The 144179-nt window shown below is 40.2% G+C and overlaps 1 pseudogene; it reads left to right on the forward strand.

Moving 5' to 3' along the window:
* Window positions 1–22441: 22441 nt before the first annotated feature.
* Window positions 22442–108300, forward strand: LOC149167647 (insulin-degrading enzyme-like 1, peroxisomal; annotated as a pseudogene).
* Window positions 108301–144179: the final 35879 nt, after the last annotated feature.

The raw sequence follows: 144179 nt of genomic DNA on the forward strand, positions 1-144179 counted from the left end.
GAGGAGGCATTGAGGCAGGTGGTTGGGTTTCCTAAGGTTTCCATCATTGTGAAAGATTACCCCATTGAGGAGGTTGGGGTTGATATGTGTTGGGTCTCAAAAATATCAACTTTTTCATCATCTTTTCATTCACTTTTAACCATATTCCATTATATTATAACCTTACACTAAGACCATTTTCATGATCATATATGGGTTTATCATTATTATTTTCCAAAGCATCATTTTAGTATTTTGAGTGCATTTATGGTTAAATATTAGAAAAATAACATGTATTCACTTATATAAAAAAATTTGATGATTTTTGTGATGTGTCATATTTGGATTCTAAGTCTCAAATTTGAATTTCCACTTCAAACTCTTGAAGATTTGAGAAATATTTGAGTTAATCATTCAAGAACATTTGATGGAGAAAAATCATGAAAGTTTTGATAAGATTTCTTATCAAATATTTTAGAGATTTATGAGAGGATATGTAGATATGCTACTTTCTAGATGTTAACACATGGCTATAACCACATGAAATATTTGTGGATCTAAGAGATATTTGTGGATTTAGTATAAATTTGTGGATCTACATTCAAAAGGAGGAACTCTTGGAGCATAATTCCAAACTATGATGGAGTAAAATACATTTGATAAGTTCTTGTGTTATTTATTTTAGAGTTTTATATTCTTATTTTGTTGTAAGATATAGTTTTATAATTCATGTAGTTTCATAATATATGTTGTTTATATTAGTTTTCTCATGTTTTAATTTAGTTTCTTTTGAAGATCAACAATAGCACTTTGTGATTGGATGCGATCGCTCTGCTAGGGTTCTGAGCGACCCATCAACGACGCCGACAGCATACCAGGCAAGAACATTTCAGCAGTGAGAAGGCTGCTGCAGAGTACCAAAACCGCAGCGCATCAGGGCCTCAATATGGCGCAACCTATGGGGGGGGCGTCAGAGCCCTCCCCGACGCAGCAAGATCCTGCGCAAAACGTCATTTTTGGTTCGGTGGACAGAGAGATCTTAAACAGAGGGAAAAAACCCCATAACGACAGCAAAGGAAATAGCAGACGTAAGGAAGGAGACAGCAGTCCCCAAGAGGGTACAGTAGGGCCTGAGGAAGGTCCGAAGATAACTTCAACCACCTGCAGACCAGTCGCCAAGGAAAGGCCACGAATCGAGCTGCCAGGAGACAAGATTGATAGAAGGATAGAGTTCATGCGAGATCATGCCCTCATTGGGAAATTCATAGGGTTCTGGCCTACTGAAAAAGCCCTAAATGGTTGGATAGCAGCGAAATGGAAACCAAAAGGGGATGTCACGTTGCAGCTAGGGCCGAAAGGTTTCTTCACAACAATCTTTTATTGCTTGGAAGACAAATACAGAATGCTAGTAGGAGGGCCTTACTTTTTTAATTCGGCTGGTTTATATCTACGAGATTGGATCCCCAGATTTAACCCAGACAAGGAAGATTTAACTTGGGCGCCAGTTTGGATCAGACTATACTCGCTCCCGAATGAATACTGGGAGGAGGACACTCTTAAACGGATCGGAAATGGGGTGGGAGAATACATCAGAACGGCTGAAGAAACAAAATCTCGTAAGTATATTTCCTATGCCCGAATATGTGTATTCATTCGCCTCAATGAAGCTCTTCCAGAGTCAGTAACTCTTGCCCACCGAGATGAGGAATGGATCCAGCCTCTTGACTATGAACATGTCCCTTTTCGTTGCAGAAAGTGCCATACCCTAGGTCATCTCTTTAGGGACTGTCCTCAAAATGTCCAAACCAGCTTACCTGACCCTTCTGATACCCCTGCTCAGGACGGCTTCACTAAAGTTCCTAGCAGGAAGCGTTCTCACAAAAAACCCCAAAATGGGTTTAAACCCCAGCCCAACAAGTCTCATGGCCCAGTAACCAAGAACAACTTTGATATTCTTGGCCAAGCCTCTGAGGATCTCCCACCCCATGCTGAAGCCAACCCTGATCACCCTTCTTCCTCTTCTCCTCCCCCTGCTTCTAACCCTCCTCCCAAATCTCCGTACCCCATCATCATCCCCACCATTCTTAATAGGGATCAGAAAGATGCTGCAGAGACCCTCAAAGACATGGAAGTTGAGGGTAAATCAGACCTCCCCCAGAATCCAGAGACCGGCACTGAAGACAGCGATCAAGTGCAAATCATGGAAGAAGAGCCAGAGAGTATTAATCTGACTGGCTTAGACATCTTGGAATTGGAGCTGGCATGTAAAAAGAAAGCATATGATACTATTCCAGAGCTCCAACTCGATAAGCTCGAAGAGATCATTTCGCGAGCTTATCATCAGAACCAACTTGGGATACAATCAAGTAGCCAATGGGATGGAAGTCTGCGCCCAAAAGACACTAAAAAAATAGGAAGAAAGACAGATCTGCAAAGAACAATAGAGATTGGGAAAATCCTGGTAGATTCAGGCAGATATGCTAAGTTGACAAAGTACTACAAGCCCTCTGTCAACGGTTAATCATGAAGCTGGTATCTTGGAATATAAGAGGGCTAAACAGCCCCGGAAAACTCAGGATGTTAAAAAACATGATAAAAAAGGAAAAGCCACAAATGTGCTTTCTCCAAGAAACTAAGTGTAATAGCACTACGCTAGGCAGCATTCTCTCAAAAGCCTGGCCCGGATGTAGTTCGGTTGCAGTAGACGCTTCCGGAGCTTCAGGAGGGTTGGCAATAGCATGGAATACCCAAGCGGTATCCCTTTCAGATTTTCATGCAGCGCACCACCTTATACAGGCGACCTTTCACATCCTGGGCACCAATATTTACGGCAACCTTTCAAATGTTTACTTTCCACAAGACACTGGAAGTAAGGTAGCGCTCCTTGACACGATTGAAGCTCTTAGCAACAGCAGAAGGTACCCTCTCTGGATCGTTGCTGGGGATTTCAACATGATAACTAAAACTGAAGAGAAGCTAGGAGGCAGAAGTAGAATGGAGCCTGAAGTCAGTCGCTTCAAGGATTTCATCCAAGCAACATCTCTTATAGACATGCCGTTCTGTAATGGCACCTTTACATGGAGTAATCGCAGAGCTGGAAAACACCAAATCGCCTCCAAATTGGATCGCTTCCTCATCTCTGACAACGCGATCCACTTAGGAGGAGACATCTCAGCAGCCATTCTTGCTCACACTGGCTCGGATCACTGGCCAATAGCTCTACAATGGCAAAGACCAGGTAACTTAATCAAAAGACCCTTCAGATTTGAAGGATTTTGGCTCACACATCCCACTTTCAAGGAGTTTGTCAAGACTACCTGGGCCTCGTTCATTCCCCCAGAAGGAGCAAAAATGTATCAATTCCAGCAAAAGCTAAGATTTCTCAAAAGTCACCTAAAAAGGTGGAACAGGGAAACTTTTGGAAATATCTTCAAGGAGCAGCAAAAGCTAACTCAGGACCTGGAGATTCTTCACCAAAAGATCATCTCGGAGGGGCACACGGAAGCCACCCTGGAGCAGGAGCGCCTCATCCACAGTCAGCTGGAGAATAGGAGGAAGCAGGAGGAAATCTACTGGAGGCAAAAGTCTAGGGTCAGATGGCTGAAGGAGGGTGAGCGTAATACAAAATTCTTCCACAGAACTACAGTTCAGCGAAGAATGCACAACAATATACCCTTCATCCAAAACCAAACAGGGGCAAAGGTGGAGACTCATGAGGAAATTGAAGAGGAACTCCTCAACCATTTCCAACAGATTCATCAAGAGCAGAGAGAAGATCGACGACAGGCCATCCGCAAAATCACCAGCAATATTCCAAAAATCATAACGGAGGAACAAAATGATCTCTTAATGCACCCTATTCGTCCCCAGGAAGTGGATGAAGCAATGACGCAGCTCAAAGAAGGTAAAGCCCCGGGGCCAGATGGATTTACCACCACTTTCTTTCACTCTTTCTGGGACATGCTAAAGGAGGAAGTCTGGCAGATAGTTGAAGAATCCAGGGCAATGCGCTGGCTTCTTCCCTCTCTCAATGCCACCTTTATTACTCTCATCCCCAAAGAGGAGGACTCCATCACCCCTGACAAGTTCAGGCCTATTGCATTATGCAATGTCATCTATAAAGTTATATCAAAAGTCATAGCTAATCGTCTCAAACCTCTCCTGCCTGGGCTCATCTCTCCGGAACAGTCAGGGTACGTGGAAGGTCGACATATAATGGATGGCATCCTACTCTCTCACGAAATCATTCACTCCCTCAAGCACTCAAAGCAGGCAGGTATGCTTCTCAAATTAGACCTTTCCAAGGCATTTGACAAACTAAGCTGGAATTATATTCATCATATGCTAACAGCTTTTGGTTTCTGCTCTTCTTGGATCCGTTGGATCATGAGCCTGATTACTTCCACTCATTTCTCAATTCTTGTTAATGGCATTCCCTCCCGTCCCTTCAATCCCTCCAGGGGTATCCGGCAAGGGGATCCCCTCTCCCCCTTTCTCTTCGTCCTTATGGCTGAAGGGTTGGGGCGGCTCATCAAACAAGCCCTCCATTCGCATCAGATCAAAGGCATCTCCGTTCACAACTCCCCTGCCACCTCCCACCAGCAGTTCATAGATGATACTATGCTTTTTGGTTATCCCTCAGCTCAAGAAGCCCGCTGTCTGAAATCCCTCCTCCAGGACTTTTCGGAAGCCTCAGGCATGCACATCAATTGCTCTAAATCTCAGGTCTTCTTTTTCCATACTCTGCCCTCAGTCAAATCCGCTGTCTCTCGTATCTTGGGCTTCCCAGCGGCTTCCCTACCTTCCAAATACCTGGGCGCTCCCCTCACAGCCTCAGGCATCAAGCAACCCGCGTGGCGCTCCCTTCTTGAGAAACTTGAAAACCGTCTCAATCTCTGGACCTACAGATCTCTTAACTTAGCCAGTCGAATCGTCCTCATCAAATCGGTTTTGCAGGCAATGCCTTTGTACTTATTTTCTATTCTAGCTGCGCCAAAGTGGGTTTTAAAGAGTATAAGAAACCTTCAGCGCAACTTTCTGTGGAGCAGCTCTGCCACCAATCGTAAATGGGCCCTGGTGAAGTGGACCAATGTATGCATGCCCAAAGACAAGGGAGGCATTGGGTTAAGGGATCCTGAATACAGCAATTCCATCATGAACGCCAAGATCTGGTGGCAATGGATCACTAACCCAGATAAGCCATGGGGAAAAATCTGGACAGCCAAGTATGCGGGAAATCGACCTCAAGAAGAACTCATCAGATTCATTCCTACTGAAAAAGGATCCACAATATGGAACGCAGCCAAGCAACACTATCAGATAATTCAAAAGCATAGCTTCTGGGAAATAAGGAATGGATGCACTGCAAGATTTTGGACTGATGCCTGGAATCAAATGCCTAAACTCAAAAATATTCTTCACCCTTCTCTAATTCCAGATAGGCAGGACCAGCAGCAGGAAAAAGTTCACCAATTCTGGATGCCGGAGACGGAGTATGGCTTCAGGAAATGGAAACAGAGCAACCAAATACTCAATAGTACAGATGCTCGGAAGGAAGAAGAGCTAGGGATCGAGCTAAGGAAAAGAAGTATTAGGCAGGACAATGGTGGGGACATTCTCAGATGGGGATACCTACCCAAGGGATCCTACACTACCTCAGAAGCTTACAAGTTGATATGCAACTTCCCTTCTCCTCCAGACCCTGTTTGGAGCAAGATATGGGAGCTTGGACCCTGGCCAAAAATCTCCTATTTCCTCTGGTTGGTCGGTCACAAAAAAATCCTCACTTGGGATAAGCTTAGAAAGCGGAACTTTCATGGTCCCTCGATTTGTCTTAATTGCTCTCAAAATGAAGAAACTCTACATCATCTCCTGGATACCTGTCCTCTGGCCAATCATCTATGGGATAAGGTCAGTTTCAGATGCCAAAAAAGTTGTAGAGGGGAGGGCGATATCATCAATTCCTTAAGACAATGGCCAAAGCATCCCTACAAAAGCAAGGTCCTCAACCATTTATGGAGTATCATTCCGGGGATCGTCCTCTGGAATGTCTGGAAGGAACGAAATCAGCGCATTTTCAAAAACAAGCGATCTCCTTTAGAAGAAACCTGGAGCAGGATTCATAGGAATATTCAAGAGACGATGGCACTTCAGATATGGACCAAGGAAGATCTCCCATCTACTGATAATGAGCATAACATTCTAGTTAATTGGCAGCTGCAGTTACCTCAAGATTCTCTCAAGACCAGTACTTCTAATAACAATTGCAAGAACATCTACTATTGGAAAGCCCCTCCCAAAAATTCATACAAGCTGAATTTCGATGGGGCTTCCAAAGGCAATCCAGGAGCTGCTGGATACGGAGGCATTCTGAGGGACTATGAAGGCACTCCTATACGGATTTATTTTGGGAACATAGGGTGGGATACCAACAACTCAGCAGAGTTGGAAGGGCTGTGGCAGGGCCTTTTGCAAGCTTGGAATCTCAACCTTCAACCCCTGATAGTAGAAGGTGACTCCCAGATTCTCATCAACATGGCCACCCGCATTCAGAATGGATCGCATGCAAGGAAAGTGGCTCCCAGTTGGAGGCTAGAAGCAAGGTTAAGTGACATAGCACAAAAGCTCAGCAATTTTAGAGCCATCTCCTTCATACACACTAAAAGGGAAGGCAACAAAATTGCGGACCTCCTAGCCAACATTGGAGCAGAGACTGAACATCCCCTTCTATTTGGAGGCACAGATATCATTCCTAACAGGCAACAGTTCCAGGAATGTCAAAGCCTGATCCAAGAAGAGGCTGTCGCCCCGGATGCGGGTGTCATTAAGTCAGTTAATGGTGAGCCACATGCCCAGCACGGGCTGCCACGTGAGGATCCGGGGCCTTCAATGCCTCTCGCCGCCGAGACTGCAAGCCGGGTGAAGCATAAGGGCAGTCTTAATGAGGGAGCTGGTGGCGATGGCAAACCTGCAGAGCGCATTCAATGCGGGCAAGTTCCGAGGGAATGATAATGGGTTTAAGTATGATGGAATGTTGGGGAGCGGAGTTCAGTATGACGAGAAGGATACTCAGAACTCTGAGCGTAGATGCTGTGATTTGGTTGATGAGAGCTCGGACTCGGTCCGCTCCGTGCTTGTTTTTACTGGTCTTTGTCTTTGCTCAATTGAGCTCAGCTTCGACTCAATTTGGGGACAGCAAGCTTCAGGAAGGGAATGCAACAGCAGCACGCCCTCCTCTGCTCTGGAACAGAACAAGGAATTTGAGAATTCCATGGTGCGGTTGCGAGAAAGGATGCCTTGCAGAAGAGGTTCGGGGCGTGGAGAATCCTCTCGTCCCCCTGCAGCGGATGCCCACCATCACTGCTGCTGCTGCTACTGTTACAGGAGGGCAGGAGCCACCCCAATTCCAACTAGTCAGTTTCTGGAAGCTGGTAGCTCTAATGATGGAGCACCCATGCTCCCAGCGTTTGGCTCAGTCATTTTTTCACTGGGTAGCTCCAAGGACAATGCAGGAATCAATGCACACATCTCAGTGCTTTTCACCAAAATTCCTGAGGAGAATGAGGACGGACCGCCACGGGTACCTGCTGAGGATCGATCCGAGAGCATCAAGGGGAAGCGCCCAATGGCGGAGTCATCGAATGCAGAGGATTATTCAGAGAGGGAGCCTCAGCAAGCCCCCTTCCGAGCTCGAGAACAAGAGAGGCCAGCCCCCACGCAGGATCCCATGGCTATGTGGGATGGCATCCCAGAGGGACAAGGATGGTGTAGAATTCTGGAAGAAAAACCAGAGGACTAGCGCACAGTGGCTCTCCCTCGCATTGGCTTCCTTCGCTCAGGCCGGGTATGGGGTCTTGGTTGATTTTAGGCTTTCGTCTTATGTTTTGGTTTGTTTCCTTCCTGTTCTGAGTCATGGTAACGACTTCTACAGTCTTGCTGGGTTTGGCGTCTTATGTCTGGTATACGCCTTATGTCTATGCTTGTTTCTTGTCTGTTCTGTGTTATGTTCTCGGCGTCTACAGTCTTTCTGGGTTGTGTGTCTTTTGTGGGTTGCCCCTGTGTGGGCCGTTTTGTTGCAACATTGAAATATCACCGAGTCATGAATACTGATCTAGTCTGGATATATCGCCCTGCGAGGCAGAAATTTGAGAATGATAGAGTCCCCCAAGGAGCCACAGTTGGCCCTGGGCAGACAGTCTTTTTGGATGTAAAGTTTACCTGTATATATTAATATAAATTAGTTAGTGTTGCTGAGAAAAAAAAAACAATAGCACTTTGTTTAATGTTGCAATTGTGAGCTTTCAATATTTGATCAAAGATAATGATTTAGATTAAAAACAATTTTGAAGCAGCCAATATGTAACATGGTCTAGGCCAAAATAAGACAAATCTTGAAAAATTAAAACATGGGTTTTGTGCAAAATTAGCCAACTTCGTTTCAACATGGAAATTTCTTCAAAACAATACATTATTTTGAAGATATTCGAGGATATTTAAAATGTAATTTTTCAGATTTCGTGTTGCGCCCAACAAATATATCAATAGAAAAAAGAATTTTAACTGTCCATCAAATTAAGAAAGACATCACTCATTTTGAACCTAAATTAATCTAGTTTTTTAAGTCATCATAATTCTCTAACAATTCTCTAATATTTTTAATTAAGAAATAATTTACATTTCAATGATCACTTAGGATTTGATTTATTTATTTGTTTTAGATGTTTTATTTTCAAGTTTATAATTCTCACTTCAGTCTTTTCCATATTGCAACCTAGTGCTTAAGAAATATAAAAATACAACAAAAAAAAATGTAAAAGATTCTCATTTGTGATTAGAGTTTCTTTCTTTCAGAGAAATAGATTTCAATTTTTTTCCAGATTAAATTGACAAGCTTTCATATATTAAATTTACTCAATTTTATATATTAGAGATTTCCATGCTTTCATATATTAAGTTTACATGCTTTCCTAGATTCATTTTTCAAGGCTTTCCTCGATTAATTCTTCAATGTTTTCTAGATTAATATTTCATTTCACGTCATTTAATTTGTTTTTGTAGAGTATAAATTTATTTCATTACAATTTATTTCCTTTAGAATTGAAAGTTAAACTCCTAGTATATACTGTGTCATATACTTGACAATTTTATGATCTCAGATTAGCAATGTAATGTAAACTAATTTAAAGCACAATTAAATTAGCCAACAATATGATTAGAAAGGTGGAATGACAGGTTTAGGAGGAGGATAGGACCAAGGTGAAGGCATGGACCATGATGAGTTGTTTGGTGGATATTAGGATTGAAAAGGTGCAATATGACTTGAATTGAAAGAAGGAGGATAGTGTATACCTTGCATACCTTACTTATAGGGACTATGACATTGTGGCCTCCTTTGATTGACGAAGCAAAGTTTCTCCAAGCCACCTTCTTCTCCTTGATACACCTCTTTTAGAATTGTAAGAAATGAAAATTTATCAGTTGCATCATCTTCCTCACATACAAAGCATATTTCTATTACATTCAATGAACACCCATTTCTAGGGTGTCTCTTGGTACATCTAAGGAAAAATATGGCTAATGCCCTTTCTGCCTCTTATTGTTTCTTCTTGATATGAATTGTGTCCATTTGTGAGGAAAAAGTATGTAACATTTTACTTTTAAAATCCTATAACGTACTCCCTATTTCTTTTTTTATGGTTGAGGTACAAGGTGGAGAACTTGCTAAACCTTGACTATATCTACCTCTTTTCCTTGTAGCACTAGAATGGTTCTTGAACATTGTCTTAACTTCCTCATAATTTATCTGGTAGATGTCTCCATTAGATAACATCTTTAGGGTATCCATCAACTCTTTACTGACCCCTTGGAGTATTACTAGCTTCATTGACTTCAGATGAAGGGTGCAATTAGCCCTCCTATAGATTAGGTGAAATATTTCTTCAAAGTCCTCGAGGGACACTTCTAGCCCTTGAGTCACCCTGGAGATTTTTTTCTTTTGTGTCCCTTGCTCTATAATAATCTTTGTATTTTATGTTGAATTTTTGCTACATTTGAGCCCAAGTGGTGATATTGCCTCCTTCCAAACTCATGAACCAGTGTATGGTTGCATCCTTGAGGGTGGAAGGAAATAATTTAAGATTTTACTTATCAGAGTTGTAATCATATGTCCTACATACAACAAAAATTCAAAATTGAAAGTATCTGGATCTTCATAAGTCAAGCCATGAAAATGTGGAAGAGCAGCGGGGCTAATTTTCTTCATTATAGCCCCCCCATTGGTCTCCCTGATAGGAAAGAATTCAGGATACCTATTTCTAGACATCACTTCAATGGGTGATGGAGGTTCTTTCTCCCCTATAGGATCCTCAAACATTCATGGCTGCTGACCCAAAAGGTTCAACAAATCATCTAAGGTGATAGGAGGACGTCCATAGTCACCAAAAATTAAAGGTTGACTACCTGCAGAAGTGGGGGTTTTAGGAAAACATTTCCATGAGTTGTCCCTAGCTCTATGAGGCATGAAATACATGTTTTTTTTTTGTTTTTTTGAATTTTTTTTAATAGAAATACTAATGCAAAAAAAATTCATTGTTTTTCAAGAAATGGGAAGGAAAAGAATGAAAATCTAAAGCATAAAGTAGTAACTACTTCGAAGCCTCCCTAGAAATGATGCCAAAAAGTGATGAGACTTAGTATTACAACAAGAATTCTACAACTCCCTAGTGCTACCAACTTTAATTTATTAATTTAGAGTTCGTAGAAGATTAAGATGCGATAGTGCTATATGTACAGTAAGCAAGACTCCACCTGAGTTTCTTTGAAGAAATGGATTGAATTGAAATGTGGAAATACCATTTCGCATAGCTTCAAAGAAGGAAAATTATTAAATTCAAATTTGCGAGGAAAGATAAAATTGAATCATTACTTGTCCTATTGCATAAAGGAAGCATTGATATATCTACATGAAAATAAAGGTTGGAAAAGAAAATATAATCTATTATGCAGAAGATAAATGATAGGAAAGTAATCCCTTGCTAGTTGTACAAAAGCAGTGACTCTAATATATCTTGCAAGAAATAAAACCTACACTATTGAAATCAAGATAAACTCTATTTTATTTGCATAAACCATCAAATTATCAAAATAAATCAATTTAAACCATTTCTATGCTTTTTATCTCATATTCAAAATAGTAAACCCTAATTGTAGATTTAAAGCTACACTAATGTTAGGATGATATACAAAGGATATTTTGGTCTTCTAAAGTTGTATTCCAAGTATTATGGTATGTTTTCAAGTGATGAAAAGTAAAAAATAATCTTAAGAAAAAAATTTGGCTGAGTTCTAATCAATTATGTGAAATACTACAAGATTGTTATAGGACTGCTACAAGATGCCTTGTGTTTCTATAGAATTTCGTTTGAGAGTAATCAAAGGGTTATAAAATTAGTCTAAAGCTGATAGAAGGTTGTAGAAGGTAGTAGGAGGTTTTGGAAGAAGGAAAATGACTTTGTAAATAATATATATACTCAGTAGCCCATCTTGCACAACGGGGAGAAGTAAACTACCAATCCCTTGTAGCTCTCAAATGTGATTTTTTGTGCACAAACAGTTTGGAGGAACGAATGGAAATAAGAATAAGGGTGATGAAGGTGATGTTGTGGGTGATGGAAAATGATGTTATTTTTTATTCTTAACGAATATATCTCACATGCACACAAATTTATTTTTCAACTAGGCAAGACATCATGATTAAAAGGTTGTTAAAATACTAATTGTGGAAAACTAATATGCATAGGAAAATAGTTGAATTTAAACTAGAATATAACTATTTTTTTTTTCCGAAGAAAAGAACGAACTTTTATTATTATAAAAAGTTACATATACATTCCACAGCTTCCTTTGCTGTTATAGCTATGTGAGCCTGCATAATATAGTTCAAAAGCCTGATCTTTCCTCTTTGTGAGAGGAAGAAACAGTTCCCAAAAAAACTGATGATATTCTTTCTGATTGCTGGAGTCTATCCTCCTTTGTCATGGACTAAACCTCCTAGACAAAGAAGATACATACAAAAACGATACATACATATATATCATAAACAGAAGCATGATACCATATTTCTATATCCGTTGTTTTTTTAACAAAAACAAAATTTAGATTTTGCAAATCAGCTGAGGGTCATGTTATAAGTTTTGAACATATGGAGGCTGGTCCGAAATCTGGTCCTGCCCGTTGATTTCTTCCACTATTCTCTAGCTGCCCAGAACTTGTTGAATACCGTCTTTAGAAAGATTGTCTGCCATATCATTTCGTTCCCTGTAAATATGATGAATGGAAAAAGAATTAAAAGATAATTTCAGCTGTTGAATTACTTCTAAGAGAGGCTTCAAAACATAATTTTGACATCTGCTATGACCATTTATCCATTTTATAACATTTAATGAGTCCCCAAAGATCTGAACTGTGAGGCTATTTCGGTGTATCAGCCAACATCAAAGGAACTTGAGGGCGAATAGTTCTGCATAGTTGTTCGATCGATTCCCCAAACGTATGGAAGCTTTTAGAGAATGTATGTTGTTTAAGTGGATAATAATGCCTGCTCTCACTTTATTGTTCTGGGAGGCTCCGTCAAAATAAGCCCAAGGCACTCCCTCCTTGATTTGCTCCTCTTCCACTTTCTGGGGTTCCTTCTCTTCCTCTGAGTCTGGAATGTTTGTGTATATAGATAAGCATTGAACGGCAATTAATTCTGCCTCAGAATGTTGCTCCTTAAAGATATTTCTATTCCTGGCAATCCAAATACCCCAACAGATGATAGGAGGCAGGTTTCTTAATTTTCTTACTGATATTTGGTTCCACCATTTGTGCCATGCTTCAACAATAAGAGATCCATTCCAGGAAATAGACATTTGAATATGCTTGGCCACCTCTGACCAAACGTTTTTGGCTAAGGGGCAGCCAATGAACAGATGATCCATAGTTTCTGAATCATTTTTGCATAATGAGCACCTTCCCGGCCCTTGTTTGAATCTGGCTTGGAGAGTATCCCATGTTGGGACTATCCTTTTTAGAATGCACCAGAAAAACAGTTTTGCTTTGGCTGGGCATTTTAGCTTCCATATCGATTTCGCCCACCATTCTGGTTCTTCCCAACCTTTTGTGGACATGAGAAACTTATATCCGAATTTTGGTGAATAACTTCCGGAGTCAACATGAGCCCAAATCAGCTGATCTAGTCTTTATTTGAGTCTTACATTTGACCTGGAGAGTTTTTTCTTGAAAATCTCGCACACATTCCACCAGCAGGGGTGAATATCCAATTCTTCTCTTGACTTCCATGCTTGACCCCATATAGTCGAGGATCCTACTTTCTCCACCTGGTTTAAGAACAAGAAACCTTTGGAGGCAAGGTGTCTTATCAGACCAGGAGATAGAGCATAATTCTCGTTGCAGCCTACCCAAGGGTCTCTTCCAATTCGAACATTTTCACCGTTTCCAATCTGCCAGGAAAGTCCTTGTTCAATGATTTTGAAAGCATCAATGGTCGCTTTCCATATAATTGACACCTTCCCACCTTTTTTATCAGGATTTTTGATCCAGTCTTCAAGGGGGGATGGATCAATATATTTTCGCTTTACTATTTTTGTCCAGAGATTTTCTAGCATAATAATTCTCCACCCTGATTTTGCTGCCAAGGAGGCTGTAAACGCATTTATGTCTTTTATTCCCCATCCTCCCCATTCTTTAGGTCTTGCCACCTTGTCCCATGCAATCCAAGGTAACACAGAATCCTCCTTTGTTCCAGCCCATAGGAATCTGCTGCAAATTCTTCTTATTTTTTCCAGGACTCCTTTTGGAACCCATGTCAACGCAACCCAATATACAGGTATTGCCATAAGGACAGATTTTATTAAGGTTAGCCTTCCTGCTCTGGAGATCCATCTATAACTCCAATGTGAGATTCTGGCTTCGATTTTTGCTACCAACCAGGACCAGTCCTGCTTTCTATAGTTGTCTGGCTTCAGCCAAAACCCCAAGTATTTGAAAGGGTCCCCAAGCTTTGTTGTCTCAAGAGGAAGAACAACCGTTAGCTGGTTTATCTCCTGCCTATTTAGTCCATCAATTATGAGTTGTGATTTCCTGAAGTTTACTTGCATTCCTGATGCTTTCATAAACAACTCAAGGATCTCCTTTATCTGTTTGAACTCATTCCAGCTTCCATTACTAAAAAGGAGAACATTGTCTACAAACAGGAGGTGAGTGATATAGAGGTTAGCCGCCACCTCCAGCCCTTTTATTGTTCCTTCTCTCTTGGCTTTTAACAACAGCTGACTCAGCCCTTCTGCTACTAGAAGAAATAGCAAAGGGGACAGAGGGCACCCTTGCCTTAGTCCCCTTTTCCCTTTGAAGAAGGGAGAGGCAGCCCCATTGATGAGCACCGCGAAGCTGACACTAGTGATACATCCCATAACCCAATTGATAAGGTCAATTTTAAACCCCAGATGGGTTAACAACATCTGGATGTAGGTCCAAATGACTCTATCATATGCTTTTGATAGATCAAGTTTCACCACAACACCTTTCGTTTTCATCATCTTCACACTATGGATTGTTTCCTAGGCCACTCCAATAGCTTCGTGAATTTGGTGCCCATCCAGAAAACCAAACTGTTTGCTTGAGATACATCTATACAAGATTGGTTTTAACCGAGTTGTAATTGTTTTTACTATGATCTTATACACGCTGTTGCATAATGAAATGGGCCTGAAATCTTCAAAGGACTTAGGTTCATCTTTTTTGGGTATAAGAGCAATAAAAGTAGTGTTGAAGGGCGCATATACCTGACCTTTCCTTCTGGATTCCTCAACAACTTCTGTAAGTTCAGGTCCAATCTGCTCAAAGAAGTGCTGAAAAAAATCTATTGGCCATCCATCAGGCCCAGGGCTTTTATCTTTTGCCATGGATTTTATTACATTCTGCACTTCCTCAACGGTGACTTCCCCTTGTAAGCCTTCTGCTTCTTCCCCTTCCACATAGCGGGGAAATCTTTGGGTAGTTCTGATAACCTCCGCTAGTGTGGTCCCTCTCTGTTCTGTAAAGAGGCTTTGAAAGTGATTTTTCCCCATTGATGAGAGCGATTCAAAGGTGTTTGCCTCTCTGCCTTCTACATCTTTTAATTTCCAGATAGTTTTCATCACCTTTCTACCTTTTGCAAAGTTATGAAAGAATTTTGTATTTTCATCTCTGGCCAGCAACCATGTTGCCATGCTTTTCTTCCTCCATTCTTCTTCTCTATCTAAGAGGATTTTGCTTCTCTGTTTTTCTAACAACAGGATCCTATCCTTCACTTCCTGGGATTCATATCCGATTGAGTTAGGTTTTTCTAGAACCCTTAGTTCCTTGTCGATGCTGCTTAAAGCTTCGTTTTGCTCCTGCTTCCTTTTTTTTTGCCCATTCTATTGTGGCCTTTTTCATCCTTTTCAGGTTTTCCATGAACAGAAAGCTCTTGTCTTCCATTTCTTCCCTGTTTGGATGTTTCCAGGTTTCATTGAAAAGCTTCCTGAAGGATTCCTCTTGCAGCCAAGCGGCATTGAATTTAAAAGGACTTGCAGGCTTTAATGGAGGTTTGGATATTTCAAGCAGAATAGGGAAATGATCTGAGTTCCCTCCCTCTCCTATCCACTGCCTGAACATCGGGATTTTGGAAGCAAGATCCTCACTTAAAAGAAATCTATCAAGTCTTTTGGCAACCCGGGCTACACCAATTCTCCGGTTCCTCCAAGTAGGATTTAGTTTTAGAAGATTTGCATCAATCAGCTTATGCGAGGAGAGGGATTTTTGGAAGAAGTCCGATAAGGGATCTTCCCTTGCTGAGGGTCCCCAGGCTTCTGCCCTTCCAATGGAGAAATTCATATCTCCACCCAACACTAGATTTTGGGTGTGCAAAAAGGCTTTTGCCAGGAAACGATTCCAGAACGCAGCCCTCTCCTGGCAGGGCCCATATAAGTTTATGATGGACAGAGGATCATCAAAATTAGGTGTTAAGACCTCCATCCCCAAGCCATGTGGGAAGCCCCATGAGTTTACCAACTTCACCTTCCCTTCTCTGAATCCTACAGCCACTCCTCCAGAATGACCATGGGCATCCAAAGCTTGAAACTGTCATCCCGGAAACAGGGACTTTAAGGAAGTCACTACTTCTGAGCTTGGCCCAAGAGTTTCCTGCAGCATGAGAAAGTAGGGATTGCATCGCTGCATCAACTCTTTCAAAGCCAATTTTTTGGGTTTACTGGCTAAACCCCTACAGTTCCATGAAAGGCAAATCATTTTGAACCCCCCTCACAGGGTTTCGCCGCTCTAACTAGAATATAACTATTTCATAAAAGAAAGACTATAATTTTTTTTGTCCTCATAAGGTATATGTCTAAGCTACTTAAGATAACTAACTCTTCAACCTACATAAATAAAGTGTTTTTCTCATAAACAATCATGCAGAAAGAAACACAACTAGACTAAGTGCAAAAAAGGAAATGCATGATATAAATGTAAAAAAGAGGGGATTTAGTACTTGGGTTGTTTCCTAACCCAAGGAAACTCGTCTCCCTTAAAATACACTCATACTGGAGGAAAAATTATTATTTTTATTTATATTACAAGCTGTTCAAACACATAACACAACAATAGAAATAACAAGCAGCAAGCTCTAGCTCTAATACTCATTATCTTCCTCTCAAAATTTGAACCATATAGAGCTACTAGGCTCCTTTATTTATACAAAATTAAGTGAGGGGAAACCTCCTTGAAGGGATGGTTTCTTCCCTACAAAATGCATACAAAGTGGATTTGGTCTCTTGAGATTCTCGCAGTCACTTGAGGAATAGAACTGCCCATCAGCTAGTCACGTTGTTGATGGGTTGATTCAAGGAAGGAGCCTCCTAAATTTCCTCTTGTTTTTATCCAAAGTTATCATGCAAAATAAATTCTCCTTTTCCTACACATTCAATTCATTAGGTTATAGGATATGGAAAATATTCCTTAACCTTCCTAGTGAACACCTTATGGCTCAAAAAGTTGTCATCAAATGCAAAGAGAGAGGTTATAATGTGTTGAAGGATGGTCATATGGGACTTGAATTGTACATATTTTGGAGGCCCATCAGCTTGGTTTCTCCCCACATTTTTAGGACAATATCACATGGAAAAATGGGAACCCTCATTTCCCAATGATTTTCACTGATGCCCTATTGTTCGACTCCAGCACAGTTTTTCACGTCAATGGTGTATCATACTTTATGACCATTGCATTTCTCTGATTTAGTCAAAGAAATTCATTCGGATCACTCCTCCTTCAATGGTGCTTTGTATCTGAGGCATGGGAGCACCCATGTTGCCTTAAGTTGGGACAGGGTCCCCTGGGGTACATTTTGTTACTAATTTTGTTAATTATGTAAAGTATCCACATTTTTAGGGAGCGGAGCGCGAAGGTCATAGGAGACAAAGGGGATTTAGTCCCTTATTTTGTTAAAATATAGGATGTTTTGTGACCCACCCATGGTTTGCAAACCATGGTATTGTAATGGAAGAAACTATATAAAGGAGTCATAGCGAGTCATAGGATGTCATGAAGTAATAGAAGATCATTATATGGGCAAGTAGTTTGAGGCAGAAGTTTCTGTTTTCTACACTTAAGTGAAGGGGAAGGCTCTTGCAACTATGTGCATAGAGACCTTGGTAAGTCTGAAAGCTAAGTGAACGGGCCCTTGCAGCTGTGTGTGTAGGGAAGAAGAGTCTGTAACTGAAAGATTATATCAATAAATACTGTTTTTGAAGCTATAGTTGTGTATCTGTGCCTTTATCTTTACTCATGCAATTTATGTATTCGCTCTATTTTCTGCAATTATCTGAAGAAACACTTAATTGGTGTATGAAAATAGTAGATATAATAGTTTACATGATGTTATGAATGGTTTAAGTGCTACGCAAAGGGTTAGATACTATTTTTTTGAGTTACTGTGATTTCGACATTTAAAGGGTTAGGGTTCACGAAGGTCGGGATAAAGCCCTAGAAGTAACAGAAACCCATCACACGGACCTCTAGATGTAGAAACTTGGTTCTGTCATCCCCCAATACTACTTCAGGTGAGACTACAGCCTGTGCTACGCTGGTTGTTGCTAAAAGGAAAACGAATTTAGGTTTTTGTTGGTTGCCATAACTAACTTTGAACCTGGGTCAGGACCCCTCAAGCCAACAAATGGTTCCATTTTCGAGGCCGGGATCTATATGAGGGATGTGTGATATCGAATAAATGGTTCCCAACTATGAAATAAATCGAGCACGAAAAATTTTAGGGGCTAATATTCATAAGTGGGTTAATTTTCCATGGTTTTTCCAAAAAAAGTATTCGCTAATTTTCATTTTTTTCTAAAAATGATTCACCCAAATGTTATAGTTTAAAATTATTTTACCTTAAAATTTGCCAAAATTGTAGAAAGACTATATATAAATCTATTAGAAATATACATGTTTTTACAAAGATATCAACAAACATTTTATAATTTTCAATTTGGGGACTAGTAAGATTCGCCAAGGTTTCTAAAGTTTAAGACAAATTTTCATCCTTAAAATTTTTCCTGAAATCAAGAAGTGGATAGATCAGAAGCTACACGAATTTGCATCCCATGAAAATAGGAATCTGCGTCTGTCAAAGGAAGAGTGGTTGAATAGATATATGTATAGAGACGAGCATGAAAATTTAATTTTCTCCTTTCGGTGCAAATTACACCTATGGTTATCTAAATTGGTAGACAATCACGGTACGTGGAAGTTGGAAAACCCTATCATGTGGACTCCAGAGTTGGTATGGTATTCGGAAGCTTCAGAAAACAAGATCACGAGGGCTGTCAATTACTAGATCGATAGAATTTTAGTCGGATTCATTATTGAGTTCGCGATCAATAAATATGTAAGTTATAGCGAAGTTGAACAACGCTTCTTCAAGGGACCTAGAGGTAAGTATCTGAAATCCCTAAAGACTTGGATTAAAATGATATTGTGTGAGAAAAGGGTTATGCCATTATATTAATTTTTAGAAGAGATCTGATGGGAGCTACGCAAAGTGGAAAAACATTCAGAAGATACCTAGATTCGGGTGTTGAATATATCCCTCTATTGGGAGCATCTGACAATCACGAAGACAGTAGTGTTCTGAGGAAACCTCTTGGTGCACTACATATGGTAAAGCAAGGTATCTCGGGGATACCAAATCCATCCAGTTCACTTCCACCATCACCTCTGCCTCAAACACCTAAACCTAAACCTCCACCTCAACCTCCACCTCCATTATTCAACATGGCCAACGCGATGAAGATGGCCATATTTAGAGGTATGCGGACAAAAGAAATTGAACAATTTTGGTTTGTAGTAGATGTTATGTGGAAGTCACAGTAGGTTAAAGATGATGATTTGAAGAAAGCGCAACTGGTTACACACTACAGGATAGAGCGCTAAGTTGGTATATTAAGTATTATTCGGCGCACCTAAATGTAACACTAGATGAAACAAATAATACGCTCAATAGTGAATTCAAGAAGCCTAAGTCATAGGCTTAGTCAGTGATAGAGGTCAAAGAGATCCAGCAGAAGGTAAACAAGTCTGCATTGGACATCGATTAGAGGTTGAATTGTCTGCTTCAGTAAGATAATATGCAGATCATGAATGATCAACATAAGGATTGGTACATTTATTCATTGCTACCCCATATGAGATTGCCAATGTCAAAGCAGAAAATTGACATGAAAGCTGAAGCATTAGAGATTTCTATGAGATTGGAAACTTCACCCATTCAGGATACGAATCTAGTAGTGCATCAAATTCAGTCACTATTGGCTAGCTTACATATGGAGTTACAGAGCCTAAAAAGGGAAAGGAATCTCAGACTGAGGTTCGTGCAAAAGTTTGGTGCTTGAAATGTAAGGGCCATGGTCATGATAAGGACAATTTCCCAGTCTATCAAAATTATCTTATTAGGGGAGGGCTTGTTCCCCTGAAGCTAGAGAATACCACTGGGACGAGTGCGGGAGTAGCACCCTGGTGCGCTATTTGTCAAGTTACATGATAGCATGCGACAGATAATTTTCACCTTCTACAAAAAAATTTAGAAACACCCCAACAGTTGTTTTGCAATTTTTTCAAATCTGTAGGTCAAGATGAGCACCATTGTCAAAGTCATGAATTAATGATGGATAAAACCCCTACGTATAGAATGCAGGTAATGATTCATCCTCAAGATCAGGGCACAGCTGGGGTGCGCGAAGGATTCCAAGGCCGAGGAAGAGGGCAAGGGGGACAAGATGGAAGGCACCATGGACAAATCATTTGTTACAGTTGTGGGGAAGCAAGTCATTTTTCACGGTATTGTCAAAATCCAACACACCCTTCTTGCTAATATTGTCGATAGTTTGACCATGCTATAGAATATTTCCCAATGCTTATCACAAAGATGAAAGAAAAGAAGACTCAGACCCAACAACCTATGTAGAACATACAGATGATGAGGTCAGAGCCTCGTGAAGATGGGCCCAATGTCAATATTATTACACGAAGCAGTATAGTTACTGCAGAAGATAAGGGGAACAACCAAAAGCTAATGTGTGGGTTCAGAAGGTTGCTGATAAGGAGACATGATTTGATGTAAAAAGGGTAAAGGAAATGTTTATGGAAGAGAAAAGGAGCTTCATGGATAAAGGAGCTTCTACATCAAGGACTCAAAATACTAAAAAGCCTGAAGATACCAGTGCTGTGTAGGACATAGACCCGTCATTATTACATCATTTTTGAAAACCTGCTTGAAACTCCTAAGGGATAGGAAGGCAGTAGAAGGACTACAAGAATTGATATATAATTGCATTGGTAAGAACAAGTCTCTACTAGAACATCACATAGTACATAAGGTGGGCAAAAGTAAGAAGAGAACTGGTCACGAAATGAAGTTGACTGCAAAAAGTGGAGAATGCGAAATGGACTAGCTAATTCTTGATTTAGGGTCTGATGCAAATGTTTTGCCACATCAAACCTGGGAAAGAATGGGAAGGCCAGTGCTACAGTGGTCCCCAATCTTGCTGAGAATGGCCAATCAGTAGAAGATTATTCCTATGGGGTGCCTACATGGGGTGACTGTTGATATTGAAGGAGCGTGTGCCATAACTGACTTTGAAGTGATCGAAATCATGGACGATAGTAACCCATATCCAACACTGCTTGGAATTGATTGGGCATTTGATATGAACACAGCCATGAATCTGAATAAGTGTAGTATGACATTTGAGAAGAAAGAACGAAGGGTGATCGTGCCATTGAATCCAGCTGAAGGCACGCGATATGCTGAGCTAGTCCACGATTATGTGGAAGACGATGACATTGAGAAGATCTATAAACTGAATGCACGGGATGAATATTGGATTAACCCCACGGTGAATGGATGGATCACATGGGAGAAGGACAACTCTTGTAATTTAGTTTCATATGAGGATCTCGAACACTGGTAGAAACGATTACATGAAGTATCATCATTGTGCTACAATAGGCTTACCAAATCATTGCGATGTATATCCACCGAGGTACACAATTTACTGTATTATGATGGTTTAGAGGATGTCAATTTATTTCTAGATAAATTTGAAAGGGATGTACCAAAGGAACATAGGTTCCAAGCGCTAGACACTATGCTGCGAGCTACGCCTACCCATTGGTGGGGCACACATAAGAACAATTTTTTAGATTGGAAGGAGTATCGAGGAATGACGAAGTTGAGGTTTGGGTACACTAGTACCCACATTTCAGAGAAATTCATAGGTAACGACAATCCATGCAAGAACTTAGCTCGTTGGAAAAAAACACAGGGAGAAGAACCACAGTCGGAGTGGGTTCATATATTATGCCACACTTTGGATACAATCTCAATGAATTGGTAACTGGAAACAGAGCTGCGACATGGGACCATAGAATGGGATGTTTTGAAAGAAAGTTTTATGTTAACTTTTAGCTTTGAAGATGGGTTTGAGTGTATAGATGAAGCACTGCAAATGATCAAAGCTGTTATATTCAAAATGCCTGAAGAACTGGTTGAATGGGTACAACCAGATTGGGGTACGCAGCTGCGCCATGCGCTTGAATGCTACAATGTAACTACGGAGGATGGTGAAGAAGATCCCAGGAACATCCAGATTCCTGAGTCCAAAGGACAACATGAGTTCGAGGAACCTAAGGGAGAAATCCCTAATATATCAGAGCCTTTAAAGACCAAATAGGTGAATATTGGATCGGAAGCACAGCCAAAATTCACGAACATAGGTGACTATTGGGATGAAGATACAGTAGATAAGGTTGCGGAGCTCTTGCGAGAGTATAGAACTTATTTTCCAGCATGTTCTCTGATATAAAAGGGATAGTAGGGGATCTAGGAATCATGAAGATCACTTTGAAGCCAAATGCAAAGCGAGTGAAACATCGCACCTACCGACTAAACCCTAAATACAAGGAAACAATGCACAAGGAATTGGATAAAATGCTTGAAGCTGGGATAATTGAACCTGTTGAGGAATTAGACTGGGTTAGTCTCGTGGTGGTTCAAGAAAAGAAACCACAAGGTGAAATTAGGATATGTGTAGAATGACACATGTTTCCACAATCCATTCCCTACGCCTTTCATGGATGACGTACTTGAGAATGTTGGAGGACATGAAGCATATTCGTTCATGGATGGATTCTCAGGGTACCATCAGATCAAGATTGCGGCGGAGGACTAGAGTAAGACCACCTTCGCGACTGAATGGGGTTGCTTTTCAGTATATAGTGATGCCTTTTAGGCTTAAGAATGCCCCTGCAATTTTCTCTAGGGTGGTAATTGCGGCCTTCAAGGAATTTATCCATAAATTTTTGGATTACTACCTCAATGATTGGATAGTGTCTGGGTTATCAAAGCGACATGTTGCTAGTTTGAGCCTCATGTTGGATACTTGTTGAAAGAATCAGATAGCCCTTAATTTTAAGAAATGCATATTTTGCGTACTCTATAGGATACTCTTGGGCCATGTTGTTTGCAAGTAGGGATTGATGGTAGACCCTGCCAATATTATAGTAATCATTAATTTGGAAACTTCGAAAAATGTTAAACAACTATGCGCAACATTGGGCCATACAAGATATTCTAGGAAATTCATCAAAGCGTATGCGCAAATTACTGCGCCCATGATGAAATTGTTGAAAAAGAATGCGGCATTTTTGCTGGGACGAGGACTGCCAAAAGAGTTTAGATATTTTGAAGGAGAAAATGGTCACCGTGCCCATTCTAGTGTTCCCAGACTCGAAGAAGGAGTTCCATGTTCATGTAGATGCTTCATGCATTGTGCTAGGAGCTATGCTGACCCAACCAGGCGAAGGTGATATTGACCATCCAATAGCATTTGCAATTAGAAAGTTGTCAAAGGCGGAAAAAAATATTCAACCACAAAGCACGAAGGTTTGGTGCACACTTCAAGATTTATACGGATCATTCTCCCATGAAATACTTGGTCAACAAGCCTGTGTTGGGGGCGATGATTTGCACATGGTTGCTGATGTTCCAGGAATATGATTTTAAGGTAGTTGTGAAGCTAGGGCACCTGAATTTTGGTCTAGGTCACCTATCGTGAATTGAGAATGGGGATGAGCCTACAAGTCTATAGGAAGGGTTTCCTGATGTGAAGCTCTTCGTTGTGCGTGTCGTAGATGATAATTTCACCGATATAATTTAATTCTTTTCTATAGGCACAACTCATGAAGGGTATTCGAAACAAAAGAAAGAACTGGTGGTTTGGGCTATAGATTTCTCTATGATCGCTCAACATTTATACCAAATGGGCTCTAATGAAATACTGCATAGGTATGTTCCAGAGTATCAACGGCCAAGTATCCTTGCAGAAGTGCATGGATGAGAAGAAGGAGGACATTATGCAGGTAGAGCAACTGCACAAAAGATCCTACGTGTAGGACTTTGGTGGTTGACAATGCATAAAGACTCCAAAATATATTGCAGATTGTGCGATGTCTGTTAGAGGATAGGGATACCATCGTGAAGAGATGAATTACCACTAAATTCGCAAGTGGCATTACAGGCGTTTCATAAGCGGGAAATATACTTTGTGGGACCAATAAAGCCATTGGGTAAGAAGAAAGGGGCTAGATATATCATTACTGCGACTGAATACTTAACCATGTGGGTGGAGCCACAACCTGTAAAATATTGTAGCGCTATATTGAAGCCTAGAAATTCATTGCAACAACATGGGGGATGACCATCCGGTCTAGACCTTAAAGAAGCTCCTTTTCCATTTGGAATGGTAGGTCTGACTTGTTTAACTAGGTCCAATTACCTTCTCTCAATCTCCAAAATGGCTTAAAATATGACTTTCATCCACTAATGGAGAAGAGACATCAGATTAGCCCTCTTGGTGATCAAGCAAGAAAGTGATCCTTACGCTGATATGGGGCTCAACCAAGCCACAACTAAAGCTTGCCTCTTTGGGAAGAGGACTTTTAGAAATTTAGAATTAATCTAAATTCCAAGTTATTCTAAATTGCAAGCAAAAGGAACTAAATCCTAATCCTATCTCAATTAGGCATATATAGATCTAACCCAACTGAGAGCAAGATACTTAAATGATTGGGATTTAAATATGTCTGGCTTATAATGAATATCAATCTAATGAAGTAGTTCAATTAATTGACATTATGAATACCAAAACACATTCTATTCAGAGACCTCTTAACTGAAATAACCAACCAACGACATTTAGGAAGTAGTTCACACATAAATTACTTATTTAACAATCAAAATCATTTTGTGAACTACTTCCTAAATGTCGTTGGTTGATTATTTCAGTTAAGAGGTCTCTGAATCGAATGTGTTTTGGTATTCATAATGTCAGTTAATTGAACTACTTCGTTAGCTTAATATTCATTATAAGTCAGACATATTTAAATCCTAATCATTTAAGTATCTTGCTCTCAGTTGGGTTAGATTATTTCAGTTAAGAGGTCTCTGAATAGAATGTGTTTTGGTATTCATAATGTCAGTTAATTGAACTACTTCGTTAGCTTGATATTCATTATAAGCCAAAAATAATTCAGAATGCAAAAGAAAATTTCTCAATAATCCCTAGATCTGATATTTTCTCTCCTCTCACCTACAACTCTAAATCCCTATTACAGAAGTGCTTTTAGAATTCCAAAATTGCAGAGGAGAGAAGCCCTTCTTACATTCTACAATCTAGTATTTATAATATCTACAAAAGAATTTAGAATAGAAAAGTTTGTTGAAGAATAAATCTTTGCCATCAATTTTCATTGGGCCAAAATTTCATTCTTATATTGTTGGAGCATTCTTATTTATTGAGATCTTCTTCTCCTCATCTCTTCCACCGTTTTCATGCAAAAAAAAATCAAAATTGAATTTAAAATGAAAAAATAAAATCAATTTGGAAAACAAAAATTCATTCTCACTAAAAAATGAAAAGAAATAAAATAGATTAAAATTGAAACAGAATTGAAGATGTGATTATTCATGTTGAGTCTAATTTGTTGTTGGAGGAGGAATTCTAAAGTTAATAAATTTTGTCTAAATTAATATAAAAAACTAATTTTGTGTCAAATTCGTCAATATTCTTTCCACTGAATTTCTGGGTCAATTAATGATGATATTTTCTAAAATAGACCATCCCAAATTTTTCTCCTCGATTATAGTTTTTAAATGAGCTATTCTGGGCTTAATTTGGTTGAGTAGATCTCAAGTTATGCCTCTTCAAAGATGAAGTACTAAAATAATTCGAATTTTGGAAAATGTCATGCCTTGTTAAAATCTTGGAAATTCAATAATAAAAGCTAATTCTAAGTAAATGTATAACTGAAAATATTTAATTGCCAATTAACTATAATTTTCTACATTAATTAAATATATTTTATTTAAAAACAATTAAATTAAATTATAAACTAAACATAAGGTTGAATTAATTACAGTTTCTAATATAATTATCAAAATATAAAATTAATTAAATTAATTACAAATTAACAAATTTACATGTTAATTAAAAATTAAATTAATTAATTTAATAAAAAATAAACTAAATAATATCAAATATTATATACAAAATATTAAAATAAACTACAAATGTCAATAAACAAAACTTATATGAACATTTTAAAACAAAGGTTAGACCAAGATCATCTAAGTTATGAGGGACATCAGAGATCAGAGGATCGGGGATGAGAGAATATTGGCGATTGGAGGTTTATGGATAAGATCCATCACAAAAGTTCCGAGGTAGGCAGACCCGATGTTGTAACATATTGCAGTTAAATTTTCTATCAGATCTAGGGTATCAAAAGTTTCAAACAATAGTCATTACAAAAGTCCTGAGGTGAGGTGACCCGATAATTTTATAATGAAGATTTAATCGCATATCAGATTCGAGACATCAAATATTATAAACATATGCCCCAACTAAAATTTCGATTTATGAGAGGATGCCATATCTTTTAAAACTAGATTTAAATGTTGTATCGGGTCCGAAGGTCGGGAGGCTCTCATCGAAAAATTGTGATAGGATAACTTGCAATAGATGACTCAGTTGTGATATGATTAAAGGCTTAAGGCCTTAGTGTGGTTCTTGGTCTCGGGGGATATGAAAAAAATGAAGTATTTACAAAATAAATAATTTACAAAAACAAATAAAAATGATAAATTAATGAAACACAATGATACTGTATATTTTATACATATTATAAGTCCAAGGCAGTGAAAAATATCCAATCTTTAATTAGGTGTCATTTGCAAACTGAGAAACCAAATGAGACAAAATAAGTGCTGATGGAAATCGTGCTAAAAGTTGAACTCAACGAAACAATCGAAATGGAAATCCAACGAAAATAAAAAATTGTAAAATTGCAGGACACAAAACTAAATGAAAATCATAAAAGGTGTTTTAGCCAAATATTTAAGTGTCCCCATTATTTGAAGTAATGGGGGGTGTTTGCTTTTCCCTACAACATGTTGCTACCATAGGAAAGTTTATTTTAGAGTATATCTTGTCTCGGTTTGGCTGCCCTAAGATTTGGATGAGTGATAGGGGCACGCACTTTGTGAATGATACAATTGCTGCATTGCTTGAAGAATTGCAGGTCTATCATAAGAAGAGTACGCCTTATCACTCTCAAGTGAATGGGACAGTAGAAGCCTTCAACAAAATTCTGGAAAGTGCTCTGATGAAGATTTTCAATGTGAAGCGAAATGATTGGGATGTGCGCATACCAACGGTCCTTTGGGCATACAAGATTAATTGCAAAAACTTGACAGGACAAACATCGTTCAGACTGGTATATGGGCAGGAGGCCATAATGCCCATGGAGTACATAGTGACAATTTTAAGGATTGTAGCAGTAACGAACTTGGCTGATCATGATACCATGGATGAATGGCTCATGCAGCTCGTTGAATTAGAAGAGGATTTTTTCTTGGTTGGATTTCATCAATAGGTGCAGAAGGACTGTGAAAAGGCATGGCATGATCACCATATAAAATAGCACACCTTTAAGATCGGAGATTTAGTGTTTTTATATGAGAGTAAGTTCACCAAATTCCTACAAAAATTTCAGATGCATTAACTGGGGCCATATGTTGTGAAGGAAATTACAGATGGAGGCATGATTCCGCTTGCAAAGCTGAATCGGGAATTATTTCTGGGAAAATTCAATGGAAGTCGATTGAAGTTGTACATGGGTGATCCCGCCACTGTGCAATGACTATATGATTGCGGGATGGCCTTAGTACTCCAGGTAGTTGCAAGGAAGTACGATACTTTAAAATACACTTCTCGAAAGTTAGAAAGGAAAAGTGAAGGAACTATTGTTGGGTGCTAAAAGGTGTCTTTAAAAACTCCTAATTGCCTCACATTAATTATCAACCTAGGTAAGTCTTTTTATTCCAAGAGTGTACACAATATGTGCTAGCTATAATCCAAAGAGTAACGCTTTAAACTAAGCTATGAAATTCAATACAAGAGTAAATGGATGCAATCATAAATCTCAAGCTTGTAACTCTAAAGGAAATAACTCATCTAAACAATACCGCAATTCAATCTTAATAAACCAAATTCAAATGACAATCAACTGAGAGCACCGTAGTATTAATTGATTTCTTTCAACTATACTTAAACTATTGGGTAAAAGGAAAGCATTTAATAAATGACGCTCTATTCTATAATTAACTGGAAATGATTCTTTAACCAATAACTAATTCAATCCATGACATGAATTAAATAAAACCAACTATGACTGTGCATTAATGAAATAAATACCAGAAATCTGATTCAACGAAAATACATCAACTGAAAAGTTGTAAAGCAGAATAACTTGTAGGGAATGGAAAATGCATAAAACAGGGAATAGTAGTAAGTTCCATCAGAGACTAGGCCCTAGCCACCAGCGAACACTGCTTAACGATTTCAGAAGATACGAACGAAAAGCAACGCAAGTTGTATATTAATCATCAAAGTCACTTGTCATTACAACACGATCTTGTTTCTCAGAATCACCATTCTATAAATTAAAATTACAATCCAAGTAAAAGATGAGAGATCCCTCTTTGGTCTTCTCTTTTATAGTCAAAAGGAAAAGATAAATGTGATCCCTCAAGATCAGGAGATCTTGATGGATTCACAACTAAATGCTATCTTCAGAGAATTCTTCTATCTCGTGTTGATCTCCTTGACTTGTTCCTTGGTTCGACTGCACCTGACGTGTCTCGTTTTCCTCGATTAGCTCTTTCTATTCCGACTTGGGAACAACAACTGTTCCTTTTGCTGTTTTTCTACAATAAAAGTAATGAGAGTTAGTTTGGTTAGTCAAATCGTATCAAGAGTTGTTTTACTCATTTCTTATCAAAATCATATCAATTTTTTATTATATTATGGCATAAGATGGATAAGAAAGGAGGAAAAGAATAATAATCAAGAGTAAATACATACCTATTACACGACTCAACAACTGCGTGACAAGTTGAAGGATGGCGCTGAAGGGAGCTATGCTAGGTGGGTGGGCCACATGAAACTTAGGAAAAAAGTGTTTATTGGAAGCACTGTAGATGATTGGATGGAGAATTTTCCATTGAAAGGAGCGGGGGGCAAGCATTTATGGCACATATCTTTGGAAATCTGCCGCCAAATGTGCATTAATGACCAGGAATTGGAGGGAATGGTCATATTTGAATTCAAGTTGGTCTATAAATACGGCATACCACTCTGCATTTGTATACTTTGCTTCTTGTTGGCTTGTTAGGGCCTGACCCAGGTTCGGAGTTAATTAGCCAAACAAATTCCTATACTACTGGCCCTTTTGGCAACAGCCCGCGGAGCACAGACTGAGGTCTCACTCGAAGTAGTATGGGAGGGTGCTAGAACCAGGTTTTTTCACCCTTGAGATGTCTAAGAGGTTTGACTAGTCCTTTGTTTGTTCTTGCGCATAGGTTGCTTCGCGCACTTCCCGTTCCTCATGGCATGATACACTGCCTTTGCGCAACCCTAACCAGGGGTTGTGTTGTTCTTTGCACTATTACCCGAGATCTTACTTATCTTCTAGTGTTAGTTAGCTACCTTTGCCTACTTGAATCTGTTATAATCAGCAATACAAAGCATTCATACACGATCACGTAGTAAATAAACAATGTATTTGTAAATTATATCCAATCATGCATTAAACCGGGAAAAGATACATAGAATTATAGCAAAACTTCTCTTTATTGATTCTTCCAATGGTTACAGACTCGACTTGCCCTATGCTCTCAGCTGCAGGGGTCCATGCACTCATGCCCTTGCGCACTCAGCTGCAGAGCCTTCTCCTACTCTACAACCCACAGACACAGTTTACACTTCGACTCAATTACTTAGACTTCTCATCCTTCTATTAGCTAGTTCTTCTACACTTAGAGCCTCACTCTATTTATACAATCCCATGGTTCGCAGACCATGGGTAGGTCTATCCAGTCAACATTACATTACAAAAACTAGGGTGGACAACCCTGTGACTCTATTATACTTTCGCACCCTGCGCCCGCAATTCGCAAAGCTTTTACAACAAGATTCGGTCAAAACTTGGGCTTTAAACCCCATAACATGCCTTGGGGGGATTCCATGCCTAACAAGCCCCCAACAAAAACATCATGACTCACCCTTGAGTCACTTTGTTGGCGCGAAGATCTTTACGCAGAGTCCCTCCAACTGTTCTCAAACTTCAGCAAGGTCAGCAACACATTGAGCTGCTGCTTGCTGGATCTTCTGCATACGTTGTTCCAAGGCCCCTGTGTCAGAAGTGCTTCTCTACATCAGTGCATGCATCCCCTGCATTTGTGTGATATTGCCTTCAATTTATGCGGTGATGGTGAAGGTCTCATCGATCCAAGGCTAAATGCGTGCCTTTAGGACTGCTTCCTTATGTCATGCCACATCCACCTGTTCTTTCAGTGCTTTAGCTTGTTGCATCCGCGTGAGCCTTTGAGTGAGGGCCACCATCTGTGCAGTTCCCTCAATGATGTCATACTGTTGTTGGAGTTCTCGTGCCTCTGTCTCTAAGCGTTAGATGTTGGGGTCCTCCTGCAGATTTGTGAAGACCTCAAATGATTCTTCCAACATGCTGGTGCAGTCTCACACTACACTGCCAATTTCATCCAGTCTCGCTGTGATAGTGCTAGCACGCTGTTCTCCGACTTATGGGGGGATGGACGGCTGCGCCTTTAACCACAGCTCGATGATCTAAAGGTTCAGCTCCATCTGCACCTTTGTCATTTCTTTCCTCGCCTCACGTACCCCTACTGGTAACTTGTGGATCCGCACCTCTGCTGGCATGTCTGCTGGGATGGCCAGCTCCGGGACACTTTGGCAAGCATCGTCTATTACCTGTACTAGTTGTTGATTTTGTGAGACCACTTTGTTGCGTTGCAAGCTCAATTGTTCCATATTGATTTTTTGCTCGTTGAGGACTTGTAGTGCGCGACTCTCCCTAGCTCGCAACTCGGCAATTATCCCATCCTATAAAACATATAAGGTCTCTTATAGGAGTGCAACTATATTGATATAGAGACCCTTTAGTGTGCTAACCATAGGCCTGTCAACCTCATTTGTTGTCACTAGTGCTCCTTTTAGTAGCACTATGGTATTCTTCATCCACGCGCCCAACATTTGTTCTATTGTCGTTGTTCCAACTGCGAGGCTGATTGAAAGGGTACCAGCTTGAGGAGGCATACCTGCAATTCCTGCAACTGTGCTCTAAGGGCCCCCAACACAATCTAGTTCTCCTGCATGAAATTTTGAAGGGCCTCAGAGGTGACATTGCACACTTTCTTGCCGATGTCATGCAGATCACCCTCGGTTAGGGTGATCAGTTCAACTGACAACTTCGATGTCTTGACCTTCTTACGTGACCCTGTCTGCTCAGCTGGGTGCTAGCGCTTCAACTTTGTTGATGCGGTTCGTGGGTCTACGCCTCCCTCTTCTTCCTTTGCTTCCTGCCCATGCGAAGGCGACGTTTGGCACTCACGCGCCTTCACAGCTGCATTGGCCTATTCCTGCTTAGTTTTTGTTTGTGCAGCATCCCACACCACTCGCACTTCTGTTGCCATTGCTTCCTTCCTTCGCTTTTTGGACAACTATGTGATGCGAAACTTGGCCTCGTCTTTCTTTCTTTGTGCCACCGACTTCTTTATCTCCACGATGCTAGGGCGCGCCATTCCGGTGGCCATGCCCCAAGTATGTTAAAGATGGCATTGTCCATGGCTACAAAGGGTAGCTTTATCCATTGTTTGGTCAGGTCCTTGCATGCTTTGATGTAAATGTTATGGATGTCTGCTTTGAATTCCAAAAAACTTTGCAGGATGTTGTAGATAGTGGGCGACAACCACGACTTACGATTGATCCCCATTCTGAGGTTCATCTCTGTGAACACCCAAAATATTATACTCTCATGGATCCTGTTGGCATCCTTTGTGGCCTAGAGCGAAGCGTACTTCATGGCCTCTGGCAGGTCCCTGTCAATTTTGGGGAATTGACTATCCTCCGGTAATTCTCCTGCCACGATCACTATGGATAGCAGAAGCCATGCATAGTGGAACGTTTTGCCTTGTTCCTGAGGTTTGCGAAAATTCTCTAAAAACTCCTTGCAGAGGAACTCAGACCAGTTAAACTGGACCCCCTCCATGCACTACTCAACCAGTGCAACCACCGGCGCGGGTACTTCGTCTGCGCGGCACTTGCGCATAACCTTACCAGCCAGTATTTGGGTTGCCACTTTCACTGCTTTGTCACTAATGCTGGATATGGCGTAGCCCCTTTTCTTCTTCGCCAGCTTGTATTTTTTCTTCATGGCCTCTGCGATGGCCAAGTCACTGCTCTTCCCCTCCGAGATGTCCGCGGGGTCCTTTCCTTTTCATGGAAGCTGGGATATGCTGTGAATCAAGTCTATCGTGATGTGGATGGGCTCCTCTAGCCACAAACACCCATCATGCACAAGGTAGAGCAGCTGCCTAATGACGAAAACTGTAATTTGGGCATGGTAGAAATGCAGACCCAGAGCAGGTTCAGTAGCCCAACCTTTTCCACTTCGTGCAACCACTTTCGTGACTCTAATTCTATAATCCCTGCCACGGTGTTCTGCTCGAGCTTCAGGAGGTGCCTGGTCTCAAGGTGAGGGAACTTCTCATGGTTAGCGAGGTCCTAATCTTCAAATTTTAGGCTTGGCACCCATCCTAGGTGTGTGCCCTAAAAAATAATGTTGTTTGGGGGGAGCGGGGTCTAGATCAAGCTCTTGGTCTTGTCCAGGTCCTTGGGCACTTTAGCCTTCCCTTTTCACCTGGGGACATAGGCGGGCAACTTTGTTAGGGGGTGTGCAAGCTGAGTTTCCTTCTCCATGCCTTCATCCTCTTATTTTGTGATGATTAGGTCCTCCAGGTCTTCCTCTTCTTCATCAGTATCTATGGTGACAACTTTCCCCTTCTCCTCCATTGACCACTTGGTGTGCAGCGGGTTCCGCAGGGACACATATGGGAACCATCACTTGTTTTTCCTTCTTGGGTCTTGGCATGCACGGTGATTTCAACATTTCTACCACAATCCCAACACCTTCTGGATCATCCCCCATAGTTAAGGCTTGTCTAGCCTCCAAGGTGGTTGTTTATGTTATTTCCATAACATCCTCAGCTGTTGCCATTTTATCTGTCTAACAATTGCGAACTCAAGGGCTCAATCAATGCTCGAGACACTACAATCAGGGCTCTATTCAATAGCTCAATTCGCAAATGACCAAGTGTTGTTTGCTGGCCAGCCCTTTGTAATTTATGATGCTTTTTGAATTTGAATCTGACTGTTTCCCCCAAATCCGGTTCATTAATGCTCCCTTTGTGGCAGATTTTCCCAAATCTTGACCATAAATCGTGTCTTAAATTCCTGCTGCTCGCTCCATTTGGTCTCAAGTCAAGCATCCCATCATGAATAGTGACTTCAATGGTCACATTTTGGTCAACCCGCATGGTAGCGTAGCCCCCCATGCACAGTTGCAGACCTTGTGACTCTTTTCTTCTGCACGCAGCTCCAACATCGCACAGCTCTCGAGCATAATAGTTTATAGTCCCTCTCTCCCTTTCAGCTACTTGGAGCGCTAAGACTATTCTTCCTTCAGCTAGTCAGGTGGTCGCACCACCCGTGAAAAGTTTCATCCTGTCATCCATCATGTTTCCTAGAGAATACCCACCTTTTATTGTTACGGTCGGCATCGCACACTTTACCATCTGCAACGCGCTACCCTGGTCAATACGCTTAGCAATGTGTGGTCCAAGCCAAGGCATCAGACTAATCAATTCATGGTGAGAAGCCTTAAACCTATCATCATGATCATACGCATCTTGGCTTATCACGCTAGCTTTTTTCCGAGAAAATCTTCCTTTATCTCATCCTCCAGCTTCTTAACTTCCACGTCCACTAGGGCACTTTTCTTCCTTAATCATATCCTTTCTTCTTCAAGTTATTGGATTCTAAGATTTCCTTGTTGGATTTCTGCTTCCAAGGTTCCACGAACGTCGTATCTATCAATGCTACCATGCGCGTTCTAAGTTCTCCAAGTACTATAGGGTTACTGTGGTTGCTTCATACTCCAGAATTGGTGGTGCCTGCGTGGTCAGGTTTTTGCATGTGGTCCTATGAGCCTAGAGAACCACTGGTATGTGCAAGTCCCAGTGAGTCTGCCTCACGTTGTGGACCTTGTTCAGTGCTTCACGTACTTTTTTAAAAGGTTCTGCGTGGATATTCTTCTATGCACTTGGTTTTTCCATACTTCGTGGTCCCATCTGGAGGGGTTGTTCGCACCATTGCCTTACCCTTACCTGCTTACTGATCATGTCTCCTATCATGGGGATGGTGTGCATTTGCGCAAGTTTGACACCATATGCCTGTGTCCACCTAGATAGGTGGGTGTGAGGGTCGATTCTTATGTCATAATTGTCTTTCAATTACATATGAGGCTTCCCAAACTACATGACCATCATCCTTCTGCATTCGCACCAGTCCTCAAAACTTATTTGGTGTGTACCCCAGCATCTTGTGGGCGTAGCTCACAGTACCCATTTTAGAGCATCGAAATGTTGCTATTCTGGTACTTCTCTTTCAAATTTGTTCAAGAACTCATCCACCTCACTGAACCCATCATACGTAGGAAGATCTCTTACCTCTGTTGCCACGCAGTGCAATGACCTTGTCATCATGTTACAATTGAGCGTGGTTACCTCGTGTAACCGGTTCTGCCATCGTTCTATCTCCTCATTAAAATCTCATGTGCAGGAGCTTTCACGCTCCCAAGAGATTTGGCCATCTGGGGTTGGCTTTACCCAATCTTGCTCCCATGTCGTTATCTTGTAGATGCAGTCCAGATCGTCGTTGCTATCGTAGTCACGCACTGGCTCTATGTAGCGCGATCCTTCTGCAGGGTCTAAAGGTACCACTACGTGCAGAGACTTTTTCTAAAATATCATCTTGTGCTTCTTTATATTTATCACTCCATTCATGTCAGTGGCCCAATCTATTCCCAATAGTGTGGGGTAGGGATTACTGTCATCAACAATTTCTATCACTTCGAAATCTGCTAGCGCACTTGCTCTTTCGATGTCTACTGTGATTCCCTACAATCTCCCCATAGGTAGGATCTTTTGGTGGTTCGCAATTCGCATTTGGATAGGAAACCATTACAGCACAGGCCTGCGCATGCACTCCCATGTCTACTTTGGCAGGACGTTCACATCCAATCCTAGGTCCAAAATCACTTGGTCCATCTCATATTCCCCGATCTGCACAGTCAATCTCATCTCGCTTCCTGTTCATGTCGTGTTCTTCCCGAGCTTCTAGACTATGGATGGTTCTCCTGACGCGGTCCTAGCACATCTAGTTATGAGTTCTTGAAGCCCCTTTATAGCCTTGTTGTCATGCAGCAGCTTCATGCAAGTCTCCAAGAATGTAGTGAGCATCGATGGTTCCATTTCCAGCTCCAATCTATCTTTACTTCCTGAAGTGGAGGCATGAGTGAAGCTCCTCTTATCTTCCATGAAGGTCTCCTTAGTGCGCTCCAAATCAAATTCTAGTTCCTTCGTTGGGGCCTTGCGAACCCAAGTACTTTCTTCAGGCTGCTTGCCTTTGTCATCCCCTATCGTAATACCTCTTCGGAGCACGATATTTACATTAGGGTCTTCCTCGTGCGGCTCAGACCTCATCATTTGTAGGTTTTGAGTCGGGGAAGGTTGGAGTGCTCCTTTATCGCACAACCTCGCTATCAATGTTGGACAATCCTCTGTCTCATTATCAAACAATGTACAATACAAGCATGATGGCCTCATTGTATTCATACAATCACGGGCATAATGTCCTGGCCCTTCGCAATTGTAACATATCAATTGTCCGCGACCTCTTCCTGGTCCCACTCCACCTCGGCCTCGTCCGTGCCCTTGAAATCTAGTGTGCGCCATTCCTGTGTTTTGATCAAGGGCCCATGTTTTAGCCTGAACTCTGTAGGTAGGAGTTCGATCCATCATTAGTTCATAACTTCTATAGGTGCACTCATCATGTTATACTGACCTACAGAAATTACAGAACAACTGTTGTGAAGCTGTGTATACTTTTGTAATAGATGGCAATTATCTGTAGCATGCTTTCCTCCTATCTGACAAATCGTGCACCATAATGCAGGCGCCGAACTTGGTCCTACTTGTGCCTCTGGTATTTGTGGCATTGGCCCTCCTCCTGCAAGGTAATTCGCAAACACCGGGTAGTGGTCGTTTTCATGTCCCTGGCCCTTCCATTTTATGCACCATACCTCATCGTGCACTTCTGGGTGAGCTGTCCTATTTGTTTCAAACTCTGCATCTCAAGGCACAGGTTTTTCAACTGCGCGTGAATCTGCTGAACTCCCAGGTTAGGATATTGTAGAGAGTCTCGTGCAATCTTATTGCGACGTCTAAAGCCTCGGCCTGAGTGGTTAGTCTTTATTTCGACAGTGCATTCCGTAGATGCGAAGTTAACGATGCTACAAACCATTCCGCGGTGTTGCCCATCTATTAATGTCATGTTTGCTTTATGAATTGTGCACTTTAGTCTTTGATCCAGATCCAACTCCCATGGGGTTTTGCCTAGTAGGATTGTGATTTCCTTGAATCCAATGATCGACTCTACCTTTAATTTTGGCTTGCTAAATTCCTTGTTTAGCACATCTTGGATATCCGTTATCCTCGCATTCGGATCATTATTGGAATTCTTAATGTACCAAGTTAGCGAACGACCTGCAGAGCATTGACGTTGCCTTCTTTATATTGTCGTCCGTGACACCCTACGCTTCCCATATAGCTTTTATCACAAACCAAAATTGGTCCAGATCATCATTCCCCACTGCCTTGAACACTGGTAGCTTTATCGCGCTGGCCATACTGCTTCGTGATGGTGGTGGAGGTGGTATGGGCGAAGTCGAGGGTGAAGATGGTGAAACTGGTGGTGGTGTCAGTGGGGGTGGTATGCGCAAAATTATTTGCCTTATTAGATTGATCGTACTTCTTGGAAAAACCTTTGCGATCTCTTCTTCAACCCCTTGCTGAGGTGAAATCAAGGGGCTAGTGCCACCTTCGTTTCTGTAGATTTTCCCACTCTGTGTAGCCCCAAACATCAAATTATTCACATAACACGTTTTTCACACAGTAGCATTTTAATCCAAGTGTTCAAATATTTAACGCACTTACCTCGCGGTCCCTTGAGGAAGCGTTTTTTCTGCCTCGCTATAGCTGATTGGAGTATCTACCGCGAATTCAGTGATGAATCCTCCTATGATTCAATCAAGCCAGTGATCGATAGTGCACACGATCTTATCTTCTGATGCTTCCAGTCTGCACACCAATTCTAGAGTCCACACAATAGGTTTGTCGAGTTTACACCTTCCTTGGGTATCTGCTAGCTTCGCGATCCACTCATACAACTCAGTAGGGAAGGATGAAAAGAAAATTTTGTGAATCTCTGTATACAAGTAGCAATCTAACCAATCTTTCTTTGATAGTTGTCGATTCCTATTTTCCCATGCTGCGAACTCATGAATCTTTCTATCCAAACACTCTTTAATTCATTTCTTTGTCGAATTCCAGTGATATGACATCAGACATCTCTATGTAGGTCCTTGTCCTAGCAATAGAACCATTTGTTGGCTTGTTGGGGCCTGACCCAGGTTTGGAGTTAATTAGCCAAAAAAATCCCTGTACTACTAGCCCTTTCGGCAACAGTCTGCAGAGCGTGGACTGAGGTCTCACCCGAGGTAGTATGGGAAGGTGCTAGAACCAGGTTTTCGCACCCTTGAGATGTCTTAGAGGTTCGACTGGTCCTTTATTTGCTCCTGCGAGTAGATTGCTTCACGCACTTTCCGTTCCTCGTGGCCTGATACATTGCCTTCGCGTAGCCCTAACCAAGGGTTGTGCCGTGCTCTACGCTATTACTCGAGATCTTACTTATCTTCCAGTGTTAATTAACTACCTTTGCCTACTTGAATGTCTTATAATTAGCAATACAAAGCATTCAACAATACAAAGCATTCATACACAATCGCGCAGTAAATAAACAGTGTATTTGTAAATTATATCCAATCATGCATTAAACCAGGAAAGAATACACAAAATTATAGCAAAACTTCTTTTTATTGATTCTTCCAATGGTTACAGACTCGACCTTCCCTGCACACTCAGCTGCAGTGGTTCGCGCACTCAGTTGCAGACTACTATTCCTCTGCACACTCAACTGCAGAGCCTTCTCCTACTCTACGACCCACATACACACTTTACACTTTGACTCAATCACTTAGACTTCTCATCCTTCTATTAGTTAGTTCTTCTACACTTAGAGCCTCACTCTATTTATACAATCCCATGGTTCGTGGACCATGGGTAGGTCTATCCAGCCGACATTACATTACAAAAACTAGGGTGGACAACCCTGTGGCTCTATTGTACTTTTGCACCTTGCGCCTGCAATTTGCGAAGCCTTTACAACAAGATTCGGTCAAAACTTGGGATTTAAGCCCCAAAACATGCCTTAGAGGGATTCCATGCCCAACACTTCCTGAGAGTTTGCCTTAAGATATTTCTTCTTGATTTGCACCAAGTATAGTGTTGTATCTCTGAGCCAGATTAGGAGGAACTTCTTTCACGACCGGAGTATGAAAACTTTCCTGATTATTATCATACGAGCTTCATTGAGAGAATGACTACAACTTGCCCTCAGATGGGGCCAGTTCCACCTAAGATGGCGACAACCCCATATGTACCTATAGGGTTGCCTACTACTGCGCCTAGGTCTCCAAGGCCTAAGCAATCTACTTCCATGGCGGGAGATAAGAAGCATAAGAAGCCTTAGCAAGCATCGATGCAGAAATCGCCACAAAAAAATTTGACAGAAATTTGCCAAAAGGACAAAATGGATAAGTCCAAACAACCTATGGAGCCACTAGATCTGGATGAGGAAGAACTGCATGGAGGAGGAATAGAGGAGATTGATGTAGAAGAGGTCGAACCAACAACTTGGCTGCTGAAGTATATCCCACCCTGAAAATCCACGACGAAAGTGTCGGAAGATCGAGACAATGCGAAGTTCATGGTCTCTATGCCTTTACTATCGAATAATGTGCTATTTAAGGGCCCGTTGCTAGCTCGAATAACGAATCTGAAAATGGAAGATTGGGACCTTGGGAACCATGAGAAATTTCCCCAATTGGCATTGCGTAAGTACCTCAAGAAGGTATATTATGAGGAGTCTGGTGTCGCGTGCCCAGAACCAATAACCTGGGTCGCTGGAGTTTGGGGCACGAGGCTCCTAAACATGTTGTGGGTGCCGCACTTCAGTCTCACCATTATCAACAAACTTTGTGTGTGCCAATTGCTGGTGATAGTACATGATGGGTGTCTCTGGTTGGGAGAAACCATCCCGATCACAGACATGCTGATCCACCATTAACACTGGTGTTGTCCTAAGGAGTGGACCATGCAGAGGCTTTTGTAGGAAAGTCGTAGGAAAACAAGTTGACCGACCAAATGAAGGTCGAATTTGGTCTTGTCAATAATTTGTGAGGATGCTCCATTCAATCCATATCCCATGGCAGGTTGCAGTTTGTTGCACAGATCTTGGCCGGGAAGATCATGAGAAATGTCACACCGATGAAGTACTGATGCTAGTCGTTTCTTTGGTTACACAGTACATGAAAGGAGTCCAGTATAACTGGGCTCAATATCTATGTAAAGAGCTTTTGGAGGATTAGAGGGAGGACTAGGAATAGGTCAAGGTGTTTCACTGCACCTAGTTGTTATTGTTGATCATTCTAGTGGCATCAATGACACCGGAAGAGAGCCAATTCCCTCAACAGGACTCGGACCTACCGAAGGTAGCAAAGTTCACTTCTCTATGGGCCACTAAAGACCCTATGCATGTAATGGAAGCCAAAATATTATGGGTCTTATTTGAGACTGAACTACATATGGTTATCAACCGATGACCAAGGTTTTCTCCCACCTTGCATGCATAATACACCAACATTGCAGATTGCAAGGAAGATTTCCACAATTCTCACATTCATGCAAAGAAGGATGCCCAAGGCATATGGTACAAGTTGCCTTACCTAGTTTCTGAGGAGGATATCATAGGGTCCATCAGCAAGTGGCCAAGTGAGTGGCTCACCCATTCTGATGCTGATATAGGTACCAACATGATTGCTGAAGGTTCAACAACACAGATCATGGTAGTAGAAAAGAAGGAGGCACAGAAAGTTACCGCTCAAGAAAAGGGTGTGTAGAAGAAAGAAGTTGTTGCAAGGGAGAAAGAAGTTGTTTCCAAAGAAGTAGCAGACAAGGAGAAAGAAGAAGCACAGGAAAAGGCTACAGCATAGGTCACCATCAACATCAAAGAGTTAGACATCGAGCAAAAACAGGTGGAAGAATAAGGGGGCGTAGAGCTAGAGTCCCCCTTCATGGTTAAAAAGAAGAAGAAGAGGACTACCATAGGGAAGCGCAAGAAGAAACATTTTGACAAAATAGGGAGCGTGATGCCCCTGGTCCTCAAAGAGGGGCCTTGGATGAAATTGGGGATGTAGTCTGCAATGCCATAACTGACATGATGAGCCACTTCGAAGCATAGTACCAATAATCACTCAGCAAGGTACAACACGGCCTACTAGACTTGAAGGTAGAAATAGGTCTTTTGCAAGCGAGCGTGGTATGGGTGAGCGAGAAGCAAGTGAGCCTAAATCAAGTGAGCGGGTTAGTAATGGATGTAGAAATAACTATGGATCTCTGGATGGTCGAGCTGCCAGAAGGGTCCTTGTGTGGTGACTTAGCTGAAGAGCAGGCACAACTACTCCAGATGAGGAATCTCAATTTGAATTTGGCCACGCTTCCTATTCAGACTTTACACGAGCTACACCAAGGGGTGTCTAATGTGCTTAGGATTCAGGAGCAATTCACACTGTTGGTAATCAATGATGTCAAAACCAATAACCAGCAGATGTTTGAGGAAAAGGCGCAGGCTATCAAGGAAGAAGAGGAGGTCATAGCGCGAAGGCAGTAGTTGGAAGAAGTGATTGAACAAGCCTATAGTGATCTTCCAGAGCTCAAGATCCCATCAAAAGTGGCCTCCGCAGAGAAGATTAAAAAGCTGGCCACTGCAGTTAAAGATTCTAAGGATGAAATTGGCCGAGTTAGGTTTGAGTTGCAACTACAAATATCAGAATTAAAACTCAAACTGCAGCCAAATACCCCTCCCGAAGTCAGAGAGCAGTGCAAAGCTGCTAATAAAGAAGGAATGGCCACATTGGAAGATGTAGTTAAAGGTTTCATTAATATCTTTGAGCAGGCCATGGAGTTATGGACCTCAATGCAGGAGGATCTAACTCTATAAAAGATTGTCATGGACATCATGGAAAATCAACACAAGTTTGATGAAATCTGATCAACAATGTAGAATTTAGCACCAGAAGAAAGGTTCATTAGATTGTAGGAAGCAAAGCTCATCTTGAATGAAATTGATGAGTTGTGTCACAAAGAAGCGATCATCTCTTCAAGGATATAGCCATGGGAAGATGAGCCTAGCCAATTGACTCTTTCAGTATAGAGTAAGATAAAAGGGATGCAGCAGACTCAAAGGACCATGGGCCTTGTAGTTGAACTTGGCCCAACTACTAAAAATTTGGTCGAGGAAGTATAACAAGTTGTTACGTATGGAACAACAGAATTGCAGGTTTTGAATATTGAGTTCAGTGAGCTGTAGGTGAAGATTGAGGTGCCATCAGCAGAGTGACTCGAGGAAGAGTCACCAAATTATGTTGGGGGCCTATTGGGATAGGGTTCCCTAGGGTAAATTTTGTCACTAATTTTGTTAATTATGTAAAGTCTCTGCATTTGAGGGAACAGAGTGTGAAGGTCATAGGAGTTAAAGGGGCTTTATTCCCTTAGTTTGTTAGAAGATAAGATGTCTTGTGACCCACCCATGATTCGTGAACTATGGTATTGTAATGGAAGAAACTCTATAAAGGAGTCATAGGGAGTCATAGGAGTTCATGAAGTAATAGAAGATCATTTTATGGGCAAGTTTTCTGAGGAAGATTAGTATGTTTTATGAACTTAGGAAAAGTGTAAGGCTCATGTAGCTATGTGCACGGAGACCTTGGTAAGTGCACAAGTTGAGTGTGTGGGCCCGATAATTGTGTGCGTAGGGAAGAAGAATCTGTAACTAAAATATTATATTAATAAATATTTTTTTGAAGCTATACACGTGTATCTGTGCCCTTATCTTTACTTATGCAATTTATGTATTCGCTTTGTTTTATGCAATTATCTGAAGAAACACTTAATTGGTGCGCGAAAATAGTAGATCTGATAGTTTACATGATGTTATGAATGGTTTAAGCGTTACATGAAGGGTTAGATACTCTTTCTATAAGTTACTGTGATTTCAGAAATTAAAGGGTTAGGGTTCGTGAAGGTCAGGATAAAGCCCTAGAAGTAACAGAAACCCATCACACAGACCTCTAGATATAGAAACCCAGTTCCGTCGTCCCCCAATACTGCTTCAGGTGAGACTGCAGCATGCACTACACGGGAAGTTGCCGAAAGGGACAACAGTTTAGGTTTTTGTGGTTGGCGTAGCTAACTTTAATCTTGGGTCAGGACCCCTCAAGCCAACACCTTATTTGATATAGATTCCCTTGAGGTAAAAAGAAGTTACTTCTTTAGTTGACAACACATCAACCACTTCAATGCTGATTTGACAAAATTTTCCTATGTATATTTAAGATATTAGTCAGAATCATCAAAATGAGTATGGGACATTCCTACCTTGTATAGACACTTTGTATCAATATATATTTTGAGCATTGTTTTATTTTAGTTCTTAGTCAAGGTTTTTCCACTTACCATCTCCACAACAATTTTCTCTCTCTTAAGAAGTCAGTAGGACTCTCCGTTAGGAACCGAAAAATTTGATGTATTTCGCTATACACCTTCGCCTAACCTCATACATCAGGTGGGAAATATTATTATGAAAAAATGGTACATTCATTTGTACACAGAAGATGACACTCTAAGTGATTAAGAAGAATGTGCAAAGGACAAATTTTCAGCTAAAAACATTATGAAAGCAAAAAAATTAAAATACTTTCCTAAAGTTGGTTTAAAAAATCAACCATGACGGGTATTCCAAAGACATTTTAATGCACCCTCGTCTTCTTTGATAGCTATGAGGGTCATAGAAAGAACAGTAAGCACCTCCGGAGATGCATTTTATTTAATTAGACTCACTCTCCTAACATGGAAAAGCTGACTATTCGAGCCTTGAGGTTGAAGAAGCCTTAGTTGAAGGAGGATGGTAGCTCTCATCTTATCTATGAGCCAAACAAACTCATTGATGAGCCAAAGGAGGGAGGTGTTACAAATTTCTATAAATACAAGAGGACGGAGATCCAAAAAAGAAGAAAATGTTGTGCATTGTTATGTTGCCAAAACTACTCCAAGATCAAGCATTCCAATGCTAGGAGGATGTCACAATTAAGAGAGGCTCTTATTATATTTTTTGAGAGAAAAAGAGCTTGAAAAAGAGATTAAAAAGGGGAAATCATTGTTGAGATATATTGAGCATCATTCCTCAAGTCTCTCTTCAAGTTTCTTCAAAATCTATTTGTAACTCTTCCATTACTATTAATCAATAAAGAGGGCCATTTTCCCATTGCTTTGTTGATTTGTCTTGCTTCATTAGCTTGTTTCAATTAGTTTAGTTTAGTTTTAGTTTAGATTTATTTATGCATTGTTTCCATTCAATTCAAGGCTTGGTTAATTAGTACATGATGAAAATTCATCATTTATATGTCTTCTTGTAGGATTCAACAAACTGCAAGATAAGAGAATTTGGGCCACTTGTGCTACCAAAATCAACACACAATCTTCTTCATCCAACCTGCACATTCTAACTCTTATATTTGACCCAAAATTATAGGATTCTCTTTCCACAAAAAATGCATCGCCCTTATAATATGATTCCTCTTTCGAAAAAAAGCATGAGTCAACTTTGGAAACTGTGGAAATTAGCCCCATAATATTTTTAAAATCAATAAAGTGTTAACAAAAAATCAAAAGAAACAACTAATTAAGGTTTTACAAAATCATAGTGATTCTTTTTCATGGCATTATACTAACTTGAAGGGGATCCATCCTTATTTGTGCACTAAGCATACTCATATATTAATACTCTAGACCCACCTTTCACCCTTAGCAAAAAATGAATCTTGTTCTACCAAACATAGTCAAATAGGAGTTGTAGAAATTACTTTCAATTAAATTTATTTACACTATTTATAATAGACATTAGGTCTCCATTCTTGTTATCATGCCTAAAAATAATGGTAAGTGGATATTTGGTGTCAATTATATGGAACTCAAGAAGCCCAGTCATAAGGACAACTTCCCATTACCGCGCATTGACAAGGTGCTAGACGCATTAGCAAGATAGAAGTATTTCTGTTTCCTTGATAGACTTATTAGATATAACTAGATTTAGATCACTCCATATGACTAATAAAATATCAAATTTAGTTTTCCTTGGGGCACAGTTTCCTATTTTTTTCTACCATTTGGGCCTTCCAACACTCTTGCAACTTTCCAACAAGCCACAATTAGGATATTTTCTGATGTGATTCACAACTATGTGGAAATTTAAATGGATGATTTTACAACCTATGGTGATGAATTTGAGGTGGATTTAGATAATATAGAAAAGGAATTAATAATTTATGAGGAATGTCACATAGATATTAGTAATGAAAATTGATTAATGATGTTAGTTGAAGCCATCATGTTAGGGAATCATATTTCTTCTAAAGGAATAGATTCAATAAAGATAAAAGTAATGTTAAACTTACCAACTAAACAAACTCAAAAATAGCTACAAAGTTTTCTTGGGCATGTATGGTACTATCGACATAATTTTTGAAAATGTTATGCAAATGGCTTGTCTTTTTTTCTTAATAAAAATGTTGACTTTATGTGGACAAGTAATTACCAGCATGCCTTTGAGGAATTAAAAATGAGATTATCCAGGGCTCCAAACTTACGAGGTCCCAATTGGTGACTCCCATTTCATATATTTAGAGATTCTTTGAATACTACTATTGGTGTTGTCCTAGGACAACAAGAAGTTCATCATCCATGTGCAATATACTTTACTGATAAGAATCTCTCTCTCACAAATGAGATTATCCAAGTATCCCACATTAATAGGTCCCAATTGGTGACTCCCATTTCATATATCTACATATTCTTTAAATGTTATTATTGGTGTTGTCCTAGGACTACAAAAATTTCATCATCCATACACAATGTGCTTTATCAGTAAGCATCTTTCTCCCACATAAATGAATTCCATGCTAATAGAAATAGAACTTTTTGTAGTGATTAATGCTATAAATAAGTTTCAAAATTATATAACTAGATTTCATATGATATTACATATTGGTCATGCACCCATTAAATATCTAATGAATAGACCAATTAATAATGGTAGGGTGACTAGATGGTTTTTATAATTACAAGAATTTGAAATAACCATCATAAATAAGCCATGAAAATATAATGATGTGGTATATTTTATTTCTAAGAATACACAAATGAAAATGAGCCACCTCTTGAATAGTATTTTCTTGATCAACATCATTTTTTAGTATATAATAACTCACCATGGTTTACATATATTGTTAACTAACATGAAAGCTTGCACCTCACTTATCTCCAAAAGAATGATAGAATATTATCAAGCAAAGTTGAAGGTTTTCATGAATTCATGGATGCCTCTTTGACATAAGGTTAGATCTTGTTATCCAATGGTGTTGAGAGAGGATGAAATGCATGATATATTAAAGGATTGTCATGATGGGCCTTGTTGAGGCCCTCTTTGTAAAGTATTCTATCAAGGGTATTATTTTTTGGATTTCAATACTATACTAAGAGGGAGGTGAACCAACATAATGCCATTTTTTACTTATTTAATATCATTCAAACATCGTAAAAAATCAATCTCATAAATTGAACAGGTAACACAAAATATGTATGGAAACCCTTATGAAGAAAACCACAAAACGTATTTATATGAAATATCTTGTAGGAACCAACCTACATGAGACACCAATCCCCTTTGCTACTTTGTAGGAATCAACCTACAAGAGACATCAATACCCTCTACTACTTTGTAGGCATCAAACTCATGAGACACCAATCCCATCTACTACTTTATAGGCACCAACCTTCATGATTGTTGTTGTTGTGACAAACACCCTCCAAAATTTTACTTCCACTTGAATTCTAGAGCCTCCTTGTGATCCTATTATTTTTCGTTCCTTGATTTTTCTTAGTCGCTTCATGATCGGTTGATGATTTTCTAATTGTTTAAGTATTATTATGAGATTCTAATTGTTGAAACCACTTTATTACACATTCTTAGCCTTCGATGCATTCATAATTTCACCCTTTTCTAGCAAGCCTAGTAGTCAATATGCACCCTAGAAATTCCACCTGCTTATCCTTTTATGCATTCACAAGAGCACCTTTTTCTAGAAAGCCTAATAGTCGATATGTGTTGGGTGTGGAGCTTGATTATCTCCTTTATTCAAAGGTATCACCACATTGGACACCAGTTCATAATGGGATGGCAATGTCACCCATTTGTTCACCACCAGGGGGGTCCAAGAGGGGTGAAGACGATTTGTATGAGCCCCCCCCTAGTGAGGGTTCGGGGGTAGCACCCCCAAAGCTAAAAATAGATGTATAATTTCCATGCAAAATATTGTAATTTTGTAGTCAATATGGGTCATTCATTAGGCAGATGATCTGACGGTAGAAGCTATGTTTAATTTAGGTTTTTTTTTCCTAGAAGGAAACCCCTCACTATATATGAGGGAATTGTATTGCCACTGAATATATGTGTATTCTGAGTGAGAAAGAGAGAGGAGGCTATGTGAGAGTGGAGAGGAAATTACAACGGATCAGGTGTAGGTTGTATCTCTTAATTTTGCTGGATAATATAAAAGGAACGACTGCTTGTTTCTCCATGGACGTAGCCCAAATTGGGTGAACCACATATATTTGTGCCTCTCTCTTGTTTTATGCATATTCTATGTTTGTGTTTCTCCAATATTTTATTTATTCTATTGCTCTATAATATATAATTTTCTAACAATATGCACCCTAGAAATTCAACCACTGTGCAATCTTTGATGATATTCATTTCCCAGATCCTGATGATAGTGATAGTGCAGTTCTTAGAGATAGAGACTGTGCAATCCCTATGAATAGTTAGTGCATAATTCCAGCTGGCAGTCTCTCCCATCGTTAGTTGCAAGTGTACCATCATCCCAGTGAGTTTTCTGAACTATCGCTTTTGCCTGCTTTTTCTTTCATAAGTTGTGTTTTCACTTCCACAACTTTTGTTTCTCCTTTCCTTCACTTTCGTAAGTGTTGTTTTGCTTTCTCTTCACTTTAGCATGTGTTGATTTCACTTTCTTTAGCTTTTTCAAGTGTCATTTTCACATTTTCTTAGTATCACAAGTGTCGCTTTTAACTGTTTGTACTCCTTCATATGTTTCCCCTTAGCATACCACTAGATGAAATTCTAGTGTAATGTTCTACATTAACTGATCATATATATCATAAGAATATGTGGTAGACACTCTCCCACATCTTAGTGCACCTTCTAGTTGTAGTCGATAGTTGTGTTGTAATTTGTATTCTAAGTGTTGCAAAGCTATGTTTCAACAATTACACTTAGAAGTAAGTGTCAATTTGTTGTAATTTCAAGGTATGCATGTTGATTTTGGGTACTATTCATTATTTTTCCTTGTGTTAATTCTATTTGTGTGCGAGATCACTATTTTAGGACATGTTTGCATGTCTTTTTGTCTCTCATCTCACTGATCCCACACTTAGTCATTTTCGAAGCTTTCATTATCTTTGCAACCTGCTAACCTTTCTCCCTCCTAGAAATGTGCATTGCATAGACTTAAGTCATAGTGAAGCATCCTCTTCCTCTTGGAACTATGCATTGCACAGTCATAGAGGTTAGTCTCCCACAATTGTACACCGAGTAACCTTAAAGTATGAACCATCACTTTGCATACTTAGCTCTGTCAACTGCATAGTATATTGAAACATATTACCCTGGATTGTGCATTGTGAAGTTTCAGTGGATAGTGGAGCCTCCTTATGTCACTAACTTTCCCAACTGCGTAGTTTCATAAGTCTCCTCTTTAGCTACTCTATGTTGTGCAGTTATAGTGTGCAACCTTATCACCCTACCACCCTAACTTTCCCAACTATGCAATACCTTCATCTGGTGAGTCTCCTACTATGCATTATGTAGTTTTAGTGAGAAACAAGTCACTTCTAGGCCACTGAGATCCTCAACTACGCAATCCATGAGCCTATCCTTCAGTGACTATGAATTGCGCAGTTATAGTGGCTAGTATTGTCCATATTGCTAATTGAAACCCCCTCACTATGCAATCCTACTACACATTGCATACTTGCAATGGACAGTGAGGTCATCACTCAGCCCTTGTGATTCCCAACTACGCAATTCTCAACCTCTTGCTCTCAAAACCCTTGTTTGTTGCCTCATTATAGTCAACATTTTCCATGAGCAAGGAAAGGTAGAATAGGTGGTTTTCAAACTAATATTGTATTTTCATGAGTGTACTTCATCTATAGGAGTTATCATTTCAACATGGCAAGGTGATCCTTGAGGTACATCATCGAGGAGATCCTACAAAAGCGCACTTACGAAGAAGGAGAAAAAGAAAAAACCATCATGAAGGACATGAATAAATCCTAGACCGTGACATAATGGTCGCATCCAATGCTGACTTGGAAGGTTCTGGCACTCACCTAGACCCTTCGTAGGGTGAATATGAAAAAAAATTAAAGATCCATCATGAAAAGTCAAAGTAATAGGAGTAAGGAGAGAAGCTTGGAATTAACACTCTACATTGAATATTATGTCATCATTGCCAATTCATAGCTTGTCCAAACATATGTGTCATTTCCACATCATTTGTGGAATGTAATTATGTAAATTCCAAAAAATGAGAAAATGTAAAATACGTGGAAGTCCAAGGGTCCCACATGGAATGTGAAAATCCACTACAATGTTCTAAAGCCATGTAAAAGCTCAAAGGTCACATAGAAATTCAAAAAGTCATAATACACTACAAGGAAAAGACCTTCTAGTAGAGATTTTTGTGGAAGCCCCTATAAAAATATCCCAAAAATCTATTTGTAGCAGAGGTCACTAGTAGAGGTGGGCAATAGGATCTTTTAGCGATTTTTTTTATGACATTGTGTCTAAAATATACAAATGCACCAATGCTTTACTATCCATACAAGCATCGGTGTTGAATAGACATGGTACACTGTACAAAATTTATTTTTATAAAATTAAAAATCATGGTGCATTAAATAACAAAGTGCATCAATGTTTGAATAATCGATAACACCAGAAAAAGGTTAACTTTAAAAAATTGTTAGTCTTATATAAACCCATACCACCAGTGCCCTTCTTGTAGTAAAATTCCCTAATGCATGCCTAGAAGGATCACTGCTATAGTTTTTAAATAATAAAAAAGATGGTGCTATATTCCAACGAAGTGCCGGTGTTGTTAATGTATTAAAACACCCTAGGCGTCTTATAAAGACCACCACTAGGTGGTTTTTAATTTAAAAAAAAAAATGTGGTTCTATAGTCCAACAAAGCAATGATGTGATACATGTATTAGAATGCCCCAGGGTGTCTTAACAAAATCATTGTTATAGGCTTTTTAATTTAAAGAAAAAAGCGGTGCTCTTGGATATCTGACGCACTGGTGTGTTTCTAATAACACACCAAAGGAAGGTTAAATTAAAAAACAAAACCTCCAGACCATAAATTTCATTTTTACTATCTATATTTCTAGACAAATATGAAGCATCGGTGCCACTCTTCCCCCATGCAAGCACTTTGACATCAGTGCTTCTCTTTCTCACCATCTTTCTGTACCTTTCTCAATGCGTGGCTTTCCAATTTTCTCAAAAGGTAGTGAAATTTGTTTTTCTCAAATACGTGTCAAAAATGCCTCCTCGACGAGCAAATGTCTACGTAATGTCTATGTTTCTCTCCAATTTAATTTTGTTAGTAGATTAGAATTGAAAATTATCTTAAAAATCCATTTTTTTTGAAAAAACAAAACTTGCACAATGTGCTCGATATGTACCACTTTCACCAATAACGACGCACCTTGTAAATTTACAGGGTGCACCGTAGTTCGCTGTGTTAACTTTGCAATGAATAAAAACACACTGGGAAAGTTATAAATTGTATGTGAGTGCACATATTTTTAGTTTACGCCCAGTGCATTTATATTTACCAAACACACAACAAAAATAATATAAAAGATATAGCTCGGTGCATTCTATAACCTGAACATTTCGTATCAGTGCGAAATGGTTATACATGCACACCAATGCATAAGTGTGATTCACTGCAATGAAAATTTAAATATGTGAACCAACAACATTGTTTCATATGTATGTGTACACTGATGCCTGTGCAGTTGTGTTTTATAGTGCACAAGAGCCAGTGCATTACTAGTTTTTTGGTGTACCAAGGATTGTTTTTTTAATTGAAAGTTATGTTTCCATATTTATAAACACATTTTTCATTTAATAAAAAAAAATGTATTTTATGTATGAGGTTGATGTATTTTATATGTTAATCATGTAGCAAAGACATTAGTAGAGGGAGAAGCAGTAGGAGTAGGAGAAAATGGTGGACCAATACAATATGGTATGACCATGGAAGCCCAGAGAGAGGAAGAGGGATTTAAGCCCTCGCCCTATTAGCGTAGTGACCTGAGTGCTCTTAAGGAATGTATGCCTCTTCTATTACTATGAGAAGGATACATCCCATAAGACACACTTTGTCTTATTAGTGCATCTGTTTCACTGGTGGAGTGTCCAGGAGCAGGCTTTCCATGTCGGTCTTGAGGCATTGTATAGGCCCTCTAAGGAGGACATATACTTTATCACTGGCCTTTCCAGGAGAGGAGAGGATTTTCCATAGTTCCCTGATGTCCCCCATGGGGATGTAGTAGAGAGTCGACTTTCTTACTCTCAGAGATATGTTAGGCCTCATGCAGTTCATCCAACATATTTTTAGGTGCATGGTGGAAAACTACAGATTTCTTCACTTATTGCACAAAAGATTAGGTGCTTCTCATTAGTAGTCACTACCATTACACACTTTAGTAGTGATGGGAAGTGAATTAGTTTCCCTATTTTTCATTATTTTGATTCTTTGGTTTAGGTGCCACAATGTATGAAATGGACTGCCATTTTTTTGAGGTAGTTTTGTATGGATTTAGATAGACGCCGTGCAATGATACATGGGAGGACGTGATTCCCTTTCGCTTCAGATATTTTTTATTTATTTTTGAGAGTTTTCCATATGCAAGGCCTACATTTCACCATCACCCTCCCAATATTATCACTGAGGTCTCGATGTGCATGTGGGGCCAGATGATGCCCAAGAGGGGCTTGTCAGAGTATTTGACCAAGATTTCTGCCTAGGCACTAACGCTACTGCCTAGTGTGTTTAACCATGTGTTTATCTTCTTGTTGTTTTTGTACATGGGGATTGATTGGAGATAATGTCCCAACATCCTCTTCACACCATCTGAGCCTCTAGATGATAGAGGTAATATTACTATTTTCTTTAAATTAATTTAGTTTCATTTTATTGTTTTAATTAATTAGAAACAAAATCATTCTAGCACGTTCTTTAACTTGTTTTATTAAATTGTTTAATGAAATTGTCTAATTATTGTTGTGTACTATATATTTTGTATACATCAGCACATTTGATGGGGGCATGCCTCCTTCCCCACTAGATGAAGGAGAAGAGGATATGGGTGTTATAACCCTATTTTCCACTCCATTATAGTGAGAGAAACCCAATATCAAATTACCTCAATTGTTGGCTAAATTTCATCCTTTTTCACCCTTTCTTTAACTTATGTGAGATTTATCCCATGATAAAATGGTTAAATACATAATTGAGCAATTTATCATAATTATTTTGCCAAAATATTATAATTATGAGATAATAATTACTTCATAATTGAGAAAAAACTCATAATTGTGAAAAGGGTTTGTAGATTTTTCCATTCCCAAGGAGATCAACTTGACCCACTTATGCATGAATTGGATAGGGGTCTATTATTGTAGAATTTTCCTAACTTACCAAGCCCCTAGGTGTCTAGATACATTTTCCCAAAGGATAGAATGAGCCTATATAATCTCACCAAGAGGAAAGGTGGCAAGAGTGAGGATCCACACTATAGCGCGAGAGCTCTGTTGTACTGGGAGAGGAGACCATACTACAAGCTTGAGGAGAGGATATCCATTGATGGAAGGTATACATTTATGTACTTTCACTTATATGGTTAATAAAAATATATGTTCCTTCCCCTTATATCAATTTTGCAATAATTTATATGTGTGATTTCTAGATTTTTTGAGCTCACGATCTTCTATGGAAGATCACTTGTCATTTTTTCTTTGTTGTGATTATGTGCAAGATTTGGATTGGAGTAGATGAAATATATCACTTGATTGGAGCAAAACGATTCTGCATTAGGCCAAGAACCCTTCACCAACCTGCGAGGAGGCAAGGTACTTGTTCACACTTTGTAGAATTAGAAATTGCATCGAAATTGTATGCATGGCCATTTGGATTGGGGATTGTTATTAGATTATCTTAGCTATTTTTTGTTGTCTGGTGATCTCAATTGGGTATGGGATCGCAGATCAATATCTCCTTTCATGTAAATTTCATTGCAATAGAAAAGTTAATTTGAGCGTTTTTTCATTGCTTTTGTCACTCTCATAAGATCTTGTTTAGGCCTTACTGTCTCTATGGTTTGGTTTTGACCTTTGTAGGACATTGGCCTTTGTTGAGACATTCTGCTACAACCCTAGCTTGTTCACATTTCCTTCCTTTTACATTTTTAGCTTTCTTTTTTATTGCTTCAGTGTGTTTTCTTCTTTGGCTTTGTTTTCCTAGCTTTAATGCTTTTGAAGTGCTTGGCATTCTAGATTGGTGACTTTCCTTTGGCCTCTTTTCAGTTATTTCTCCCTTTGTGGTTTAATTCTTGGTTCAACATATTTATATATTTTGGTTTTTGTATTTAATAATTTAGTGAGAGGTGCATCATAATAGGCATTGGTGTGTTGTGAAAAACTCTTACCCTCCTATAGTTAGCATTCATCAAAGTGAAAATGAAAATTTGCATAATGATGCATCAAGGATACTAACAAGAGTTATTCATACCATTTAAGTTTCAAATCACATCCCAACTGTGTAAACAACAACCACTTAAAATTAAGATGATAATAAAAGAATCTAGACTCATATTTTTATTTTATTGGTACTACACCAAAACTAACTTAGGTGAGGGTCTTGGAGATAGATGTGTGAGTTAACTGCTCCAAGACTAGGAAACAAACTTAGCAGCTTGTTGTAGGGAGATAAATCCACTTGTAGTAGTGCCTTCTGGGAAGCCCTTCTAACAATAGGGTTAACCAAAAGGTTACACTTGGGATAGGTGAGGTGACATGACCCATTTCGCATAGTTTTAGGTGGTGCAATATAGCATAATTCACACATAAAAATGGTGTTGTTAACGTTTTGTTGTAGAACTTGGGGACCACTTGGGAGGAAAATATCAAGGGGGTTTCGGTCTTGGCTCTCTGGGATAAGTGCCATGCCCTTGTGTATGGATTTGACCTACGACTGTTCCCCTAGGATGTGTTATTATTAGTGGTGACCATAGTGGCCTAGCGGTGAGGGCTCATACATAGGTGCAAGGTTGGGGTCATCTTCTCTATACCTAGGAAAAATATTAATCATACTCTCTCATCCTCTCGGGGGGGGTGTTCCACATCTAGTGAGGGCACTTGGACTGAGTTTGCAGCTAAAAGGGCTTGGAAGAATGTTGTTAGTATAATTTTTTCACTGCCAACTTCTTTTTATTTTGGTTTTTGTGTGACTATATTATAAGACATTTCTAGTGTGTGTTGTTTGATCTGAGTCAGTAGTTTTGGCCTTATGGTGTTTGCAGTAACATAATTGTGTTAATTTATAATTTTTTACCCTAGCTGAATTTATTCGTCGTCTTACAGTTTGCCTCCTAAATGAGGTGGACTTGTCACTCCTGCATGGAGAGTGCCTACCAATGCTCAAGACTTAGATCAACACATAGTTTTGGATTCTATACTTGGTCCTTCTGGTAGTGACTTGATTTCTATCAAAACTTTCGTAAGCGATTTTGTTGCTCCTTCCAATCCACCTTTGAACGATCGACTAAGACCTGAGTTGTTGCGGTTGAATCCTAACGGTTCCGCACTTTCTTAATCCTTTTTACCATTTTCAGTTGTCTATCCTATGGTGGAGTCTCAGACATACTTAACCTCTACATCGACATTGTCAGCTTCCATGTTATCATTGTCGCCTCTTAGTGGGGTCATACCTACTCCTTTGTCTACACCCCTCACATCTTTTTGGGGCATCCCACTAGTTTCCTCTGCAACTCCTACAAATTTTCTGAATGTTTCCATTCCTACTTTGTCTTCTATTCCGACAATGGTTATTCCTCCTAGTCAACCAGTAGGGTCAGGAGTATTTTCACAAACTTTTCTCAATCAACAATTCTTGTTCCTTAGTTAGGTGTGGTTACTTATGGAAATGTTTTTTTTGGGGGGGGGGGGGGGAGGGGGGGTAATTTGTTGTTCTTAGTCAACATGGAGGCAACTTTTCTTCTAGCACGTCACAAGCCTTTGGAGGGGTGCTACCTACTGGTATTTTTCCTGGAGGGGCTGGTTATTATCCTTATGTTGGTCCTACGGCACAGGTTGGTCCCCCTTATCCTCCTAGTTACAACCTTATGAGAAGTCATGCTCTTGGGGGTCCTTTTTTCTCTGGGGGCATGTAGATTGGGGGGAAGAATCCTTGCACTAGTCATTATGGCCCTCAATAGTCATAAGCCAAGGAAAACCCATTCCTTCACCAACAATCCATGCATCACAATCCCTATATGGGGGGACCATAAGGTTGGTCAGGGGCTCCTCCTTCCTATGATCCATTTATCCAACTTCATAATATGTTTTTATCTTCTCTTGATTTACTAGATTTGGCTAAGTTGACCAACAATCCCACTAGACATGCTCCTTGGTGGCCACCCATGCTCTCTAAATTGATTTTTGACATACCCAAATTTGAAGGAAAACCTAGAGGGAATCCATCCACCCACACCCACCTATCATTTATGGTGTTCATTGAATTATTTGGTGGATGATTCTATTAAAATTTTCTTGCTCCAGTGTACCTTCACCAGGGATGTTTCCAAATGGTACATTCAATTAGATACCACATCCTACAGTGATTTTTCATCTTTAGCTCAAAGATTCTTGACACACTTCCAATTTCCAACACAGTGTGATATCAATTCTAACCTCTTATAAACTTTAAACAACGCGATGCCACCCTAACCTTTGACCATATTGACGAGTGGAATCAACACAGGGGGTTGGTTAGGACCAAGCTTCCCAATGATATTTTATGGAAATCGTTCGTTTGATCTCTAAGACCTCAAATTTCCAAGGATGTGTCTATGTTCAGATTTGTTACTGAGGATCAAGTTATTCTAGATGCATAGCAACTCAATCTAATTTATTCGTAATCAGGCACATTATATGAAGTTCTTGCTAATGCTCCTAGGACTTCTATTGACCCACTGAAACCTACTTTGGGCCCAAACGATGATGGTGTGATTGGGTCTATGTATGATTTATGAGCCAACTTGCTACCCATCTTGGGAACTTGATCATTAAATCTCAAGCCCCAGCAAGTGCGCCTAGCTCTACTAAAACACCCTCTTCTTAGTAGTCCACCGATGTTATGAATATGAATTCCATAACATCTAAGAACAACCAAGAACGTCATGGTAAAAAGAATAATGATAAGAATAAACAAAAGAAAAAAACTACTCAAGAATGTCAACCAAATTCCCAAAATCATGGAGGGGGCACCAGCGAACGTTGTTGAAAGACCAAATTCATAGGCTCCCTCAAATGGATGAAGTTCATAGGCTCCTTACACCACCACGGTCTACCCAATAGCCTACTATTTTAACTCATCCATTTCTTGCACAACCTCAACAATAAATGGTTTCCCAGCCTCCTCCACCTTTGCACGGGAGAAAAAAGGGCCATTTTCCTATCTTACCCATTGTTCATCCATCTTTCTGTGTAAATAATATGTGAATGTGACCACGCGATACAAGTCCTATGATGTTACTGAGTCAAGTTCTTCTCCTAAGGACTTACCCACTCCACCTCCTTCCACTGGACCTCTCATGTTAGATAATACTTTGGAACCTTTTTATCAGCCCCCCAAGGGTGTTGTCCATAAGGAAACACACAATCCCTCTACCCAGGCTACTCAACTTTACAATATTGTTAAAGATCTTACCCAGGATACTTGTTCCACGTCTTCCTTTGAGCTTTTCAAAGTTGTCCTTAGTAGTGCAAGGCATTGTTGTCTACCATTGGTGTATTAGATCCATCCGACTCAAAAATCATTGCATTCAATGTTGACAAGGATTCTCCTTGACTTTCCCACCAAATCACTTTTCATATTATCATATTTGTCCTCCATAGGAATATTCATTGAACTTTTATGGATGAAGGCTCTTCTACTTGTTTCATGTCAACTTCATGCTAGAAGGCCCTTAGCTCTCTAGCACTCGCTACATCCAATATTACTCTTCAAGCATTTGATGGACACAATTTTGTACCTAAGCGGGTTCTTCCCAATTTTCCATTGAGTTAGGGAGAAAAATTGTATACATTGATGTTGAACTCATCAATGCCCCTTTAGATTATAACATGCTCCTTGGTCGTAGATGGTTCTATGTCATGACCATTGTTGTCTCATCCGTGTTCTGTGTCCTTTTCTTCCCTCATGAAGGAAGGATTTATACTAAAAATCAACTTCACTATTGTGTGCCATCGACCCAAATTTCCACTACGAGAAACTTAATCCCAGTTGTGGGAGAGAACCCTAGTTAGTATCAGAGTGTTGGTGTATGCTTCTTAAAAATCTCATCTCTTATTGGGGTCTTGCCTCAATTACCACTGCTCGACATTCCTTCGTCATCCTCTAAAGCTCATATGCATATGATCTCTTATGATACCTGTGGACCACATAAACCTCCTAATCCTTGGGTGGTGTCACTCGATCCTATGGAAGTTGATGAAGCTAGTGAGCACACTCTGCCACCTATTGTCGAAGAGATTTCCTCTCCGGCTATCCTGACAGTACCTTCTGACATTGGTCAGAAACTCCATAATAATATGGAATAAGACTAGGTTCCTTTTACCACATGGGATTCCTGTCTCACTTTTCCACATGACTCCCTTGGTGATGAACCTCCCTGGTAGTCAACTTGGTGGTCATGTATCTATGTATTTATAATCTCAGGGAGGTTACGCCTCTTCCTACCTCTAGTCTCCCTGATTTGGAGAAAGTAGAGCTTAGAAATGTAAATCTTGGAATGATTCAGGGGGCACCTCCTTGGCCCTCCTTGGAAGTGCCACCCTAATACCAAGTCAAGTCTTGGGTTTCTGATGTTGAACTTGCCAATTAATTTTCCAACTCCTCTCCACCTATAGACAAGTTCCTTGTACCCCTTTATGTGTTGATCCTCCCTTATGTCCTTCGGTTAATTTTGAGATAATGACGAGGTTAAAATTTCCCTATCACGTTCAACATTTTCGTATTGGGAACTTTTATTTCCTTTGGCATGGCCCCACATTGATGAGCCATATGGTCCCATCACCCTCCATGCATTCGTGTATCGAAAACCTTGGTCCGTGCCTGGCTGTGGGAAACAATTAGCATGACCTACTAGACTATGTTGTGATTGTACATATTTTACATACGAGTGTGATTCTTTATCTATTTTTTTGTTTGGTGTGTGATACGAGTGTTTTTCATGTCTTATTTATGCCAAAAATCCAAAAGAAAAAATCAAAAATGCAAAAAACTAAAAAATATATGGTCTCTTTTTTACCACATCCATGCATATTTCTTTCATTATGTGATTTAACCATGGGGCTAGTATTTCTATATGGTTTTTACAGGATAGGGTGGCAATTTTATTGCAACATCCAATGGGCTTGAGGTATGTTTCCTCTTATTGGCATATATGGGTAGGTCACATATTGTCATCTCTGATGCAATATTGATCATCAATGGCATCATTGTGCCTTAGGTACCCTATCAAGTTATGGCATTATCCAATATATTCAATGCATGTCGTAGCTTTGTGATAGAGATTAATCACTCATGGATACCATAGTTAGCACCTTTTTGTCATGTTGGTGTCCATGTTGTCATTTTATTATCTTTGAGAATACCTCCTTCTGACCCACCATAACCCATAATTTGAGCCTCATGTCTTCTTCTTCATCATATTTTTGGCTTTTCCCTAGGAGGATTCCACACTTTATCCCTTATGATTACCACTTTTTATCAGCTTATTTTTGCAGTTTGTGCCTTGGTTTTTCTCTTCCATCGTCATCATCTGCTTGGCCTATTGTTTACTTTCACTTGGAGTTTTACACTTTCTTGGAGGAACCACTGCAATGAGTGGTCATATTAGCCAACCTCTTATCCTATTTATGTCATGGTCAGTTCCATCATTACCGGAACCTGTTGTTATCCTCTATACCACTCGTTCCTCCAGGTGGAATTTTCTTTAAGCACTTTTCAAACTCATTAAAATAGAAAAAATTGTCGAGTGAACTTGTCTCCTACACGGTTGTAAAATTACTTGAAGGGTCATCTACCCAATATAAGTTTAACCTTTTTCTAGACTAGGATAGACTAGTTATGAAAAAGGAATACCCTAGTCTATTGTGGCTAGGAGGTTCTACCTTGTATATGTTTATCTCTTTTTCGGGCTTGGGGGAAAACATTATGAAAAAGAAACTTAGAAAAAGGGAAGGGAGAGAACATTTATTTCTATTAGTAATAAAATGGTAACATTATTTGCATCGTACTTGAACACAACACCTATCTATTTCATTATCTCACAGTTGGGTTTTAGCTTTCCTCGGAGTCGTACCATCCATATGAGTCTCTTTACTCCTTTGGTTGGTTACTCTTCCAGTCATATGGAGAGTGCTTCGATGCCTCATATGTAACACCCTCCTCCCACATCTACGCAAGTAACTGGCCAACCGAGGTAAACCTGTGATGAAGAGTTACTATGATATGATTCAAAGCCCCATGTGTCAATTAAGGAAGTGGAACCGATGGAACACACTACATAAATCTTCCAAACATACTACAAAACCCCCAGGAGCTATCCAAACCTTCCAGGTGACTAGCCCCTGAGACAAGCTGACCTTCTACTACATTAAACCCTCATTTTCTCCCATAACATGGTGAGTGCGACTGAAACACTACAGTCACTCCCACATCATGGGCATGCATGCGACTCGGTACTTTCCCAGGTAATTTTATGCCTGTGACTCTGAATTTTGTGCCACGTTTTCAGGGCCAGGGCTCAGGTCACTGCCCAAAACTCCATGAAACTTTCATAGATAAAATATAACATCGGAACAATGATACAAATACAATTACTTGAACAAGGACTTGAATGGACCCCTACTAGCCATGACATGAATTTCATCAAACATGTCACAAATATGTATTATATAGGTTTAAACAACAGATCTAAGAATAAGGGTCTCATACTTGTCTGAGAATCACTAAGAAGCATTGATGCCTCATCACAATAAATTCATTACGACTTATTAAGTCACATATTCATTGTTCATTCAGTGATCAACAAAAACATGATGAGAGCCATACATTTTCACTATCATAAAACTTATTCATAACTAGTATATAACTAACAGAAATATTAGGGATATAACAGCCATATAAGCCACATATAAAAAGTATATTTACCAATAAAATAACAAGGATAAAGATATCTCTTATCGATGATTGCATAAGTTGACCAGGTATGGGACTTCCAAGAACCACACAACTGTAGACTAGGCTAAACCAAATATTTCTTTCAACCAATCACCCCTGTGCCATATTCCAAACATGAATACAAGATCTCATAAACAAATCAATCAAAACCATCTAGGGCTTCTAGAGGCCATACCACCTCGACCCTCAACCAATGATTCCATCTCACGGTTGGACATCACTAACCATCATTAGATTGGTATCTACACAAGTTCTCAAAGGCTTCAGATTGTTTGTTCCAACCAAGGCTTCCAGGACTAGTAACTCAACCCAAGTTATTATAGGGATTCCAGAGCGTTTTTCCAACTAGGGCTTCCAGGAACTAGTAACTCAACCCAAGCTAAAGGAAACGTGAGAACCAACTAGAAAAACAAAGAAATGAACCCACAACACCATGGCTATCTAGGAAATGGAAAGGCTAGGAAAATCCATTCTCAATCTAGGAAAACCTCCATGCCAATGATAGATCATGACCAATAAACCACATGCATATGCTTTGCATGCAAAAACTAGTGAGGAAAACACACATGCAACTTTGTACTTGCAAGAAAAAACTGCTATAGATGTTGAACCCAATGTCCTCCTGCGTTTTCCTACTCTTCTTTTTCCTTCTTGATCGAAAACTCCAAGTATGCCATACTCCTCCAAGAGTGCTCCAAAAAAAATCTGTGTCTAAGAGTATGAGAGAGAGAGAATAAAGCGAGCTCCAAAATTGAACTGACAAAAGTCTGTGAACTGGTCCTCTTAAGCCTTTTATTAATGAGGCCTCTATTTTCTTAATTTTCCATTATTTTCCTTCATTTTCCTCCTCACATGCAACTTGTGGCCTTTCACCTCCCTTGTTACAACATATTTTGTCACATTCCCAACTTTATACATGAAGTGTAGTCTTTTGTGCCATTATCTTGACAAATGTCGTAAAGTGACAAACATTGTGCAAACTCATTCACCATGAATTATATGTTCAATACATCCGTGAAGAGATGGATAAATAATGTCTTGAAGAAATTCTGTAAAAACTTGTGAAAACCCCTAATTTGTAAGACCAACGCTACTTTTAGTAGGAAAATCTATCTTGGTATCTTTTTGTCTAACTAGTGACTAGCGCTGGAAGCATAACTTTTGATATGAAAATCCACGTTGGTCCTCTTCAAGTAGTTTCTCCAAAAATGGAGCAGAAGCTTCTCTTACTAGAAGCCTCGAAAATGAGGAGCTGGATGTTGTTGGATAGAGATATGGTCAACTTCTACCATTTTGAGTCTTTGATCCTACCTTCAGGGATCTTCCCCTTGAGATGTGGACCTTCCTCCCTCTTTTTTGGATCCATAAATCCTTCTCCCTTCCTACAAATCAAGCCCCTTCTATCCCCAAATGGTTGGTCATTGCTAGTTTTCATTCTTCTTCTCGATTGCACCTAGATGTTGTCATTTTGGTGAGAGAGGAAAGGACTTGGAACCATCTTCAAGGAGGCTTTCAACATCAAGACACCAGTTGTATGCTTCCCTCTTTGACTTAATCATTAATACAAAGCATGTTTTACTTGCCATAATATTTTTTATGATAGTTTTCTCAGTACAATACTCCTCGATCTGCTGTATAACTTACATTGGAATGCATATTCTATTAACTCTCTTGTTGTTGTCTTTTGATCTCTCTTGTAGGTATTCAGATGCAAGGAATAACAAGGAGAAATCCTGGGAGCTAAGGGATCAAGATCATCATCAAAGGTCGAGCGCACATGAGAGAGGTACGCCATCTCCCTTTCTGATTTGTCATTCTGATATAGGTTAGGGAAGTTTTCTTGTTTTTTCATGGTTGTTACTAGACCCACACATTGGGCTAGAGGGATTGCTTCTATCCGTATAAGGGTTTGCCTAGTTAGCAAATTGGTGACTTCATTGGGGAAGCCTACACCCTTTTCATTCTCCTTTTATTTTTTTCCTTCTCGTTAAGTTTGGCCAATAGTCAAAAGACCCTATCTTTGGATTGATTTTCATTTTGTACTTTGAGTTACTAGTGTCTTAGGGTATCAGGTCTAGATTTTCTTCCTAACTCTTTCTTGTATTTCCTAAAATTTCCTCGATCAAAGCATGTTTTATCAGTGATAGATGCGCTGAAAGTCCGTGTTTTTCCCTGTACAGCCATGCTAAAAACCCTGTCTTCCATTGTTTACCCACGCTGAAGACTAGTACAGGTTTTGCTATGAAAATTAGTGCTACCAGCATGGGTTTTTATATGAAAAGTGGCGTTGATGACCCTGTCAGTACAAGTTTTTCTATATAAAGTAGCATTGGTACTTGAATGTGAGAATTTTTAGGGTCTCTACTGAAAACTCTAGTGTGTCTTGGTCTCTGAGGTCTCTTCTTTGCTTTATCTGCATCAGTCTTTGTTTGTATGCTTCTGACTTCTTTGTGGAATGAAAAAGATCGTCTCTTACTTGCAGTGGTAAAAAATCAGATTTTGATTGTTTTTTTTCAAGTTTTGAATTGATTGAGATATTTGTTTATGACTTGTGTGCTTGAGAATTATTGATTGTTCTATTAATTAAACAATGATTACTCTTTTGCATTGATTAAAGGAATCAATTATGCATTGAATTAGTTCTCATTTCAAAAAATTTACCTTTCATGAAAGTGCATTATATTAGTTGCATTGAAAAATTATTATTTTTTTAGATTCATCATTGAAAATAGATCACATTTTTTGATGATTGAAAGCTAAAGAGTGCATTAGGTGCATTAAATAATTCAAAATGGAAAGAAAAGTGAAAGTTCATATAAGTGGATCTTAGTAAAAGTGAAAATCATTTTACATTTGAAAAGTTGAATTTGGGAAGTGAAAAGTAAAAACATAGTTAAGGGCACTTTGTTTGATGCATTACTTCTTGTTGCATAATTGTTTGAAATCTCTCCCCTTACTAGTTTAGTTTTCATCGAATTGGAAAATAATCCTTTTCTCATGGTGTTTAGGTGACATTGTTTTGAGCCTTAAAACCAAAACTTAATTGAAGATAAAATTAAAATTTAACTCAATTAACCTAAGGATCATTTGGATCTTAATGCAAACATTTAGAGGTTTATGCTAGAGATGTCTTACCACATCATTAAATGTAGGATTTGTCATTATTTCCTAGTGTTTTATCCTAGGGTTGAAATCTTGTTCCATGTACGAAAGTGTATAGGATCATTCTCCAGTAATTTTAGGTATATTGGAGGCGCTCCATGCATGGTAAGTATATGGGAACACTCTCATCAAATGGTTATGCATTAGATAGCACTACTATGGACTACACTCTCACGTATTGTCACATATATATTGGGAGCCCCTTATAGGTTGCTATCCATCCATAGGTAACCGAGTTGGCCGCCTTGTAAACATGGTACAATGAACACAACGTTTAGGGAAATTGCCTACCCATACTTCTTGGTTCTCCTGGAGGTATTCTGCAGTTCATGGATACTTGGTAAACCCTTTTTTCCTAGCTTACCCATTTTTTATATTGTTTTTTATTTCCAAAATCAATTAATTGACCGCAAAAAAATATCCTTCCTTTGGAACTACTCCTTAGTAGATCTTAGGTTGAGAGTAATGGTAATAGTTCCTAAGTTCACCAACCAAGGAAACCCCTCTGACAGGAATCCTAGTCCTTTTCCTTCTTTTGGAAATGTTGGCTCTCCCTATATGGCAATGTTGTCCCTTCCTGGGTTTACCATTGGTTTGTCAATTTGGTTATTTTTGACCCCTATGGTTTCGAATATCCAAACTTCTCCTCAACCAGGATCTCCTCCACCTAAGCAATATCGACCTGTAGTTGATCTTAAAGTTGACCCTGTTGGCTTGTTGGGGCCTGAACCAAATTCAGAGGTGATTTAGCCAAACAAATCCCGGTACTACTGGCCCTTTTGGAAATAGTCCGTGGAGTGTGGACGGAGGTCTGACCCGAAGTAGTATGGGAGGGTGCTAGAACCAGGTTTATGTAGCCTAGAGATGTCTTATGGGTTCAAGTTGTCTGCGGTTCGACCCTGCGTGCACGTCGCTACGCGCTCTTACCTGTTCCTCGTAGCCAGAGGTGCTGCCTTCGCGCAGCCCTACTCGGGGCCCGAATGTTGTTGTTACCCAATCCTTACTAGTAATCCAATATTATTTGATTAACTTATCTTATTTGTATGCGTTCAGTTATACTTAACAATATTCACAATTCATACAAGTGCACGCAGTAAAGAAACAGTAGATTCGCAATTGATATCAAACATGTAACAACTCAAGAACTAATACCTAGAATTTAGATAAACCTTCTCTTTATTATTATCTTCTTCAATTATAGACTCAACTGTACCCTATGCACGCAGCTGCAGGGGTCCACGGACTCAGCTTCGGATAAGTAGGTCTCTGCGCACTCAGATGTAGAGCCTTTTCCTACTCTACGACCCAAGACACACTTAGCACTTTAACTTAATCTCTAAGAAATTTCATGCCCATTCTCTATTAGATCTCTTTACAAATTACAGCCTCACTCTATTTATACAATTCCATGGTTTGCAGACCATGGGTAGGCTGACACTACATTCAAAACTAGGGCAGACAACCCTATGACTCTAACATAAATTTCGTGCCCACAATTCACGAATCTTTACAACAATATCAACTCAAAACTTGGGATTTGAGCCCCAAAAAAAGGCGTGGGGGGATTCCATTCCAAACAAGCCCCCAACACAAACATTGTGACTCGCTCTCAAGTCACTCTGCGATGATATTAGCACAGAGTCCCTCCAACTGTTCTCGAACAATGCTAATGTCGGCAGTGCATTGAGCTGCTATTTGTTGAATCTGTTGCATCCTTTGTTCTGAGACCACCGTGTCTGAATTGTATCCCTACATCTATATCGACATTTGTTGTGTATGTTTACAATCCCATGCCTTTTTCTAGCTCCTCAGAGCATGAAGACTGTGCTTCGACCTGCTAGTCAGATAGCCATCCCACCCATGTAGGGCTTCAAGCAGCTACCATTTACTTTTCCTGCGAAGGATTCTCCATTTAGTTTGACTAGCTAGACCGTGCCTTTGCCTGTGACCTCCTTCACCATGTATGGTCCCAACCAATGCATTCTAAATTTTCCCAAAAAAATTTCAAACTTATTTTCATACAGCAAAACTAAGTCATTTACCTTGAAGGTGCGCAACTTGATATGGCGGTCGTGCCAGGCTTTTTCATGCTCTTTTTGTACCTGCTGATGAAACCTAGCTAAGAACTGTTCTTCCTCAATTTCTTCCAACTGTTTGAGCCTTTCCCCTAGAGCTCCGCGGTCTGTCATCCCTGTGAGTGCTGCTATGCGCAGACTAGGTATGATATATTCCATTGGCATGACAGCTTCCATGCCATAAACTGACCGGAAAGGTGTTTGTCCCGTCAGTTTCTTACACATTGTCCTGTAAGCCCATAGCACTACAGGTACATGCAGGTCCCAATTGCTTCACTACGCATTGCACACTTTGGTCAGCGCAGTCTCCAGTATTTTGTTAAAGGATTTTATAGTCCCATTGGCTTGTGGGTGGTATGGTGTACTTTTTTGATGATACACCTAGAATTCTTCTGTGAGCGCTGATGATTTTGTTCAGGAAATGTGTTCCGCGATCACTCATTAAGATTTTTGGATAGCCAAATCAAGTCAACATGTTTTCGAACAAAAACTTCACAGCCATAGCGGCCATGCAGTCTTTGACCAACTGTGCTTCCACCCATCGTGTCAAGTACTCTATCGCGATGATGATGTAACACCCGCCCATCTTTCCTTGAGGTTTGATAGGTCCCACAAAGTCAATTGCCCATTTCTCGAACGGTTGCAGTGTCATTTGTGGATTCAATAGAATCTCATACCCTCGCGATGGTTTTCCTATCCTTTGACATATATCGTAGGCCTTACAGTATGCTTTTGAATCCTGGTGAAGGGTTGGCCACCATAACCCTGCACGAAGAATCTTTTGTGCGGTCGTGTGTCCTACATAGTGTCCTCCTACAGTGCCCCCATGTGCTTTCATGAGGATCTGACTTCGTTCAAAATTAGGTATGTATCTTTGCAATATCTCATCATTTCCCATTTTGTATAGGTGCCCCTCGACGACAGAAAAGTCTGTCGTGCGCACCACTAATTCCTTCTTCTGTTGGATGGAGTATTCCATCAGAATATTAACTATTGTTAGAAAATGGATTATATCTTCGAAGTGCCCATTCGAGATGCGCGCTGCAAAGAGCTGTGCATCAAGTAATCCTTCCTCTAAGCTAGTAGGTTCCTCGCCCGTCTCAATACACGACAAGTGATCTGGTCCCACGTTCAAGCGTCCAGGTTTGAACATGACCTCAAAGTAATATTCTTAAAATAATAAGAGTCACCTAGATATGTTCCCCCCCCAACACAGGCTTATTGACCAAATATTTCAGTGCGGAATGGTCTGTATACATCTTGAAATGTCCTCCTAGCAAATAGTGTCAGTATTTTTGGAGTGCATACACCATCACTAACCCCTTGTGCTTGATTGTGGAATATTTATTCTTGGAATTAGACAATCTATAACTTGCAAACATGATAGGGTGGTCCAAGACCTCGCCGCCCTCTTGTGTGAGCACTGCTCCTAGCGCGATACACAATGCATCAACATGTAAATGAAACTACACATCCCATTTTGGGAAGACCAGGATTGGAAAGGAGGCCAATTTCCCCTTTAGGACATCCAAGCTCTTCATGCAATCATCATTCCAGCAGAATGTGACATCTTTTTTCAATATTTTCTCCATCGGCGCGGTGATTTGGGCATAGCTTTTGATGAACTTCCTATAGTACCCTATTTGTCCCAAGGTAGCGCGCAATTGTTTAACACTTCGCTGTGCTTCCAAATTTAGAATCATTACAATGTTTGGAGGGTCCACTATCAGTCCCTATTTGTAGACCACATGTCACAATAGGTTCCCAAAGGGGATGAGGAATGTGCACTTCTTAAGGTTCAACGCAATCTAGTGTCGTCGGTAAGTATCTAGCATCAAGTGTAAGCTTTCTACCTGGTGCTTAACCAATCCGAAGGCAGTCCAATCATTCAGATAGACCTCCAGGAACTTGTGAATGTATTATTTGAATGCGGCAACAACGATGCGTGAAAAGATGGATGGTGCGTTCTTCAACCCAAATGGCATAATGGTGTATTAAAAGCAGCCCCATTCCATTGCGAAGGTCGTCTTGCTTGTATCTTCAAGTGTGATTTTGATCTGGTGGTACCCTGAGAACCCATCCGTGAACGAGTATGCTTCTTGTCAGCCAACATTTTACTTCATCTGTGAACGGTGTCAGGAATGGATCATGAACATAGGCGTCATTCAACTTCCTAAGGTCCACACATATTCTCATTTTTCCCTTCTACTTTTTCTCCTGTACTACCATAGGGCTCAGCTAGTTGGATTCTTCCACTGGTTCAATAATTCTGGCTGCGAGCATTTTGTCTAATTCTACGTGGACCTTTTCCTTATACTTTGGATTCAAGTGGTAAGGCCTCTGCTTGATTGGATTTGCATCGGGTTTTAGGGTGATCTTCATCATCCCTAAGTCGCCAACGATCCCTTTTAAATCCATAATTTGGTTGGGAATAAGTCTTGGTACTCGCGGAGTAACTCAGCGACCTTATCCACTGTGGCATCATCCCAATAGTCACTAAGCATTGCATACTTTGGTTCCGCCTCCGTCCCAATGTTTACCTGCATCATTTTCAGCAGCGTGGTGATGTGAGGATCCTCAATCAATGGTCCTTGAACCTTGCAACAACCTTCAGTTTCTGGAATGTTAATATTATATGGATCCTCATCATCCTCCTCAATATTTACATTGTAGCACTCCAGTGCGCAGCTCAGCTGGGTCACCCATTCCGGCTGAAGCACTTCCATTGGCTCCTAGGGTATTTTGAAGATAGCTACTTTGACTACTTGTAGCACATCATCCACAGTATCCCAACAATTATCTTCAAATGTGAAGGTTAACAGGAATCCTTCGTGCAAGATATCCCATTCACTCGTACCATGGCAGAGCTCCGTCTCAGTATACAAATTCATGGGTATGAAATCCAAGGTATGATAGAACAAGTGCACCCATTCAGGTTGTGGCTCTTCCCTATAGACCTTGGTCCATTTCATGAGGTGTGCACATGGATCATCTCATCCGTCATACTTTTCTATTATCTGCATCTGTGGTTTCCCATAAGGTGCATTATCCTTCTACATCACCGCCAGTCTTTAAAATTATGTTTGTGCATGCCCCACCACCTTGCAGGTGTAGCGCAATTCCCATTTCAGAGCATCAAAACGCTACTATTTTGGCACCTCTTTTTCAAATTTGTTTAGGAATTCATCCATCACTATCAACCCATGATACATAGGCGAATCCCTTACCTCTATTATCACACAGTGTAGTGATCTTACCATCATGTTGCAATTGAGTGTGGTTACCTCGTGTAATCAGTTCTGCCATCGTTCTATTTCCTCATCCGAATCCAATGTGCAAGAGCTTTCGTGCTCCTACGAAATCTTGCCATCCACTATAGGATTCACCCAATCCTGTTCTCGAGCGGTTGTCTTGTAGATACAGTCTAGATCATCGTTACTTTCATCGTCGCGCACTAGCTCTATGTAGCGTGATCCTTCTGCAAGGTGTAAAGGTACCACTACGCATAATGACTTTTTCTCAAAAATCATTTTGTGCTTCTTCAGGTTTATTACTCTGTTCATATCAGTGGCCCAATCGATTCCCAGTAGCGTTGGATAGGGATTTCTATCATCGACAATCTCTATCACTTTGAAATCTACAAGTGTGCTCACACCTTCGATGTCTACCCTTATTCCCTACAACCTTCCCATTTGTAGGATCTTCTGCTAGTTCGCCATTTGCAATTGAATAGGGGACCATTGCAACGTAGGCCTACCCATCCACTCCCATGTTTGCTTTGGCAGTACGTTCAAGTCCGATCCTAAATCCAAAATCACTTGATCCATTTCATATTCCCTGATTTGCGTAGTCAATCTCATATCCCTTCCTGTTCGCGTTGTGTGCTTCTCGAGCTTCCAAACTACGTGTGGTTCTCCTGACCCAACACACCTAGTGATGAGTTCCTGCAGTCCCTTCACAGCCTTGTTGTCATGCAGCAACTTCATGCATGTCTCTAGAAAGGTAGTAAGCATTGACGGGTCCATCTCTGATTCTAGTTTGTCTTTACTACTTGAAGTGAAGGCCTCAATGAAGCTCTTCTTAGCTTCCATGAATGCCTCCTTTGCATGCTCCAAATTGAACTATGGTTCCTTTGTAGGAGCCTTACAAACCCAAGCACTTTCTTCAGGTTTCTTGCCCTTGTCATCTCCTGTCGTAATACCGCTTCGGAGCATGATGTTTACATTCGGGTCCTTTTCATGCGGTTTTGACCTCATCATTTGCAGATTTTGAGTCCGGGGAGGCTAGAGTATTCCTTTATCATGCAACCTCGCTATCAGTGTGGGGCAGTCCTCTGTCTCATGATCAAATTGGGAATAATATAAACATGATGCCCTCGTCGGATTTGTACAATCACGAGCATAGTGCCATGTCCCTCCGCAATTGTAACAAACCATCTATCCACGACCCCTTCCTAGTCCCATTCCACCTTGACCTCGTCCATGCCCCTGAAATCCAGCACGCGCCATCCTTGTATTTTGATCGAGGGCTCGTGTTTCGGTCTGAACTCTGTAGGCAAGAGTCCAATCCATCATGAGTTCATAAATTCTATAGGTGTGTTCATCATGGCCTACTGACCTAAAGAAATTACAATACATCTGTTGGGACGTCTACGTATACTTTTGTAATAGGTGACAGTTATCTATAGCGTGCTTCCCTCCTATCTGACAAATCACACACCATAATGCAGGTGCTGCGCTTGGTCTTGTTTGTTCCTCTGGTCTTAATGGCATCGACCCTCCTCCCTACAAGTAGTTCGTGAAGATAGACAATGGTCCTTATCATGTCCCTGTCCCTTGCACTTTATGCACCATACCTCCTCATGCGCCCCTGGGTGAGTTGTCCTATCCTGTTTCAAACTCTGCATTTCTAGACATAAATTTTTTAGTTGCGCATGGATTTTTTGGACTCCTAGGCTAGGATGTTTTATTGGGGTCTCGTGTAGTCTCATTGCAATCTCCAAAGCTTCGGCCTCGGTGGATAAATTCTGCTATGACAATGTTATCCTTAGATGCGGCGTTAGTGATGCTACAAACCATGCATGGTGCTACCCATCTGTCAAGGTCATGTTGGTTTCGCGAATCATGCCCTTTAGTCTCTGATCCAGTTCCTAGAGGGTCTCACCTGGAAGCATCATGATTCCCTTAAACCCGATGATCAACTGTGTCTCTAACTTTGGCAAAATTTTCTATTCAGCGCAGCTTGGATATTCGTGACCCCTGTGTTTGGATTTTCATTAGAATGCTTAATGTACCATGTCAGTGTGTGATCCTGCAACACGCTTACCAGTGTTTCCTTCTTTATATTGTCATCCACGATTCCTTGCGCTTCCCATACAACCTTTACCATGAACCAAAATTGGTCCAGATCTTTATTCCCCACTCCTCTGAACACCGACAACTTTATTGCACTTGCCATATTGAACTGTGGTGGTGGCGGAGGTGGTGTGGGTGGATATGGGGGTGAAGATGGTGAGATTAGTGGTGGTTTAGGTGGAGGTGGTATGCACGGAATTCACTACCTTATCAAACTAATCACACTTCTTGGTCAAACTTTCACGATCTCTTCCTCGCTTTCTCGCCGAGGTGAAATGAAGGGGCTATTTTCTATCTATGTGCTATTTTCGTTTCTATAAATCCTCCCACTCCGCGTAGCCCCAAATATCAATTTATTCGCATAACCCACTTTTCACAAAATAGAATTTTAATCCAAGTGTTCAAAGATTTAATGTACTTACCTCGCGGTCCTTTAAGGAAGCATCAATCTACCTCACTGTAGTTGACTGAAGTATCTACCGTGAACTCGGTGATAAACCCTCCTATAATTCGATCAAGCCAATGGTCCACAACGTGTTCAATCTTATCTTCCGATGCTTCTATTCTGCGCACCAACTCTGGAGTCCACACAATCGGTTTGTCGAGCCTACACCTTCCTTGACTGTCTACTAGCTTCGCTATCCACTCGTACAACTTAGAGGGGAAGGATGCAAAGAAAATTTCGTGGATTTTTGTATATAAGTAGTGTTGTAACCACTGTTCCTTCGATACTCGTGGATTCCTATTTTCCTGCACTGCAAACTCGTGAATATTTCTATTCAACCACCCTTCAATTTGTTTCTTTGTCGGATTCTAGTGACACGACATCAGACATCCCTTATGTAGATCCCAGTCCCAGCAACAGAACCATTTGTTGGCTTTTTGGGGCCTGACCAGGTTCAGAGCTGATTTAGCCAAACAAATCCCGGTACTACTAGCCCTTTCGGCAATAGTCCGCGGAGCACAGACTGAGGTCTCACTCGAAGTAGTATGGGAGGGTGCTAAAACCATGTTTTCGCACCGTAGAGATGTCTGATGGGTTCAAGTGGTCCACGGTTCGACCCTGCACACACGTCGCTACAGCTCTTACCCGTTCCTCGCAGCCAGAGGTGCTGCCTTCGCGAAGCCCTACTCGGGGCCCGAACATTGTTATTACCCAAGTCCTTACTAGTAATCTGATATTAGTTGATTAACTTAGCTTATTGTATGCGTTCAATTATACTTAACAATATTCACAATTCATACAAGTGCGTGCAATAAAGAAACTGTAGATTTGCAATTGATATCAAACTTGTAACAACTAAAGAACATATATGCAAAATTTAGATAAACCTTCTCTTTATTATTCTCTTCTTCAATTACAAACTCGACTCCACCCTGCGCACTCAGCTACAGGGATCTACGCACTCAGCTGTGGACAACTAGGTCTCTACGCACTCAACTACATAGCCTTTTCCTACTCTACGATCCAAGACACACTTCACACTTCGACTTAATCTCTAAGACTTTTCATGCCCATTCTCTATTAGATCTCTTTACAACTTAGAGCCTCACTCTATTTATACAATTCCATTGTCCATGGACCATGGGTAGGCCGACACTACATTCAAAACTAGGGTGGACAACCCTATGACTCTAACATACATTTTGCGCCCGCAATTTGCAGAGGTTTACAAAAATATCAACTCGAAACTTGGGCTTTGTGCCCTAAAACATGTTGTGGGGGGATTCCATGCCCAAAAGACCCTTTACCTTCTTCGCATGTTCAGTATTCTTCCTTTTTGTCTGGTGAAAGCATACAAGTTAGTAACTAAGTGGATAAGAAGAAGAAGAAAATGAAGATTAAGAGGAAGAAAAATAATCAAGTGGGCAACCAAGAAGTCGATGCTACTGATGTAATTGATGTCGAGAAACCTTTTAATCAACTCTGTAAATTGAAATTCCCTTGCAAGATTTGTAAGGGTGACCACCTTCTTCGAGAATGTCCTAGTATTCCCAAGATATTATAATTGTGGTCCAGAGGTTCACATTGACCTTTGTCATTAGCCTCTAGAGATCATGTTGGTGATAAACCTTCAATTGGTGATAGTAAAACCCATGGGAAAAAGGGAAAAGTTAAATTTCCTTGTAGTTTATGTGAAGAGAATCATCGTATTCACCTTTGTCCTTATATGGATGAGGCCTCTAAAGTATTGGATAAACTTACAACTTATTAGCCTCTTCTTTTAACTAGTTATCGAAAGTTTTCTCTTGATCCTATGCTAGTTGATCAAGTGATTGATCAAAACTCATCTTCGGTCAATCCCACTCTCTCTGAAAGTGAATCTCATGAGTCCATTTCTGACCAACCATTGGTTGAGGAAATGGTTGACCCAATTCCACCTTCAAGTGATCACACCTTTCCTATAGAGAGTGAACCTCATACTACTCATGTTCTTCTTGTTTTGTCAGATTCCAATGAATTGGAGGGAAATCCTCTCATTCCCACGGTACAGGGGGTGATACTCTTGATCCCATAACACATGGGGGTAGTTCTCTTATTCCCATGGCGCCCCCTCTAAGTAGTATGGTAATTTCCTTCGTTTGGATTCAACAGGTAGGATATCGTCTTCCTTCTTATGTGCCTTTCTAGATAACCATGCAGGCTTATAATATGGTTGTACCTAGCACAATTATAGATGAAGGAGTGTTTGTTAGTATTATGTCCTCCACTACTTAGCAAGCTTTAGGTTCTCCACATCTTGTGCATGTTACCTAGAATTTGTTAGATTTTAATAGAAGAGCCAGTCAATTGTTATGGATACTTCCTAAGTTTCTTATTATTTTGGGAGGAAAAAATATCTATCTCGATGTGATTTTTGTCCAAGAGCCTTTAGATTTTAATATACTCCTTGGTCGTGATTATGTTTATGTCATGGGAGCTCTTGTCTCTTCTCTCTTTCATGTGTTGTGTTTCCCGCATGAAGGAAGAATTGCGACCATTGATCAATTGTCATTCGTTGGTCCTAAATTAGCTCTTAATCAACCATATTCCATAAATGGTCCTTACACGCAAGTGATATCTTCCCTGTCATAGGTTAATTATGTGGCCACCTATTCCATGCCCACATCAACTCATCATCTACTCAGTGATATAGAGCATCATGTACTAGGGGAATTGGATCCTAATCTTTCCATTAGATCCCTTGACCTATATCCCTTCCAGAGTGTTTTCCTCCCATATTATGAGAGCCTCTTAGAAGCCATGGTCTCTTATAGTCCATAATCAATTTCATGAGGATAGTTCTTTCACTCTGTCAATCTCTTTAAAAAATGAAATGGGTCTGCATTAGGATAGTTCTTTTACTATGTCAGCCTCGTTAAAAAATGAAATAGGTCCCTATAGCATGGTTCCTTTACTTGTGTCAAGCTCATTAAAAAATGAAACAAGGTGTCATGAGGATGGTTATTTTCATGTGTCAAGATCGTTAAAAAATGAAAAGGATCCCCTCTCAATTCGAGTCTTTGTTTAGATCTCATAAATTCCCATTCTAGTCTTTCACTTGATCTCGTAAGTGAACCTTCATTCTATCCACTTGTTAGTAACCAATAGTCTACTTAGGTGAATGAAATGAAGCTTTGGGGGAATGTTCCTCAAATTTAGTCATTATGATGGGGGCATGCCAACCAATCTCAAGCATAGTTTGTCTTTGTTTCAAGCTTTTGTAAAAATGAAACCAAATCCAAGCATAATTTTTTCTCATGTTTCAAGGTTGTGGAAAAATGAAACCATCCTCAAGTATACTCGAGCATAGTTTCTCATGTTTCAAGCTTGTGTAAAAATGAAGCCAATTCCCACTTTACCTCTTGTGATTTCCATTTTTATCATCCTAATTTTGCTAGAAGAGCCATGATTTTTTCATTCCATCATCACCATATCTTTCGCCGATCATACGCTTTCACTTCTTTGTTTTACTCCTTGCTTGAGGAACATCTATGATGAGTGGGCTTATTAGCCAGACTCTTCGCCTTTAAATGTTTTGTGTAGTTCCATCAACACCAGAACCAAATTCTATCCCTTTATACCACTCATTCTTCCATGCAGAGTCACCTTTCAACTTTTTTTAGACTCCAAAAATATGAAAATAGTGTCAACTACTTATTTTTTTGAATTCGTTAAAGTAAATGAAATGAAATCTACACATTCTAAGTTTAACCCTTTTCTAAATTGAGATAGACTAACTATGAGAAAGTAATACCTTAGTCGAACATGGCTAAAAGGTTCTCTTGAATATTTCTTTCTACCTTCTCGGATTCGAGAGACTATCTATGAAAATGGAACTTTGGAATTTCCTTTTTTCCTCTTTTCAAACTCTCTAAACATGAAAAAGACATCGAGTTACCCCTTTTTCGAACTCCTAAAAATTAAATGACACAGGACTTTTCACCATGATGAGACCGAGTTACTCCTTCTATTGGCTTGAGGGGTCTTGACCCAGGTTCAAAGTTAGCTATGCCAACCAACAAAATCATAAACTACTGGCCCTTTTGGAAACAACCCATGTAGCGTAGGTTGCAGTCTCATCTAAGTAGTATTAGGGGATGAAAGAACTAGGTTTCTGCATCCAGAGGTCTGTTTGATGGGTTTCTATTACTTCTAGGGCCTTATCTCGACCTTCGTGAACCCTAACCCTTAAAATGCAAAAATCACAATGACTTATAGAAAATAGAATCTAACACTTCGCAAAATACTTGAAACATTCATGATATCAAGTAAACATGTAGATCTACCACTTTCGCACATCAATTAAGTGTTTCTTTAGATAAATGAAAAAAGCAGAGTGAATACACATAAATTGCATAAGTAAATATACAGGCACAGATACTCAATTATTGCTTCAAAATAGTCTTTATTATATATAATCCTTCTCTTACTCAGCTTGCAAACTTACCAAGGTCTCCACGCACATAGCTGCAGGAGCCTTTGCTTTGCCTAAGTATAGAAACAAACTTTCCTGCCTCAGACTACTTTCCCATACAATGATCTTCAATTATCTAATTTTTTCTATGACTCACTATGACTCCTTTATATAGTTACTTCCATTACAATACCATGGTTCATGAACCATGGGCTGGTCACAAAACATCCTATCTTCTAAAAAACTAAGGGACTAAAGTCCCTTTGACTCATATGACCTTCGCGCTTCGCTCCCTCAAAATGTGGAGAAGTTATACATATAAAAAAATTAGTTACAAAATTTACCCCAAGGGACCCTATCCCAATAGACCCCCCAACACAATTTTGTGACTCGTCCTTGAGTCACTCTACTGGTGGTGCTTCGATCTTCGCCTACCACTAACTGAGCTTAATATTCAATACCTACAGGTCTCTTGTTCCCTGTGTAGCATCTTGGCCCACTTCCTCGACCAATTTTTCAGTAGTTGGGCCTTCAACTACAAGGCCCATGGTCCTTTGTGTTTATTTCATCCCTTTGATCTTACTCCATACTGACAGAGTCAACTAAATCACCTCATCTTCCCACGGGTACATCCTTAAAGAGATGATTGCTTTCTTGCAATGCAACTCTTCAATTTCATTCTGAATGAGTTTGCCTTTCTATAATACAACGAACCTTCGCACTGGTGCTAAGGTCCGCACTATTGATTGGATTTCATCAAACTATCTCTGCTTTTCCCTAAAGTCCGCACCAATCTTTTGTAGAGTTGGATATTCCTACAACAAGGTCCATAACTCCATGGGGTGCTCAAATAGCTCAGTGCATCCCTTCACTGCATCTTCCAAGGTGGGCGTTCCTTCTTTAATAGAAGCTTTGTGTTGCTCTCTGACTTATGGAGGGGTAGTGGTTTGTAGCTTTAGTTGTAACTTTGAGATTTGCAACTGTAGCTCAAACCTGACTCGGCTGATTTTTTCCTTAAAATATTTAATGACATCAGATAGATTTTGAATTTTCTTCGTGGAGGTTGCCTCTGCTAGGATTATGAACTAGCGCGCTGTTCTCTGACTTACAGGGGGGGTGGATGACTGCACCTTTAACCGCAGCTCAGTGATCTGAAGGTTTAGCTCCATATGCACCTTCATCATTTCTTCCCTTGCCTCACATACCCTTACTACTAACTTGTGGATCCTCGCCTCTGCTGGCATGTCTGCTAGGATGGCTAGCTCCGGGACGCTTTGGGAAGCGTCATCTATTACCTGTACCAGTTGTTGATTGTGCAACACCACTTTGTCGCGCTACAAGCTCAATTGTTCCATATTGATTTACTGCTCACTGAGGACTTGTAGTGTGCGACTCTCCCTAGCTCGTAGCAAGGCAGTTATCCCATCCTATAAAACATATAAGGTCTCTCACGGGAGTGTAGCTATGTTGATACTGAGACCCTTTAGTGCGCTAACCATAGGCCTGTCAGCCTCATTTGTTGTCACTAGTGCCCCTTCTAGCAACACTATGGTATTCATCATCCACGTGCGCAACATCTATTCTATTGTCGTTCTTCCAACTGCAAGGCTAGTTGAAAGGGTACCAACCTGAGGAGGGCATACCTCCAATTCCTGCAATTACGCTCTAAGGGCCCCCAACATAATATGGTTCTCCTGCATGAAATTTTGGAGGGCCTTAGAGGTGACATCGCGTACTATCTTGCCAATGTCGTGTAGATCACCCTCGGTTAGGGTGATCATGTCAATGAGCAACTTTGATGCCTTGACCTTCTTATGCAACCCTATCTACTTGACTGGGTGCTATCACTTCAACTGTATTGACGCAGTTCATGGGTTCGCACGTCCCTCTTCTTCTTCTCCTTCCTACCCATGCGAAGGTGATGTTTGGCCCTCGCACGCCTTTGTAGCTGCCTCCTACGCTGTTGTTGCAGCGTGTGTTCCTACTTAGTTGCTTTCTGTGCAGCATCCCGCGCCACCCACACTTCTGCTGCCACTACTTCCTTCCTTCGCTTTTTGGTCAACTGTATGATGCGCAGCTTGGCCTCGTCTTTTTTTCTTTGTGTCATCGACTTCTCTGTCTCCTCGATGTTTGGGGCATGCCACTCCGGTAGCCATGCCTCAAGTACGTTAAATATGACGTTGTCCATGGGTACAAAGGGTAGCTTTATCCATTGTTTGGTCGGGTCCTTGCACGCTCTAATGTAAATGTTATGGATGTCCACTTTGAATTCCACAAAACTTTGTAAGCTGTTGTAGATAGTGGGTGACAACCGCAGCTTATAGTTGATCCCCATTCTGAGGTTCATCTCCATGAACACCCAGAACATTATGCTGTCACGGATTCTCTTGGCATCCTTTATGGCCTAGAGCAAAGCGTACTTCGCGGCCTCTAGCAGGTCCCTATCAATTATGGGGAATTGACTATCCTCTGGTAATTCCCCTGCCATGAGCACTATGGATAGTAGAAGCCATGCATAGTGGAATGTTTTGCCCTATTCTTGAGCTTCGCGGAAATTCTCTAAAAACTCCTTGCAGAGGAACTCAGACTAGTTAAACTAGACCCCCTCCACACACTACTCAGCCAGTGCAACCACCAGCACAGGTACTTCGTCTGTGCGGCACTTGTGCATAACCTTACCAGCCAGTATTTGGGTTTCCACTTTCACTGCTTTGTCACCAATGCTGGATATGGTGTAGCCCCTTTTCTTCTTCGCTAGCTTGTATTTTTTCTTCATGGCCTCTGCGATGGAAAATTCACTGCTCTTCCCCTCCAAGATTTCCATGGGGTCCTGTCCTTTTCATGGAAGCCGGGAGATGCGATGAATCAAGTCTACCGTGATGGGGATGGGCTCCTCTAGCCACAAACACCCATCATGCACCAGGCAGAGCAACTGCCTGATGACGAAAATGGTTATTGGGGCGCGGTAGAAATGCGGCACCCAGAGTAGGTTCAGTAGCCCAGCCTTTTCCACTCTGCACAACCACTTTCGCAACTCTAATTCTATAACCCCCACCACGGTGTTCTGCTTGGGCTTTAGGAGGTGCCTAGTCTTAAGGTGAGGGAACTTCTCGTGGTCAATGAGGTCCCAATATTCGAATTTTAGGTTCAGAACCCGTCTTAGGTGCATGCCCTAAAAAATAATGTTGTCTGGGAGGAGCGGGGTCTGGAGCGAGCTCTTGGTATCATCCAGATCCTTGGGCACTTTAACCTTCCCTTTTCGTGGGGGGACATAGGCAGGCAACTTTGTCGGGGGGTGCACAAGCTGAGTTTCCTCCTCCATGCCTTCATCCTTGTCTTTTGCGATGATTAGGTCCTCCAGGTCTTCCTCTTCTTCATCAGTCTCTATGGTGACGGCTTTCACCTTCTCCTCCATTGACCACTTGGTGCACAACGAGTTCCGCGGGGACACATGTACGAGAACCATCATTTGTTTGTCCTTCTTGGGTCTTGGCGTTTGCAGTGATTTCAGGATTTCTGCCATAATCCCGACACCTTTTGGAGCATCCCCCACAGTCAAGGCTTGTGCGGCCTCCTTGGTGGTCATTTCTGTTATCTCCATAACATCCTCAGTTCTTGCCATCGTATCTGTCCATAAATATAGCACTTGCAAACTCAGGGGCTCAATCAATGCTCGACACACTACAATTAGGGCTCTGCTCAATAGCTCAATTTGCAAATGACCAAGTTTTGTTTGCTGGGTAACCCTTTGTAATTTATAGCACTTTTTGAATTTGAATTCGACCATTTCCCCCAAATCCAGTTCATTAATGCTCCCTTGGCAGAAGATTTTCCCAAATCTTGCCCATAAATCGTGTCTTAAATGCCTGCCGCCCACTCCATTTGGTCTCAAGTCGAGCATCCCATCATGAATAGTGACTTCAACGGTCACTTTTTGGTCAACTCACGTGGCAGTGTAGCCTCCCTTGCACATTCACGGACCTTGTGACTCTTTTCTTCTATGTGCAGCTCCAACATTGCACAACTCTCGAGCATAATAGTTTATAGTCCCGCGCTCCCTTAATTTCCTAGAGCGCTAAGACTGTTCTTCCTTCAGCTAGTCAGGTGGTCGCGCCACTCGTGAAAAGTTTCATCCTATCATCTATCATGTTTCTTGGAGAATAACCACCTTTATTGTTACGGTCGGCATCGTGCACTTTACCATCTGCAACGTGCTACCCTGGTCAATACACTTAACAATGTGTGGTCCAATCCAAGGCATCAGACTAATCAATTCATGGTGATAGACCTTAAAGCTATCATCGCGATCATACGCATCCTCCCTTATCACCCTGGTTTTTTTCTGAGAAAATCTTCCTTTATCTTGTCAACTTCTTGACTTCTGCGTCCACCAGAGTGCTTTTCTTCCTTAATTGTATCATTTTTTCTTCAAGTTATTGGATTCTGAGATTTCCCTATTGGATTTCTGCTTCCAAGGTTCTGTGAACCATCATATCTATCGATGCTATCATGTGCGTTCTAATTTCTCCAAGTATTATAGCTCTTACTATGGTTGCTTCATACTCTAGCCTTGGTGGTGCCTACGTGGTCAGGTTTTTGCAAGTGGTCCTATGAGCCCAGAGAACCACTGGTACGCGTAGGTCCCAGTCAGTCAACCTCATGTTGTGTACCTTGTTCAGTGCTTCGCGTACTTTGTTAAAAGGTTCTGCGTGGATATTCTTCTACGCACTTGATTTTTCCATACTTCGTGGTCCCATCCAGAGGGGTCATTCGTGCCATTGCCTTACCTGTACCTTCTTACTGATCATGTCTCCTATCGTGAAGACAGTGTGCATTTGCACAGGTTTCGTACCATATGCTTGTATCCACCTAGATAGGTGGGTGTGCGTGCCGGTTCATCTGTCATAATTGTCTTTCAATCACATCTGAGGTTTCCCAAACTGCATGAGCATCATCCTTCTACATTCGCGCCAGTCCTCAAAACTTATTTGGTGCGTCCCCCACCATCTTGCAGGCATAGCTTGAAGTACCCATTTTAGAGCTTTGAAATGTTGTTGTTTCGGTACTTCTCTTTAAAATTTGTTCAGGATGTCATCCACCTCATTGAACCCATCATACATAGGCAGATATCTTACCTCTATTACCACGCAGTGCAGCGACCTTGTTATCATGTTACAATTGAGCGTGGTTACCTCATGTAACTGGTTCTGCCATCGCTCTATCTCCTTGTCAGAATATGATGTGTAGGAGCTTTCACACTCCCAAGAGATTCAACCATTCGGGGTTGGATTTACCCAATCTTGCTCTCATGTAGTTATCTTGTAGATGTAGTCCAGATCGTCCTTGCTGTCGTAGTTGCACACTAGCTCTGTGTAGCGCGATCCTTTTTCACGGTCTAAAGGTACCACTACGTGCAGAGACTTTTTCTCAAATATCATCTTGCGCTTCTTTATATTTATCACTCCATTCATGTCAGTGGCCCAATCTATTCCCAATAGCGTAGGGTAGGGATTGTTATCATCAACAATTTCTATCACTTTGAAATCTGTTGGTGCACTTGCTCCTTCGATGTCTACTATGATTCCCTATAATCTCCCCATAGGTAGGATCTTTTGTTGTTTCACCATTCGCATTTAGATAGGAGACCATTGCAGCATAGGCCTACCCATGTGCTCCCATGTCTGATTTGACAGGACGTTCATGTCCGATCCTAGGTCTAGAATCACTTGGTCCATCTCATATTCCCCGATCTGAATAGTCAATCTCATCTCCCTTCCTATTTGTGTCGTGTTCTTCCCAATCTTTCAGACTACGTCGGTTCTCCTAGCATGGTCCCAATGCATATAGTTATGAGTTCTTACAGCCCCTTTATAGCCTTGCTGTCGTGCAGTAGCTTTACGCATGTCTCCAAGAACGTAGTGAGCATCGATGGTTCCATTTCCAGCTCCAGTCTGTCTTTACTTCCTGAAGTGGAGGCATTAGCGAAGCTCCTCTTAGCTTCCGTGAAGGTCTCCTTAGCGCGCTCCAAATCAAATTATATTTCCTTCGTTGGGGCCTTGAGAACCTAGGTACTCTCTTCAAGATGCTTGCCTTTGTCATCCCCTGTCATAATACTTCTCCGGAGCATGATATTTACATTAGGGTCTTCCTCGCACAGTTCAGACCTCATCATTTGTAGATTCTGAGTCGGGGGAGGTTGGAGCGCTCCTTTATCATGCAACCTCGCTATCAGTGTTGGACAGTCCTCTATCTCATGATCAAACAATGTACAATATAAGCACGATGGCTGCATTAGATTCGTACAATCATGGACATAATGTCCTGGCCCTCCACAATTGTAACATATCAGTTGTCCGCGACCTCTTCTTGGTCCCAGTCCACCTCGGCCTCGTCTGTGCCCCTGAAATTAGGTGCACGCCATTCCTATGTTTTGATCAAGGGCTTGTGTTTCGGCCTGAACTCTGTAGGTAGGAGTTCAATCCATCGTCAGTTCATAACTTCTACAAGTTCATTTATCACGTACTACTGACCTATAGAAATTACAGAACAACTGTTGTGAATTCTGTGTATACTTTTGTAATAGATGGCAACTATCTATAGCATGCTTTCCTCCTATCTGACAAATCATGCACCATAACGAAGGCGCCACACTTGGTCTTTCTTGTGCCTCCGGTCTTTGTGGCATTGGCCCTCCTCCCACAAGGTAATTCACAAACATCGGGCAGTGGTCCTTGTCATGTCCCTGGCCCTTCCATTTTATGCACCATACCTCGTCGTGCACTTCTGGGCGAGCCATCCTATCTTGTTTCAAACTCTGCAACTCAAGGCACAGGTTTTTCAATTGCGTGTGAATTTGCTAAACTCCCGGGTTAGGATCTTGTATCGGAGTCTCGTTCAATCTTATCGTGACCTCCAAAGCCTTAGCCTGAGTGGTTAGCCTTTGTTTCGACAACGCGTTCTGTAGATGTGCTATTAATGATGCTACAAACAATTCGTGGTGTTTCCCATCTATGAAAGTCATGTTTGCTTCACAAATTGTGCACTTCAGTCTTTGATCTAGATCCAACTCCCACAGGGTTTCACCTGGTGGCATTGTGATTTCCTTGAGTCCAATGATCGACTGCGCCTCCGATTTTGGCCTGCTAAATTATTTGTTTAGCGCATCTTGGATATCCGCTATCCCCGCGTTTAGATTGTTATTGGAATTCTTAATGTACCAAGTTAGCGCGCAATCCTGCAGAGCACTGACGTTGCCTTCTTTATTGTCATCCATGACACCCTGCGCTTCCCATACATCTTTTATCACGAACCAAAATTGGTCTAGATCATCATTCCCTACTCCCTTAAACACTGGTATCTTTATTGCACTGGCCATACTTCGCGGTGGTGGCGGAGGTGGTATGGGTGAAGTTGGGGGTGAAGACGATGAAACTGGTGGTGGTGTTGGTGGGGGTGGTATGCACAGAATTATCTTCCTTATTATATTGATTGCACTTCTTGGCAAAACCTTCTCGAGCTCTTCTTCACCCTCTCGTGGAGGTGAAATCAAGGGGCTAGTGCTACCTTTGTTTCTGTAGATTTTCCCACTCTGCGTAGCCCCAAACATCAATTTATTCACATAACCCGTTTTTCACACAGTAGCATTTTAATCCAAGTGTTCAAATATTTAACGTACTTACCTCACGGTCCCTTGAGGAAACACCATTCTGCCTCACTATAGCTAATTGAAGTATCTACCATGAATTCAGTGATGAATCCTCCTATGATTTGATCAAGCTAGTGAACGACAATGTGCACGATCTTATCTTCTAATGCTTCAAGTCTGCACACCAATTCTGGAGTCCACACAATAGGTTTGTCGAGTTTACACCTTCCTTGACTATCTTCTAGCTTCGCGATCCACTCGTACAACTTAGTAGGGAAGGATGCAAAGAAAATTTTGTGGATCTCCATATACAAGTAGCAATCTAACCACTCTTTCTTTGATAGTCACAGATTCCTGTTTTCCCATGCCACGAACTCATGAATCTTTCTGTCCAACCACTCTTCAATTCCTTTCTTTTTTGGATTCCAGTGATATGACATCAAACATCTCTATGCAGATCCCGGTCCCAACAACAGAACCATTTGTTGGCTTGTTGGGGCCTGACCTAGGTTTGGAGTTAATTAGCCAAAAAAATCCTGTACTATTGGTCCTTTCGGCAACAGTCCACAGAGCGAGGACTGAGGTTTCACCTGAAGTAGTATGGGAGGGTGCTAGAACCAGGTTTTTGCACCCTTGAGATGTTTGAGAGGTTCAACTGGTCCTTTGTTTGCTCCTGCGAGCAGGTTGCTTCACAAACTTCCTGTTCCTCATGCCCTGATACACTGCCTTCGTGTAGCCCTAACTAGGGGTTGTGCCATGCTCTCAACTATTACCCGAGATCTTACTTATCTTCCAGTGGTAATTAACTACCTTTTCCTACTTGAATGTCTTATAATTAGCAATGTAAAGCATTCATACACGATTGCGCAGTAAATAAACAGTGTATTTGTAAATTACATCCAATCATGCATTAAACTAGGAAAAGATACAGAATTATAGCAAAACTTCTCTTTATTGATTCTTTCATTGGTTACAGACTTGACCTTACCTACACACAGCTATAGGGGTCCGTGCACTTAGCTTCGGACTGCTATGCCTCTGCGCACTCAACTGCAAAGCCTTCTCCTACTCTACGACCCACAGACACACTTTACACTTCGACTCAATCACTTAGACTTCTCATCCTTCTATTAGTTAGTTCTTCTACACTTAGAGCCTCGCTCTATTTATACAATCCCATGGTTTGTGGACCATGGGTAGGTCTATCCAGCTGACATTACATTACAAAAACTAGGGTGGACAACCCTGTGACTCTATTATACTTTCGTGCCCCGCACCCAAAATTCGCGGAGCTTTTACAACAATATTTGGTCAAAACTTGGGCTTTAAGCCCCAAAACATGCCTTGGGGGGATTCCATGCCCAACACTTCCTGAGATTTTTCCTTAAGATTTTTCTTCTTCATTTGCACCAAGTACAGTGTTGTATGTCTGAGCCAAATTGGGAGGAACTTCTTTCACTACCAGAGTACACAAAATTTCTTGATTATTATCGTACGAGCTTCATTAAGAGAATGACTGTAGCTCACCCTGATATGGAGCCAATTCCACTTGAGACAGCGATAACCCATATGTACCTATAGGGTTGCCTACTACTGCACCTAGGTCTCCAAGGACTAAGCCATTTGCTTCCATGGCGGGAGATAGGGAGCATAAGAAGCCTCAGCAAGCATTAGTGCGGAAATCACCACAGAAAAATGTGACAGAAATACGCCAAAATGACAAAATGGATAAGTCTAAACAACCTATGGAGCCACTGGATCTAGATGAGGAAGAACTGTGTGGAGGAGAAATAGAGGAGCTTGATGCAAAAGAGGTTGAACCAACAACTCGGCTACTGAAGTATATCCCACCCTAAAAATCCACGACGAAAGTTTCAAAAGATACAAACAATGTGAAGTTCATGGTCTCTATGCCTTTACTACCAAAGAATGTGCTATTTAAGGGCCCATTGCTAGCTCGAATAAACAAATCTGAAAATGGAAGAGTGGGACCTTGGGGACCGTGAGAAATTTCCCCAATTAGCACTACATAAGTACTTCAAGAAGGTATATTATGAGGAGTCAAGTGTCATGTGCCTGGAACCAATAACCTGGGTGGCTGGAGTTTAGGGCACGGGGCTCCTAAACATGCTGTGGGTGCCGCACTTCAATATCACCATTATCAACAAACTTTGTGTGTGCCAATTGTTGGTGCTAGTACATGATGGGTGTCTCTAGTTGGGAGAAACCATCCTGATCATAGACATACCGATCCATCGTTAACATTGTTGTCGTCCCAAGGAGTGGACCATGCAGAGGCTTTTGTAGGAAAGTCACAGGAAAAGAAGTTGACCGACCAAATGAAGGACGAATTTGGTCTTGTCAAGAAGTTGCGAGGATACTCCATTCAATCCATATCTGATGGTGTGTTGTAGTTTTCTGCGTAGATCTTGGCTCGAAAGATCATGAGAAAATGTCACACTGATGAAGTACCGATGCCAGTCATTTCTTTGGTTGCACAGTGCATGAAAGGAGTCCAGTATAACTAGGCTCAATATCTATGTAAAGAGCTTTTGGAGGATTGGAGGGAGGACTAGGATTAGGGTAAGGTGTTTCACTACACCTGGTTGTTATTGTTGATCATTCTGGTGGTGTCGATGACACCCGAAGAGAGCCAATTCCCTTAGCAAACTCAAACCTATCGGAGGCAGTGGCGTTCACTTTGCTATGGGCCACTAAAGACCCTGTGTGTGTAATGGAAGCCAAAAATATTATGGGTCTTATTTGAGACTGAACTATTAATGGTTATGAATTGAAGACCAAGGTTTTCACCCACCTTGCATGCACAGTACACCAACATTGCAAATTGCAAGGCATATTTCCACAATTTGCACATTCACACAAAGAAGGTTGCCCAAGGCATATGGCACATGTTGCCTTTCCTAGTTTCCAAGGAGGATATCATAGGGTCCATCAATAGGTGTTCAAGTGAGTGGCTCAACCCTTCTGATGCTGACGTAGGTACCAACATAGCGACTGAAGGTTCAACAATGCAGACCACGACAACAGAAAAGAAGGAGGCACAGAAAGTTACCGCTTGAGAAAAGGGTGTGCAGAAGAAATAAGTTGTCACAAGGGAGAAAGAAGTTGTTGCCAAAGAAGTAGCAGACAAGGAGAAAGAAGAAGCACAGGAAAAGGCTACATCACAGGTCACCATCAATGTCAAAGAGTGAGACACCGAGCGAGCACAGGTGGAGGAAGAAACAGAGGTGGAAGAAGAAGGGGGAGCAGAGCTAGAGTCCCCCTTCGTGGTCAAAAAGCAAAAGAAGAAGACTGCCATAGGGAAGCGTAAGAAGAAAAATTCCGACAAAATAGGGAGAGTGATTCCCTTGGTCCTCACAGAGGGGGCCTTGGATGAAATTGGGGATGTAGTCTGTGATGCCATAACCGACATGATGAGCCACTTCGAAGCATAGTACCAATAATCTCTTAGCAAGGTACAACAGGGCCTACTGGACTTGAAGGTAGAAATAGGTCTTCTGCAAGCGAGCGTGGGATGGGTGAGTGAGAAGCAAGCGAGCCTAAATCAAGTGAGTGGGTTAGTATTGGATGCAGAAATGACTATGGATCTGCGGATGGTCGAGTTGCCAGAAGGGTCCTTGTGTGGTGACTCAGCTGAAGAGCAGGCACAACTACTCCAGATGAAGAATCTCAATCTGAATTTGGCCACGCTTCCTATTCAGACTCTACATGAGCTACACCAAGGGGTGTCCAATGTGCTCAGGATTCAGGAGCAATGCACACTATTGGTAATCAAGGAAGTCAAAACCAATAACCACTAGATGTTTGAGTAAAAGGCGCAAGCTATCAAGGAAAAAGAGGTGGTCACAACACGATGCCAGTAGTTGGAAGTAGTGATTGAACAAGCCTATAATGATCTTCTAGAGCTCAAGATCCCAACAAAAGTGGCCTCTGTAGAGAAGATTCAAAAGTTGGCCACTGTAGTTAAATATTCTAAGGATGAAATTGGCTGAGTCGGGTTTGAGTTGCAACTACAAATATCAAAATTAAAACTCAAGTTACAACCAACTACCCCTTCCGAAGTTAGAGAGCAGCGCAGAGCTGCTATTAAAGAAGGAATGGACACATTGGAAGATGCAGTCAAAGGTTTCACTAATCTCTTTGACAAGGCCATGGAGTTATGGACCTAAATGAGGGAGGATCTAACTCTACAAAATATTGTCATGGACATCATGGAAAATCAACACCAGTTTGATGAAATCTGATCAACAACACAGACCTTAGCACTAGTGGAAAGGTTCGCTAGCTTGTAGGAAGGAAATCTCATCTTGAATGAAATTGATGAGATGCGTCGCAAGAAAGTGATCATCTCTTCAAGGATGTAGCCGTGGGAAGATGATCCCAACCAATTGACTCTATCAATATAGAGTAAGATAAAAGGGATGCAATAGACTTAAAGGACCATGGGCCTTGCAATTGAAGTCCAAACTACTAAACATTTTGTCAAGGAAGTACAACAAGATACTATGCAGGGAACAACAGAATTGTAGGTTTTGAAGATTGAGTTCAGTGAGCTATAGGAGAAGATTGAGGCGCCATCAACAGAGTGACTCGAGGAAGAGTCACCAAATTGTGTTGGGGGCCTGTTGGGACAGGGTCCCCTAGGGTAAATTTTGTCACTAATTTTGTTAATTATGTAAAGTCTCCGCATTTGAGGGAACAAAGTGCGAAGGTCAGAGGAGTCAAATGGGCTTTAGTCCCTTAGTTTGTTAGAAGATAAGAAGTTTTGTGACCCGCCCATGGTTCGTGAACCATGGTATTGTAATGGAAGAAAATCTATAAATGAGTCATAGGGAGTCATAGGAGTTCATGAAGTAATAGAAGATCATTTTATGGGCAAGTTTTCTGAGGAAGATTAGTATGTTTTATGAACTTAGGAAAAGGGGAAGGCTCTTGCAGCTATGTGCATGGAGACCTTGGTAAGTGCGCAAGTTGAGTGCGCGGGCCCTATAATTGTGTGCGCAAGGAAGAAGAGTATGTAACTAAAATATTATATCAATAAATATTTTTTTTGAAGCTATACACGTGTATCTGTGCCCTTATCTTTACTTATGCAATTTATGTATTCACTTTGTTTTATGCAATTATCTGAAGAAACACTTAATTGGTGCGCGAAAATAGTAGATCTGATAGTTTACATGATGTTATGAATGGTTTAAGTATTACATGAAGGGTTAGATACTCTTTCTATGAGTTACTGTGATTTTGGAAATTAAATGGTTAGGGTTTGCGAAGGTTGGGATAAAGCCCTAGAAGTAAAAAAAACCCATCACACAGACCTTTGGATATAGAAACCTAGTTCCGTCGTCCCCCAATACTGCTTCGGGTGAGATTGCAACCTGCGCTACATGGGAAGTTGCCGAAAGGGACAACAATTTAGGTTTTTGTGGTTGGCGTAGCTAACTCTGAACCCGGGTCAGGACCCCTCAATCCAACACCTTTTTTGATATATATTCCCTTGAGGAAAAAAGAAGCTACTTCTTTAGTTGACAACACATCAACCTCTTCAATGTTGATTTGACAAAATTTTCCTATGTATATTTAAGATATTAGTCAGAATCATCAAAATGAGTATGGGACATTCCTACCTCGTATAGACACTTTGTATCAATATATATTTTGAGCATTGTTTTATTTTAGTTCTTATTCAAGGTTTTTCCCCTAACCATCTCCACAACAATTTTCTCTCTCTTAAGAAGTCGGTAGGACTCACTTTTAGGAACTGAAAAATTTGATGTATTTCACTATACACTTTCGCCTAACCTCATACATCAGGTGGGAAATATTATTATGAAAAAATGGTACATTCGTTTGTACATAGAAGATGACACTCAAAGTGATTAAGAAGAATGTGCAAAGGACACATTTTCAACTAAAAACATTATGAAAGAAAAAAAATTAAAAGACTTTCCTAAAGTTAGTTTAAAAAATCAACCGTGGCGGGTATTCCAAAGACATTTTAATGCAACCATGTGTTGTCTTATTTGATAGCTATGAGGGTCATAGAAAGAACAGTCAGCACCTCAAGAGATGCATTTTATTGAATTAGACTCACTCTCCTAACATGGAAAAGTTGACCATTCGAGCCTTGAGGTTGAAGAAGCTTAGTTGAAGGAGGATGGTAGCTATCATCTTATTTATGAGCAAAACAAACTCATTGATGAGCCAAAGGAGGGATGTGTTATAAATTTCTATAAATACAAGAGTATGGAGATCCAAAAAATAAGAAAATGTTGTGCATTGTTATGTTGCCAAAACTACTCCAAGCAATCAAGCATTCCAATGCTAAGATGATTTCACAATTAAGAGAGGTTCTTATTATCTTTTTTGAGAGAAAAAGAGCTTGCAAAAGAGATTAAAAAGGGGAAATAATTGTTGAGATATATTGAGCATCATTTCTCAATACTCTCTTCAAGTTTCTTTAAAATGTATTTGTAACTCTTCCATTACCAGTAATCAATAAAGAGGGCCATTTTCCCATTGCTTTGTTGATTTGTCTTGCTTCATTAGCTTGTTTCAATTAGTTTAGTTTAGTTTTAGTTTAGATTTCTTTATTCATTGTTTCCATTCAATTCAAGGCTTGGTTTAGTAAATGATTAAAATTCATCATTTATATGTCTTCTTGCCGGATTCAACAAACTGCAAGATAAGAGAATTTGGACCACTTGTGCTACCAGAATCAACACACAATCTTCCTCATCCAACTTGCACATTCTCACTCTTATATTTGACCCAAAATTTTAGGATTCTCTTTCCACAAAAATGCATCACCCTTATAACATGATTCCTCTTTCAAAGAAAAGCATGAGTCAACTTTGGAAACTGTGGAAATTAGCCCCATAATATTTTTAAAATCAATAAAGTGTTAACAAAAAATCAAAAGAAACAACTAATTAAGGTTTTACAAAATCATGGTGATTCTTTTTCATGGCATTATACTAACTTGAAGGGGATCCATCCTTATTTGTGCATCGAGCATACTCATATATTAATACTCTAGACCCACTTTTCACCCTTATCAAAAAATGAATATTGTTCTACCAAACATAGTCAAATAGGAGTTGTAGAAATTACTTTCAATTAAATTTATTTACACTATTTATAATAGCCATTAGGTCTCCATTCTTGTTATCATGCCTAAAAATAATGGTAAGTGGATATTTTGTGTCAATTATATGGAACCCAAGAAGCCCACTCATAAGGACAACTTCCCATTACTTTGCATTGACAAGGTGCTAGATGCATTAGCAAGATAGAAGTATTTCTCTTTCCTTGATAGGCTTATTAGATATAACTAGATTTAGATCACTCCATATGACTAATTAAAAATCAAATTTACTTTTCCTTGGGGCACATTTTCCTATCTTTTTCTACCATTTGGGCCTTGCAACAGTCTTGCAACTTTCCAACAAGCCACAATTAGGATATTTTCTGACGTGATTCACAACTATGTGGAAATTTAAATGGATGATTTTACAACCTGTGGTGATGAACTTGAGGTGGATTTAGATAATATAGAAAATGAATTAATAATTTATAAGGAATGTCACATAGCTCTTAGTAATTAAAATTGATTAATGACGTTAGTTGAAGACATCATGTTAGGGCATCATATTTCTTCTAAAGGAATAGATTGAACAAAGATAAAAAGTAATGTTAAACTTACCAACTAAACAAACTCAAAAATAGCTACAAATTTTTCTTGGAAATGTATGGTACTATCGACATAATTTTTGGAAATGTTATGCAAATGGTTTTCCTTTTTTTCCTTAATAAAAATGTTGACTTTATGTGGACAAGTAATTGCCAACATGCCTTTGAGGAATTAAAAATGAGATTATCCAAGGCTCTGAACTTACAAGGTCCCAATTGGTGACTCCCATTTCATATATTTAAATATTCTTTGAATACTACTATTGGTGTTGTCCTAGGACAACAAGAAGTTCATCATCCATGTGCAATATACTTTATTGATAAGAATCCCTCTCCAACAAATGAGATTATCCAAGGCTCCCATATCAAGAGGTCCCAATTGGTGACTCCCATTTCATATATCTACATATTCTTTAAATGTTATTATTGGTGTTGTCCTAGGACTACAAAAATTTCATAATCCATACACAATATGCTTTATCAGTAAGCATCTTTCTCCCACATAAATGAATTCCATGCTAACAGAAATAGAACTTTTTGTAGTGATTAATGCTATAAATAAGTTTCAAAATTATATAACTAGATTTCATATGATATTACATATTGGTCATGCATCCATTGAATATCTAATGAATAAACCAATTAATAATGGTAGGGTGACTAAATGGTTTTTATAATTACAAGAATTTGAAATAACCATCATAAATAAGCCATGAAAAGATAATGATGTGGTATATTTTATTTCTAGGCATACACAAATGAAAATGAGCCACCTCTCGAATAGTATTTTCTTGATGAACATCATCTTTTAGTATATACTAACTCACCATGGTTTACATATATTGTTAACTAACATGAAAGCTTGCACCTCACTTATCTCCAAAAGAATGATAGAATATTATCAAGCAAAGTTGAAGGTTTTCATGAATTCATGGATGCCTCTTTTACATAAGGTTAGATCTTGTTATTCAATAGTGTTGAGGGAGGATGAAATGCATGATATATTAAAGGATTGTCATGATGGGCCTTGTTGAGGCCCTCTTTGTAGAAAAGAGGAACAATTATAAAGTATTCTATCAAGGGTATTATTTTTTGGATTTCACTATTATACTAAGAGGGAGGTGAACCAACATAATGCCATTTTTTACTTATTTAATATCATTCAAACATCATAAAACATAAATCTCATAAATTTAACAAGTAACACGAAATATGTATGGAAACCCTTATGAAGAAAACCACAAAACATATTTATATGAAATATCTTGTAGGAACCAACCTACTATTACATCAATTTGTATGCACCAACCTACAAGAGAAACCAATCCCCTCTATTACTTTGTAGGATTCAACCTACAGGAGACACCAATACCCTCTACTACTTTGTAGGCATTAACCTACAGGAGACACCAATCCCATTCGCTACTTTGTAGGCACCAACCTTCATGATTGTTGTTGTTGTGACAAACAACCTCCAAAATTTTACCTCCACTTGAATTCTGGAGCCTCCTTGTGATCCTATTATTTGTCGTTCCTTGATTGTTCTTAGTCGCTTCGTGGTCAGTTGATGATTTTCTAAGTGTTTAAGTATTCTTCTGAGATTATAATTGTTGAAACCACTTCATTACCAATTCTTAGCCTTTGATGCATTCATAATTTCACCTTTTCTAGCAAGCCTAGTAGTTAATATGCACCCTAGAAATTCCACCTAATTATCCTTTTATGCATTCATAAGAGAACCTTTTTGTAGCAAGCCTAACAGTCGATATGTGTTGGGTGTGGAGTCTGATTATCTCCTTTATTCAGAGGTATTGCCACATTGGACACCAGTTCGTAATGGGGTGGCAATGTCACCCATTTGTTTGCCACTAAGGGGTCTAGGAGGGGCGAAGACAATTTGTATGAAACCCCCCCCCCTCCCCCCCCAAGTGATGGTTCGGGGGTAGCACCCCCAAAGCTAAAAATAGATGTAAAATTGCCATGCAAAATATTGTAATTTTGTAGTCAATCCAGGTCATTCATTAGGCGGATGATCTGACGGTAGAAGTTATGTTTAATTTAGTGTTTTTTCCCTAGAAGGAAACCCCTCATTATATATGAGGGAATTGTGTTGCCAATGAATATATGTGTATTTTGAGCAAGAAAGAGAGAGGAGACTAGGTGAGAGTGAAGAGGAATTACAACGGATTAGGTGTAGGTTGTATCTCTTCATTTTGCTGGATAATATAAAAGCAATGACTGCTTTTTTCTCCATTGATGTAGCCCAAATTGTGTGAACCACATATATCTATGTCTCTTTCTTGTTTTATGCATTTTCTATGTTTTTGTTTCTCCAATATTTCATGTATTCCATTGCTCTATAATATATAATTTTCTAACAATATGCATCCTAGCAAGCCAATCACTGTGCAATCCTCGATGATATTCATTTCGCAGATCCTGATGATAGTGATAGTGCAGTTGTTAAAGACAGAGACTATGCAATCCCTACGAATAGTTAGTGCATAATTCCAGCTGGCAGTCTCTCCCATTGTTATTTACAAGTGTACCATCATCCCAGTGAGTTTTCTGAACTATCGCTTTTGCCTGCTTTTGCTTTCATAAATTGTGTTTTCACTTCCATGACTTTTGTTTCTCCTTTCTTTCACTTTCGTAAGTGTCACTTTGCTTTCTCTTCACTTTAGCATGTGTTGATTTCACTTTCTTTTGCTTTTTCAAGTGTCATTTTCACATTTTCTTACTATCACAAGTGGCGCTTTTAACTATTTTTACTCCTTCATATGTTTCCCCTTAGCACACCACTAGATGAAATTCTATTCTAATTTTCTACTTAACTAATCATATATATCATAAGAATATGTGCTAGACACTCTCCCACATCTTAGTGCACCTTCTGGTTGTAGTCGACATTTGTGTTGTAATTTGTATTCTAAGTGTTGCAAAGCTATGTTTCAACAATCGCACTTAGAAGTAAGTGTCAATTTGTTGTCATTTCAAGGTATGCATGTTGATTTTGGGTACTATTCATTATTTTTCCTTGTGTTAATTCCATTTGTGTGTGAGATCACTATTTTAGGACATGCTTTCATGTCTTTTTGTCTCTCCTCTCACTGATCCCAGACTTAGTCATTTTCAAAGCTTTCATTATCTTTGCAACCTGCTAACCCTTCTCCCTCCTAGAAATGTGCATTGCATAGACTTAAGTCATAGTGAAGCATCCTCTTCCTCTTGGAACTATGCATTGCACAGTGATAGAGGATAGTCTCCAACAATTGTACACCGAGTAACCTTAGAGTATGAACCATCACTTTGCATACTTAGCTCTGTCAACTGCATAGTATATTGACACATATTACCCTGGATTGTGCATTGTGAAGTTTCAGTGGATAGTGGAGCCTCCTTGTATCACTAACTTTTCCAACTGCATAGTCTCCTAAGTCTCCTCTTTAGCTACTCTATGTTGTGTAGTTACAGTGTGTAACCTTGTCACCCTGACCCCCTAACTTTCCCAACTATGCAATCCCTTCATCTGGTGAGTCTCCTACTATGAATTATGTAGTTTTAGTGAGAAACAAGTCACTTCTAGGCCACTGAGATCCTCAACTACGCAATCCATGAGCCTATCCTTCAATGACTACGCATTGCGCAGATATAGTGGCTAGTCTTGTCCACATTGCTAATTGAAACCCCCTCACTATGCAATCCTACTACACATTGCATAGTTGTAATGGACAGTGAGGTCATCACTCAACCCTTGTGATTCCCAACTACGCAATTCTCAACCTCTTTCTCTCAAAACCCTTGTTTGTTGCCTTGTTATAGTCAACATTTTCCATGAGTAAAGAAAGGTAAAATAGGTGTTTTTCAAACTAATATTGTCTTTTCATGAGTGTACTTCATCTATAGGTTTTATCATTTCAACATGGCAAGGTGATCCTTATGGTACATCATCAAGGAGATCCTACAAGAGAGCACTTACGAAGAAGGAGAAAAAGAAAAAACCATCATGAAGGACATGAATAAATCCCAAACCATGACATAATGGTGGCATCCAATGCTGACTTGGAAGGTTTTGACACTCAGCTAGACCCTTCATAGGCTGAATATGAAAAAAAACTAAAGATCCATCATGAAAAGTCAAAGTAATAGGAGTAAGGAGAGAATGGAATTAACACTCTACATTGAATATTATGTCATCATTGCCAATTCATAGCTTGTCCAAACTTATGTGTCATTTTATTTTCCACATCATTTGTGGAATGTAATTATGTAAATTTCTAAAAATGAGAAAATGTAAAATACGTGGAAGTCCAAGGGTCCCAGATGGAATATGAAAATCCACTACAATGTTCTAAAGCCATGTAAAAGCTCAAAGGTCACATAGGAATTCAAAAAGTCATAATACACTACAAGGAAAAGACCTTCTAGTAGAGAGTTTTGTGGAAGCCCCTATAAAAATAACCCAAAAATCTATTTGTAGCAGAGGTCACTAGCAGAGGTGGGCAAGAGGATCTTTTAGCGGATGTTTTTTTGACATTGTGTCTAAAATATACAAATGCATTAGTGCTTTACTATCCATACAAGCATCAGTGTTGAATAGACATGGTACATTATAGAAAATTTATTTTTATAAAATTAAAAAGCATGGTGCACTAAATAACAAAATGCATCAGTGTTTGAATAATCGATAACACCAGAAAAAGGTTAACTTTTAAAAATTGTTAGTCTTTTATAAACCCACACTACCAGTGCCCTTCTTGTAGTAAAATTCCCTAATGAATTCCTAGAAGGAGCACTGCTATAGTTTTTAAATTTAAAAAAAAAAATGGTGTTATATTCCAACGAAGCACCGGTGTTGTTAATGTATTAAAACACCCTGGGCATCTTATAAAGAGCACTGCTAGGTGGTTTTTAATTTTAAAAAAAAATGTGGTTCTACAGTCCAACAAAGCACCGATGTGATACATGTATTAGAATGCCCCAGGGCGTCTTAACAAAATCATCGTTATAGGCTTTTTAATTAAAAAAAAAAGCGGTGCTCTTGGATATCTGACGCACTGGTGTGTTTCTAATAACACACCGAAGGAGGGTTAAATTAAAAAAAAGACCTCCCGACCATAAATTTCATTTTTCCTATCTATATTTCTGGACAAATATGAAGCATCAGTGCCACTCTTGCCTCATGCAAGTACTTTGACATTAGTACTTCTCTTGCTCACCATCTTTCTGTACCTTTCTCAGTGCGTGGCTTTCCAATTTTCTCAAAAGGTAGTGAAATTTGTTTTTCTCAAATACATGTCAAAAATGCCTCCCCGACGAGCAAATGTCTAGTTAATGTCTATGTTTCTCTCCAATTTAATTTTTTTATCAGATTAGAATTGCAAATTATCTTAAAAATCCATTGTTTTTGAAAAAACAAAACTTGCGCGATGTGCTCGATATGTACAACTTGCACCAATAACTATGCACCTTGTAAATTTACAGGGTGCACCATTGTTTGGTGCATTAATGTTGCATTGAATATAAACACACTGGGAAAGTTATAAATTGTACGTCAGTGCACATATTTTTCGTTTATGCCCAGTGTATTTATATTTACCAAGGAAACAACAAAAATAATATTAAAAAATATAGCTCGGTGCATTCTATAACCTGAACATTTCGTATCAGTGTGAAAAGTTCATACATGCACACCAATGCATAAGTGTGATGCACTGTAATGAAAATTTAAATATGTGAATCAACAACAGTGTGTCATATGTATGTGCACACTGATGCCTGTACAGTTGTGTTTGATAGTGCACAAGTGCTAGTGCATTACTATTTTTTGGGTGCACCAGGGATTTTTTTTTTAATTGAAAGTTATGTTTCCATATTTATAAACACATTTTTCATTTAATAATTTTATTTTATTTTTATTTTTATTTTTTATTTTTTATTTTTTTTATGTATGAGGTTGATGTATTTTATATGTTAATCATGTGGCAAAGATGTTAGTAGAGGGAGAAGCAATAGGAGTAGGATAAAATGGTGGACCAATACAATATGGTATGACCATGGAAGCCCAGAGAGAGGGAGAGGGATTTAAGCCCTCGTCCTATTAGCACAATGACCTAAGTGCTATTAAGGAATGTATGCCTCCTCGAGTACTATGAGAAGGATACATCCCATAAGACACACTTTGTCTTGTTAGTGCATGTATTTCACTGGTGGAGTGTCCGGGAGCAGGCTTTCCATGTCGTTCCTGAGGCGTTGTATAGGCCCTCTAAGGAGGGAATATACTTTATCACTAGCCTTTCCAGGAGAGGAGAGGATTTTCCCCAGTTCCCTGATCTCCCCCATGGGGTTGTAGCAGAGAGTCGACTTTCTTACTCTCAAAGATATGTTAGGCCTCATGTAGTCCGTCCAGCATATTTTTAGGTACATGGTCGAAAACTATAGATTTCTTCATTTGTTGCACAGAAGGTTAGGTGCCTCTCGTTAGTAGTCACTACCATTACACACTTTAGTAGTGATGGGAAGTGAATTAGTTTCCCTCTTTTTCATTATGTTGATTCTTTGATTTAGGTGCCATAATGTATCAAATGGACTACCATTTTTTTGAGGCAGTTTTGTATGGATTTAGATAGACGTCATGCAATGATACATGGGAGGATGGGATTCCCTTTCGCTTCAGATATTTTTTATTTATTTTTTGAGAGTTTTCCATATACAAGGCCTACATTTCATCGTTGCCCTCTTAATATTATCACTGAGGTCTGGATGTTCATGTGGGGCCAAATGATGCCCAAGAGGGGCTTGTCAGAGTATTTGGCCAGGATTTCTTCCTAGGCACTAATGCTATTGCCTAGTGTGTTTAACCATGTGTTTATCTTCTTGTTGTTTTTGTACATGGGGATTGATTGGAGATAATGTCCCAACATCCTCTCCACACCATCTGAGCCTCTAGATGATAGAGGTAATATTAGTGTTTTCTTTAAATTAATTTAGTTTCATTTTATTGTTTTAATTAATTAGAAAGAAAATTATTCTAGCACGTTCTTTAACTTGTTTTATTAAAAATTTTAATGAAATTATCTAATTATTGTTGTGTACTATATATTTTGTATACATCAGCACATTTGATGGGGGCATGCATCCTTCCCTACTAGATGGAGGAGAAGAGGAGATGGGTGTTATAACCCTATTTTCCACTCCATTATAGTGAGAGAAACCCAATATCAACTTACCTCAATTGTTGGCTAAATTTCATCCCTTTTCACCCTTTCTTTATCTTATGTGAGATTTATCCCATGATAAAATGGTTAAATTACATAATTGAGCAATTTCTCATAATTATTTTGCCAAAATATTATAGTTATGAGATAATAATTACTTCATAATTGAGAAAAAACTCATAATTGTGAAAAAGGTTTCTAGAGTTTCCATTCCTAAGGAGATCAACTTGATCCACTTATGTATGAATTGGTTGGGGTCTATTATTGTAGAATTTTCCTAACTTATCAAGCCCCTAGGTGTCTAGATACATTTTCCCAAAGGATAGAATGAGCCTATATAATCTCACCAAGAGGAAAGGTGGCAAGAGGGAGGATCCACACTATAGAGCGAGAGCTCTACTGTATTGGGAGATGAGACCATACTACAAGCTTGAGGAGAGGATCTCCATTTATGGAAGGTATACATTGATGTACTTTCACTTATATGGTTAATAAAAATATATGTTCCTTCCCCTTATATCAATTTTGCAATAATTTATATGTGTGATTTCTAGATGTTTTGAGCTCACAATCTTCTATGGAAGATCACTTGTCATTTTTTCTTGGTCTGTGTAAGATTTGGAGTGGAGTAGATGAAATATATCACTTGATTGGAGCACAAGGATTCTGCATCAGGCCAAGAACCCTTCACCAACCTGCGAGGAGGTAAGGTACTTGCTCACAATTTGTAGCATTAGAAATTGCATCGAAATTGTATGCATGGGCATTTGGATTGGGGATTGTTATTAGATTATCTTAGCCATTATTTTTTGTTGTCTGGTGATCTCAATTGGGTATGGGATCGCAGATCAATATCACCTTGCATGTAAATTTCATTGCAATGGAAAAGTTAATTTGAGCGTGTTTTCATTGCTTTTGTCACTCTTATATGATCTTGTTTAGGCCTTACTGTCTCTAGGGTTTGGTTTTGACCTTTGTAGGACATTGGCCTTTGTTGAGACATTCTGCTACAACCCTTGCTTGTTCACATTTCCTTCCTTTTACACTTTTATCTTTCCTTTTTATTGCTTGAGTGTGTTTTCTTCTTTGGCTTTGTTTTCCTAGCTCTGATGCTTTTGAAGTGCTTGGCATTCTAGATTGGGGACTTTTCTTTGGCCTCTTTTCAGTTGTTTCTCCATTTTTGGTTTAATCCTTGGTTCAACATATTTATAAATTTTGGTTTTTGCATTTAATTATTTAGTGAGAGGTGCATCATAATAGGCATTAGTGTGTTGTGAAAAACTCTTACCCTCCTATACTTAGCATTCATCGAAGTGAAAATGAAAATTTGCATAATGATGCATCAAGGTTACTAACAAGAGTTATTCATACCATCTAAGTTTCACGCCACATCCCAACTTTGTAAACAACAACCACTTAAAATTAACATGATAATAAAAGAAACTAGACTCGTCTTTTTATTTTATTGGTACTACACCAAAACTAACTTAAGCGAGGGTCTTGGAGATAGATGTGTGAGTTAACTGCTTCAAGACTAGAAAACAAACTTAGCAGCTTATGCTAGGGAGATAAATCCACTTGTAGTAGTGCCTTCTAGGAAGCCCTTCTAACAATAGGGTTAACCAAAAGGTTACGCTTGGGCTAGGTGAGGTGACATGACCCATTTCACATAGTTTTAGGTGGTGCAGTATAGCATAATTCACACACATAAAAATGGTGTTATTAACATTTTGTTGTAGAACTTGGGGACCACTTGGGAGGAAAATCTCAATTGGGTTTCGGTCTTGGATATCTGGGATAAGTTTCATGCCCTTGTGTATGGATTTTACCGACGACTATCCCCCTAGGATGTGTTATTATCAGTGGTGACCATAGTGGCCTAGCGTTTAGGGCTCATACATAGGTGCAGGGTTGGGGTCGTCTTCTCTATACCTAGGAAAAATATTAGTCATACTCTCTCATCCTCTCAAGGGGTGTTCCACATCTATGTTGGGTGTGGAGCCTGATTATCTTCTATATTCAAATGTATCGCCACATTGGACCCCAGTTCGAAATGGGGGCGGCATCTCCGCCCGTAAAATATTCGCTGCAAGGGTGGTCCAGGGGGGGGCGGCTGCGACCTTTGGGAGCCCCCTCCTGGCGGGGGGTTTCGGGGGCAGTGCCCCCGAAGCTAAAAATAAATGTAAAATTGCCTTGTAAAAGTATAGTAATTTCTAGTCAATCTAGGTCGTTCATTAGGCGGATGATCTGATGGTAGAACTTATGTTTAGTTTAGGGTTTTTTGCCCTAGAAGGAAACCCCTCTCTTTGTATGAGGGCATTGTATTTGAGGCTATGAGATAGATGTGTATTTTCTGAGTGATAAATAGAGAGGTGAGACTGTGAGAGAAAACAGAGGATATTACAGCAGATTTGTTGTAGGTTCTGTCTCTTCATTCTGTTGGATAATAGAAAGGAAGGATTGGATGTTCGGGGTGGACGTAGCCCAAACTGGGTGCACCACGTATATCTGTGTCTCTCTTGTTTTATGCGTTTTCTGTGTTTATATTTCTGCAATATTTTATGTGTTCCATTGCTCCGTAATATATAATTTTCTAACAACTGGTATCAGAGCTGAAGGTCTATTTGGTTGATAAACTCGCAGGAAAGAAGGGTTCCTTGTTCGAGTGGGAGCAATGGTGGAAGATGGTAAGTTTAGGGTCGAGAAATTTAACGACCAAAACTTCTTGCTATGGAAGATGCAGATGGAAGATTATCTGTATAAGAAAGATTTGTACCTACCATTGAGCGGAAAAACAAAGAAGCCGATGGCTATGACAGATGAAGAAAGGAACCTCCTCGATAGAAAGGCACTTGGAACGATACAGTTGTGCCTCGCTGCATCAGTCGCCTTCAACATTTCGAAGGAAACAACAACAAAGGGTTTGATTCATGCATTGTCGAAACTATATGAAAAACCCTCGGCCTCAAACAAGGTATTTCTTATGAAACGGTTATTTAATATGAAGATGTCGGAAGGTGGATCTATTGCAGATCATTTAAATGATTTTAATATAGTTACAAGTCAGTTAAGTTCTATAGGGGTAAACTTTGAAGATGAAGTTAGAGCTCTGTTATTCTTGTGCTCATTGCCAGAAAGTTGGAATGGTTTAGTAATGGAAATTAGTAACTCTGTCTCTGGATCTAGTACTTTAAAGTTTGATGATGTTGTTAGTGCTATCCTTAGCGAGGAAATGCGACGGAAAGGCTCCGGTGAGACATCGGGTAATGCTTTGAGTGCAGAGTCTAGGGGAAGAAAAATGGAAAGAGGAAAGAGCTCAGGATATTGCAGTAAATCAAGGAAAGGCAGATCCAAGTCCAGATCGGGGATAGTGTGCTGGAAATGTGGAAAGAAAGGACACCTAAAGAAAGACTGTAGATCTCGGAAGGGAAAAGAAGGAGATGCACAACAAGAAAACAATCGTGAAGCAAATGTGACAGGTGAGGTGTTACAAGATGCTTTGATTCTTTCTTTCGAAAATATTACTGATTCTTGGGTGGTAGATTCAGGGGCCTCATTCCATGCCACATCTAATAAGAAATACTTTCATGACTATGTTCAAGGAGATTTTGGACAAGTTCGTCTGGGTGATGATAAACCCTGTAAAATTGTTGGAATGGGTAAGGTTCTTGTAAAACAGCAAAATGGAAACCAATGGCTACTAAAGGAGGTAAGGCATGTTCCATATCTGAAGAAAAATATGATTTCAACAGGACAGTTAGGCGGTGAAGGTTGTGTGACAACTTTCACAGGTAAATCTTGGAAGGTCACCAAAGGACCCCTGGTAATAGCAAAAGGCGAAAAGGATGGTACATTGTATTTATGCAATGGTATTTCTAACTCTATTAATGCTTTAACTTCCAAAGGAGCAGATGCAACGTTATGGAATCATAGGCTCGAACACATGAGTGAAAAGGGGATGAAGATTCTTCACTCAAGGAATTTGTTGCGAGGTTTGAAGAATGTTGATTTGGACTTCTGTGAGAACTGCATTTATGGAAAACGGAAGAGAGTCAGATTTCTCAAAGTTGGGAAAGAAAAGAAGAGCGAAAAATTAGAGCTTGTGCATACAGACGTATGGGGACCTGCTCAGGTATCATCTCTCGGTGGCTCTCGTTATTATGTTACCTTTATTGATGATGCAACTAGAAAAACTTGGATTTATTGTATTAATAATAAATCTGATGTATTTGATACTTTCAAGAAATGGAAAGCTTTGGTTGATATTGAGACAGGAAAGAAATTGAAGTGTCTTAGATCAGACAATGGAGGTGAATATTGCAGCAAATAGTTTGATAGGTACTGTTCAAAACATGGTATTCATAGAGAGAAGACAGTTCCAAGAACACCATAAGAAAATGGTTTGTCAAAAAGGATGAACAGAACAATCATGGAGCGTGCAAGGTGCATGAGATTGCATGCAGGATTGCCTTTACAGTTTTGGGCAGATGCTGTAGATAATGATGTTTATCTAATAAACAAAGGGCCTTCAAGTTCCTTGGATGGTGGTGTTCCAGAGGAAGCATGGATAGCTAAAAAGGTGAACTACTCTATTTTAAAGCCATTTGGTTGTGAGGCCTTTGTCCATATTGATAAAGAAAATAGAACAAAGCTTGAGGCAAAGTCAAAGAAATGTACCTTTATTGGATATGGTGTTAATGATTTTGGTTATCGCTTATATGATTACAAAAATCACAAAATCATTAAGAGCAGAGATGTAATATTCAATGAAAAGGTCTTGTATAAGAATTAGTTGCAGGAAAAGAAACAGGAAAAGGAAAACAAGGAATACACAATTCTTGATGAAATCACTGAAAAAGTAAAGGTGCCTGAAAATAATAATAATAATCAACAACAACAACAACAACAACACAACAACAACAGGCACCCCAAACACCTAAAAGTGGTGTTAGAAGATCTACCAGGATAAGTAGACCCCCTGAACAATACTCTCCTTCATTATATTATTTATTGTTGACTGATTTTGGTGAACCCGAATGTTATGAAGAAGCAATGCAGGTTGAAAGCAGGAAGAAGTGGGAGGTAGCCATGGAAGAAGAGATGGACTCCTTAATGCATAACAAGACTTGGGATTTAGTGAGGTTGCCTGCAGGAAAAACTACATTGAAGAATAAATGGGTTTACAGGCTGAAGGAAGAAGATGGAGGAAAACAGAGGTACAACGCTAGACTTGTGGTGAAGGGGTTTGCACAGAAGAAAGGTATTGATTTTGATGAAATTTTTTCTCCTGTTGTTAAAATGACTTCAATCAGAACTATTTTAAGTCTTATAGCAGCTGAAGATTTTCATCTTGAGCAGTTAGATGTAAAGACAACCTTTCTCCATGGGGATTTGGAGGAAGAGATATATATGTAGCAGCCACAAGGATATGAGGTGAAAGGGAAGGAGAAACTAGTGTGTGGGTTGAAGAAGAGCTTGTATGGCTTAAAACAGGCTCCAAGGCAGTGGTATCTAAAATTTTACAAGTTTATGTCTGAACAAGGTTATACTAGATGTCACTCTGATCATTGTGTTTATCTGAAAAAGCAAAATGATGGCAGCTATATTATATTATTATTGTATTTAGATGACATGCTTGTTGCAGGGTCTAACATGTAGGAAATAAATGTGCTCAAAAGAAAATTGGCAAATCCATTTGCAATGAAGGATTTGGGAGCTGGAAAACAAATCCTTGGTATGAGAATAACTAGAGACAGGAAAAATCGCAAATTAACATTGTCTCAGAATGAGTACATACAAAAGGTGTTGAAAATATTTAATATGCACAATGCAAAACCAATTAGTACACCTTTTGCTAGCCATTTCAAACTTAGTAAGGAAATGTGCCCAAAGACCTAAGAAGACATGGATTATATGTCTAAAGTTCCATATGCATCAGCAATTGGAAGCTTAATGTATGCAATGGTCTGCACAAGGCCTGATATTGCACATGCAGTGGGAGTTGTAAGCAGGTACATGAACAATCCAGGAAAGGAACATTGGATGGCAGTGAAATGGATTATCAGATATTTGAAAGGTGCCACAAATCAAGCATTATGCTTTGGTGGTTCAAACATTTCTCTACAGGGATATGTTGATGCAGATATGGCAGGTCACAGAGATAACAGGAGGAGCACTATAGGATATGTATTTACTGTTGGTGGAACAGCTATCAGTTGGGTTTCAAAAATCCAAAGTGTTGTTGCACTTTCAACAACAGAAGCAGAGTATGTTGCTGCTACAGAGGCTAGTAAAGAAATTATTTGGTTACAAAGGTTTATGGGTGAATTGGGTAAGGAGCATGATATGGGCACATTATACAGTGATAATCAAAGTGCCATTCATCTTGCAAAGAACTCAGCATTTCATTCCAGGACTAAACACATATAGCTCAAGTACCATTTCATACGATCAGTGTTGGAAGATGGAGAGTTGAAGCTGGAAAAGATACACACTAGCCAGAACCCTGCAGATATGCTAACAAAAGTTGTAACTAGGGAGAAACTAAGAATATGCTCAGTTTCAATTGTTCTTCAAGGATGACGATGAAGATGAGAAATAACCAGGTCCAAAGAGGAGTCATTGTCCAACAAATGGAGCAGTGGTGGAGTTGCTACAATTAGTCCCCAAGTGGGAGATTTTTGGGTGTGGAGCCTGATTATCTTCTATATTCAAATGTATCGCCACATTGGACCCCAGTTCGAAATGGGGGCAACAATGCCGCCCGTAAAACATTCGCTGCAGGTGGGGTCCTGACGGTAGAACTTATGTTTAGTTTAGGGTTTTTGCCCTAGAAGGCAACCCCTCTCTTTGTATGTGGGCATTGTATTTGAGGCTGTGAGATAGATGTGTATTCTTTGAGTGAGAAACAGAGAGGTGAGACTGTGAGAGAAAACAGAGGATATTACAACAGATTTGTTGTAGGTTGTGTCTCTTCATTTTGCTGGATAATAGAAAGGAAGGGCTGGCTGTTCGGGGTGGACGTAGCCCAAACTGGGTGAACCACGTATATCTGTGTCTCTCTTGTCTTATGCGTTTTCTGTGTTTATATTTCTGCAATATTTTATGTGTTCCATTGCTCCGTAATATATAATTTTCTAACAATCTAGTGAGGGCACTTGGACTGAGTTTGCAGCTAAAAGGGCTTGGAAGAATGTTGTTAGTATAATTGTTCCACTGCCAACTTCTTTGTATTTTGGTTTGTGTGTGACTATATTATAAGACATTTCTAGCACGTGTTGTTTGATACGAGTCAATAGTTTTGGCCTTATGGTGTTTGCAGTAACATAATTGTGTTAATTTATAATTTTTTACCCTAGCTGAATTTATTCGTCGTCTTACAGTTTGCCTCCTAAATGAGGTGGACTTGTCACTCCTGCATGGAGAGTGCCTATCAGTGCTTAAGACTTAGATCAACACATAGTTTTGGATTCTATACCTGGTCCTTCTGGTAGTGACTTGATTTCTATCGAAACTTTGGCAAACGATTTTGTTGCTCCTTCCAATCCACCTTTGAACGATCCACTGAGACCTGAGTTGTTGCGGTCGAATCCTAACAGTTCCACACTTTCTTAAACCCTTTTACCATTGTCAGTTCTCTATCATATGGTGGAGTCTTAGACATATTTAACCTCTACATCGATAGTGTCAGCTTCCATGTTATCATTGTCGCCTCTTAGTGGGGTCATACCTACTCCTTTGTCTACACCCGTCACATCTTTTTGGGGTGTTAGACTCTGTCTCATGTCAGAGATTGGTTCTTCTTCAAAACCTTGTTTTGAAAAAGAAATCATTTAATGTATTGATTTAAATTATGTAATTTATGCTCCAGCTCTTCAAAAGGCAGAAACGACTTCAAAGCTTCTATCTGCACAAGCACAATTCAGAATATCATTAGCAATCAGAGGCAAAAAGTTATGTGGAGAAAATACCAATTGCAGCAGTATCAATTGTACAAGTTCATAGTGGTATTTTGAAAGATGGTACACAGATGGTTATAAAGATGCAACACTTGCAAATAGAGACAATGATGCGTTATGGTCTTCGTAATCTTGCTTGGATAGTTTACGGAGACAATAAAGAGGAACCTTGAAAAGAATAATTCAGACATATTGTAAGCCCCTGCCTACAAAATAAGCAATGTGACCCTCCTTCATCAGGAATCGCCAGAGGTTGACTCATCCCATCGAAAAGAGGAAAATGTGCAAGGCACATAAAACATTGTATATCACTGTGTTGTTTGTGAGCGGCTTGAAAACGGGAAAACATTATTCTTTTGCTTGAGAAGGAAAGACCACATGTTTGTAAGGTTTCTCTTCTAGTGGAAGGCTCAGGACAACTACCATTTCTTATTGCTGCTGCTGAGCAAGAACATTTAAATTATAGAAGTTCACCTCATTTGGCCCGCCATAAAAATATTTTGCAATCAACTTTAGGAGAAGAATCATATGCTATGGCTATCAAGGAGATATGGGAATGTTTCCAAGTTCATTTCCTCGAACTTCTTGGGGCTGTTTTTACAAAATCCAGCCTTGAAGAACTGGAATATGCTAAATCAGAGAAATGCGCTGCAAGATTTGTTCAACCATCACATCGAAGAGCTGGAAATGACATTTCTACCCAAGAGATTATACTCAGGGGGAGGCAGCACTGTCAGCAATATACCCATGCTTGGAATTATAGTTGTTGTCATCTTTCTTATCCATGATTCACATACCCAAGTTCAGAATGTTGCTACTACCTCAGGAACCTCATTTGCAACCACTTTATTGAGATTTTGTTGCTTTGTTGCATCAATACTAGTTAAAAAGGCTGCGCAATCTGAGAAAAAAATCACTGAATTTTCTATTGCCTGGAGTTATTGTGTTCATGGAGTGGGTTGTGTCTCAACCATCTTTCGTGAAAGATATCAAGGTCGATTTAGTCACTGCAAAAGGACTGTCTGAATTGAAGCCGGAATGTACATTGCTTAGAAGACTCTTCTCAAACCGACAAACGTGTCCAGAGAAGATTGCTCCATATTCTGTTGCAGATATAATCCAGAAGTACTGGTCAAACAGCATTATGGGAGGATTATGAATTGCTGGGCTTTAATCCTCTTTCTCTTGCTCATCAGGATCTAGATTTTTCCAATCTGTGTATGATAAGAGATAGTAAAGGGAGTTTCCAGGTTCAGCTACAGAGGTTCTCTACAGTGGCACCCTTGATCCAGATCTTGATCAGGTTTCAGGTGGCTATGAGGCTGACCAAGAAGATCTGATCTCTCTTGCGTCTATGATTATAGTGGTTTGATTTGTTTTGAGGTTCATATGGTTTGAGGTATGTATAATTCGTATGATTCAACCCTGAATGGTCTCATTATATATGGGTCTCAGCACAGCTTGATCTGAGAGTGGAGGCATTTCTTAAAATGTTTGAGAGTAAACTACATGCTATGTCAGATGATGATTTTAAGACAAACGTGGATGCTTTGATTGATGATAAGCTCGAGAAACACAAAAACTTGCAAGAACAATCAAGCTTTTATTTCTTGAGCTTGGAACTCTTAAGTTTGACAGGGTAGAAATGGAGGTTGCTGAAATTGACGAAACAAGACTTGATTTACTTCTTTGATAATCACATAAAACTTGGCTGTCCTGAAAGAAGAAAACTGACCGTGCAAGTATATGGAAGTTCTCACAGTGGAGCATACAAACTGGCCAAATCTATGGACATACCCTCCAACAAAGACGTTTGTAATGGTAAGGCAGTTACATCAGATAATTCAGATAGAGAGCATTTGAAGGATGACGCAGTTAAACTTGCTCCTTCAGATCAATCCGCTGATATGAATAGCAGTGAACTGGATGAATATCAGTCAAAGCGCATCGATGACATACCTAGTTTCAAAAGGTCTCAAACTTTGTTTGGCTCTTTAAGGGGAGTAAATCAAGATTATACATAGCAAAAATGGAACAGTGATGGTGCAATGAAATGATGGTGCAGTCTTAATGTTTTAATACTTCAAACCAAGCAGATACTCTCTGATAGTAGATTGAATTTCTCTGTACCAGACGGTTAAAATTGGTGAATGCCTTTCGAACTCCATTCAAATGTAGTAATGTCATCGTTATATGATAGTTTTAACAGCGATTCTTAGATCTTGGGTTTTATCATAGTACCTTAACCAACTTGCTACGGTTACCAATGGTGTTTTATTGGAAAAGTTAAATACAATGTTGCATGCATAGTGGAAATCTATATGACAGATCTCAGGAATTGTAAGTCACATTTTTATTTTATTTTCACATGATCTTGTTCGCGCGAGAAGCATCCTAAGTCCCCTGTGGATCTCTGCATTAGACGCCCTGCAAACTCTGCGTTTGGTTTCGTTGTGGTTGTGGGTTTATATGTGTTTCATGAGATGTGTGAATGTGTCGATCATTGCATATGGTGGAGCAACGTTTTTCAGATACAATCAATGGTGTGGCCGCTGCAATTTACTGCTCTGTGGACCTGCCAAGGAGCATCACTTATAGATTTGGGGGGCGCGGTTGTAATTTCCAGAGTGTGCAAAGTGTCAGAAAACGAGGAGCGATTGCCTATGTTTATTTTTAGCAAAGGGAGTGACACCTGTAATGCCACCTATTCACCAGATTCAACAGATTTCAGTGGAAGGAGCACCATTTTCTCTTCAGGAAGCGCTGATGGTTTTGTTTTTAGTTTATTTTGTTAATAATGATAAAAAACAAATGCCGGGTCTTGGGGTCGATTGGTTTTCCCCCAGCTGTGTTTTGTTTCATATATTTAAAAAAAAGGAAACATTCTTGTGATGTTAGTTAAAAACAGCGCCCCTGTTTTGGGCAGCATTGTATTTATTATAAAACAAATTCATTTGTAAGGAGTTAGTCAGAGAGGGGAGATTTTTCTGAGTGCTGAGAGCTGGAGTAAACTGAGCTTCATTGTGCAGTTTTGTAACAAAGATTTTTAATGAGAAAACCACAGCTCTGATTGCTGAGATTCATGTGGTATGTTAATTTAGCATAAGTTTTTCCTTTGTCTCATATGTAAACCGTTATGTTTCATTTCATTTCATGACCATTTCCAGCTGAACAAATGAAGTGTTTAGGTAGGAATTCATAGTATTATATGCTCCTCCTATAAGTTTGTTCACTTTCAATGTTTTCTTCTGTTTAAGGAGGATTCAAAGTATTATTTTCCCTCCTTAGCTCCTCACCAGTCTTGCCATCCCATTTAAAAATCTAGATTTGATGCTAAATTCCTTGCCTACCTTGCCTCAGTTGTCAACCTGTGTTGTTCATTATATCTCTCTGTTTAAAGCTGTGATTTTGCCCATGCAGCCCAGAAAAACCCCGTCATTAAAAACCCCAAAAACTTTAAATCAATCCTCCTCATCAGTTTACTAGCCTAATATCTTTGATCCTAATTGGTCAGCTCACCCCATTGAGAAAAAACCTTGAGTCTGACCGGAGAGAGCCTTCTCCTTCCTCGTAGGGCTAGCTACGAGGTGTAATGGTTTGATGTTGCCTTGAAGGTTTACCTTCCTCAGCCTAGGGTGAAATCTCAAGCGCTAACATGGGGCATCCCACCAGTTTCCTCTACAACTCCTACAAATTTCCTGAATGTTTCCATGCCTAATTTGTCTTCTATTCCAACAATGGTTATTCCTCCTAGTCAACTAGTACGGTCAGGAGTATTTTCACCGAACTTTTCTTAATCAACAATTCTTGTTCCTTAGTTAGGTGTGGTTACTTATGGAAATGTGTAGGGCGGGGGGGGGGGTTATAATTTGTTGTTCTTAGTCAACATGGAGGCAAATTTTCTTCTAGCATGTCACAATCCTTTGGAGGGGCGCTACCTACCAATATTTTTCTTGGAGGAGCTAGTTTACCTGAAGGTAACCCTATTGCTAGTGTCACCACCCACATTGGTTATTATCCTTATGTTGGTCCTACCGCACAGGTTGGTCCCCCTTATCCTCCTGGTTACAACCTTATGAGAAGTCAATCTCTTGGGGGTCCTTTTCTCTCTGGGGGCATGTAGCCTGGGGGGATGAATCCTTGCACTAGTCATTATGGCCCGCAACAATCATAAGCCAAGGAAAACCCATTCCTAAACCAATAATCCATGTATCACAATCCCTATATGGGGGGACCATAAGTTTGGTCAGGGGCTCCTCCTTCTTATGATCCATTCAGCCAACTTCATAATATGTTTTAATCCTCTCTTGATTTACTAGATTTGGCTAAGTTTACCAACAATCCCACTAGACATGCTCCTTGGTGGCCACCCATGCTCGCTAAATTGATTTCTAACATACCCAAATTTGAAGGAAAACCTAGAGGGAATCCATCCACCCACATTATCACCTATCATTTATGGTGTTCATCGAATTATTTGGTGGGTGATTCTATTAAAATTTTCTTGCTCCAGTGTACCTTAACTAGGGATGTTTCCAAATGGTACATTCAATTAGATACCACGTCCTACAGTGATTTTTCATCTTTAGCTCAAAGATTCTTGACACACTTCCAATTTCCAACATAGTTATAAACTTTAAACAAGGTGATGCCACCCTGACCTCTGACCATATTGATGAGTGGAATCATCATAGGAGGTTGGTTAGGACCAAACTTCCCATTGATATTTTATGGAAATGGTTCATTCGATCTCTAAGACCTCAAATTTCCAAGGATGTGTCTATGTTCAGAGTTGTTACTAAGGATCAAGCTATTCTAGATGTGTAGCAACTAAATCTAATTTATTCGTAATGAGGCATGTTATATGAAGTTCTTCCTAATGCTCCTAGGACTTCTACTAACCCACTGAAAACTACTTTGGGCCCAAATAATGATGGTGTGATTGGGTCTATTTATGATTCTATGAGCCAACTTGTTGCCCATCTTGGGCACTTGATCATTCAATCTCAAGCCCCAGGAAGTGTGCTTGGATCTACTAAAGCACCCTCTTCTTAGTAGTCCACCGATTTTATGACTATGAATTCCATAACATCTAAGAACAACCAAGAACCTCATGGTAAAAATAATAATAAGAAGAATAAACAAGAGAAAAAAACTACTCAAGAATCTCAACCAAATTCCCAGAATCATGGAGGGGGCACTAGTGAGCGTCGTTGAAAGACCAAATTCATAGGCTCCCTCAAATGGATGAAGTGCATAGGCTCCTTGCACCACCAAGATCTACCCAATAGCCTACTATTTTAACTGATCCATTTCTTGCACAACCTCAGCAACAAATGGTTTCCCAGCCTCCACCTCCGCACGGGGGAAACAAGGGGCCATTTTCCTATCCTACCCATAGTTCATCCATCTTTATGTGTAAATAATATGTGAATGTGACCACGCGATATACGTCCTATGATGTTACTAAGTCAAGTTCTTCTCCTAAGGACTCACCCACTCCACCTCCTTCCACTAGACCTCTCATGTTAGATAAGACTTTGGAACCTTTTTATCAGCCCCCCAAGGGTGTCGTCCATAGGGAAACACACAATCCCTCTACCCAGGTTGCTCAACATTACAATATTGTTGAAGATATTGCCCAGGATACTTGTTCCACATCTTCCTTGGAGCTTTTTCAAAGTTGTCCTTAGCAGCGCAAGGTGTTTTTGTCTACTATTGGTGTATTAGATCCATCTGACTCAAAAATCATTGCATTCAATGTTGACAAGGATTCTCCTTGACTTTCCCACCAAATAACTTTTCATATTGTCGTATATGTCCTCCATAGGAATACTCATTGAGCTTTTATGGATGAAGGCTCTTCCACTTGTTTCATGTCAGCATCATGCTGGAAGGCCCTTAGCTCTCTAGCACTCGCTACATCTAATATTACTCTTCAAGCCTTTGATGGACAGAATTTTGTATCTAAGGGGGTTCTTCCTAATTTTTCCATTGAGTTAGGGAGAAACATTGTATAAATTGATGTTGAACTCATTGACACCCCTTTAGATTATAACATGATCCTTGGTCGTAGATGGTTCTATGTCGTGACCATTGTTGTCTCATCTGTGTTCTGTGTCCTTTTCTTCCCTCATGAAGGAAGGATTTATACTAACAATCAACTTCACTATTGTGTGCCATCGACCCAAATTTCCACTACGAGAAACTCAATCCCAGTTGTGGGAGACAACCCTGGTTAGTATCAGAGTTTTGGTGTATGCTTCTTAAAAATCTCATCTCTTATTGGGGTATTGCCTCAATTACCACTGCCCGACATTCCTTCTTCATCCTCTAAAGCTCATATTCATATGATCTCTTATGATACCTGTGGACCACATAAACCTCCTATTCCTTGGGTGGTGTCACCCGATCCTATGGAAGTTGATGAAGCTAGTGATCACACTCTGCCACCTGTTGTCGAAGAGATTTCCTCTCCAACTGTCCTGTCAGTACCTCCTGACATTGGTCAGAAACTCCATAATAATATGGAATATGACTAGGTTCCCTTACCACATGAGCTTCCCCTCTCACTTTTCAACATGACTCCCTTGATGATGAACCTTCCCGCTAGTCAGCTTGGTGATCATGTATCTATGTATTGATAATCTCAGGGAGGTTATGCCTCTTCCTACCTCTAGTCTCACTGATTTGGAAAAAGTAGAGCTTGGAAACTTAAATCTTGGAATGATTCAGGGGGCACCTCCTTGGCCCTCCTTGGAAGTGCCACCCTAATACCAAGTCAAGTCTTGGGTTTCTAATGTTGAACTTGCCAATTAATTTTCCAACTCCTCTCCACCTATCGACAAGTGCCTTGTACCCCTTTATGTGTTGATCCTCCCTTATGTCCTCAGGTTAATTTTGAGAGAATGACTATGTTAAAATGTCCCTAGCATGGTCAACCTTTCCATATTGGGCATTTTTATTTCCTTTGGCATGGCCCCACATTGATAAGCCATATGGTCCCATCACCCTCCATGCGTTCATGTATCGAAAACCTTGGTCCATGCCTAGCTGTGGGAAACAATTAGCATGACCTACTAGACTATGTTGTGATTGTACATATTTTACATATGAGTGTGATTCTTTATCTATTTTTTGGTTTGGTGTGTGATATGATTGTTTTTCATGTCTTATTTATGCCAAAAATCCTATGGTCTCTTTTTTACCGAATCCGTGCATATTTATGTCATTATGTGATTTAACCATGGGTCTAGCATTTCTATATGGTTTTTACAGGATAGGGTGGCATTTTTATTGTGACATCCAATGGGCTTGACGTATGTTTCCTCTTATTGGCATATATGGGTAGGTCACATATCACCATCTCTGATGCAATATTGATTGTTAATGGCATCACTGTGCCTTAGGTATGACCCTGTCAAGTTATGGCATTACTATATTCAATTCATGCCGTAGTTTGTGATAGAGATTAATCGCTCATGGATACAATAGTTAGCACCTTTTTTTCATGTCGATGTCCATGTTTTCATTTTATTATCTTTAAAAATCCCTCAATCTAACCGGCCATAACCCATAATTTGAGCCTCATGTCCTCTTCTTCATCATATTTTTGGCCTTTCCCTAGGAGGATTCTACACTTTATCCCTTATGATTGCCACTTTTTATCAGCCTATTTTTGCAATTTGTGCCTTGGTGTTTCTCTTCCATTGTCATCATCTTCTTGGCCTATTGTTCACTTTCAATTGGAGTTTTACACTTTCTTGGAGGAACCACTGTGATGAGTGGTCATATTAGCCAACCTGTTATCCTATTTATGTCATGGTCAGTTCCATCATTACCGGAACCTATTGCTATCCTCTATACCACTCGTTCCTCCAGGTGGAATTTTCTTTAAGCTCTTTTCAAACTCATTAAAATAGAAAAAAACTGTCGAGTGAACTTGTCTCCTACACTCTTGTAAAATTACTTGAAGGGTCATCTATCCAATATAAGTTTAACCTTTTTCCAGACTAGGATAGACTTTTTATGAAAAAGGAATACCCTAGTCTATTGTGGCTAGGAGGTTCTACCTTGTATATGTTTATCTCTTTTTTGGGCTTGGGGGAAAACTTCATGAGAAAGGAACTTATAAAAAGGGAAGGGAGGAAACATTTATTTCTATTAGTAATCAAATGGTAGCATTATTTACGTCATACTTGAACACAACACTGGTTTATTTCATTATCTCATAGTTGGGTTTTAGCTTTCCTAGGAGTCGTACCATCCATATGAGTCTCTTTACTCCTCTAGCTAGTTACTCTTCCAGTCATATGGAGAGTGCTTCGCTGCTTCCTATGTAACACCCCCCTCCGACATCTACATAGGTAACTGGCCAACCAGGATAAACATGTGATGAAGAGTTACTATGATATGATTCAACTCCCCATGTGTCAGTTAAGGAAGTGGAACTGATGGAACACACTACATAAACCTTCTAAACATACTACAAAACCCCCAGGAGCTATTGTCATGCGGAAAGAGTCAATTTTGCGGACAAAACCGACCTCCCTAGAAAACAAGGCTTTTCTAGTGACAAACAAAACAATCAAGCACTATCTTTCCCTAAATATGCATTTAAAATAAAAGCAACCAGGTGTTTAAGGCTTACCTTTAGTCCAACGCTGTTTGTAGTAGCCAAGCCTCTTCGATCCAGATGAGCTCCTTCTCCTTGAAGCCTACATACACTAACAAGCAAATGATTACATAGCACCTGAATAACTCATATAATAAAACATGTTCATCATAAAGACCAAGGAGTTTATGAAACAAATTATATATAACAACTTGTTGAGAAAAATGAACTTAATTGTATTAATTGGAAACAAAAGAAACCTTACAACTAGTGCCTTGGTGTTGTGCAGGTCCCTCCCAGGGTCCAGCAAGAGTTCTCCTCTACTTTGATCAGCTCACCCACTTCCAAATGAAGCTAAGAAAGGAATGGGATCTCTCCTCTCAAGCTCTATAAGGGAGTCCTAATTTCAGCAGCATCTACCCTTAGGAATGTTCAGCTTTCAACCTCCTCTCCCTCTGGCCCAATGCCTATATTTATAATGCTTTGGAGGAAGTTAAACAAGTCCACCATCAATGGGATAAGCCCCTCTTTCAAAGGGATAGTTCCCCACTTCATGGGATAAGTTCCTCTTTCATTGGGATGCATGAACCATTTGGAGACGCTCAATCCACGTCAAACCATCTTCTAGAATGCTCTAGAATCGACCGCAAGTAAGTTTTTTGAAGTAAAACTTGTGCCTTTTGACTTTTACAGGGGTACGCACCCACCCCTTTACAGACAGAGTGTACAAGTACGCAGGTATTATGAACTTGAGGTGCGTGCACGCAGGTAAGAGTAAGAGAAAGTGCGGAACCAGAGTTATATTGATTTTTAAAGGCTTTCTCTCTTTTTTGGAGTTTGACATGAGGAGGAGAGGTATAAGACTTTCCAAGGAGGACAGTATGGTTATTTATGGAGCCATACTGACTGCAAATAGTCATGGTGACAAATTTTAGTGTAACAGATTGCTCCCTAAAGTGCGAAGTTTGTAGTAGATTAGGGTTTTATATCATCTGGGAAGGGTGAAGCACTTTATCATTTCGAGGATTATCTTGTGGAGAGCCCAGTCGGAACCTGCAAATATTCAACACAAAATACATATATGAGATCATATCATCGCTGAGGTAGGCATTCCCATACTCAGATCAAAAACTTAACTAACAAACTAACTACTGCTCTGACATAGGAATGATTTCGCGATACATCATAATCATAGACACATGTAGACACAGTATGGACGCAGCCATCTGTTTATAATTAGTCTACTGTATAATGAATACAAAACTCCTTGCAGCCTGGATGGCAGAAACTAGATCCAGTGTCTTCATTTCTGCTTCCTAAAATAGTACGATTCTATCCATGCGAATAAATGAGTTGATGTCGAACATGGTAGAAACCACTTGATTACCAGTCAATGATGTAAACTGTTAACAAGTGTGAGAGAGACCACCAGTGATGTCAATGGTTCTCAAAATACCCAGTACAATCCATGAGATGTGAATGAATGTGTTGATGTCGAACATATCACGGAATCCTTCGATCGAAAGTCAATGATGTAAACTGTCGTCAAAGGCGAGAAACCTACTATTGAGGCATGCAGATTTCAAGGTACTGATGATTCCTAGATCATCTTTCTAGATAATGTGCTGATGTCGATAGAAAGTGACCCGTTGCAGGCAAGCCCACAACACGAAATCATAGATCAAGTTGAAGAAATGTAGCTGTAAGGACTGACTCAGGGATGGTCAAGATGGATGACAGATATTTTGCAGATGAATGGTTTATTTGCAGTGACCTCTTGAACACATAACGACACAACAGATGGCTTGGTGACAATTGACCCAAAGTTAATACCCAGAAACCGGCTGAAGACTTTCAATGTGGTTTGATCAACTGTTAGGCAAAGGATTTCCCAACCCAGGTGAATGAAAAGTGTCGTGTTCAAGAGTGGTGATAAGGTTTTTCCGAGACAAAGTGTAACAAATAGGCTCATTTTCCTCTCTTTTCCCCCACCATTTCTGGCAAGTACCTCTTTATTTTTTACAAGCTTGAGGAGGATAACATTTTCTTGATTATAAGCTCATCCTTCGGATGAGTCCAACTTAGTTTAGATTCGAACCCTAAGAAGGAGTGGTCCGTTCCCGTTTGTAATCAAATAGGTCCTTTACTGTGAAATTTTAACGAGTCCAGTATAGGAGAAACTCGACGTTTTTCAATTTTAGAGAGTCTGAAAAAACTTAAGAAGACTCCAGGGTTGACCTTTTTCATAAATTTGTGTCTCCCAAGCCCGAAAAAGTATAAAATAATACTTGAGAGAACCGCTTGATCTTTACGACCAAGGAGTACTTTCATGATTAGTGTCTCTGATCTGAAAATTAAAAAGTGACCAAGGACACGTCGTTTTATTTCCAATATCGAATTTGAAACGACAAAAATCCGGCAATCTTTTCATGTTTTTACGGTCAGAAAAGGGCTGTAAGAGGACCGTCTTTTAATTTCTTTTTAACGAGTGTAAAAGAAACGCTTGGCAATCTTTTCATGTTTTAGGAGTCAAAAAGAGCTTAAAGATGACTCTGATGTTTTTGTTTGTAAAAAATGACAATTTTCCCTGAAAATCCTTTATCCTGCACAAAAACCAACACATTACTCATACCTGTTGAAGATAGATAAAAATACTTTGAAAAATACCTTTTCATGGTCAAAAATAAACAAATTTACCATTTATTTACCCAAAAAACCTATAAAAAGGGCTTTTACCAATTCATTTTTACCATTTTACTGTTGAGGAGAGAAAAAGGGCTTTTGGCAAGAAACTTCCTATGGACATTGCGGAGAATCCGACCGTCGAAACCGAACGCCGTCTCTTCCAGGTAATTTTCAACATCCTCCTCTTTAATTTCATCCATTTAGAATTATTGTTAAGGCCCCAGATTTCATTTTTGGGAGGTTTTGGGGTTTCAAAGACCGCCTCTCGGCGTACGCAGGCACCATACTAGGGACCCGCGTACCCCGACATTTTCTCAGTTGGAAAAATGTCGGGGGTACGCACCTTGCCTTTAGAGACCCTACGTACCCACGCTCTATTGCTAAAGGCGGGGTGCATACTCCGTGCAACAAGTTTTTAAACCCTAAATTCTCCAAAAAGGACCAAATTTTTTTGATTTCATGGAATCTAATGGATGTTTTTTGGCATGTAGATTGTTCACCATGCTTGATTGGCGCGAGAGAGAGCATGAAGATGTTGATTTGGCCGCCATTAATCATCAACCGTCAATTGATGCTTTGAAGGCATGCGGCCTTTATAAATACTGGGCCATACCTGGCATGAGGGCCCAAGTGAGCTTTCTAGAGTGGCTGGTAGAAAGATGGAACGTTCAGGACTAGTGTTTTTATATTGGAGGGCACCAGCTTGAGATGGAGCCGACAGATATCTACTTTCTCACTGGTTTTCCCAAGAGAGGCGAACACTTGACTCTGTTCGGGACTAGGCCAGGTGGCCAGTCTGTCGCTAGTCTCCGACAAGAGTGGTGTAACACTCAGTCTCAGGAGAAGGGGATAGAGATCAAAACTATACCCCATCCTGAACTTATGGTGATTTCTTTTACAGTTACCAGACTTTGTAGGGCTGCCACTTTACACATTGCCACTGGATCCCAGATGCGGATGGCAATTGATTGCTATCGAGGTACCATTTTCAACTGGTGTGATGCTGTGTTGGCCAATGTAAAAGGCCAACTGACTAGAGCCAAAAACGGACAGCTAAAGACCTTTGGTTATGGGGCTTTAGTTGTGAGTTTTGGCTTAGAGAGGGTTCTGATGCTGATCCCACAGCAGCTCACTGTTGAGGTTGGGCTTCCTCGAGAGCCCAAATTGATGCGATGGGTTGCGGTTATGGCCCGTCATCCTGATGAGGGGACGGAGGTTGTCCGATTTACTCCGGAGTACTTTCACTGGTTAGAAGACTAGGTCTTTTCTATACAGGATTTTCCTTATGCCGGAGTTGATTTTCGTGGAGATCCGGACATGGTTCTTCCACCGAGAGAACAATGGGATGATACAGGTAACTTCATTTTTCACAAGTTTTTTAAACTATCTATTATTTTTGTTTGTTTTATATCGTCTCAAAACTGATAGTAATAATTTTCAAAATGTAGATGTAGGCCCACGACGTACAGCCAATCTCCGGCCTTACGAGAGGAGACTACCAGTTGCAGCGGCACCGACCCCACAGGACAAGGCCACAGAGACTTTGGCTGAGTTGGAAAGTGACCTAGAGCGTCTTACAGCAGACATACCGAGACTACCATAGATGACATTCCAATTCGGCTTCAGCGCTATGTAGTCAGGGTCCCAGGACCTTTTAGGAGGTTCTTGTGTAGGGTGGCCCGTGCAGTGGTGTCATATAGAGATCATCACCAGTGATTGGATGGTCGTTTTGTAGACATGTGAAATTTTGGTTTTTTGTACTTATCATTTTTGCCGATCATAAGGTGTTTTTCAACCTATGATCGAAGACAATGTATTTTTTGACACACTCCTATATATATATATATATATATATATATATATATCATTATTACCGGCTTATCTTGTAAATCATGTTATGGAATGGTTTTAAATTTACATGTATGATTATTGCAAATGTCTATTTAACATTCGAGAAGCAATTGCATCTGCTAATGTATTTAAAGACCTTGGAATATGCTGATATTCAATGTAATCAAACTCACGTTCGAAGAGACGCACTCTCAAAAATAACCTTAATAACACTGGATTTCTAATGGCATACACTCTATTAAGCTGTAATACAACGAGTTCAGAATCTAACCTCACTATCAAACGTCGAATCCCAAATGAAATAGATTCAGACAATAACTCAATCACTGCACTGTATTCGGCAATGTTGTTCGTTGTTTGACCGAGGCTTACCCCATGCATAGAAACTAACTTGTCAGAGGGCGAATAGATAACCCAAGCTGCGGAAGAGATATTATGTGTACTACGACAAGCACCATCAGCGAAACCAATGTATGTTTGGAGAGGCATCGGCATCTGCAACATCAAGAGTAAAACCAAGATAAGCTAGAATAATGACGAAAAACACTCTCTAAGCTAAGCACACTGTCTAAACTAACAAACACACTAGCTAGAAAGAAAAACTAACCTAACTAAAAATCTCCATACCCATTCTTTTAAGCATAATACCTCTTCAAGTAAAGACCATTTCTGGGTTTACCTAAAGAGTCCCCGTCAAAGTCTACCAACTCATAGGCCCCTTTTGCTAGCTTTCGCTTGACAATATAGGGCCCATGCCACATAGGAACGAATTTTCCAACACCTAATTTATCATTAGCTTGATCATACAATAACACTAGGTCTCCTTCCGAAAAATTTCAAGGGGTCACATTTCGATCATACTGAGCTTTCATACGTTTTGCGTGAGTCTCGATCGCCAATGCAGCATCACGTTGATTCTCATCTAATTGAGCTAAGTATAATAAACGATTTTCCTCTTCGGAAGTAGCTGGAAGTAACTCGATGGCCATTTGCAGTGACGGGATTTCGCATTCAATGGGTAGCACAGCTTCCAAACCATAAACTAGTTGGAAAGGAGTGAACCCTGTTGATGTTTCACTGAGGTTCGGTACGCCCAAAGCGCTGAAAATAACATGTTGTGCCAATTCGACCGATGAATACCAATGATTCGTCGGATCATGATAACTAAAACTTTGTTGATGGACTCAACCAAACCATTTGCTTGTGAATAATAAGGAGTTGAACTATCGTGATGCAAACCAAGCTGGCCTGTAAGTTCTGTCATCATAACGTTTCGAAAATGCGCCCATGGTCAGTGATTATCGCTTGTGGGACACCAAACCTAGCAATTATATGATTGAACACGAAAATTGTAGCTGTCTTTCCGTCTGCCTCGAATGTAGGCATCGCCTCGGCCCACTTGGTAAAATAATCTACCGCAAGGATGATAAACGCATGCCCCCCGGCCGAGTGAGGGTTACATGTAATAAAATCGATACCCCATTTGGCAAAAGGACCAACGGCAATTATAGGGTGGAGAGGAGTAGGTGGAGCACGCATATTTCGATCAAACACTTGACAGTTGTGGCATTTTCGGACCGCAGTAATACAATCTTTAAACAAGGACGGCCAGAAGTAGCCAGCGCGCAATATCTTTTGGGCTGTGGCATACCTAGACATATGACTGCCACATGCTCTAGAGTGACAGTCATTTAGAACCCTTTCAGCCTCTTCATGTGTTAAGCAACGTCGAAAAGCCAAGTCCGCCCCACAGTGATAAAGAGTATCTCCAATAATTTTGTACTGTTGGGATTGGAATCGTATTTTCCGACATTCTGACTTTGAAACTTCGAGCCGAAAGGATTGGGTCTGGAGATAGACGATGATATCCCCATACAACGGATCTAAAGTGCTGATTAGAAACAAATATTCATCCGCAATGGGCTCCTCTGCCACAGTTTCCATGTCAACACGCGGGAAGTCACACATTAACTCTGCAAAAACTAAAGATTTCTTAGACTTAGATTTCTCAAACTCCAAGTCGAACTCCTGCAGGATAACAATCCATTTAGAGTACTTGCCCCCTAGAAATTGTTTAGTCAAAATGTATATCATAGGGTTGCAATCGGAAATGACTGTAGTTTTACGGAGTAAAATGTAGTGACGAAAACGTTGGACAGCTTGAACGACTGCCAATGCCAATTTCTCCACATGTGAATATTTTAGCTCAGTTGGATTTAACGTCCGACTAAGGTAATATATCACATGTTCCGTTCCGAATTCATCTTCCTGAACTAAGACCATTCCAATGGTGGAATGGGAGGTGGCGAGATACAAAAATTAATCATGGTTGTAGTTGGGAGGATGCAGCAACGGTGCATGGGTCAACGCGTGCTTGAGTGCATCAAAAGATTTCTGAGCTATCTCATCCCAAGAAAATTGAGTATTCTGTTTTAACAACCGTGTAAAACCTTTTGTAACCTCGACATAGTTAGGAATGAATCGTCGTAAAAATTTTGCTTTCCCCTGCAAACTTTGGAGTTGGCGAAGACTCGAAGGAGGAGGCAATTTGATGATAGCTTCGACCTTCGAGGGATCAACGCGAATGCCGGCTTTTGAAACTACAAACCCCAGCAATCGACCTGTTTCGATACAAAAGACACATTTGTGTGGGTTCAAACGAATTAGATAATGCCTACACCTCATAAAGATTGCTCGTAAATGGACAAGGTGATCAGCTCGATGCAATGAATGAGCGGGCAAATCACCGAGATACGGTTGCACAATGTGCTTGATGTCATGAAACGCATAAGACATCGCCCTTTGAAAATTTGCTCCGGCATTCTTGAGCCCAAAAGGTAATTTGCAATAAGCAAATGTCCCCCATGGACAAATGAAAGCCGTTTTTGGTTGATCGGCAGGTAGAATATTGATTTGATTGCAACTGGAAAAACCGTCCATAAAGGAAAATATTTCACTGTCGGCACAATCATCAATGATTTGATCGATATAGGGTGTTGGGTAGTTGTCCTTTGGACAAGCTCGATTAATGTCCCTATAATCGATGCATATTCTTATTGTTCCCTGTTTTTTTTTAACCGGAACAATATTCGATACCCAATCCGTTAACGGGATCAGATAAATGAAACCTGCTTTCAACAGTTTTTCAACTTTTGCTTTAATTGCAGCCGCTTTTCGTGGGTGAATCTGATGCAAACATTGCCGGACGGGTTTAGCATTCGGGTAAGTCTTGATCTCATGAACAACAATCGCGAGATCAATTCTTGGCATTTCCTCATAGGACCAGGCAAACACGTCGCGAAATTCTTGAAATAGGGCCTTGTATGTCTGAATTTCGTCATTTGTACAGGAGGCACCTATATGAATGTTCTCAACAATTCCAGGCTTAACCGAAATGTCAATGGGAATAGTTCGAGAGATGTTTCCCAAATTCAGCTCTGAATCAGGATGTTTCATTGGATTCTGAGCTTCCTTGACATATTCAGCTGTAAAGATTGATGAGAAATCATTTTCAAAATGATCATCCTCGGGTAAAAACGAAGATCTGTGATGGACATCTTCCCATGGTAAATCATCTACACATAGGATTTCACGAAGTTACTCGTCAGATGAAACAACTTCAGGAAACGCTATTAACTCCGAGGTTGATGTGAAAAGTGATTCCTCACAGACCACATTCACTAAGTATTTTTTGGTTGAACGCGGGTCCGTAAAAGACTGCACGGCTTCATAGGAAATTTCATATGGACTCAAAGGCATAGCATCACCAAATGAGTCTATCTCAGATTCAGAAGGAACAATCCAAGGATTGTCATAAACAATGGTGTCTAATGTAATCATATGAATGGATGCAAACGAAGACAATGCGTTGATTGGAGGAAAAGGAAAAGTTCCCAGTAAACCGGCATCTTTAACTAATCCTACTCCAACATCCTTATATGGGATAGTCGTTTTACCGACATGCTGAATACTCTCTGAAGAGGCTGGGTCGGATGAAAAGTAAGCCAGCTGGTCTATTGTTATGATCTTTCCATTATGTGGGAACTTTATTACTCGGAAGACCGATGAAACGACCGCTGTCATAGCGTAAGACCAACTTCGACCCAAGAGAAGGTTGTAGTCTAGAGGGGCATCAACCACTTCCACATCTAGACTAACGGTTTTTCCTTCAACCCCTATAGGAAAATCCTGTAGAATGCCAAAAGGATGAAACCCATGGCCATCAAAGGCCTTAAGAATTGTCGGGGATTGATTTAGTGAAAGAGAACCAAGCGATCTCCAACACTGTATCGACATAATACACGTTGAAGCTCCCTCATCAATTACAGTCTGATGAATAGGCCTGTTTTTTACTATCATTGGGATCTGGAAAGCCATTTGATGAGGCAAACGCGGTGTACTATTTTCTAGATCAAAGATTATTAGGTTCGGGTCCTGAACATCAACAGCTCCTATAGCCGACAAAAGTAATTTAGGCTGTGCTGGGCATGATTGCAGCATTTCCAAAGCCGACATTGTTGAGGGTGAAATAGCTAATTCCTCAACAATGTTATAATTCTGGGCCGCTCTCGCATGTGGATTGAAAGCAGACTTTCGAAGTATACCCTTGGCGGGCAGTTTGATTACTAAGTCTAGATTAGGCTTCTCGATCTGTAGTGGATCAGAACCGGGAGCTGAGGTTGATGGATTAGAATGAGAAGGCTTCTTTGCCATCAACAGGAATTTTACTACCATAATCTTGCGATCGAGTCGCAATCCTTACATGGGACATCATCAATATGGGTTCTTCATTGGCATTCGAGGAAGAACCTATCATCTTACTATCTTGATTTGGAAATGGATCCCTCAAAACAGCAGGAGTTTGGGAACCTTTGACAATCTTCGCAACCTCTGCTCGATGAGGGCAGTCTCTTGTAAAGTGTTCCTCTTCACAAATAAGACAAGGATATCGAGGTTTGCGTTTTTCGTCATTGGTTTCCGATTTTTCAGTTTTCTCCTTTGGAGTTTTGTCTGCTTTATTCTTCTTCTTTCCTTTCTTCTTTCCACTGGATTTTCATTTAGCTGTAGATGACTCTACAACGTGAACATCGACGGAAACCTCTGCAGAAGAATATCCTGTTGGGGAATCAGGCAAGGTTATGATAGGAGAAGAATTCTTGGAGGATTTCTTCTTGCTTTTAGTGTTAACCGTACCAATCATACCATCAGCGGCATGAGATCCCGAAGGAGCTGCAGCGATTTGATTCGACTTGGGAAGATCGGGGATCTTTTCATGTAACATACCTGACTGAGTATAAACTAAGTCAAGGTACTGTGCTAGAGCAATCACTTGCTCCTCAGTAACTACTCCGGCCTTAGCTACGTCTTCAGTAATCTTCGATAACAATGATTTAACAAACCATTCAGCTAAGATCTGGTCCGGGATAAAAACTTTCACTAACCGCCTTCGACGTCTCCATTCATGAATATGATCGGAAATATAAGTGGACGTCGATTGCTTTAATGAAGTTAGTAACTCCGTGCCATTATCATATCTGACCTGCAACTGAAAATGAGTTAAAAAAGAGGTAGCTAACTGGCTAAAATTATAAAAAGAGGCTCGTGGTAACTCAATATACCACTTGGCCGCAAGACCAATGAGAGTGCTCTGGAAAAGACGTAAGCGGATCGAATCATCCGAGATGGAGTTAGAGGCACACCAAAGGTGGTAAGTCATCACATGATTCGACGGGTCCTCTCCAGATTTACCTTCAAACTTGGGAATGTCACTGGGCAACTTATTCGACATTGGAGGCCAAAACGGAAGATAATTAATTGGATCGTTCGTTAGGCGCGACAAATCAGGCAAGTCCAAAGTTGTGATAAACGGTAATTGCTGATTAGGATCCCTAAAACTCTGGGTCACGAGACCAGCCCCAGGAGGAGGATATCCGGGATAACTTGGCATAGGAATCGCGTTTGGGATATTGTATCCTCCCGGAAAACCAGGATTACCCGAACCGTACTGGGGTTGCTGTGGTTGTTGATAAGTGTACCCAGGATACGGTTGATATTGGTAAACTGGCTGCTGGACAGCAGGACCGAATTGGTACTGTCCCTGGTACGGTTGATAAGTGAATTGTGGTTGACTTGTGACAGCCGTACTTAAACCAGGTTGTCCTATAGGCATCTGAACCGTAGTTTGAATCGTGGATCCAGACGATGGTAAAGATGTCTGAGGAGTAGATATAGGAACAGTAGAAACCGGAGCTGTCGATACTCCAGAAGTAAGTGGGGTAGATTGAACAGATGTTGTGGAAGTTGCAGCAGTCGTTTGAGATGGAGTACGAGGCGTAACAGACCCAGACTGAGAAACTACCGAAGGTACAGAAGTTTGAATATTAGACTGGACTGGTTGCTGGGGTGAACCAGAAACTAAGGGTTGTCCAGTTTGAGATGACAACTGTACATTTGGCTGCAACACCTGTTGAACTTGCGATGGATCCCACACTATGTTCATTCCGGGGTATTGACCGATAACAGGTTGAGGATATGGGAGACCATAACGAGGTTGAGGGTAGGATTGATAATTGAAAGGTACATTTCCCGTTCCTTGAACATAAGATTGACCTTGGGGTGGTTGGAAACCTTGGTTCGAGTACTGACCATGGGGTTGATACCCTTGAGGCATGTACTGATACTGGGGTTGACCTTGAGGTATAAATTGATACTGAGGTTGACCTTGGGGTACATATTGAGGCTGGGGTTGACCTTGAGGAATGTACTGCACCATGGGTACATATTGTCCTTGAGGTTGCCCCCCAGACACAATTTGTGTACCTTGAGGTTGCCTCCCAGGCGTTAATTGAGGCTACCCCCCAGGCGGTAACTGGCCATCTTGAGGTTGAGAATTGGGAATAGAACCTGACATCATGAAAATGTCTTCTACGCTCAACGATTTATTACCATTGTTTCCAGTTAATAACCCATGTTCAATGGGTTGAGGAGATGCTCCCGCAAAAGTACCAGAAAGTGACTGATACCTAGAGGGAACAGAAGGACCGCCATACAAAAAGGATTCAAGCGATTGAGTAAACATGGACGACTGACCAAACATATTTATAGGAGTATAAAGACCTCTAGGTGGATAAGGAGCACGAGGTGGTGAAAAACTTAACCCTGAGTTGTCCAAATAATTAGTTAAAGAAAGATACCAAGTAGTACTTCTAGGTGGACTGTAAAAAATTGATTCACGCTCCCTTAGATCAATAACAGGTTGATTTTCAGGGATAGGGATGCCTATTTCTTCTTCTGGAGCAAGTTCTTCAATAGCTATCAAACCAGAAGGAAGATTTTCGGTGATGACTCTTTCTACCCTAGGTGAATTAGGAGCACTAGAAGTTGGAGAGACTAACCCCGATGTTGGAGTAACAGGTTCAGATATCTCAGGTTTTTCGCCTATATCACTAGTAGATGAAAAGCTACCAGCAAGTTCGGAAACCGAAATAGCTTCAGGATTATAACATGTTTCTAGAGTTTGGTAATCAGGATGAACAACCAACGAAGACTCTCCTTCTTCAGGTGAACCTACTTTACTGCCACTAGGAGTTACGAGGACTTTCAAATCTTCATAATGGCCCGCGACGTCTTTAGGAGGTTGGCCCCAAAGTCTACGGGACTTCCTCAACAAATCGGCCACGGTTACAACCTCAGGAGACTGGCCCCGAAGTCTACGGGACTGTCTCGGTAATTCAGCCACAGTTAAAACTTTTAACTACTGCACACGCAAACAAAGTAAAATCTCAAAGCAAACCGCCTAAAGTCTCTAAAGAACCAAACAAATTCGAATCACACGCCTAAAGAATCTAGGGCATCAAACCACACACAAACAGTAACTTTCCAGACCGAAAACACTAGTTGGTGATGAAATCCAACATCGCAGAATTTAGTACAGAAATGGCGGGTGGAACAGTTACCCCGACAACCTGCTTAATGAATAGACTGGCACAAGTTCCTCCACTTTAACCGTCTCGAGTGAAGTGAACCCCCCAGAAAATTCAAGTGAGTCTAGCTGACGTCTGCTCCAGGTACAGTGGGATCTTCCCTCCACTGTCACCTTAGGAAGAATCCTAAATATAATAGTCACTAAGGTCACCAACAACAACAAATATACCTAGGGGAACAGTCTACGATCCGATACGCATGCAAGGGTAGAGTAACAAGCTCAATACCCTTGCCGGCTCCTTGACAATAATCCAAGGTTTACCGACAAGTGACCCCAGGCTCCTCGACAATGGTTAATCCGAGGTTTACCGTTTATAGTACGTGCATATCTGGCGTCGTTCCCAATGAAGGAGGATTGATCCCCTCACTGGTTCGGACACGATCTCGTGCTTCTCCTTTAAGAGGAGCTTTCCTAGAGCATAAATGTAACAATTGGATTTATCCTACCGCAAGATAAGCTACTTGTTTGTTTTTACTGTCTTGGAGAGTTAATTACTTTCCTACTCCAAGACACTAGCCTGATCTATGTTGGTGTATCAGAGCCCTAGTAGATAAAAAGTTACTAAGTTAATTTTACTTTAAGCGTTATTTTTTATGGCTTTTCTTTAGGACAAAAGGTAGCGGAGATGAAACTTATGATGTGTAGACTCGACTCAAATCCACTAAAAAGATGCACTTAGGATGAAAAAACAATCTTTCCTTTTCAATAAATTCCTTAGCTAAGAGAGTTGGAGAATGCAAAATTTATAAAGACAACTTTCTGAGCAATGAAAATCAAAGAAAAAATCTCTTTATCTTTTCCAAAGCACACAACACAAGACCACTAATTATTTTACGAAAACTTCCTTTCTCTTTTCAAAGACTTAAAACACTACTAAAACAAACTTTCTACAAAAGAGATTTTGTATTTTTTCCTATTTTAACAAAGCATGTAAAACTACTTAACAAAAATCAATTTTAAGATCTATGAAAATCTAAGAGAAATTTACCTAAAAGCAAATCTAAGAGAAATTTACCTAAAAGAAAATCTAATGAGGTAAAAGCCTACAAAATATAATTCCAGGTTGTTTTACTCAGTTACAATTCAACCAAGGACTAATTCATGCAGAATCATAAATCAGTCAAAAACAAAAATAAAAAACTCTTGTTCTTTTTCTTAAGAATGAAATTCACAGCTTAACAAACAAGCCTTCTCGAAATTCTGCAAAGAGACAACACAACGGTAGGTTTCTCACAAAGGTGGATTTTACGAATGGTCCGACTCCTAAGAAGACTGAAAAGACCAGGGATATCCAAGGTTTCTACAACTTCTAAAGCCAGAGTCACTACAAGACCAATACAAAAATCAAACCTAGGGCTAGAATTTCTATGAACTTCACTAAAACCCTTGATGCTAATGAAACAAGCTTAGATGAGAACTTCTGACAGGTAACCAGTGGATCTGGGCAGTAATAAGTAAACTATAAACAAAATCTAATAGGGAAAAAGGAAAAAATTGAAATTTTCTAAACTTTTGACAGGGTACGCAGGCATCCCGTTTGCACAGGTGCGGCCACGCTCTGTGTACAAAGCAGAAGTGCGTACAAGTACGCACTGTGCTTAACGCGTAGGGTGCATACTACTCTCAAAAACAAGAAAAATAAAAACTAACTCAATCCTAAGCTATTCCACCCAAATTCACAGTCAATCAGTAAAAAACTAGAAAGAAATCAAGGTTTCTCAAATCAAAGTATCAATCAAAAGAGAAATCAATCAAATCCATGGATTCCCCAGTGGAGTCGCCATTTTGTCATGCGGAAAGAGTCAATTTTGCGGACAAAACCGACCTCCCTAGAAAACAAGGCTTTTCTAGTGACAAACAAAACAATCAAGCACTATCTTTCCCTAAATATGCATTTAAAATAAAAGCAACCAAGTGTTTAAGGCTTACCTTTAGTCCAATGCTGTTTGTAGTAGCCAAGCCTCTTCAATCCAGATGAGCTCCTTCTCCTTGAAGCCTGCATACACTAACAAGCAAACGATTACATAACACCTGAATAACTCATATAATAAAACATATTCATCATAAAGACCAAGGAGTTTATGAAACAAATTATATATAACAACTTGTTGAGAAAAATGAACTTAATTGTATTAATTGGAAACAAAAGAAACCTTACAACCAGTGCCTTGGTGTTGTGCAGGTCCCTCCCAGGGTCCAGCAAGAGTTCTCCTCTACTTTGATCAGCTCACCCACTTTCAAATGAAGCTAAGAAAGGAATGGGATCTCTCCTCTCAAGCTCTATAAGGGAGTCCTAATTTCAGCAGCATCTACCCTTAGGAATGTTCAGCTTTCAACCTCCTCTCCCTCTGGCCCAATGCCTGTATTTATAATGCTTTGGAGGAAGTTAAAAAGGTCCACCATCAATGGGATAAGCCCCTCTTTCAAAGGGATAGTTCCCCACTTCATGGGATAAGTTCCTATTTCATTAGGATGCATGAACCATCTGGAGGCGCTCAATCCACGTCAAACCATCTTCTAGAATGCTCTAGAATCGACCGCAAGTAAGTTTTTTGAAGTAAAACTTGCGCCTTTTGACTTTTGCAGGGGTATGCACCCACCCCTTTACAAACAGAGCGTACAAGTACGCAGGTATTATGAACTTGAGGTGCGTGCACGCAGGTAAGAGTAAGAGAAAGTGCGGAACCAGAGTTATATTGATTTTTAAAGGCTTTCTCTCTTTTTTGGAGTTTGACATGAGGAGCAGAGGTATAATACTTGCCAAGGAGGACAGTATGGTTATTGATGGAGCCATACTGACTGTAAATAGTCATGGTGACAAATTTTAGTGTAACAACTATCCAAACCTTCCAGGTGACTAGCCCCTGAGACAAGCTAGCCTTCTACTACATTAAACCCTCATTCACTCCCATAACATGGTCATGAGTGCGACTGCAACCCTATAGTGACTCCCACAGCATGGGCTTGCATGCGACTTGGTACTTTCTTAGGTAATTTTATGCCCGTGACTTTGAATTCTATGCCATGTTTTCAGGGCCAAGGCTCAGGTCACTACCCAAAAATCCATGAAAATTTCACAAATAAAATATAACATCAGAACAATGATACCAATACAATTACTTGGACAAGGACTTGAATGGACCCCTACCAGCCATGACATGAATTTCATCAAACATGTCACAAATATGTATTATATAGGTTTAAGTAATAGATCTAAGAATAGGGGTCTCATACATGTCTGAGAATCACTAAGAAGGATTGATGCCTCATCACAATAAATACATTACCACTTATTAAGTCACATATTCATTGTTCATTCAGTGATCAACCAAAAGATGATGAGAGCCATACATTTTCACTATCATAAAACTTATTCATAACCAGCATATAACTAACAAAAATATCAGGGATATAACAACCATATAAGCCACATATAAAAAATTATATTTACCCATAAAATAACAAGGATAAAGATATCTCTTATCGATGGTTTCATAAGCTGACCAGGTATGAGACTACCAAGAACCACAAAGATGTAGACTAGGCTGAACCAAATATTTCTTTCAACCAATCACCCCCGTGCCATATTCTAGGCATGAATACAATATCTCATAAAACAAATCAATCAAAACCATCTAGGGCTTCTAGAGGCCATACCACCTCAACCCTCAACCAATGATTCCACCTCACGGTTGGACATCACTAACCATCATTAGATTGGTATCTACGCAAGTTCTCAAAGGCTTCAGATCGTTTTTTCCAACCAAGGCTTCCAGGACTAGTAACTCAACCCAAGCTATTATAGGGATTCCAGAGCGGTTTTCCAACTAGGGCTTCCAGGAACTAGTAACTCAACCCCAGCTAAAGGAAACGTGAGAACCAACTAGAAAAAAAAAGAAATGAACCCACAACACCATGGCTATCTAGGAAATGGAAAGGCTAGGAAAATCCATTCTCAATCTAGGAAAACCTCCATGCCAATGATAGATCATGACCAATAAACCACATGCATATGCTATGCATGCAAAAACTAGTGAGGAAAACACACATGCAACTCAGTACTTGCAAGAAAAACATGCTATATATGCTGATCCTGATGTCCTCCTCTGCTTTCCTACTCTTCTTTTCCTTCTTGATCCAAAACTCCAAGTATGCCATACTCCTCCAAGAGTGCTCCAAATAAATCTAAGTGTCCAAGAGTATGAGAGAGAGAATAGAGAGAGAGCTCCAAAATTGAACTGACAAAAGTCTGTGAACTGATCCTCATAAGTCTTTTGTTAATGAGGCCTCTATTTTCTTAATTTTCCATTATTTTCCTTCATTTTTCTCCTCACATGCAACCTGTGACCTTTCACCTCCCTTGTTACACCGTATTTTGTCACATTCCCAACTTTATACATGAAGTGTAGCCCTTTGTGCCATTATCTTGACAAATGTTGTAAAGTGACAAATGTTGTGCAAACTCATTCACCATGAATTATATGCTCAATACATCCCTGAAGAGATGGAGAACTAATGTCTTGAAGAAATTCTGTAAAAACTTGTGAAAACCCCTAATTTGCAAGACCAGCGCTACTTTTAGTAGGAAAATCTGTCTTGGTATCTTTTTGTCTAACTAGTGAGTAGCGCTGGAAGCACAACTTTTGATAGAAAACCCACATTGGTCCTCTTCAAGCAGTTTCTCCAAAAATGCAGCAAAAGATTCTCTTACTAGAACCCTCGAGAATGATGAGCTGGATGTTTTTGGATAGAGATATGGTCAAGTTCTACCATTTTGAGTCTTTGATCCTACCTTTGGGGATCTTCCCCTTGAGATGTGGTCCTTCCTCCCTCTTTTTTGGATCCATAAATCCTTCTCCCTTCCTACAAATCAAGCCCCTTCCATCCCCAAATGGTTGGTCATTGCTAGTTGTCATTATTCTTCTCGATTGCACTTAGACGCTGCCATTTTGGTGAGAGAGGAAAGTACTTGGAACCATCCTGAAGGAGGCCTTCAACATAAAGGCACGAGTTGTATGCTTCCCTCTTTGATTTAATCATTAATACAAAGCATGTTTTACTTGCCATAATCTTGTTTATGATAGTTTTCTGAGTACAATACTCCTTGATCTACTGTATAACTTACATTGGAATTCATATTCTATGAACTCACTTGTTGTTCTCTTTTGATCTCTCTTGTAGGTATTTAGATGCAAGGAATAACAAGGAGAAAGCATGGGAGCTAAGGGATCAAGATCATCATCAAAGGTCGAGCACATATGAGAGAGATAGGCCATCTCCCTTTCTGATTTGTCATTCTAATATAGGTTAGGGAAGTTTTCTTGTTTTTTCATGGTTGTTACTAGACCCACACATTGGGCTAGAGGGATTGCTTCTATCCGTAGAAGGGATTGCCTAGTTAACAAATTGGCGACTTCATTGGGAAGCCTACACCCTTTTCATTCTCCTTTTATTTTTTTCCTTCTCGTTAAGTTCGAAAAATAATCGAAAGACCCTGTCTTTGGATTGATTTTCAGTTTGTACTTTGAGTTGCTGGTGTCTTAGGGTATCAGGTCTAGATTTTCCTCCTAACTCTTTCTTGTCTTTCCTAAAATTTCCTCACTCAATGCGTGTTTTCTCAGTGATAGTCATGTTGAAAGTCCATGTTTTTCCCTGTACAACCATACTAAAATACCTGTCTTCCACTGTTTACTGGCATTGAAGACTAGTACAAGTTTTGCTATGAAAATTAGTGCTGCCAGCATGGGTTTTTCTATGAAAAGTGGTGCAATGACCCTGTAAGTACGAGTTTTTCTATATAAAGTAGCGTTGGTACTTGAATGTGAGAATTTTTAGGGTCTCTACTGAAAACTCAAGTGTGTCCTGGTCTCTGAGGTCTCTTCTTTGCTTTATCTGCATCAGTCTCTCTTTGTATGCTTCTGACTTATTTTTGGAATGAAAAAGATTGTCTCTTGCTTGCAGTGGTAAAAAATCAGATTTTGATTGCTTTTTTTCAAGTTTTGAATCAATTGAGATCTTTGTTTACTACTTGTGTGCTTGAGAATTATTGATTGTTCTGTTAATTAAACAATGATTACTCTTTTGCATTGATTAAATCAATCAATTATGCATTCAATTAGTTCTCATTTCAAAAAATCTACTTTTCATTAAAGTGCATTATATTAGTTGCATTGAAAATTTATTTTTTTTAGATTCGTCATTGAAAATAGATCACTTTTTTTGGTGATTGAAAGCTAAAGAGTGCATTAGGTGCATTAAATAATTCAAAATTGAAAGAAAATTGAAAGTTCATATAAGTGGATCTTAGTAAAAGTGAAAATCATTTTACTTTTGAAGAGTTGCATTTGGGAAGTGAAAAGTAAAAAAATAGTTAAGGGCACTTTGTTTGATGCACTATTTCTCATTGCATCATTGTCTGAATCTCTCCCCTTACTAGTTTAGTTTTCATCGAATTGGAAAATAATTCTTTTCTCATGATAGTTGCATCATAGGTGTTTAGGTGACATTGTTGTGAGCCTTAAAACCAAAACTTAATTGAAGAGAAACTTAAAATTTACCTCAATTAACCTAAGGATAATTTGGAGCCTAATGCAAACATTTAGAGGTCTATGCTAGAGACATTTTAACGCATTGTTAAATGTAGGATTTGTCATTATTTCCTATGGTTTTATCCTAGGGATGAAATCTTGTTCCATGTACAAAAGTGTATAGGATTGTTCTCTAGTACTTTCGGGTATATTGGAGGTGCTCAATGCATGGTAAGTATATGGGAACACTCCCATCAAATGGTTAAGCATTAGATAGCACTACTATGGACTACACTCTCATGTATCATAACGTATATATTGGGAGCCCCCTATAGGTTGCTATCCATCCATAGGTAACCGCGTTGGCCACCTTGTAAACATGATATAATGAACACAACATTCAGGGAGATTGTCTGCCCATACTTCTTGGTTCACCAGGAGGTATTCTACAGTTCACGGATACTTGGTAAACCCTTTTTGCCTAGCTTACCCATTTTTTTATATTGTTTTTTATTTTTAAAATCAATTAATTGACTGCGAAAAAATATCCTTCCTATGGAAATAATCCTTAGTATATCTTAGGTTGAGAGTAATGGTAATAATTCCTGAGTTCACCAACCAAGGAAACCCCTCTAACGGGAATCCTAGTCCTTTTCCTTCTTTTAAAAATGTTGGTTCTCCCTATATGCCAATGTTGTCTCTTCCTGGGTTTACCATTGGTTTGTCAGTTTGGTTATTTTTGACCCCTATGGTTCCGAATATCCAAACTTCTCCTCAACCAGGCTCTCCTCCACCTAAGCAATATCGACCTCTAGTTGATCTTAAAGTTGACCCTGTTGGCTTGTTGGGGCCTAACCCAGGTTCAGAGGTGATTTAGCCAAACAAATCTCGGTACTACTGGCCCTTTTGGAAATAGTTCGCAGAGCGTGGACTGAGGTCTCACCCGAAATAGTATGGGAGGGTGCTAGAACCAGGTTTTTGCACCCTAGAGATGTCTTATGGGTTCAAGTTGTCCGTGGTTCGACCCTGCGTGCACGTCGCTACGTGCTCTTACCCATTCCTTGCAGCTGAAGGTGATGCCTTTGCATAGGCATACTTGGGGCCTGAACGTTATTATTACCCAATCCTTACTAGTAATCCGACATTAGTTGATTAAATTATCTTATTTCTATGTGTTCAATTATACTTAACAATATTCACAATTCATACAAGTGCGCGTAGTAAAGAAACAATAGATTCGCAATTGATATCAAGCATGTAACAACTCAAGAACAAATATGCAGAATTTAGATAAACCTTCTCTTTATTATTCTATTCTTCAATTATAGACTTGACTCGTCCCTACGCACTCAGCTATAGGGGTCTGTGCACTCAAATTGGGACAAGTAGGTCTCTACGCACTCAGCTGCAGAGCATTTTCCTATTCTACAACCCAAGACACACTTCACACTTCGACTTAATCTCTAAGACATTTCATGCCCATTCTCTATTAGATCTCTTTACAAATTAGAGCCTCACTCTATTTATATAATTCCATGGTCCACAGACCACGAGTAGGCTAACACTACATTCAAAACTAAGGCGGATAACCCTATGACTCTAACATACATTTCGTGCCCACAATTCGCGAAGCCTTACAACAATATCAACTGAAAACTTAGGCTTTGAGCCCCAAAACATGCCGTGGGGGGATTCCATGCCTAACAGGCCCCCAACACAAAGCGAGTCACTCTGTGATGATCTTAGCGCGGAGTCCCTCCAACTGTTCTCGAATGGTGCTAATGTCGGCAGTGCACTGAGTTGTTGTTTGTTGAATTTGTTGCATCCTCTATTATGTGACCTCCGTGTTTGAATTGTTTCCCTACATCTCTACTAGAATCTGCTGTGTATGTTTATAGTCCCATGCCTTTGTCTGGCTCCTCGGAGCGCGAAGACTGTGCTTTGACTGGCTAGTCAGATAGCCGACCCACTCGCATAGGGATTCAAGCAGCTACCATTTACTTTGCCTGGGAAGGTTTCTCCATTTAGTTTGACTAGCTAGACTACACCTTCATTTGTGACTGCCTTAACCACGTATAGTCCCAGCCAATGCATTCTGAATTTTCCCAATTTTTTTTCAAAATTACTGTCATACAGCAACACTAAGTCATTTATCTTGAAGGTGCGCAACTGGATATGGTGGTCATGCCAAGCCTTTTCACGATGTTTTTGTAGCTGCTGATGAAACCTAGCCAAGAAATGTTATTCCTCAATTTCTTCCAACTGCATGAGCCTTTGCCCCAGAGATCCGCGGTCCGTCATCCCTGTGAGTGCTTCTATGCGTAGACTAGGTACGATATATTTCATTGGCATTACAGCTTCCATGCCATAAACTAACTGGAAAGGTGTTTGTCTCGTCAGTTTCTTGCACGTTGTCCTGTAAGCCCATAACACTGCAGGTATGCGCAAGTCCCAATCACTTTGCTGTGCATTGCAAATTTTGGTCAGTGCAGTCTCCAGTATTTTGTTGAAGGCTTCTATAGTCCCACTCGCTTGTGGGTGGTATGGTTTACTTTTCTGATGATACACCTGGAATTCTTCTGTGAACTTTGATGGTTTCATTCAGGAAATGTGTTCCACGATCACTCATTAAGATTTTTGGATAGCCAAATCAGGTCAACAAATTTTCGAACAAAAACTTCACAGTTGTAGCGGTTGTGCAGTCTTTGACTGGCTGCGCTTATGCCCATCATGTCAGGTACTCTGTTGCGATGATGATGTAGCATGCACTCATCTTTCCTTGAGGTTTGATAGGTCCCACAAAGTCAATTTCCCATTTCTCGAACTATTGAAGTGTCATTTGCAGATTCAACAGCATCTCGTCCCTTCACGATGGTTTTCCTGTCCTTTTCCATATATCGCAGGCCTTACAGTATGCTTTTGAATCCTGGTGAAAGGTTGGCCACCATAACCCTACGCGAAGAATCTTTTGTGCAGTCGTACGTCCTGCACAGTGTCCTCCTGCAACTCCCCCATGTGCTTTCGTGAGGATCTGACTTCATTCAAATTTAGGTACCCCTCAATGATAGAAAAATCATTTCCCATTTTGTATAGGTGCCCCTTGATCATAGAAAAATCCACCGTGTGCACCACCAATTCCTTCTTTTGTTGGATGGAGTATTCCATCAGCGCAGTCCTTGTTGTTAGAAAATGGATTATATCTTTGAAATTCCCATCCGAGACATGCACCGCAAAGAGCTGTAAATCAGGCAATCCTTCCTCCAAGCTACTAGGTTCCTCGCCCGTCTTAATACGCGACAAGTGATCCGGTCTTGTGTTCAGGCATCCAGGTTTGACCATGACCTCAAAGTCATATTCTTGAAATAATAAGAGCCACCTGCATATGCGCCCTCCAACACAGGCTTATTGACTAAGTATTTCAGTGTAGAATGGTCTGTATACATCTTGAAATGTCCTCCTAGCAGATAGTTTCAGTATTTTCGGAGTGCATACACCATTGCTAACCCCTCGCGCTCGATTATGGAATAGTTCTTCTTGACTTTAGACAATCTACGACTTGCAAACGTGATAGGGTAGTCCAAGACCTCGCCGCCCTCTTGTGTGAGCACTGCTCCTAGCACGATACACGACACATCAACATGGAAATGAAACTCCACATCCCATTTTGGGAAGACCAGGATTGGAACGGAGGCCAATCTCCCCTTTAGGACATCCAAGCTCTTCATGCAATCATCATTCCAGCAGAATGTGACATATTTTTTCAATAGTTTCTCCATTGGCATGGTGATTTGGGAATAACTTTTGATGAACTTCTTGTAGTACCCTGTGTGACCCAAGGTAGCGCGTAGCTGTTTAACACTTTGCGGCGCTTCCAAATTTAGAATCACTGCAATCTTCATGAGGTCCAGCATCAGTCCCTGTTTATAGACCACATGTCCCAACAGGTTCCAAAGGGGATGAGGAATGTGCACTTCTTAAGGTTTAGCACAATCTAGTGTTGTCGGCAAGTATCCAGCATCAAGCGTAAGCTTTCTACGTGGTGCTTAACCAATCAGAAGACAGTCCAATCATCCAGATAGACCTCCAAGAACTTGTGAATATATTATTTGAATGCAGCAACAACGATGCATGAAAATATGGTTGGTGCATTCTTCAACCCAAACGGCATAACGATGTATTGAAAGCAACCCCATTCCATTGCAAAGGTCGTCTTGCTTCTGTCTTCCGATGCAATTTTGATCTAGTGGTACCCTGAGAACCCATCCATGAACGAGTATGCTTCTTGTCCGCCAACATTTTCCAATACTTCATCTGTGAACAGTGTTGGGAATGGATCATGTACACAAGTGTCATTTAGCTTCCTAAGGTCCACGCATAATCTTATTTTTCCCTTCTGCATTTTCTCCTATACTACCATAGGGCTTACCCAATCGGATTCTTCCACTAGTTCAATAATTTCGTTTGCGAGCATTTTGTCTAATTCTACGTGGACCTTTTCCTTATACTTTGGATTCAAGCGGTAAGGCCTCTACTTGACAGGATTTGCGTCAGGTTTTAGGGTGATATTCATCATCCCTATGTTGCCAACGATCCCTTTTAAATATGTAATCTTGGTCGGGAATAAGTCTTGGTACTCATGGAGTAACTCAACGACCTTATCCACCGTGGCATCATCCCAATAGTCACTGAGTGTTGCATACTTTGGTTCCACCTCCGTCCCAATGTTTACCTGCTTCGTTTTCAGTAGTGCAATGATGTCAGGATCCTCAATCAATGGTCCTCGAACCTTGCAACAACCTTCAGTTTCTGGAATGTTAATATTCAATGGATCCTCATCATCCTCCTCAATATTTACATTATAGCACTCTAGTGCGCAGCTTAGCTGGGTCACCCATTCCAGTTGAAGCACTTCCATTGGCTCCTGGGGTATTTTGAAGGTAGCTACTTTGACTGCTTATAGCGCATCATCCACAGTATCCCAGCAACGATCTTCAAATGTGAAGGTTAAGAGGAATCCTTCATGTAAGATATCCCATTTGTTCATGCCATGGCAGAGCTCCATCTCAGTATACCAATTCATGGGTATGACATCCAAGGTATGACAGAACAAGTGCACCCATTCAGGTTGTGGCTCTTCCCCATAGACCTTGGTCCATTTCGTGAGGTGTGCATGTGGATCATCCCATCCATCATACTTCTCTGTTAGCCACATCTGTAGTTTCCCAAATCGTAGGCACATCATCTTTCTGCATCCCTGCTAATCCTTAAAATTCCACTGGTGCATTCCCCACCACCTTGCGGGCGTAGCACGCAATGCCCATTTCAAAGCATAAAAACACTACTATTCTCACACCTCTCTTTCAAATTTGTTCAGGAATTCATCCACCGCTGTCAACCCATCATACATAGGCAGATCCCTTACCTCTTTTATCACACAGCACAGTGATCTTACCATCATGTTGTAATTGAGTGTGGTTACCTCATGTAATCGGTTCTGCCATCGTTCTATTTCCTCATCCGAATCCGATGTGCAAGAGCTTTCACGCTCCCATGAAATCTTGCAATCCGCTGTAGGATTCACCCAATCATGTTCCCAAGCAGTTATATTGTAGATACAATCTAGATCATTGCCGTTGCCATCATCACACACTGGCTCCGTGTAGTGCAATCCTTCTGTAGGGTCTAAAGGTACCACTACACGCAATGAATTTTTCTCAAAAATCATTTTGTGCTTCTTTAGGTTTAGTACTCCATTCATATCAGTGGCCCAATCGATTCCCAGTAGCATGGGATAGGGATTGATGTCATCGACAATATCTATCACTTCGAAATCTACAAGCGTGATTAAACCTCTGATGTCTACCGTTATTCCATGCAACCTTCCCATTGGTAGGATCTTTTGCTAGTTCGCCATTTGCAATTGAATAGGGGACCATTGCAATGTGGGCCTACCCATGTGCTCCATGTCTACTTTGATAGTATGTTCGTGTCTGATCCTAAATCGAGAATCACTTGATCCATTTCATATTCCCTGATTTGTGCAGTCAATCTCATCTCCCTTCTTGTTTGCATTGTGTGCTTCCCAAGCTTCCAGACTACGCATGGTTCTCCTGACCCAATGCACCTAGTGATGAGTTCCTACAGTTCCTTCATAGCCTTGCTGTCACACAACAACTTCATGCATGTCTCCAGAAAGGTAGTAATCATTGACGGGTCCATCCCTGATTCTAGTTTGTCTTTACTACCTGAAGTGGAGGCCTCCGTGAAGCTCTTCTTAGCTTCCATGAATGTCTCCTTTACGCGCTCCAAATCGAACTCTGGTTCCCTTGTAGGAGCCTTACGAACCCAAGAACTTTCTTTGGTTTTCTTGCCCTTGTCATCTCCTATCGTAATACTACTTCAGAGCACAATGTTTACATTTGGGTCCTCTTCACATGGCTCCGACCTCATCATTTGCAGATTTTGAGTTAGGGGAGGCTGGAGTATTCCTTTATCGTGCAACCTCGCTATCAGTGTAGGACAGTCCTCTGTCTGATGATCAAACTAGGTACAATATAAACATGATGTCATCGTCAGATTTTTACAATCGCGGGCATAATGCCTTGACCCTTCACAATTATAACAAATCAGCTGTCCGCAACCCCTTCCTAGTCCCATTCCACCTCGACCTCATCCGCGCCCCTAAAATCCAGCGTGCGCCATCCCTGTATTTTGATCGAGGGCTCGTGTTTCGATCTGAACTCTGTAGGTAGGAGTCTGATCCATCATGAGTTCATAACTTCTACAGGTGCATTCATCATGGCCTACTGACCTGTAGAAATTACAGAATAACTACTACAACATCTGTGTATACTTTTGTAATAAGTGACAGTTATCTATAGCGTGCTTCCCTCCTATTTGAAAAATCATGCACCAGAATGTAGGCGTTGTGCTCGGTCCTACTTGTGCCTCTGGTATTAATGGCATCGACCCTCCTCCCTCCAAGTAGTTCGTGAAGACTGGACAATGGTCCTTGTCGTGTCCTTGTCCCTTGCACTTTATGCACCATACTTCCTCGCACGCCCCTGGTTGAGTTGTCCTATCCTGTTTCAAACTCTGCATTTCTAGACATAAATTATTCAGTTGCACGTGGATTTTTGGACTCCCGGGCCAGGATCTTTTATTGGGGTCTCGTGTAGTCTCATTGCAATCTCTAAAGCTTCGGCCTGGGTGGATAACTTCTACTATGACAACGTCGTCCTTAGATGTAGTGCTAGTGATGCTACAAACCATGCACTATGTTTCCCATCTGTCAAGGTCATGTTGGCTTCACAAATCATGCCCTTAAATCTCTGAACCAATTCCCAGAGGGTCTCGCCTGGAAGAATCATGATTTCCTTAAACCCGATGATCAACTGTGTCTCCAACTTTGGCCTGCTAAATTTCTTGTTCAGCGCAGCTTGGATATCCGCGACCCCTGCGTTTGGATTGTCGTTGGAATGCTTAATGTACCATGTCAGTGCGCGTTCCTGCAACACGCTTACCGACATTTCCTTCTTTATATTATCATCCAAAACTCCTTGCACTTCCCATACAGCCTTTACCACGAACCAAAATTGGTACAGATATTCATTCCCTACTCCTCTGAACACCGGCAACTTTATTGCGCTCGCCATATTGAACTGTGGTGGTGGCGGAGGCGGTGTGGGCAGAGATGGGGGTGAAGATGGTGAGACTGGTGGTGGTGTAGGTGGAGGTGGTATGCACGGAATTCGCTGCCTCATCAGACTGATCGCACTTCTTAGTGAAACTTTCGTGAGCTCTTCCTCGCTTTCTCGTTGAGGTGAAATCAAGGGGCCATTTTCTATCTTTGTGCTTCTTTCCTTTCTATATATCCTCCCACTCCGCATAGCCCCAAACATCAATTTATTCGCATAACCCGCTTTTCACACAATAGAATTTTAATCCAAGTGTTCAAAGATTTAATGTACTTACCTCACAGTCCTTTGAGGAAGTGTTGTTATGCCTCGTTGTAGCTGACTAAAGTATCTACCGCGAACTTAGTGATAAACCCTCCTATTATTCGATCAAGCCAATGGTCCACAACACGTGCAAACTTATCTTCCGATGCTTCTAGTCTGCGCACCAACTCTGGAGTCCACACAATCTATTTGTCGAGCCTACACATTCCTTGACTGTCTGATAGCTTCGTTATGCACTCGTACAACTCAAAGGGGAAGGATGCAAAGAAAATTTCATGGATTTCTGTATATAAGTAGCACTCTAACCACTATTCCTTCGATACTCATAGATTCCTATTATCCTGCTCTGTGAACTCGTGAATCTTTTTGTCCAACCACCCTTCAGTTTATTTCTTTTTCGGATTCTAGTGACACGACATCAGACATCCCTTATGCAGATCCTGGCCCCGACAGCATAACCATTTGTTGGCTTGTTGGGGCCTGACCCAAGTTCAGAGGTGATTTAGCCAAACAAATCCTGATACTATTAGCCCTTTCTGCAACAGTCCACGGAAAGTGGACTAAGGTCTCACCCAAAGTAGTATGGGAGGGTGCTAGAACCAGGTTTTGGCATCATAGAGATGTCTAATGGGTTCAAGTGGTCCACAGTTCCACCCTACGCACACGTCGCTACGCGCTCTTACCCGTTCCTCGTAGCCAGAGGTGCTACCTTCGCGCAGCCCTACTCGGGGCCTGAACGTTGTTATTAACCAAGTCCTTACTAGTAATCCGATATTAGTTGATTAACTTAGCTTATTTGTATGCGTTCAGTTATACTTAACAATATTCACAATTCATACAAGTGTGCGCAATAAAGAAATAGTAGATTCGCAATTGATATCAAACATGTAACAACTTAAGAACATATACGCAAAATTTAGATAAACCTTCTCTTTATTATTCTCTTCTTCAATTATAGACTCGACTTCACCTTGCGCACTCAGCTACAGGGGTCCGCGCACTCAGCTATGGACAACTAGGTCTCTTCACACTCAATTGCATAGCCTTTTCCTACTCTACGACCCAAGACACACTTCACACTTCGACTTAATCTCTAAGACCTTTCATGCCCATTCTCTATTAGATCTCTTTACAACTTAGAGCCTCACTCTATTTATACAATTCCATGGTCCGCAGACCATGGGTAGGCCGACACTACATTCAACACCAGGTCGGACAGCCTTATGACTCTAACATACATTTCATGCCCACAATTTGCGGAGATTTACAACAATATCAACTCAAAAATTGGGCTTTGAGCCCAAAAACATGCCATGGGGGATTCCATGCCCAACAGACCCTTTACCTTCTTCGCATGTTCGGTCTTCTTCCTCTTTGTCTGGTAAAAGCATGCAAGCTAGTAACCAAGTGGATAAGAAGAAGAAGAAAGGGAAGATTAAGAAAAAGAAAAATAATCAAGTGGGCAACCAAGAAGTCGATGCTACTGATGTAATTGATGTTGAGAAACCTTCCAATCAACTCCGTAAATTGAAATTTCCTTGCAATATTTGTAAGGGTGACCACCTTCTTCGAGAATGTCATGGTATTCCCAAGATATTAGAATTGTGGTCCAGAGGATCACATTGACCTTTGTCATCAGCCTCTGGAGGTCATGCTAGTGATAAACCTTCAACTGGTGACAATAAAACCCATGGGAAAGAGGGAAAAGTTAAATTTCCATGTAGGTTATGTGAAGAGAATCAGCCTATTCACCTCTGTCCTTATATGGATGAGGCCTCTAAAGTATTGGATAAACTTACAACTTCTTAGCCTCTTCTTCCAAATGGTTATCGATAGTTTCCCCCTGATCCTATGCTAATTGATGAAGTGATTGATCAAAACTCATCTTCGGTCAATCCCACTCTCTTTGAAATTGAATCTCATGATTCCATTTCTGACCAACCATTGATTGAGGAAATGGTTGACCCAATTCCACCTTCAGGTGATCACACCTTCCTATAGAGAGTGAACCTCATACTCCTCATGTTCTTCTTGTTTTGTCAGATTCCAATGAAAATACTCTCATTCCCACAGTACAAGGGGGTGATACTCTTGATCCCATAACACATGGGGGTAGTTCTCTTATTCCCATGGCGCCCCCTCTAAGTAGTATGGTAATTTCCTTTGATTATATTTGACAAGTAGGATATCGTCTTCCTTCTTATGTGCCCTTCCAGATAAATGTGCAGGCTTATAATATGGTTGTACCTAACATAGTAATAGATGAAGGAGTGCTTGTTAGTATTATGTCCTCCAC

The sequence above is a fragment of the Pinus tabuliformis genome, chromosome 5_1 (assembly GCF_031772625.1).
Source record: "Pinus tabuliformis cultivar Carrire ecotype Pingquan chromosome 5_1, CPIR1, whole genome shotgun sequence".
Taxonomy (NCBI): Eukaryota; Viridiplantae; Streptophyta; class Pinopsida; order Pinales; family Pinaceae; genus Pinus; species Pinus tabuliformis.